Source organism: Manduca sexta, chromosome 19 (genome assembly GCF_014839805.1).
Source record: "Manduca sexta isolate Smith_Timp_Sample1 chromosome 19, JHU_Msex_v1.0, whole genome shotgun sequence".
In the NCBI taxonomy this organism is placed as follows: Eukaryota; Metazoa; Arthropoda; class Insecta; order Lepidoptera; family Sphingidae; genus Manduca; species Manduca sexta.
This window is the reverse complement of record NC_051133.1, coordinates 100,393-244,571: the sequence shown is the minus strand read 5'-3', so window position 1 is coordinate 244,571 and position 144,179 is coordinate 100,393. Positions and strand designations below refer to the sequence as shown.

At 37.7% G+C, this 144,179-nt stretch overlaps 11 protein-coding genes and 1 non-coding gene across 16 annotated transcripts in view; 3 read left to right on the top strand and 9 right to left on the bottom strand.

Moving 5' to 3' along the window:
• Positions 1-7,013: 7,013 nt before the first annotated feature.
• On the bottom strand, positions 7,014-13,332 carry LOC115440764 (organic cation transporter protein). The gene is made up of 6 exons (XM_030165212.2): positions 13,112-13,332; positions 12,272-12,500; positions 11,710-11,965; positions 10,128-10,769; positions 8,846-9,027; positions 7,014-8,366 (listed from the first exon to the last, which is right to left on the bottom strand). The coding sequence occupies exons 1-6, from the start codon at positions 13,288-13,290 to the stop codon at positions 8,196-8,198; spliced, it is 1,659 nt and encodes a 552-aa protein (XP_030021072.2). The 5' UTR covers positions 13,291-13,332; the 3' UTR covers positions 7,014-8,195.
• Positions 13,333-15,634: 2,302 nt separating this feature from the next.
• Positions 15,635-27,558, bottom strand: LOC115440343 (organic cation transporter protein). Of its 3 annotated transcripts, none has more exons than XM_030164603.2 (7): positions 26,875-27,558; positions 25,392-25,644; positions 23,622-23,850; positions 22,502-22,757; positions 19,266-19,907; positions 18,716-18,897; positions 15,635-18,396 (listed from the first exon to the last, which is right to left on the bottom strand). In XM_030164603.2, exons 1-7 carry the CDS (start codon positions 26,924-26,926, stop codon positions 18,229-18,231), a joined length of 1,782 nt encoding a protein of 593 aa, XP_030020463.2. In that variant the 5' UTR covers positions 26,927-27,558; the 3' UTR covers positions 15,635-18,228. The 3 variants fall into 3 exon arrangements, with proteins under 3 accessions (XP_030020463.2, XP_030020471.2, XP_030020479.2); XM_030164611.2 differs by having other exon boundaries at positions 25,392-25,635; positions 26,875-27,556; XM_030164619.2 differs by having other exon boundaries at positions 25,392-25,699; positions 26,875-27,554.
• A 3,132-nt stretch (positions 27,559-30,690) lies between these two features.
• On the bottom strand, positions 30,691-37,079 carry LOC115440363 (organic cation transporter protein). Its single transcript, XM_030164630.2, has 6 exons — positions 36,839-37,079; positions 34,169-34,400; positions 33,545-33,800; positions 32,393-33,016; positions 31,870-32,051; positions 30,691-30,879 (listed from the first exon to the last, which is right to left on the bottom strand). The coding sequence occupies exons 1-6, from the start codon at positions 37,021-37,023 to the stop codon at positions 30,721-30,723; spliced, it is 1,638 nt and encodes a 545-aa protein (XP_030020490.1). The 5' UTR covers positions 37,024-37,079; the 3' UTR covers positions 30,691-30,720.
• A 1,426-nt stretch (positions 37,080-38,505) lies between these two features.
• LOC115440371 lies at positions 38,506-42,617 on the bottom strand. Its single transcript, XM_030164643.2, has 3 exons — positions 42,330-42,617; positions 39,209-39,408; positions 38,506-39,080 (listed from the first exon to the last, which is right to left on the bottom strand). The coding sequence occupies exons 1-3, from the start codon at positions 42,344-42,346 to the stop codon at positions 38,539-38,541; spliced, it is 759 nt and encodes a 252-aa protein (XP_030020503.2). The 5' UTR covers positions 42,347-42,617; the 3' UTR covers positions 38,506-38,538.
• A 758-nt stretch (positions 42,618-43,375) lies between these two features.
• LOC115440380 lies at positions 43,376-69,930 on the bottom strand. Its single transcript, XM_030164655.2, has 15 exons — positions 69,622-69,930; positions 69,174-69,302; positions 64,786-64,905; positions 63,580-63,706; positions 49,834-49,960; positions 49,511-49,591; positions 49,199-49,285; positions 48,785-48,933; positions 47,384-47,488; positions 46,795-47,161; positions 46,028-46,229; positions 45,676-45,745; positions 45,169-45,230; positions 44,670-44,834; positions 43,376-44,286 (listed from the first exon to the last, which is right to left on the bottom strand). Exons 1-15 carry the CDS (start codon positions 69,688-69,690, stop codon positions 44,086-44,088), a joined length of 2,061 nt encoding a protein of 686 aa, XP_030020515.2. The 5' UTR covers positions 69,691-69,930; the 3' UTR covers positions 43,376-44,085.
• Positions 50,297-50,367, top strand: Trnag-gcc. The gene has a single exon. It is a non-coding gene; the product is annotated as a tRNA-Gly (tRNA).
• Positions 52,093-61,962, top strand: LOC115440386 (collagen alpha-2(I) chain). Its single transcript, XM_030164667.2, has 6 exons — positions 52,093-52,244; positions 55,625-55,763; positions 58,705-58,887; positions 59,941-60,034; positions 60,653-60,722; positions 60,796-61,962. Exons 1-6 carry the CDS (start codon positions 52,235-52,237, stop codon positions 61,458-61,460), a joined length of 1,161 nt encoding a protein of 386 aa, XP_030020527.2. The 5' UTR covers positions 52,093-52,234; the 3' UTR covers positions 61,461-61,962.
• A 1,290-nt stretch (positions 69,931-71,220) lies between the features above and the next one.
• LOC115440677 (organic cation transporter protein) lies at positions 71,221-107,832 on the bottom strand. Of its 3 annotated transcripts, XM_030165090.2 has the most exons (8): positions 107,682-107,832; positions 103,316-103,533; positions 81,754-81,964; positions 77,570-77,670; positions 77,023-77,177; positions 76,221-76,850; positions 74,783-74,964; positions 71,221-73,816 (listed from the first exon to the last, which is right to left on the bottom strand). In XM_030165090.2, the coding sequence occupies exons 2-8, from the start codon at positions 103,507-103,509 to the stop codon at positions 73,631-73,633; spliced, it is 1,659 nt and encodes a 552-aa protein (XP_030020950.2). In that variant the 5' UTR covers positions 103,510-103,533; positions 107,682-107,832; the 3' UTR covers positions 71,221-73,630. The 3 variants fall into 3 exon arrangements, with proteins under 3 accessions (XP_030020950.2, XP_037296276.1, XP_030020958.2); XM_037440379.1 differs by lacking the exon at positions 107,682-107,832 and having other exon boundaries at positions 103,316-103,547; XM_030165098.2 differs by lacking the exons at positions 103,316-103,533; positions 107,682-107,832 and adding an exon at positions 97,470-97,807.
• A 3,357-nt stretch (positions 107,833-111,189) lies between these two features.
• On the bottom strand, positions 111,190-113,027 carry LOC119189827 (solute carrier family 22 member 12-like). The gene is made up of 4 exons (XM_037440479.1): positions 112,957-113,027; positions 112,558-112,817; positions 112,199-112,380; positions 111,190-111,456 (listed from the first exon to the last, which is right to left on the bottom strand). The coding sequence occupies exons 1-4, from the start codon at positions 113,025-113,027 to the stop codon at positions 111,307-111,309; spliced, it is 663 nt and encodes a 220-aa protein (XP_037296376.1). The 3' UTR covers positions 111,190-111,306.
• An 11,453-nt stretch (positions 113,028-124,480) lies between these two features.
• LOC115440691 (organic cation transporter protein) lies at positions 124,481-128,982 on the bottom strand. Its single transcript, XM_030165109.2, has 5 exons — positions 128,746-128,982; positions 126,561-126,771; positions 125,754-125,854; positions 125,230-125,384; positions 124,481-124,839 (listed from the first exon to the last, which is right to left on the bottom strand). Exons 1-5 carry the CDS (start codon positions 128,880-128,882, stop codon positions 124,481-124,483), a joined length of 963 nt encoding a protein of 320 aa, XP_030020969.2. The 5' UTR covers positions 128,883-128,982.
• Positions 128,983-130,164: 1,182 nt separating this feature from the next.
• LOC115441507 (organic cation transporter protein) lies at positions 130,165-138,068 on the top strand. The gene is made up of 8 exons (XM_030166321.2): positions 130,165-130,413; positions 133,861-134,071; positions 135,061-135,161; positions 135,749-135,903; positions 136,043-136,302; positions 136,617-136,965; positions 137,082-137,263; positions 137,517-138,068. The coding sequence occupies exons 1-8, from the start codon at positions 130,187-130,189 to the stop codon at positions 137,712-137,714; spliced, it is 1,683 nt and encodes a 560-aa protein (XP_030022181.2). The 5' UTR covers positions 130,165-130,186; the 3' UTR covers positions 137,715-138,068.
• Positions 138,069-138,863: 795 nt separating this feature from the next.
• Positions 138,864-144,179, bottom strand: part of LOC115440847 (major facilitator superfamily domain-containing protein 8) — a 15,615-nt gene continuing 10,299 nt past the window's right edge. The window contains exons 2-6 of the mRNA XM_030165342.2: positions 143,424-143,667; positions 142,897-143,223; positions 142,301-142,547; positions 141,823-142,093; positions 138,864-141,533 (exon numbers count right to left, since the gene is read on the bottom strand). Coding sequence (XP_030021202.2) covers positions 141,255-141,533; positions 141,823-142,093; positions 142,301-142,547; positions 142,897-143,223; positions 143,424-143,667 — 1,368 coding nt within the window. The 3' untranslated portion in view covers positions 138,864-141,254. The remainder of the gene's footprint in view (positions 141,534-141,822; positions 142,094-142,300; positions 142,548-142,896; positions 143,224-143,423; positions 143,668-144,179) is intronic.

Genomic DNA, 144,179 nt, shown 5'->3' with positions numbered 1-144,179 from the left:
TCTCCAATTCACTCATTATAATTTTTCTCATAATCTTGACAGCAGAGGGATATTTTGTGATTGGATATGAATGATTTTTTTTATTCAACACACACAGTTACACCTAAAACATACTTCAATACAAATTATAATTCCTGTACTCAATTTTGAATCGTACGTAGGACTGCCCATAATTGAATTAATTAATTAACAATGGATATGGAAAAACAGTGCGTCGTAATACAAATATGGCTATATTTGAATGGAGAAATGTATTAAGTATGTGTTTTTTTTTCGTTTATTTTATAAGCTGCTTTTGCCTTTAACAACAGCGACGATGATAACGATGTCGATATTATTATCAGATTGATTGGATTGTTTATTTTTTCTCTTTAAATGTAAGTTATGCCAAAAATAATGTGAGGTGTTTAATCTCAAGTATCCTAGCCATCATATTCAGAAAAAAATAGTCCCTGAGATAAAGAGGGATGCCCCTGCGCAGTAGTGGATAGTATATAATATAGGGTTGGTGTTATTATGTATAAGTTGTCATAGAGATGCCACCCTTAAAAATAGTATATTTTTTCTAAATACGGGCACAGTAAATTGCCCTACTGCACCTGATGTTAAATAGAGAATAGAATGTCGAGTGACGAGAGATGTTTACCCCTCAACGGTCGATACAACTATACCGGCCTGTTGGAACCGGATATACAAAAGCTGACTCCGGAATACGACACACTTACGTAGGCCAATATGGCTAGTTTCTGCTTTCACTTTAAATATTCATCAAAACTCCTTAGGTACATTTTGTTAATTTATTTTAGCAGGCGCTTTTGTAAGTTCTAAAATGCATCTATAGACTGCCTAGGTGACCTAGGTGTACTGCATGCGTGGTGCGGCAGCGCTCTGAACCCCGAAGTGGAATTCGAACCCAGGACGGGTTCAAATCCCAGTTCGGGCAGAGTTTGGGTTTTTCTAGTCAATATCAGCCTTTTTCAACTCAGTCTGGAATTTGTGCCTGTTATGGCGAAAGACTCGCCCCCTATTACATAATGGGACGGAACTCACTTGGCGAAAATTAGGTGCCGGTTGCGCTGTTTAATATAAAATAAAATAAATCGCGATAAATGCGGGATTTGTGTTTATTTTTTGTTTTTAAAATGAATCGATCCACCCATACGCCGTAAGGACGCGATCGGAACGAAAAAGAGGGTGACAAGGTCAGCCTATCTTTAAAGATTTACCTATCAGTAATTTCCCTGATCAATATAATCCTGCAGTTATCCTAAGCATCATACCATGACTCATATGAATTCCACAGGAAAATGTCAACTAAAAAAAAAAACCAAACCCGTGACAAATCAACAATGTACAAAGATATTATGGAAAGTGAATTATTTTTTTCCCGTATTATATTATGGAAAAGTTACAGAGTGGATAAGAAGGAAAACATTATGAATATTATCACCGTTACGTATATTTTTGTTATAGATGTTGACTACAAAAGCGTTCCAGAACTTTCATAAACGAAGATATTATTTGAAAGGAAAGATTTATATCTTTATAAATATTGAACCCGCGACCACTCGTTCCTTTGACCCTGTTCCCGGTGTGGAGTTTATTCGATTTAAAGCCTGACCACGAAAATAAAAAACCTGTTTCAGGGGCGTCATTTTCGTTTTTTCTTATTAAAGTTAACATTGTCAGTGCAATAAATTAGTTCCATATTTTACTAAATATGAAGAGGATTTTTATTTTTGAAATCAGTTATACATCGGAATATAATTTGAAAACTAGAAATTACTAGGCTTTTGATATTTGGGTTGTTCTGCTCAGTATCAGCCCGGAGTCTGGAATTTGTGCACGATATGGCGATAGGCTCGCACCCTATCACATCATGGGACGGAAAACACTTGGTGAAAAGTGGGTGCCCTGGTTGCGCCTCTGCATACCCCTTCGGGGATAAAATGCGTGATGGTGTGTGTACTAGGCTTTTATCTAAACCCAAGCAACATGCTTCAAAAGTTTGAAGTTTCCCAGAGTCAAAGAAAAGAATTGAGGAATTAATGTAGGTAATTCATATACTTTAATAAAATGTTATCCAGCAATTTTTTTGATATTAAATAGTAACAAAATACAATTTAAAAAAAAAATCACAATTAAATGTAGGTTCTTAAAAGTTGAATAAATGTATGGGACCGTTTACCCAAAAAAATATATTAATAATACAATAATGGCAGCAACGCCTAACATTTTTTTCTGATAATTGATGTTAAGACATCAAAAACTGTATTTAATTTAGTAAACGAGTTGTAAATGTTGTCGCACCTATCGTCTCCACTGTCAAAACTACCTTCATTTTAATATTGTACCACCTTTTCCCCTCTCCACGTGAACTGTCAAACAACATTATAAAAGAGGCAGCATTGGACGAAGAGAGGGAGGTGTGCCTTAACCGTCGTAGAGTGCGGATGTCTCAGTAAAATAATGAATTAGTGTGATAAGTGTCTGATTATATTAAATCGTATATACTACTGTGTTGGCGTATTACTACACTTCACTCATATCAGAAGTGGGATACGCAATGCCACGCTCAACTTTCAACAAAACTCTTTTTTCAACAAAAATCAAGAATAGATCGTTTACAGTTAAAATTCCGGGAACAAGACATTGTATCTGTAATAGTTGGAACAATTGGCGATACTAATATAGGTATGGCCTCAGAAGCTGGTAATTTTAAGTATTGCGATGATTTAGCGTCTTTTACACGGGAAAAACTACTCGCTTCCTGAAAAGGAACCTACTCAAAAGAACTCAATTCTTTTCAAAGGTTATCGATTGCCTCAAACCGGGCCTCAGAATCCGATAGCTAGTAAATCTGAGAGTAAATCCGAACCATCTCCTTCCACTAGTGGTCTTCCTCATACAAGCAGTATATGTTATCGCTGTGGAGAAGTGGGTCATAGGAGAAACAACTGTACAGTTAAAGATACTGTCAGATGTTCATCGTGCAAAAAAATAGGTCACCTAGAAGAAGCTTGTAAGTCAAAAGCAAAAACTAAAACGGAAAAGGGTTTAGAAGTTAAAATGATATCAGAGATCAAATCCAAGCGAAAGTTTTACAAATCTGTCTTATTAAATGATGTTTTATGTAATGCCTTCTTTGACATGGGTAGCGATTGTTCGTTAATAACGAGCATATTAGCAACTCAGCTTAACTTGCAACCCTTTAATTTAAATAAATCTGTTAGTTTAGTAGGGTTCACAAAGGATTTATCTGCTCAAGTAACAAAAGCAGTCGCAGCGACTCTTAAAGTCGATTCTGTCGAATCAGTCATTATTTTATACGTTTTCGATATGCTATCTGATTGCGATATTTTGATTGGCCGGAATTTTACGGAAGACAGCAGTATAATGTATGTTCGTGTAGGCAATACTTTAACCTTTAAACCGGTGCCAACTATGAATGTTTGTACCCTTAACGTAGAAAGAAATGTGTTTCGTGAGCATGAAGTAACATTGAGAAAAATTCTTGCAAAATACCCTCAATGTTTTTCTGACGATTTATCTTGTCTAGGCAAAACCTCGTGTGTAGAATTAGAAATACAATTGACATCCAGTAAACCCATTTGTCAGGGCCCATATAGAATGTCTGAGTCAGAAAGAGCAATCATGCGGGGAATAGTAGATGATCTTTTGAAGAACGAAATTATACAGAACAGTAACTCGCCTTACGCAAGCCCCGCTTTATTAGTAAATAAAGCTTGTGGTACCAAAAGATTATGTGTTGACTACAGGCAATTAAATAAAATCACGGTAAAAGAGAAATATCCTATGCCTATAATAGAAGATCTTATTGATAGATTACAGGGCTGTCGATTTTATACCTCTTTAGACCTCAAAAGTGGATACCACCAAATTTGCATCAAAGCCGAAGATGTGCACAAAACTGCGTTCATAACAAATGATGGTCATTTTGAATATTTGAGAATGCCATTTGGAGTATGTAATGGCCCGGCAGTATTCCAAAGATTAATGAACACGGTTTTGGGTAATCTTCGCTTTGGAAGAGTAATATGCTATATGGACGATTTACTTATAGCCACCAAGAGCATTGAAGAAAATATAGCTTGCTTGGAAACGGTATTAGATATATTTGTGAAAAATGGGCTAACTATAAATTTAGACAAATGTTTCTTTTTTCAAAAATCGAGTAACGTTTTTAGGCTATGATATTTCCGAACAAGGCGTTCGTCCAAATTCTCGTAAGCTCGACGCTATTTCTCACTACCCAAGTCCAAAAACGGTCCACCAATTAAGACAAATTTTAGGTTTAATCAACTATTTTAGAAAATTTATAAAAAACTGCGCTCTGCTTTGTAAACCATTAACTAGTCTGCTAAAAAAGGGAGCAATGTGGCAGTGGGGCTGTCAACAGGACCAGGCTGTCATTGATCTTAAGAATGCGTTAATTAACAGCACTGTGCTGAATGTCTTTGACCCAAAATTATCCATCAACTTATATACTGATGCAAGTCGTGATGGTATAGGATGCATTTTAATCCAATCAGTAGATGGTGTGGAAAAGCCAGTACATTTTTACAGTCGTCAAACCAACACTGACGAAAAAAAATATCACTCCTTCGAGCTAGAGCTTTTAGCGATCGTTGCAGGATTAGAAAAATTTCGACATTATTTAATAGGCACGAATTTTAAAATTATTACTGACTGCAATGCTGTACGGCACGCACTAAGCAAAAAAGAAATTATTCCACGAATTAGTAGGTGGGTATTATATACGCAAGACTTTACATTCGAAATAGTCCACAGAGCCGGGTCACAAATGCAGCATGTCGATGCGTTAAGTAGAAACCCCGTCCTTTTTGATGACGCTCCGATAACAGAAAACGTTAACACTATAACGGAAGGCGATTGGTTATTATCAGTCCAGTTACAAGATCCTGATATCTATAGTATCAGGGACATATTACAATCAGGTGAGGCCGAGGCAAATAAACAAATATTCAATGAGTATGAATTGTTAGGAAACAAAGTTTATCGAAGAACTGAGTTTGGGCGACGTTGGCTAGTACCCAAGCAATGTATCTGGTTCGTGATTCGAGCCAATCATGACGAGGTAGGACATTTTGCTGTTGACAAAACTGTCGAAAGAATTAAGGCAAAGTATTGGTTTCCCCGTTTAAAAAAGACTATATCTAAATATATAAGAAATTGTCTCAATTGTATTTATTACAAGAATATTCATGGGAGAAAGCCAGGAAAACTATATCCAATTCCAAAATATGCCAGACCTTTCCATACACTCCATATTGATCATCTTGGTCCATTCGTTACAACTACTCGTCAAAATAAATATTTGTTAGTATTAGTCGATTCGTTTACGAAATTCGTTTTTATTTCGGCCGTAAAAAACACCAAAAGTAAAATTGTAATCAATGAGTTGAATAAAATATTTAAAGTATTCGGAAATCCAAAGCGTTTAATATGTGACGCTGGTAGTGCCTTCACGTCCAGATTGTTTACTGGTTATTGCAAAGATCGAGAATATAAGAGCCCACGTAATCGCTACGGCGATACCGCGGTCAAACGGACAAGTGGAGCGTTACAACCAAACAATCTTAGAAGCATTACGCAGTATGGGTGCTGACAACGAAAACAATAAATGGGACCAACTTATTACGAATATTCAGCAAGGAATAAACAGCACTATTAATAAAACCACGTCTGCCGTACCAAGCGAGGTGTTCTTCGGATATAGGATTCGAATGAATAACGATGCGCTAATTGAAGATGACAACATGGAATGTCCTGTAAACGTCACCGAATTGAGGAATGCAGTAGACACGAATATAAAGAAAAGCGCTGAAAGACAGAAGACAACTTTCGATGCTAAAAGAAAAGATGCTCCCAATTATAAGATCGGAGACTTGATCGTGCTTAAGATTCCGAGCCACTCAAATGATGGTGAAAGCACTAAACTGATGCCCCTCTATAAAGGTCCATTCCAAGTAACGGAAGTCTTGGGCCACGATAGATATCGAGTAGTGGACATGAGAGGTGCAGAAAGATCTTCCAAAAGGTATGATGGAATTACATGCGTAGAGAATATGAAGCCATGGATCCATATTGCCTAAAACCGGATGTTGTCGAAAGGTAATCAATTTTAATCGTTATGAATTCAGTGTAACCCTTTTAAATATTTAGACTGTTACAGTACAACAAACCTATGATTAAAAGGTTTAATATATCCGCTTCAAACATAATGAGGCCATGTATAGTTGTTTGGTTAGACACCCTGCAACAGGCATCCGTTGTGAACGCTGTTGTAGTACAGGTGGTGATATACAACTAGAACGATCCTGAATGAACATCGTCTAGTTAAAACCGCAGGTGATGAGTGTGTTGGCCGACGATGGGATAACACACTTTACTAACCTCAAGCACACTACATGTGGCACGATATAACTGTTTAAATAATATATAATATTATATAGATAACTAATTCATGCATCATTACGTTTTCAGCTTCTATATTACACCAAAACGCTGTTCGGGGACGAACGCGTAAGCAGGACGGCCGGATGTTGTCGCACCTATCGTCTCCACTGTCAAAACTACCTTCATTTTAATATTGTACCACCTTTTCCCCTCTCCACGTGAACTGTCAAACAACATTATAAAAGAGGCAGCATTGGACGAAGAGAGGGAGGTGTGCCTTAACCGTCGTAGAGTGCGGATGTCTCAGTAAAATAGTGAATTAGTGTGATAAGTGTCTGATTATATTAAATCGTATATACTACTGTGTTGGCGTATTACTACACTTCACTCATATAAATGATACTACGAAAAAACTGAAAACTAGTCGAAAATCAGTCTTGTTCCAAAAAAAATATAAATATATTTTTTATTTAAATAATAACTATTAATGTCATTTTTTATTATCCTTATTGATTATAATAACATGAAAATAATCAGTAGTTCTAACGAACAATGGACCAATAATACCTTACTATAGTTTTATTAATTTATATTTAATATTTTCCTCAATTAAAAGCCACGTGGGCATCAGTGGCAAGGCGGCCATATAAGCAAAATCCTACCGCAAATTAATTTAAAATAATAAAAAGATAACATAATAATATAACTAAAATAATAATAATAGTATATTCAAACAATCTAATATTTATTAATTTAAATCAATACTGCAACGATATAGGCAGTTCATAACAATTCGATAGCTTCCCTCGCGATATTGTTATACCTTTCACACGCAGCGCGGTGACTGTCCAAACTTTTAGAAGTGACGTGAAAATACATATTATGTGCAGTGTGCTTGTTCGTATGTATACTTTAGGATATCTAAAGAATTTGCGGCTTCATGTCAGCAATTGACGTAATTTGTTTGTAATAATTTTGAATGTATAATTAGTGTAAGTGCTAAGTGTGGGTTCTCATCTTTATTATTGTTTAACCCTTTTAGGTGCGTATGTTCAAAATATTCTGTCTGCCTGCCGGTTTAACCGAGATAAACACGTAAACTACTCAACTGATTGTGATCAAATTTGGTATGGAGATAGATTGAGACCCTGAGAAGGACATAGGCTACTTTCTGTCCCGGGAAAGTATGTAGCGGGACTTTTATCCTGGAAAACTCTTAAACGCAGGCAAAGACGCGAGCAAAAGCTAGATAATTATATTGATAATTTAAGTAATTTATGTAGGTGCACAATAAACTGCTACTCTCTTTTACGAATTAGGTATTAGTTAGCGGACATGTACAAATTTGTTTTGAGGATAAACTAATGTAAGTATCTTTATCTCTTGATTATAATTTTAATAAGTACCTCATTGCGTTGTTCTGGTTTCAAATAAATATATTATTATAATTATAATTCGTTGTTGGCACGTACGAATTATTCTTTGATTCTATGAATGTATGGTGTGGCATTACTTACGCATAATAACTATATTAATGATGGTTGATTTTTTTGTTAAAGTTTCTGATTTAGGAACATATTTTATGAATGATCTGTTTCTAGTTTTGTTTTCTGCTAAACTGATATATACCTTCAAGACCATGTGATATGTGAACTATGGTAGAAAAATTGTTGCTTCAGTTTCCCTTCCGAACAATTTCGCCCTTCGTCACTAATGGGCATTTGTAAACATAATTCCTATAAAATATACTTATACTAATGTGTATTCGAGGCTAATTTCTTCTCGAGGCCGATGGCCGAGGCTTCTTCCATAGTATCAGGCAGCTTCGTGCCCATGGTCTCAGGCGTAAGGAATACGAGCGCCCCGGACACAAGAGCGAAACCGGCGAACAGTATGAAAGGCAACTCTTCAATTGTGCTCGCCCCCTGGAAATGTAGTTGTAGGCATGTATAGTTAAGGCTTGGCCAATTAATTGGTAATTAGAAACATTCATGCAAGTGTGGAGAACCAACGTCTGACTATAATGTATTTTAACAAATTGCAGCATGAATGCTTTACTGCGCCCATTTATAAAAAGCAGTTTAGTCAGTGAAAATCTCCCAGATTTCTGGCTATTTATGACGAGGGCATTTACAATTCTGTTTAAGGTATTAATTATCGCTACTGTTGACAGGCGGCTGTTAAACAACTACTAACTCATTAATAAACATCAGGACAAGGGTGTCGCCAAGGGGGGGCCAGGAGGGGCAGCTGCCCCCCTCCCCCCCAGATTCTAAAACTCGAATAAATTCCAATCAATTCCATTCTTTGTGCTCTTGACTTTACGAACAATTCACTCCATATTAACTTGACCCCCCCCCCTAGGCCATCGGCCGGCGATACTCTTGCATCAGGATGTACTTACAATAGCAGGCGTGAGCGGAGCAACGATGGAACCTATCCTGCCGATCATGGAGGAGAAGGCGAACAGGTTGTGGCGGTAGCGCGTAGGGTAGATCTCCGTCGTGTACATGTAGATGGACGTCACCACCGTGGCGATCGCGATCTTGCCGATCACGTACACTGTCAGCGACACCGCGTACATGCCTGACCACATACAATGAAATTATTCTATAATAGATAACGGTGCGAAAGTTGAAAATTGCCCCGAGCCCGATACACATAATATAGGTATAGCATAAATGCCGTCTGCAAATCGTTCTAAAGATAATTAAATTCTACATAAAGAGAAACCGCTGCCGGTTCAGGTTATATGAACCGTTCACCACTGATAATTAATTACAAATCAAACGTAAAAACTATTATGTTGCATCGTCATGGGCTATTCCCTAAAACGAGAAACACAGCGATTACAAATTGACGAGAACTTCACTAAACATTGACAGAGCTGTGATATCATCTCTAGGTGCCACCTATCATTGTCAGCAGGATGCATCTTATAAGTGTCTCGATGTCACTTTATAGTCATTTTGTGTCAAATACCTGGTACAAGTATTATCGCCATAAGACTAAATTTATTTTTACATGGTTCTAAGCTGCACTTTGAAATCTTTTATCCAACCACTTCAATTGTATCATTTCAGATCTAATATATTACGCGCAACACGTGTTCTGTGATAAGATTCGTTAAGCATTCCGCTAGTGATAAGAGAATGCAAATATTATCAGACGTTTGTACGAGAGCTGTCATGTCCTTCGATATGTCAGATGCAAACTTGACGAGTGCATTGTAATCATTGTATGATGATGTAATAATCTCTTTAGGCATAAAAATAGGGAAAAGATCAATTGACACTACTTCTTATAGTCGACGAGCATACATGCTGGAGAGCCACTTGATGATAAGTGTACCAGCAGAATTGAGCATGCGTTTTCGACCTTTGAGGTTGGCAATGACGATTGGAAATGAGCGAGGGACCTTAATCCTCGGCCTATCAATAATTTTCAGAATAACGAATGTATTTCTAGTGATAAGTAAGTTCTGAGTGATGTCACCACATAATTGCATTTGGATGTTTGACAACAAACTGACAACATGTAAACCGATTACACATTATAATATTACGTTCACGTTAAATTGGCGCTATTTTTTGTTCTTGATAGCATAAAGTTCTACTAATGGCTGACCTTTGCTCGATAGTAATGTCAAATTGTACAATAATTGTGATAATCATTATCAAACTTACCGTCAGGCATAAAAATATAACCGATTTGACACGCAGCGCACATCCAATAGCCGCCGATGAGCACGGGCTTCCTCCCTATCCTGCCGATGAGCAGCACCGCAAGCCAGAATCCTGGGATCTCCGCCGCCGCCACCGCCACGTAGTTTATGTACTGGTTTCCAGACATGTTTACCGCGTTGATCGTCAAACCGTAGTACACGAGGGTCGTGGTGACCCACCAAACTGGTGACACCATACACCGAAGCAAGATCCTTTTGTGGCGGAATACCAGCACAATCAGCCATGGCTCGTTCTTTTTTATCTCCTTCTCTGCCTCTTGCCTCTTCTTCTCCTCTTCAGCAGTGTGGCGCAAGGCTTCTAAGGACTTGTCTGATAGTACTTTACCATTTATTCTTGCGACATTTTTGAGTATAGCTTCAGATTCGGCGTAGCGCCCTTTGCTCATCAACCAGCGGACGGACTCCGGGACGAGCCAGAAGTAAATGATAGTGATGAGCTGAGGTATGTACAAGACTAGAGTAAGGGGTCGCCATGCAGGTACACCCCACGCGATGAAACCCATGAAGACTTGTCCAACGGCAAAGCCTGTGGTAAGAATCGCGCCAGCGATGGTGCGGTACTTCGGGCCCACCAGCTCTTGAACTGTGGACAAACGGATTTGTATAAAGAGATAATTATCACTAGCGTTTTATACATTAGTTTCCATAGCATAAGTGGTCTGCAAATCTAACACAATGACGGTTTATTTACAACAGACGAAATCGTATTGATAGAAGAATACCACGGGAGACTAGGCTAGATACACATTTTTATGTATGTAAGCTCCTTTATTCTCCACCTCCTCTTGCAATCCTACGGGCCGGGCGTTTCATTTGGTCATATTATATCTTATATTTTACAATCCGATAAATGAAAAAAATGTTATGGAAATTAAATTTTAAACATAGATTTGAATCAGTAACTGCACCCACACTGTTTATAACCTACACACGCTTAAAAACACATTTATCAAAATCCTGCGTTATTGCACCAAAACTCATAAAATGATTATTCTTTAATTGTGGATTACGTAGAAACTGTATCTTTATAGTATTAATATACCGACATATACAGCTATGTACAGCCTATGTTTGCATACTCAAGGTCAATAAAATATAATATTCCCAGACAATTTTTACGTAATCTCTGCTGGCAAAAAAATGCGATTCTGGTAACCTAGGAGCACACAGGACGGATGATGATCCAAATGCTTAAACATGTGGAGTGAATGTTCAATGGAGGGATATAAATGGGATAAAATTGATCATATAATATTATATTCTAAAGTACCATAGTGACTACGCTGGGCTCCATAGTAAGTGTAATGTAATTTAAATTATAATATCGACCAATAAAAAATGATATGTCATCGTTGTGCGTGATGGTTATTCCGGAATTTCTAATGGGAAAGCTCGTCGCAAACAGCTACATCATCGAATTTTCGCTATCAACAAATTTTCATCATCATTGCCTACGTCATCCAGTAAAGAATAGAGTATAATTACCCGTCCAATCCCACATGCAATAATAAAAATCGTCTTACCCAAAATAAAAGTGCAGGAAAACACTCCACCGCCGAGCATCGCCTCGACGAACTGCGAGATCGTGAACCCAAGGTAGGTGCCGGCCCAGTAACGAGCCAATCCCACCCAGGAGGTGTTGAAGGCGTTGAGAGCCAGCGCGAATCGGCGGCCCCATCGGTCCGAGATGTAGCCGGTGATGGGGAGTGCAGCCAGGGTTCCAAAGGTACGGACAAAACCGATGAGTGTGCGTCGCCACTCATCGCACGCGAGGTCGTACTAAGGATTAGATTAAGGTTATAATTGTGGTTTCATGCACCCAATAGATATACAAACATAAACATTGCTGAAAGAGTACCGGATAGATTTCGTACCTGATTAATAATATATCTGATATCAACATCATCATCAATATTAGAAAAACACAATATTTTAAAAAATCTCGTATTATGTCCAAGCTAGAAATCGAACCCTGGGCGTTCCAATCCACTACCTATTTACACAACCATTAAACCAAGAAGAGGACAACAAATTAACAAACACTGCCTCTTTACACTATATAATAACTTTTGAAGGCATACTCACATCATAAACAACAGTCAGCTGATTCTCGTAGACGTACTGTCTGCAGGAGATCACCGTGTTGGTGTCGAAGAGGTTCGCAGGGCAGGAGTCCGTGGTGTTCACGTACGTGGTGCGGTTGCTGTAGCGGTTGCAGTTGTCAAAGCCGGAGGTGGTCGCGGGGACGGCATTGAGGACCCAATCTGGAGAATACACTGCTGTGGACTGGTCTTCGCACTCTGGGATCAAGCATCTAGGGATGAGAATTTAATATTTTTTTAATAAATAATAGAAACGAATATTAATTAAGAATACAAGAAGAAATGATATCAAATAAACTAACCCTGAACTTTGACTTTTCTGTGCTATATTTTTTGATACATTTTTTTAACCCGATTTACAATTAGTTTTCTGTACTAGGTGATGAAGAGAATCAAATTGTCAGTTGTCATCTCTTGTGAGCCAACAACTACTTCTTTTAATATCACCAAGCACTACGTTACGGTTTGAAAGACATCGCTTAGTCTGTGCAATTAATGTGACTTGCATAATATTCTAGTATCACAGCATGACGACTGCAATGCCGTGTTATTTACGGCTGTTTAATACAGGCTTAAACACTGCTTATACTTTTGCTTAACCGATGCCAAACTTTTCTTACTGAACTATAAGAGAATATCAGTGAATATATTGTTTTGTGTTTACTAGACTAAACGTTAAACGGAGACGATACAATTTTAAATCAATTTAACTAGGACTTAGTTAACATATGGCTAAGGATTTATTCCGAAAAAGTACAAACAAATTAGACCTTCACACTGTACGGCTCTAGCAACATTTATTCTAAGATAGAATATTCCTTACCTAGTATTAATCCTTGCAGTAGTGAAGACATATTCAGCATGGAACGCAGAGAAGACCACGGCTATCATGGTCAGGCACAGGGTTCGCAGCTGGAACCTGCCGAACTGGCCTATCTCCTCCACCAGGATTGTGTCCAGGTCCACTTTGGACGGTGCATCACTCTCCCCTGCGCCCGACATGGCTGATCCGCGCCAGATGCGAAACAAAACTAACCGAATTTATCTGAGAATGATAATGTCTGAGTATCTCGCGATATACACTGAATTTTATTGTCGTGTTATATAGTCTAGGTAAATATCGTAAATTGTAGATTTGGTAGTCGCGTCTCTTTGACTTACATAATTAGGAACTTTTTTGTATATCAATATAAAAATACAGAAATGAATTAAAAACATGTCTGTTTGTTTAATAAATGTGTAATTGTTTTATTCTTTATGAACATATTCAGAGTTAATAATACTAGCTCCAACTCGACTCTGTTCATTTAATAGCGCTTTTCCGTAATAGGGGCCCAAAGAAACGTTACGCATCAGTTCACTTAGGATTTAAGTTTTCCACGGCTAGAAAACTTTATTTCATACTTGGCTTTGCTAGCGACTCCGCCCGCGTGTTGAAGTTTCTTCGGGATAAACGTCGCTCTATATATTTTCCCAGGAGAGAAAGTAACACATGAGTTATCCCAGAGTATAATCGTTATCTGTCCATGTTTTATCTAAAACTGTTGATCTTTCTAGCGTGATTGAGCAACATCCAAACTTTGGCATTATAATACTAATATGTATTAATATTGATGAGTGGAAACGTACAAACTTTATGGTGAATGGTATGATGAAGTAACTAACATAACTGTCAGTTTTATTTTAATTATAATTTCTTATAGTTATATAAATGGCTTAATATGTATAATTATCTTATTGTTTCGTCTTGTTTTCATTTCAACTCTGTTCACCTAGACACGTGATATATTTTTGTCTTTGTTAACGGTCCATTCACACGCACCACAACCACTACGCAGCGACAAAACGTGGTCCAACAGTAGCTACGTTGTGAATGCGACGTGGTTGCGAAGTGATTACGATGTATGCGATAATACAATTTGAATGAAAAGGAATGGTCCCATTACCACGGACCATACTTTACCGCCGAATTCAATCGTGTGGACAATATTGACTACATTGCAATAAAAACGCAAACAATTTATCGCTGCATGTAGTGAGGTTGTGGCACGTATGAATGGACCTTTATAATTATTTTCTTTTTAAAGTCCGCGTCAATGTCGCGTGTTCTTGCAATACTAGATTATCAAACGGCGTCCGCTATTAAAATCCGGAGAATTTTTTAAACAGTACATTTTTGAAAAGCATCCAATAATATGCCATTATGCCGCATCATACGTTTTATTATTGTACTTGTGTGCCGAGGTCACGGTCTCGATTCCGGGTCGGGTACTGATGTAGAGTTTATCTGTTTATATCAACCTGCAGTCTAAATTTGTGTCCTGTAAATGGCAATAGGTTCAACCCTGTTACATGGCATCTAACATTATCAACGAAATGTGAGCGTGAATACACCTCTGCTTAGCGCTTAAAAGGGTAAAAGGCGTAATGCTGATGCACGTATACATATTCTTTGCTATAAATTCAATTTCACTAATAGCATTGACTCTCAATTAGTATTCCTCTTCTGAGACGATATCGCCAAGGTTATCAGGGAGTTGAGGCACGCTTTGTTTTTAAATGTTTTAGGTATTGTCACTCGCCGTCAACGATACGAGCGCCTATATTCCGTATGTTTATTTATATATTTTATATACTATTTACTTAGTAGCAACATACAAATACGAAAACATTTATTCGCACAACACCATTCAGTTTACAAACAAAACAGAGATGAAAAAAAATGTTATGAAAAAAAATAAAATAAAACACACTGACACACAAACAAATAGATGAAAATATAACAAGGAATAAAAACGCAAACAAATTAGTGCATCATCCCGAACGTCATGGTGTGCGTGCGAAACGGGTCCCATTCAGCGCAAGCCGCGGGCGAGCCACGGCGCTGGTCTTCCATGGGCCCGACGCGTTGAGAGCGCACGGACGTGTTGCAAAAATAACTTATATACTGAACTTTTTGCTACAAAGACGGTACTGCGTGGCAGTCCACAGCGCTCATCATCCTGAGACAATAGATGTTAACCATAACAATGTCCAGAGACAAATCTCGACCAGCTAGATTGCTTTGAATGAAAGGGAAAGTAAATAACAAAAATAAGAATTCATTTCCAGGACAAAGTAGCATTAAGCGACGTAAAAGTTAGATAAGATAAAAGTTTTACAACTGGAAGGAATGATAACGACGATTAAAATTATTTGTTATGCATAAAAAATATAAGCTCACGGCTTTATCCTCGGAGGGTTAGGTAGTGGCGTTGCTAGTGCGCAGTCACGCTACATCAAGCTGATATCCGTCACATCACTTGATTTACTGTGAGTCTAGAGGATGTCGAAAAGAATTCCAAAATTCGGATAATAAGCATATAATTGCAAATTAAAAACAAATATTTTCGTTGTTCAACTTTGCAATTGGACACAAAACTAACGGTTTGTAACCTTAATACACTAGTTCTAAATCAACACTTTAATATAATAGTTTGAAGTATTTAAACATTCTTCGAAATGAATTTATTTATTTCAACACATAAATTAATAAATATTGTTTAGATTTCGTAAATTTTGACGCTACTACCTAATCGTCTACGACTCCTGTTTATACAGGAGATAGAGAAAATATTAATAATAATTATAACTTCATATAATATGTTATCATTATTTTATACCACAGAGAGCAAAATGGCGTATCTCTTGTTTGCATACACTAATCCAATAATAAACAATCGAAAAGAAATAATTTAATTTATTCATAAGTAACAAAAATTAACTTACATAAACAAGAGTCATACAACAACTATTCGACGAGTATATTATTATTGTAACAAATTTTCACATGCAACTCATTCAGGAATTTGTTCGCGCGATATTTTTTTAGATTTGTATGTAGTAGAGCAAAGACTAACAGGCAAATAATTAAAATGTATATTTCACAACAGCGCTATTGTCTATATGTGAAAAACGACAGAAAATAATGAACGTTAAAAAACGTCATACGTGAGTTTCAAAAGCATTTAGAAATGTCTCTTGTTTTGCAAAATAAATACAATATTTTTGTCATATTACAAAAATATTTAAACAAACTGGTCTGAAAAGTTTCTTTTTTTATCACCTATATAGCTCGTGCACGTTCCCTTGCCATCTCTGTGAGCATTAACCGTTGCATGTGAACAAGTTCTTATACTTCCAAGCAACTTAACACATAAATCCAATACAATAGAAACTTTTTAAACATACATATAATAATGTGTCTATACAAATAAAAAGACTTGAAGTGCCATCTGTGACTGAAATACGGGCAACGTTTATCCGCGCGCTACTTAAACATAAACACGCGTTACAACTGTTTTGTTTTTATGTATTACTGCTTCTTTATTTGTCGGCGCATATCGGAAATAGCCTGTTATGACGAAAGTTCATGAGAAAGTAGGCAAGATTTTAGTTGGTATTATTCCTTTCAGAATTATAATAATAAAATAGGCTTTATATCAGATATAAAAGAACTTAAGGAACAATAAAAATTAAACGAACAGTTTAAACTTCCTAAAATACTATAACTAGGTAAAAAATCTCTTTAACTATATCGCTACTTCTTATTACTATATAAATTACATTTACTATAAAAATGTTGCTCATGGTACATTTGATCGCCCCTATGACGGAGCCTTCCTCCAGTTCCTTCCATTTCATTCTGTCTTGTGCGATTCTGGTTCGCACTGTACCTCCTGCTGCTGTCATGACGTCCTTTAAGAACGAATTCTACTAAAAATCATTTAAATTGTACTTAACAAAGGTCAAAATTGACCTTATAATATTAGTGTGAACAAAATGGCTATCAAAGCCCTAATCCATATTGAGCAATTCACTTATCTCGATTTGCCTAATTATACTAATCCCGTCTTTTCGAAGTCAAATTATTTTGATAAAGTAGTGGTCTATAATAAAGAGTAATGTTTGATGACAAAATATTATTTCATTTAATAAGATAATATTTGCAAGAAAACTCGAGAGCTAGTCACTGTTTTTTTATGCTTTTTTTCAACTGAAAGACGCCGCTCAAAACTATAAAATTAGTGCACCAAACAAAAGCTACGAAATAATGGAAACAAACGAACTTTGAATATTACTCGAAACTAAACGTCGAATTGAGAACCTTCTCCTTTTTGAAATCGGTGAAAGAGGTGACAATTGTTTCAACTTAATTATTAAACTAATTAACTTTATTACATCTACTTTTATCTAAACAATTGCTTATTAATTTAGCAATTAGTCTAAACAGCTCGCGGCGGTTATTATGTACTGTGTATAAGATGCAACAAAAGGCTTTGTGACTCATATTAAAAAATATAGCGATTTCAGTTAACAAAAGTATACGACGGCTGCATAAAATCCAAAAAAAAATTGTCGTCAAAACACAAACAATCCAAAACACTGTCGCACATGATGTAACGTCATACAATTTCAAAACAAACTTTATATGCCCTCGCGGACTATTAAGGTAGTATATATTTAATATCAAATGCTTGTTTACTAGCAATATGAAGCCATAGTCCGGATAATCTATCAACTAACGTAGCTGACAGCTATTCCGCATGACTATAAAAAGTAAATAAAGTATTGCGATTTGTTAGGCTTAAAAAAATATGGTAATATTTTCTTTTTGGTCTAATCGAAAAAATATATTTTTTAAAACCAACTTTAAAAATGAGTCAATTAGACTATTGGCAGCGTCTAACCGGTTCCTTAAAAGTATTTGCGATATTCAGAGCTTCGAATTATTTAGCATTGCACATCTTGATCCTATTCTCGTTATCCTGAGAATGAACTTATTACATAATACTAATCTATACATATTCTATCAGTACTTAGTATCCTGTTGAAAATAAATTATAGAAGAATCTCATTAGGCTTTCATAACAAATAATTCAAGTATCTACCATGTCAATACTATTCGTAGATCTTATTTTTACTCTTATTTCCAATGTCGGAGGCTTCCTTCATGGTGTCGGGCAGTTTGGTGCCGAGCGTCTCTGGAGTTAGCATGATCAGGAGTCCAGAGACGAAGGCAAAACAAGCGAACAAGACAAACGGAAACTTCTCGAAGGTTGAAGCACCCTGGAATGAAGACAGAAAATATTTATCAGGAATAGTATTAGTGTTCATGGAATATATGGGAAAAGTTCTAAATTAATTGAGTTACAACAACTATAAACGTCTTCACCGTTTATATTAATGACTCTATGGAGTCGCATGTTACACAACGATCATAATAATATCATTTTGTCACTGTAAATCAATCAATACAGAGACTTTCCCGCCCTCACACCCACCACTACAACTCCTGTAAGCCAGGATCAGCAGTGGCACGCATTTTATGACACCGAGCAGTGAAGAAGAAATGTTTTGACCACCAAAGGACTTTGAAGAAACTTACAAAAGCAGGCGTAAGAGGTGCGATGATGCCTCCGATCCTGCCGACCATGGACGAGAAGGCGAAGAGGCTGTGCCTATACTTGGTGGGGTACAGCTCGGCAGTGTACACGTACACTGATGTCATCACCATTGCGATGCTGAACTTGCCGATCAAGTACACCGTCAGCGACAGCGCGTACAAACCTAGAAACAAACAGTCTATAGCACATAATATTTGTCGATTTCCAGTAATTTAAATAAAATAGATGACACGAGTATTTGTGTTTTTGTGGAAATTTGACCCGTTGCTTTTTATTTTATCACAGAATTGTTGTCTGGTATATCAACGATGTCAGTTTATTTAGGCTCTTAAATATCAGATACACCGCTTCGCATTTGTTACTTTATACTATTTAAATTATTCTTCAATATGTAACGCACCCTTGATTATACAAAAGTCCTAAAAAATAGGTCAAGTAGTGATATTTACACGAATCATAACCTATTAAAGCTAAAGCTGTAGTAATATCGTGATCATGCGGATAAAATTACCAAATTACAAGAAAAATTACCTTGTGGCATGAAGATGTATGCAATCTGGCAAGCGCAGCATATCCAGAAGGCTCCCATGAGCACGGGCTTTCTTCCAATCTTGCTCATCAGGAAATAGGCAGTCCAGTAGCCAGGTATCTCTGACGCGGAGACCGCCATGTAGTTCACGTATCTATTACCAGCAATGTTCACGGCGTTGATGGACATGCCATAGTAGATGAACGTGTTGGTGATCCACCACACCGGCGACACCAGGCACCTAATCAGGATCCTCTTGTTCCTGAACACTTGCACGATCAGCCACGGCTCGTTGACGTTCTGCGCCGCTTCAAGCGCTCTGGTTCGTTTCTCCTCTTCAGCTGTCTCTCTCAATGCCGCCAAAGACTTATCAGATAGCTGTTTTCCGTTGATTTTGGCTGCTTTTTTTAGCACCGCTTCAGACTCCGCGTAGCGACCTTTACTCATGTACCAGCGGATGGATTCCGAGATGAGCCAGATGTAGAGGATGGTGATGAACTGCGGTACGTACAGTGTGAGGGTAAGAAGCCGCCAATTAGGCACCCCCCACGCGATAAGACCCATCGTGACTTGCCCCACGGAGAAAAAGGTGTTGATGGTGGCACCAGCTGCCACGCGGTACTTTGGACCCATCACCTCCATGACTGCGAAAAAGATTTCCTTTATTAAATACTGATCTAGTTACAATAATAATAATAATATCAGCCCTGTATTATATACTTGCCCAGTGCTGAGCACGGGCCTCCTCTACTACTGAGAGGATTAGGCCTTGGTCCACCACGCTGGCCTAGTGCGGATTGGTAGACTTCACACACCTTCGAAATTCCTATAGAGAACTTCTCAGATGTGCAGGTTTCCTCACGACGTTTTACTTCACCGTTAAAGCGAACGATAAATTCACAAAGAATACACACATGATTTTAGAAAAGTCAGAGGTGTGTGCCCTTGGGATTTGAACCTGCGGACATTCGTCTTGGCAGTCCGTTCCATACCCAATTAGGCTATCGCCGCTTTCTGATCTAGTTAGTTTACATAAATATATTATCAACCGGGAACTAGCGGACCGAAATTGTAAAGCGTGTGTTATTAACCTATTATTGAGTTTCGCATAATGACATATTAAACAACCTATAATAGTAAATTTAAAATAAATAAAATCATCATGAACCTATTACTTTCTATCAATAATCTGTTAATATAAAATGATAGGTTTATATTAAATTACATTGTTCTAAATGATACAACAGACTTCCATCGGCAACATGTACGCGCACATATTACATTATGGTATCTTTATAACATTTAAATAATTACCTGCTACTTTGTTGTGGACGTTAACGTTAAAATAGATTTTAAATAACATTTTTATTTCTCTTTCCTTGAAATATCTTAACTGTAAAAGAAAGCAATCAAAGAAGCTAATTACTAACGATTATGAAAGAATTACGATTTGATGTCTATTGGGTGCTTAATTTGTTCTTCTTCATCAGTTTTTTGTACAACAGTAGTAGCCGTAGTATGTATGTAATATTACTGTTGTAGTACTGGTACAACAGTAATAGTAGTAGTTGGATCGCCAACTGGTGTCACGGAATAAAATAAACCGATGACCTACTAACATGGTTATTGCTATAACAAGTGTATGTGAGACGGTGAAATAATGTTTTCCTAAATTTTGCCACTATTTAATTCATCATACCCTTGAACTTTGAAGATGTTGCGTTGGCCTGCAGCCAAACACGTGTTGAAATGAAAAATGATAATCAACCCAATGATTGTGAAACCCAGGAATAAATACATTTATGGTACAAATAAATTCCGTATTCTAAATACCGAAATGAATTCAGTCATTATCTGCACCATAAAAATTATTATTACTATAAAAAATAATCATAATTCTTTATATGGCTTAGAAGTTATCAATACGCTGGAAGCGAACCTTGAAAAAGGACTTTGTGATAAATACCTGTTAGAAACGATTTGTCTAAGTTAATCCCAGAATAGGAAACAAAACTATCCTAGTCAATAATCCAGCATGTGCCCTTGACCTTAATATTATGAAGGTCTAATTCATTATCAAAACAACAAGGGATTTAGCTTAAAAGCTTAAGTCTTACTGATAGGTTAGTTATGTTTTTGTTACATTTTTATCGCGTGAGAACATCATTTGAATTAAAGTACGATTTTTATTTGTTTCAAAGTTAATCTTGTGTAATAATATTCTCTTCCGCGTTTAATAAGTTTCTTGATTTAAATATACTTTAGACAATCTTGTATCGATCTGCGATAGCCTCGCCTCTCGTTACATCATGGAGATAAGCACATCTAATCCCGGATGATGAGGTTGTACCTCTACCAACCATCGCAGATATTATGAGTTTAAATTGCGTACTTAAAATATGAACACAAATAATATTCGTTTATGAAGTCTATTTTATCCTTTTTATTTATTAATTAACTTCCTGATAATTCTGAGCGATAAGCCCTAATCCAGTCGTGCATATACAATACTTTTTTTTTATTTTGTTACATAGATACCTACAATTTAATCTATAACAGAATAAACGTGAGTGACATTGTGTTAATAAGAAATAAAAAATAAAACGAATATTCACGGACGAATAACTTCAAACTACGGCGGTACAAATCTTTAGATTAATACTTATGGATACTATCTCACTAATATCTTCAGGTTGACTGTTTCAAAAACACAAAACACAGTTAGAAGTGGTGGAAGTGAGAGCTAATAGCAATAATTGTAAATATAAAAAGAAGTCCTTTTTACATTTCACTGTTATAGTATACTATCATAGTAAGTAAGTTTTGCTCTTTAACGCAGTTAGGGCGTCTGGCGAACCCCTTGCTCGCTTTGTCGATCAGTTCTAATGGTAAAATTTAATCGTTATAAAATACGCGAGGCATTTTTTGTTTTTCTTCTCATCGTGTATTGCAAATTTTAGCTAATAGCCCGTATAAAAAGGAGATATTACTTTATTATAGTAATTTGATAATTAAAATGTTTTACCTAGGTAGGTATCGCACTATACATTTAATATAAATTTATATAAAGATAATGACACAATAGCAAAATTAGGAACGCAAGTATGAATACCACAAATCCCAACTTAAAGAAGCAACAAACGCAACTATAGGTAATTTTTAAACACTACCAGAATCTACATGAAGAATAAAACACATAAAAAGATCTGACCACAGATTATTAAAAATGTCTACTTACCCAAAATATAAGCCGTAGAGAATCCACCAGAACCGAACATAGCTTCGGCGAACTCAGAGATTGCGAAGCCGATGTACGTGTCGGCGAAGTATCTGGTGGCACCGATGAACGCGGTGTTAAACGCGTTGATGACGAGAGCTGTCTTCCTGCCCCACCGGTCGGAGACGAACCCGGTGATGGGCAGCGCAGTGAGGGTGCCAGTGGTCCTGATCGAACCGATGAGGGTACGACGCCACTCGTCGCAAGCCATGCCATACTGAAAACAAAATTATATACTTACTGAACTTAAGGATTACACGTCTCTAGCAATGTCTGAATATTGTGAATCTAAGAAATTTTCACACTATCTTGGAATACAAGATAATTTCGATCATGTTTGAACATCATATGATCGCTTTGAGAAATATAAAGACACGAGCGATTTTGTCGTATTAGAATTCTTATAGGGCAATCCGTACGGTTACGATAGAGCAATGAGTCAAATAATAGGACGTTATGACATTCAATATTTAATGTACGAGGATGATGAGCCCTCCACAATACCCTTAAAACCGAGGCTCCGAATTGAGTTGCTACTTTTTATAAGCACTTAATTCTCGTGCTCACATGAGGCAAGCAACTGGCTCGCTCCATCATCTAAATTTACAAGCATTTGCACATAGATAGCATCTCGATCTGGTTGCGGTGCCATTAATATGTTAAATACAATGTAAATGACAGCACAACAATGTATCTCTGCAACAAATGTTACATCATAAGTGGATATTATGCTGGTTGTTACTTCCTACGGCATACTAATATCTAAAGATACTCGAGTCACGCGGCGGAGCAGGTGTTATGCGCAGTGCAATCAACTCTTTCACATGAATTATTGTTTTATGTTTAATAGCAACTCAGAGAACCCATTAGCAGTTATTTTTCAATAAAATCGGAATGAGATCAGTTATTTCAGAGAAATATTTCTAAACTTACGAAAATAAATGCGTCTTTAAAATATTATAAATAATTATTTAGGTGCAGTAGTTGCCTTTTAATACAATTCTGTTTACTAATAATTATAGGACGCGAGGTATACACACCTAGTATCAGGTTAACATATCATTATATAAAAGTAACTCACATCATACACAACACTGTGGGTGTTCTCATAAACATACTCTTCACACTGGATGACATTGTTGTTGTCGAAAAGCGCAGCAGGGCAGGTTTCGCTAGAGACAATACTGGTCGAAGAGTTCGCAAACCGCTGGCAGTTGTCGAACCCTGAGCCCGAGGCGGGTACGGCATTGAAGATCCAGTCTGGGGAGAACAATGCTGAGGCGGACGTCTCGCACTCTGGGATCAGGCATCTGGACAGAAGATAAATGGTAAGTTTTTAAGTTTTTTTCTGTTTTTCTTGACCAGTTATGTGCCAAAGAACCTAATTGTAGTGAAGTCATTCATTCACATTCTTTATCCTTTAAAGTTATAGAAAAGACATAACCGATTGACCGTACAGCAATCGCAATTAATCCTGAGTTAGATAACTTCTCCCTCTACATCTGCCACCCTTTAATCCCTGAAAACAAATACAATCTCGACTGCCTTGCTCACGACTGACTACATGCAATAAAGATTAACAATATATGCAATTTGCTGTGTTTACCTGGCTTTCACAATCAATTGACGCCATCAGTTCTCAGAACAAATCATGGTAATAAAACCTTCGTGTAATCGAGATACGGCTGTCGATAGCGAATGTATGCAAAACGTTTATTAACAAATGGCGCACCACGATCGGACAATGCTCTTGCGCATTCTGCACGCGTCGCGCCCACATGTACCTTGCACATGCCGCCCACTTGCGCTTTATTATTGGAAGTTATCGAGAAATATATAAAACATGGGAAACTGATTTAAAAGCTCGCTCCATTTTTCCCAGTAGTATAACGCTCCTGGGCTATAAACTGAGTAGTCATGTGGTAAATTCCACAAATGAGTAAGATTAAAGTAGTTTTACTAAAACGATTTTTCAGAAACCAAATCTCCCAGAAAGTTCACCCCAACCAGATAACCGGTCGTCAAAACTAAGCCAAAACCTATTAACATTATGATAAAAAAATTGGAAATTCCATTTTAAAAGGATGAAGACAAGTGCAAGAAGAAACTCCATTATTTTCAGTAATAAGCGGCTGGGTATTCACGAATATAATTGAATCCTATTTTATAAAAAAAACCTTATCAGGAATATCTTTCGGTGGTAGAGATTTCGTTATTTAAACTCCACTTTAATGAGAACCTGCCGTAAAGTCAATATGCAACGGGTTCCCTTAGCTGCAGAAAGGATAGAACTTGGGTATAGGATTATGTTTTTCATTTTTTTTATATCTCTTTTAATGTAATCGCTTTTATCAGCTCGAGAATAGGATACAATACCCCACCGCTTTCACTAATGAAAAACGTTACCGCAAGAATATGAGATGTCAATATCTATATTGTAGATACTATTGCAAACAATATTATTGTTTTTATAAGATAATAAAAGGTTTTGAAAGATATTAATCGTAAAAGTTTCCCTTTTAGGGTAAGTACAATAAACAGTATATCGATAAATATAGTATTATTGTTATAAAATAAAATACCAATAATATCGGATTGTTGGTATGATCTTAAATATTAAATAATAAGAATTTTTAACAATAATCTAAGGCCAAAATCATTGAGTAAGCTGCGAATACAGCAAAGTAATCATAGTATCGAAAATGTTATAAATTATGAAAATTGTTTGTGTTAATTCATAGTAACGATTGTTAAATTTACTCAAACTTGATTTAGATTTTAGAGGCTCAATAAATAGTACAAATCTGCAACAAATCAAAGGTACCAAATAATTTGACTCAAAATAGCTCACCGTGTGCTAATCCTGGCGGTTGTAAACACATATTCCGTGGCGGCCCACGCGGCGAATATCACGAGCCCAGCAGCCAATGCCAGAGTCCGGAGCTGGTACCTGCCGAACTGGCCTAGCTCCTCCACCAGGATTGTGTCCAGGTCCACCTTCGTCCTCGGCGTCTCAGGGTCTTGGGAGAGTGGCTCCGTCTTGGATTCCATGGCGTGATGGTCAGACGAACTGCGTCTCTCGACTGTGGCGCTGTCTATATGTCCTTTTGTTATAAATATTTATCTTGCTGATGATAAAAAACGCGTGCCCTCGTGTGCCTACATCATTAATAGTATAATTTATGGCGCGGATTAAAAGTGAAATTATGAAATTCATTACATTTTAAAGGTTTATTCTGTGTCAAATTCAGTATCGTTTTACATAATATTCCGATTTAAACTCTATTTAAAGAGCAATATCAATATAATATTATAAAAATGTGTATTTATTGAACTTGTAAATGGATATAAAACATATTTATGATATTTACTATCTTTAAAGTGCATCGGATCTGTAATTTTTCGATGCAATTTCTTTATATTGAGGGTCATTTCCTCGAGTAAGCCATTCCGCCAAGTTGGTCTAATTTGACATTAATACAGAAGTAATCCTTCCTGATGAAATAAACCTATATTTTTCTGATAAGGACGCTCAATGAATGACCCTCGGTGATGTAGAAAACCCTATCACGTTCCTATTGATATACAATACACATGCCACGATAAAGGTTAAAAGCAAAAATATTCAGTTCTGTAGTATCACAAATGATATTCCGAATGACGAGATAACTAAATATGAGGTTTTAGAGAATTTCTACTTGAATTCGGAGCAGGCAAAAAATTATAATTAGATTTCATTGAGAGACGCCCATTTATTTACTTACAATCGATTTATGTTTCCTCTACAAGCGCATTATCTAGTTTTTACATATATTTTTTCAAAGTAACATTTAAAATGGATGAGTGATTATGAGTTAGATCAGTAATCATTTTTGATTAAATACAATATTTTAACATATCATTGTCAACAATATAGATATAATGCAGATGCAGTTACTTTATTGCAGATAATATATTATTGTGACGCATATTATGGAATGCGCGGGAAAATTTTGATTAAGACTGCGAACTCTGGATTATTTTGTTTATATTGAATAACTACAAAAAATTAAAACGCTGGTGTTAACTCGCGGTTTGGTCCCATGAACGTCTTACGGAAAGGATTACGATGCCATGCTGCTTGGCACTGCCAAGTCACTGGCATCTTCCGAGTTGTAGTCACAAGGCCACAGTGGTTCAATCAGTTACAATAATGACAATTAACACCGAACAAGTGTAATGTTAAAAAGAACAAAAATAATAAAATCACAAATTGACGAGCACAGAGTGAATTATACAAAAAAATGCTACAAATTACATACAATACTACAGAATTTAGTGTCCTCAAAACTTACCATAAGTCTGCAACGGAATCAGACACGCCGCCCGTGCTTCATTATCTTCCATGTTGGGGTGTATTTTAGAATAACATTCACGCTTGTAATATTAATTTTGACGTTGCCTTTAAACAAGCTCTTTTAACAACGCGTCTCAACAAAATAGTCGAAGAAACCGTTTCTTGTTATTGTTGTGTATTAAAACATCTCGTACGGCGAATACTGATTCTTCTATAGGTGAGTCTTGTCTAGCAGCAAACCGATACTGGCTTCAACTGTACAATCAATCTTGTTTACTATTGACTGCGTTGATAGTAAAACGGTAAACCAGCTTGCTAGTGTAACTAGATACCATCAGCGGATTAATTCTATATCAATATGACGTATACAAACAAACTTTTCAGTGAGTATGTTACAAACAGCTTGATAATACATAAAGCGATAATCCACTTGTCTTTTAATTCCTTTTATTGTGTAGATCGATCGTGAAATTATGCCGAAGTTATAAATCATAATAACACATTGGTTTGTTTATACTTTGAGCGGACCCTATTAGAGGAGAAATGTTCTATTATGAACTGAAATTATGATCATTTTCGTGTCCGAAAATATAATTATAAGGTAACGTAACTACTAATGGCCCGCGGCGTTTTAAAATATTCATAAAATCATTTCATGAATAAATATAAAGAAAAATCTTTGATTAAATTGGAACATGCCACTACATATTATAAACTTTAATAATAAAAGAACTAACAAAAAACATCGTATGTTTTTTGCATTATAACACAGAAAAACACCAAAACCATGAATGGTGTGCGTTGTTAGGAACCGGGCTATCTTCGAGCGCACTACCATACAAATATTAATCGTAGTTTATATACTGTCTGTCAACACTTTCAACGTCTTATTAGCAACAGTCTTATATACTGATGACTCGGACTTCACTTCATTTAGAGGTATTCCAACAATTTGTTAACTGTTCATATCTAATTAGTCACAGATGTACATTGGCGAGCATAAATCAATTCCAGAAGAACTATGACCAATTTCCAATTACTTGCATGGATACGATAATTTCTTCACTTTATTTACATGCACCGCAATCCATACTTTCTTGCCGTGGGGTATATTAAATTGAAAGAGCGGTCACGTGAAACGGAAAAGTGTTGATGTACTACCTCGCCGCAGGTTCTATAAATAGAACGCCTTAAAACGATAATTTTCCAACCACCAAATTCCATCACCAATTGCCTTTACAGTTAAAGTTCATCAGTTAATTCAATAATGAGTTATGGTGCCAATCACTAGTTATAATCAAGCGACCACACACAAGCGACACATCGGCTCGATTGCCTTCGACTAAAACATTCCTCATGGAAATAATTCAAATAAATTATATACAACTTCATGGCATCAAACTGATTGTATGAGTAACTTAATAGGCTTTATGCGCTCATGATGTTGATATAACAGTCGAGCTAGATGCAAGATGCATTTATACAATTATTCCCACTAATAAAATACAATAAAATATATTAAAATTACATATTCTAACGTCAAAGACTAACCTTAGGATAAAGCATTGTCATACATTATAGCGATAACGATTGCAGAAAGGATTTTTTCGTTTGACCACTGGTCTAGTAGTGATGTATAAAATATAATTGATAAATATCTAACCAGCACCGGTTGGGGAGTATGGTTCAAAATGTGCAATGAAAAAAAAATAGATGTAGGACCAAGACTTGGGAACGAAACAAGGACATGATCCGTACGATCTCTACTGTCATGATTAAATACTATCACTTGATTTACAACGAAATTAATTATTGGAAATATATGTGGATCTTCCAATTGATAATATAGATCAGTACTATCTTTTCTTTTTACTAATCTCTTAAAGCATATTTATTAATAAACAGCTATAATTGCCAGGTTTAAGTGGGAATCCCTTAATCTCTATCTCTATATAAATCGGAAAGCGTCAGTGCTATGCTATACCGATGCTCAACGAAGTCTGCTGTTGCTGCTCACTCTGAAGGAGGCTCCAATTATTATATCCGACTAGACAAGCTGCAAATCCTTGCCAAAGAACCCCAATTCCTACCCAGGATATTCCGCGAGGCTATTAAAATTAATAAACATCCGAATTTGAACAGACAAAATGTTTGGAAACTTGCACAAGCCTTGAATCTTGCTCTTCATTTAATTAAATCGGAACCCTAAAGATCGGCTGCCTGGCTTCATGATAATGTAGGCTCATACTGCGTAGATTGGTCGGTCTGTCAACAGATATATTTTTTTTATGGATAGTTGTAAAATGTAGGTAGTTATTATAACTATGACTATTCGGACGACTAACACTTCAATTCCCCCCATGAGCATGAAGGCTGCAAAGTCTTCGTAACATCGGGAGAAAATAAGTGTATAACCGCGATAAAATCCGGAAAATACTTTTATTTCAATGTTTAATATTCGCGTAAACATAAGAAATCATTGGGCATTAAAAGATTTTTCATGTCATGATAAGTCAGGATGACAAGAACAATACAGTATCAAGCAGCACTTTGGATTGAAACTTGTGTTTGGATTATAGGTATGTCACTACTTATATGCTGTTGTGACACTTGCATATTACAATGAGTGACTTGGTTATCTTTTACCTGTGTAAGGATAAAGGCGTGTGTGACACACGCCTCCGGGCTGATACTGAGTAGAAAAACCCAAGACCACTGCTCAAGCAGGGGATCGAACCCGTAACCTCATCACTGCAGGCGTATCATAATACAACTTCACCACCGATGCGGTCATCTATAGAAAGGTAAATGTTTACTAATAAAAATAATTAAAAAAAAAAAATGCGTTTAGCCCACTGAGTTGGACTCGCTGGGTCTAATCAGATACGGCCGCCTTTGGGCCCGGGGGTGGCATGACCGTACACAAGATGTTAAATCCGCCAAAGTGGCGCACATAATTGTGTCGCATTCCGGGATCAGCATGTGTATATCCGGTTTCAACAGGCCGGCATAATTGTGTCGACCGAGGGATAATCTCTCGTTAGTCGACATTCTGTTGTCGACTCCACTTACCATCAGGTACAGTGGGGTCACATTGCAGTGCTTGTATAAAAAAATATATTGAACCCAAGGCCGCGGATGTCTGTTACTGCATTAAGTAGAGTTTATTTATATATCTGTGGTTAAATATATTTTAGTGTTGCTAACGAATGATATGTGATAACGCTTATCTACGTGATACTATGCATATCAATAGTTTATTTTAATCTCCATTTTTAGCTTTTTATGGTACTGAATTGACCCATCTGTTCAATAAAAGAATTTTATTTCATTAAATAATTTATAATGTGTTGTGTCTATTGAATAATTTAGTTTTATTTTGTGGTAAACTGTTTCAATATAATAATCAGAGTAATTTTATTTAGAACATAACATTTACTGGCAAATTGCTATGTGTGAAAAAACCTTATGTCTGCTGAACAAATGGCTTGATCAGGCTGGTAAATATTACAAATCTCACTGAAAATGGCGTGTAGTGGAAGCTTTCCAATGTTTACTATTACTCACATTGCCAGAGAACCCTAAAAATGAACTAATCCTTGATCTTTCCTCATAGATTATTAATTGTTCCCTTGCCTTTATAGAAATGTAAAATTGAGAGTAATACTACATAGTACTATTCTGCATTCTATGGTAAAATATTACCGCAAAAATTACCGTCAGGCGAGAGGCTTTCTGGTTTAGCTATTCATTTGTTTAATAAAGAAAATTTTAGGTTACACACCGATCCATTTCCTTTAAAAAAAGCAATACAGATATATTAATCCAACTTTATTATATGAGATCAGGGTTCTGGTTTTTGTTTGCCGAGTTGCTCCGCGTCCTCGATGGTGTCGGGCAGCTTGGTGCCGAGCGTCTCCGGCGTGGTGAAGATCAGCACACCAGACAACAGCGCGAAGCTGCCGAAGAGTACTGAGGGCAGGCTCTCCCACACAGTCAGGGCCTGGGGACAGAGAATATGAAAAATTAGGATTAATTTGTTATTGAGCATGTCTTAGTTGTCTCGGATTAGTCGTACTTAAAGGCCACTTGGTATGCGTCGATACCCAAATTACAGTTAGATCATGAAATTAATAAAAAAATACACTTTTAGGTTTTACGTTAGTGTCCGGGTATGACATACCGAAAAACCTTTTGGTATTAAATAGTTGAAACTGTTCGTACATATTTTAAAACATGATTGGTCATCCTGAAATTTCCATATTGTAAACAACAATGTGATGAAAGCGTTAGTCAGTGGTTAGTCACGTCCAGGCCGTTGTCCCGACTCCGAGAAACTGATAGCGGTCACAGTATCCGTACCGACACAGCGCTGCGATTGTGGGCCAACCCATTATCAATATTGATAAATACGTACCTATCACTGAAAGTTAATTTGCATTTTTTAAATCATAATAAGTATTACAAGTTACAAGGTTTTCGACCTAAAAACATGTTAATTTTAGATTTTTTTTGCATATGAGAGATTTAACCATGGATAATGTTTTATTTACTTACGACAGGGCGACCTGGAAATCTTTGGGGAGACATATTCATCAGAGGACATGCATGGTTCATCTCGATTATTATAACCATGACGAATGTATATTTAATATTTCGTACGTAAAAACTTTAGATAACAGTGATGTTTAATAAACAATACTATCAGTCCTGTATTATATACTGGCCCGCTGTTGGGCACGGAGCTCTTCTATTACTGAGAGGGATTAGACCTTAGTCCACCATACTGACCTAGTGCAGATTAGTAGACTTCACACACCCTTATAATTCACAAAGAATACACACATACTTTTAGTAAAGTCAGAGTATGTGTCCCTGGAATTTGGACCTGCGGGATATTTGTCTCAGGAGTCCATTCCACAACCAACTAGGTATCTCCGCCGGTGTTTAATAATTATTTTAAATATGTAAAGTATTTTAGTAGTATCCTCACCAATGCAGGTGTGAGTGGCGCGGTAATGGAGCCAAGTCTTCCCACCATGGAGGAGAAGGCGAACAGGTTGTGCCTGTACTTGGTTGGGTACAGCTCGGCGGTGTACACGTACACTGACGTCATCACGATAGCTATGAAGTACTTGCCCAACAAGTACAGCACTAAGGATAACACTTGATTACCTAATAACAAAAAAATGGAGTCATAAATATAAGTATGATTTTTATTGTCAACCAGGTGAATATACTATCTATTTTCGGTTTGAAGGAAATTATAGCCAGTGGTTTTGCATGGTATTATGAGACATTTGATAATTCGAGTAATGAGTGTCATGATGAGCTTTATGCGGAAGAGTTCCGCTTACACTGCACGACCGCATTTTGAAATTGACTTTGAAATTTGTAATGACGTGGAGTCCTATAATAGACAGTAATTTAGTTACAATGCCTGTCTAAAAAGTAAAGAACAGTAATTGCGCAATACTACTCCCTAAAGCACATAGCTTAAAAATAAAATATTTCACCTTTAGGCATGAATGCGAAGCCAAACTGGCAAGCGGCGCAGAGCCAGTACGCGCAGATCAGCACCGGCTTACGACCGATCCTGTCCAAGAGGAAGATGGCGGTCCAGTAGCCCGGGATCTCAATAGCAGCCACGAACACGTAGTTAAGGTACCGGTTACCGGACATGTTGACCGAGTTGATCGACATGCCGTAGTACACCAGCGTGTTGGTCACCCACCACACTGGTGACACTACGCAGCGAGACAACAGCGTGCGCGACCTGAACACCAGGATTGGAAGCCATTGCTCCTTGGGCTTCTCCACCAGCTTCTCAGCCTCTGCGGTCGCACGCAAGGCTTGTAACGACTTCTCTGACAACTCTTTGTTATTCCTCTTGGCGACCTTCTTGAGGATATCTTCGGCTTCTTCGTACCGGCCTTTGCTCAGCAGCCAGCGCACGGATTCAGAGAGGATCCAGAAGTAACAGACGACTAGAATTTGTGGCGCGTAGAGAACCTGTGTGAGGGGTCGCCACGATGGGACTCCCCATGCGATGAGGCCGAGTACCACTTGACCCATAGCGAACATGGTGGATATTGTGGCGCCTGCGATGACTCGGTACCGCGGACCCACCAGCTCCGTCACTGGAATCATGAAGTACTTAGTATTAGGAAAGATTTAATAACTTAAATAATGTATAACGTTATTTTATTTAATTTGAGTAGGTATGTATAGTTTTAGCCGACTACATTTTAATTATAAAATTTCAGAGGAAAATTATAAATTGTTTAATCGAGAGTTCTTCTGGACGAAAATTCTAAACGATTATTTCTGCCAATGAACAGCAATATGCGTTACATTTTATTTCATTTTGACAGTAAAGTCAAATTACTTGGAATTAGTGTAAGACATCTAACCTCATCCAGAGGAGAGCGCATTATGTGTTTTGAGGTTTGGAAAATTGCTATTTTTTACAGACAGGCGGCCGCATTCGACAGGTCCGTCTGGAAATATTTAGGGTAGGTCTATGTTCAGCAATGGACTTTATGTGGCTGATGATGATAATAATTACAGATAAGCGGGTAATTTACCAACAAGGTCGAGTAAAATATACCTTCGGTCCACATTTTGAAAATTGTTGATTAATTTTGTCGCATATGAAATTATATTACCCAAAATATAACAGGAGGAGTAAGCGCCGGCACCGACAGTCGACTCGATGACCTCCAGCGCGAGGAACCACTCGTAGGAGTTGACGAAGGAACGCACGAGCCCGATCCAGCCGGTGTTGAACGCGTTGATGGTGAGCGCCACGCGCCGACCCCAGCGGTCCGAGATGTAGCCCGTGATGGGCAACACCAGAAGTGTTCCGATAGTACGGATCGAGCCGATTTGGGAGCGACGCCATTCGTCACAGCCAAGATCGAACTGTAAATATCGATCGTGTATTAATCGTTGGTGAGCAACAAACCAGAATAAAATTACACAAACATGTAGCAATTTGTATCTTTCGGAGTAAGCTCTTTATACAATAAAAGATAACCACTGGAACAATGTTAGATACATTTTTATCATGTTGAATGTCTTAACTTGCACTTTACATCAATGGTGAGGGAACTTAATACGACTAATTTGTCCATCTTCGTAAATGCTATGTAATAACTAGTAGGCGCTAAAACGAATATGCTATGTAGAGCGATGCCATGTTGTAAAATACCTCTCTTGAATAAAAATCATTTTAATGGTCTAGCAAAATCATTTCTTATAGGATGTGGACCGCACTTCGATATACTTACATCGTATACAACACTGAGCGAATTCTGATAAACATAGCTATCACACTCTACTGTTCTAGAGTTGTCGAAGAGGTTGGCGGGGCAGGTGTTGGGGGAGACTGGGACTTGGTTGGAGCTGTTAGTGTACTTCTCACAACCCTCAAAGGACGTTTGGCTTGTTCCGGGAATCGCGTTCAGGACCCAAGAGGGCGCGAATTCGGGGTTCGGTCCATCGCATTGTGGAATTAGACATCTGGAAAAATAAACATCTGTTATTACGTACTGTTAAAAATTATGCAGAGAGGGGCGATCCCACCACCACCCACCACATGGTCAGGAAGAGAGAGAGTCTATAGAGTATTTTTTAATTACAATAAACGGGAGAGTCATATAATAGAGTAATAAGCACGCCCATTGTATAGCAGAATCCCAATAAATAAATGGCTGATTTTATGACGCGTTTTGTTAACTGATGATAAAATTGTTTATCACGTGTGACGATAGCTTGAATATTGTTTTAGTTAAACTTGTTATTTGCGGTTAGGGTATGATAAATCACTATGAGTAAAATTATAGCTCGCCTCCTATCAAATCATATTACGGAACACAAAAGCAAAAAGTGAATGTCCTGGTTGCACCTCCACTAACCCCTTCGGACATAAAGGCGTGATGTGCGGTTTATTTGTACAGCTGAATTACATTAATAAACAGAATTAGGTATTAATCGTCAATCAAAGCGATTACGTTGTCGCTATTATTACAGCGGATTAAAAATTACTTTGAATACAAAGCCCTGTTGAAACAAACCGCCTTAAAACTTTAAAATGTGGGAAAATCTCTTTGTATGCTGTAGCTGACCGTACACTCAAAAAGATTTGTTGTGCTATAATAACAGTGGGGTTCAGCTGAAAATCAGTGCTGTTTTGCAGCGTATACTGAGCTGGTATCCCTTCTACCACACATAGTGCAAGCAATCAGTTTTTGTGCCTGGTATTGTTAACTGTGTGTGTGTGTTTGTTTTTTTTTTCTTTTATACTTTTTTGTTGTATTTATGTGTGTGTAGAGAAATAAATGGTTTAAATGGTTTAAATGGTTTAAAAATTTCGTGCGTTTCATGCCAGCCAGGTTACAAATTTTATAAGTATTTATTACGTATGAAAAGTTTATACTCACTATGAATTACTTTAGGTCATTTAATATAAGCAGTATAATAGTTTGTCTTTATGTATATGTGGAATCCCCTGCCACTATTAAAGCCTTAACAAAGCTTTTATTGCAATGTTCTATGTATGTACGTAATATGTATGTATTTTCGGCAAAAATTTTACAACTGAATTTTACAGCCGCTATCCTCAACCGATTGAAATGAAATTGTACATACACAGTTTAGGTAACAATGCATGGTTAGCTAATGACGTCATTCTAAATCCAATATGTCGGACTGCCCAAGATGGCGTACCAGTTATGTTTTACGCACACCTATAATATATCAAATTAAACTATATCTATTGGAGTAATAATTTACATGTCCGGATAGAACAGGGCCGCGTAATAAAATAACACGTGTATCAAAACTCCTGATGGGTGTAATAAATTAGTTCTGTATTTTATTGCTCTCAGATAAGTTTAATTTCATCAAGTAGATAAGCTTTATAAATGGATACAAATTAATAACGTTGTAATGTCGCGTCATTATCCAGTGGCATTGTTAGAAGGACATACCTAAGTTAGATATGATTTACATAACCCGAAACACGATAATATATACTGGTGGTAAGTCTCTCATATGTGAGAGTCTGCCTGGGTAGTGGGTAGGTACCACCGTAATGTCTATTTCTACTGCCAACGAATATCAAACAATACTTTGTAAGTCAAGGTTTTGGCTGGTGTTTCTGCTGTTTATGGGCGGTCGTATCGTTTACCATCAGGCGAATGGTAAGCACGTCTCATCATTCAAATAATAAAAAAAAAAAGGAACGATATGGAATATTAGAACCCATAGGTCAGAAATCTCAATAGAGCAAACATTATTTTAAGTTAAACAGTTTTCATTGTTGCTAATTAGTAGATTTCTCGTCCAAGTATTGAAAGTAGGGAACCTTTATGTAGAGAAGAGGTGATACAAAAAAGTAGTAGATATATGTAACAATATTCTATTATATATAAATCGTGTAGAATGGCACCTACCAAGATAAGACGACGGAAAGTATGACGTAAGAGTATTTTTACAGTGTAGAGGTATTCTTTGTAACAACAGTGATTTGATTTTGGGCGCCATTCTATTGTTTGCTAACTTTTGATCTACATGAAAGCTCTTTTCGATTACAAAAGCTACTGGACTGCTTTTATGTTAAATTTAATAGCTGTGTGTTAATCATATGAATCTTGACCAACTCATGCGTTTATTATAACTATAATACTTGAACTACTTTTAGCTTTTATAACTTTTACGTTACTAAGTATTATACGAAAGTCCGACTTGTGAGGTACCACTGCTTTGCCTTTTTCAAGAGTTTATATTTTTGCAAGAACGATAACTGTTACAAAACTGTAGAACTAAAATTTCAGAGCGACCAGTACAGAACAGTGGCATATTTTCGTATGTAAAAGTTCTGATGGTACCAATTACTTATGGACTGGTCGTAACGTTTACCATCAAATACTAAGCTTCTATTTAGTTAAGTTGAATACCTGGTATTTATCCTCGCTGTAGTAAAAATATACTCTCCCGACGCGAAAGCAGAAAACATAACAGGGAAGGCCGCGAGGAGCAGCGTGATGAGCTGGTACCGGCCGAACTGCCCCACGTCATTCTTCAGGATCTCGTCGAGGTCCACGCCGGGAGCGGCCGCTTCTCCTTTCTCCGTGGCTGACATGGCTCCTTCGCGGCCCGCGCTCGCTACACAAATGGTTGGTGTTGGTCGCGCGTGTGCGGCTACTTATCGAGATTTTCGGCGATAGTGATAAAGGACACTTTGTTATTTGCATACTATTTACTTAAAAATGACTTTATTAATTGTTTAAAAGTATGGAATTTTAAATCTCTAAAGATTAAATCTGTCCATTCTGCTTTAATGATACACAAAGTCCAAGTTTATTGTTAGACTTCAGAAAACTGTTACAAAAACAATATTTAAATTTGTTTATAACGACTGATACACAATAATTATGATACAGTGCCGATAACATTAAATAGTACACGAGAGGCTGAAATCTGTTGCGCCGATATCTACTTTACATACACATATAATAGTAATCACAAAATTACATATTTAAGGGTCACATGACATCCGAAAAAAAATTAGGATTATTTTCAAATAAAATTCAACTCTGTGTCTACTATCCGCACACATTTTAAAAGTGACAATTGGGACATGTTTTGATGTTTAAATTACTTTTGTTAAAATAATGAAGGTATACTTAAGTATCCAAAATTTAAGAGGCCACGCCAGCACAAGCTGGTTTCGAATTAAGGCTTGTTCCTACTTGCTAGATAGCACGATAGCCTAGTTAGATGTGGAACAGACTGCCGATACGAATGTCTGATCGTGAGGAAACCTGTATAGGTATACACCTGAGAAGCTTTCGATAAGAATATTGAGGGTGTGTGAAGTCTACCAATCCGAGGCCAGCGTGGTGGACTAAGGCCTAATCCCACTCAGCAGTAGAGGAGACCGGCGCCCAGCAGTGAAAAAGTATATAATATAGGGCTGACATTGTTATTGTTATTAGTCCTACAGCTGTAGCTGTATGTATGCTTGACTCAAAATGTAAGATGGACGACAGCCATAGATCTCAATACTGTTATAACCCACGATGAAGTCATTTCGTCTTATTAATATCCCTACATAGACGGTGTGGTCCAGAGGCAATTAAGATAAAAAAACTGACTCTCACGCGACACAAACAACCAACGGGATTTAGGTGTCCGTGCGGAATTTTAAATAGATTAATCCGTGTAAAATAATATTTAGGTACAATAAGAATCCGATATCGCGTGATAAGTCTTCAAGTTCGATTTAGGGTTAATGCTTTAATTGTATTATTGAGATTAGAAGCTGATAATAGTTAATAAATGGTCTCTAGCTAATTCTATTTAATTTACAAGTGTGTTTTCCGATTTAAAAACTGTTGTTTATTATACAGGATAAATCCTTTATATGCACCGCAGTTCAAGTATTAACTATTAAAAATTTAATTTTCGTTTTATATTACAATGAATTCACTACTACAGAATATGTACACTTATACTATGATAGTGTGATGCTAGAAACTAAATCAAGATTTCATATTATTGATATGATCACGATTCCGTCTAGGGCCTAAACTACGACAGTCAGAAGGTAAAAAAAAGCTAATAAAAAGTAACAATTTATTAAAATACATTTTTGTTATTCGCTGTCACTATCTACTTGTGCAGGTTGATCTTTTGTTACTCTCTGTCGGTCCCTCATCTTTAAATTCTTTAGTAATTTCATCACCAATATCCTGAACTCCAGCTTGGAGTTCTCCGACAACCTCTTCACTGCCGGCGCGATGGACTTGAAGAAGGCAAAGTCTTCATCATCTTCTCTCTGCATGAAGTTTTCAAGGAAGCTCACTAAATTGTCAGTATCGTTTATCCCTTTAGAATACTCGTGCTCTAGTTTTGATCTCTTCGCGGATATGTGTGATTCGTCTATTATTTCTGAATCCACAAAGACCTCGTCTATCCAGCCTTCATGCTCCTCCACATCGTCGTCTACTTCCTCGGTAGATTGTCTTTCTTCTTCCCGAATGCGTTTCTTGCCCGTGGCGGGATCTATGAAGAGGGTATCGTCGAGGAATTTCATCTCCTCAGAGTACATGTAGGGCCGCTTGTCAGAGCGCACAGGTTTCTTGGATTTGACGTATGAATCTCTGAGGTTGCACCACTTTTTTGATAAGAAATTACCTGAAATAAGGACATATTTTTTGAATACACAATACTATCTCTCTACAAAACGAGACATATTAACTAACAATCATTCCTTACACCCCACCATTCTTTCCTTTACCGAGTAATGTAAAATAATGTCATACCTACTTGGTGCTTCTCTCTTGAGCTCATGGACTCGTAGTTGGGCTCGAACTCTACGCAGATCTCCTGCCAGCCTCGGTCTCTGAGCAGCCGGTTCTTGTACTCGAGCGCAGTGCGGTCCCACAGACAAGAGCGCTCGCGCACCATGTTTATCAGCTTCTTCGTGTGTACGGCTATCTTCAATTTTTTGGCAAGTGAGTTCCTGGAATGTGAATAGTATGTAGATTCTGGAACGGATAAACACTAAAGTAGAATGGTACAGTATGTCAAATGAGACATTTTGTCTGTGAATATACTATACATAACTTTGAACTGTTGTAAAATATATCTCATCTAATGTTTAAAAAGTTATAACAATCACAAAAAAGATATTACGGCGTGCCGAAAATATAAACGAAATTAATTGGAAATATTCATGTGCCCTTATCTATAGGCCTCAATGTGATAATACAACCCAGAGGTATACACACTGCATGTATGGGCCTGCATTTGGCGTGGGGACCAAGTGCACAACCATGAACTTTGAACCATGCTGAGGACACCCCCGAGGGAGTTACGTTACGTTACGGGTTACTCGGCTTTGGGCGATCGTTGGGCCAGAACAAACGTAAGGATACCTTCTCCGTGCGCGCAATATGCCTTAAACTATCAAGTTTTTTCTACTCCTATTAATATTGTATAGATACGTATCTTAATACGGAGCCGTGTTTGATGTAGATAGGTTTCAGGTAGGTAGACTAGAAACAAACATGCGCAAGAGACGTCACACCAATGACTAAATATAAAGAGGACAGGCCTCAAAAGTTAGCTATATGAATAAGTTATATTTATGTTAGGGAAATCGACGCAGAATTGTCAATATATATGTCTATCTCTTTTACTCAAAGCTTATTTGGAACGCAACAAAAAAAGACAAAAATAATTGCTTTCTTCGTATATAGCACTATTTCGTTTACTTCAACACACTGGGACCGCCTTGCGGCAGAAACGCCATTTTATGCGGGCCAGTCAGCAAGTACATGTAGTGTCAGACGATGTAAACAAATCTTCATAAATATTGAATTTAAAGTAATATAATCATATTCTCAATTGTTCAGTGTGTTTATTAGTGTATTTGTTAAGTTTCGAAAATGACTCAGTGTTGTGTGAAAGGATGCAAATCGAATTCACGCAAGAAAGACCCCGAAATATCTTTTCATAGGTTAGTAACTGTTTTTACCGAAAATTAGCAAATATCTTTGTATATTTACTTTTTGGATGTGTTTTTATCAATTAAAATGATATGTGGATCTGGTTTGTTAAGCTTTGGACCCTTTTAGGCGTGATTTTTACACATTAAGGTGGTAGCTCAAGGTCCATTTTCATACATTTTGTTTCGGCTTTAATCTGGGTAACTAAACAAGTATTGGCAAGTAAAGAATTTAAATTCACGTCTAGTTAGTGATTAGTTCTCGCAGTTGAAGAAAAACGTAAAAATAATTAATAATCATGGATATTTCGGCCTTTAAAATTTAATATGACGAAATTTTAAAGGCCGAAATATCCATGATTATTAATTATTTTTACATTTTTCTTTCAACTGCGAGAACTAATCACTAACTAGACGTGAATTTAAATTCTTTACTTGCCAATACTTGTTTAGTTACCCAGATTAAAGCCGAAACAAAATGTATGAAAATGGACCTTGAGCTACCACCTTAAAATCATTATGTTTGTTTACACACGAGCTTAGGGATGGGTGGGTGGATTTGTTTAGAAATTATTGATATCGATATTTTAACAGACGCCCGTTTATCAGTTACGGTTTTTGTCTTTGAAAGAATGTTAGAGCACACATCAATATTGTATTATTCAGAACGACAAACTAAGTGAAATTAGAATATTTTTTAAGATAACCAAAAAATTTAAAAACCAAGGCAAAATGAATTGAGAATATTGAGCGACGTGATTGGAATTCTACACCAAATACATATTTCTTTACATTTTGAGAAGATATGCATAAACCACACGTTTAATTAACGCGAGTAAAGATAACTGTTTTCCAACAATATTCCCGATAAGTAAAATAGTAATGATTATTATACTTCACCTAATAGTAATATTACTTTAATATATTGCTATGAATAAAATTAGAATTGTTACATAAAAGAATAGATAAACATAAAAGAAACAACATAAAGATGAAATGTAAGATATATTTTTACAATTGGCGGTCTTATGTTTCGAGCAACCTTTGCATGCACGGAAATAGATACATAATCATATTGTTGTTATTGCAAATAATTATTATAATTGATTATCTTAACCACCATTTTTACGGTCATTGATTTTAGTTTGCTGAACCATAGTTATGTTTCTCGATCAAAGAGCATAATAATAAAATAAAATAAAACCAACCAAATAATTGCTGGCTACGCTATCTTATTCCATTTATCATGTATTAAATAAATATCTTAATCTGTAACTTAAATTTTTAGCAAGGAATAGTGCAACATACAAATATAGATCAAACACAACTGGATGTTTGTCACAACAGGTACTGCTTTGTTTAACAATTGTTACTTATAAATCAGTTTCAGTTTGTTTGTTTACATTATGGTTTGTTATATTTATATTATGGTAGTTCCTAACCCCTTTCGTATTTGATCTTTTTGGGGCTTGTTTGTCTCTCTTAATTCTTCGATGTCGATACAAAATTTTCGGTACTAGCATATCACTATTGTAAGGGGCGGAGTCGGCACCATTTTATGCATTAAATGTGCCGCATGTCACGTGACCATATCACCCATCCTCTATACTTCTTTTATCATTGCGTCACACAGATAATTTGAATACATTTGAGCAGCTACCTACTTATCAAGATACGTTTAAATTGTAATTAGCAAAACTGAAACGCTACCACTTGTCTTACGGAACCGCGCCTACTGTTGACATATATTTTTTAAACAATAATTGCAAAGTCAAACGTGCCCTTTTGCATTCGACCTTTAGCGGTTTGCTTTTAAAATGCGTAGATAATGCACATTGTCCCCAGCGATAGTATTTTATCAGCTGGCAGCTGCATTCTTGATTTTGTGCACACACCGTTGTTGCCAGACTTACCGGTGACCAATGTAAACTCACCTATCCGAATCTGACATCGCGCCGTATCCGGTTCCAAAATGGCCGCCAAACAACAACACCCCTCAGGAAATTACTTCGCACGCACTTTTAATACTTAATAATCAGGTCTGTGGGGTATTTTTGAAGGTTTTATAGTAGATATAAAGGTGGAGGTCGTCAAAACCGTGCACGTGTACGTTTGGCGCCGAAGAGCGCGGGACTGCGGGTCGGGCGCGGGCCGGGCCGGCGGGGCGTCCGGCGGCAATGGCCCGATGCAAAGCGACGCGACGGAGCGGCAACCTCGCTCGGCGGCCGGCACGACGCATCGACGGCTCGGCGCGGCGCGGCGCTCGCACCGGCTGTGTGCGTGTGAGTGTAGCGTGCGAACTATTGTTTCATTGTGAATATTTAACTATCCTTTTGGGCAACTTTATTTTCTAAATACACATCCGTTTAGATGTTTTTTCTATACTTTTGGATGCATTATGACTGCCAACTGCTGGCTGCCTGTGATATTAATGTTTTACCATTGAGTCCAACATATTAAATCTCACGCGTTTGATCGGTACGTCGCGTCACCCTGCGCGGGAGCAGGACATGTCTACACCGCGCCCTAGTGACCTTGAGTTCCATCATTCTGCTAATCCTACATTATTTGGGGTCGACACAATAACTGTTTTAATTCTACTGTTGATAATATTATTGACAAGTCAATCAAGTAGTTTACCTAATAGATGGGCGACGTCATAATGTGCAATAATTACGAAAGAAACCAAAACTTTTGATTAATTAGTAATTAGAAAAGTATAGTTAGACCAGGAAAATAAACAACTCACTTTAAAGGCGCTACTTGGATTTTCGTTTCAAAGTTAAGGCTTTCAGTACAAAATATTTGTTCCATATTTTACCATAACATGGCGAGGTTTTTTAATTTCCCAGTCAGACTATACTAATAAAACTCTTTATCAAAATGACAAAGAACTATGCACTACATCCAATGTTACGTAATAATGACCAGTAATTATAGCACAATTTTCCAATTGTAAAAATCTGTAAAATAAGTACTTACACCTACTCAATATTATTTTCATATTGACAGGAGATAAGTTATAAGCGACAGCTTATGCACAGGAAAGTGACACACCGCTTTTATATCATAAAGGTATTTCCCGTTGATCTATTAACATGAAATTTGGCGAGAAGCAAATACTTATGTCGTGTCGTAAATATGTGCTTTATAAAATTGTTGGATCTAAATTATACTTAGATAAGTTGCCAACAGTTTTATAAGCAACTCTCGCTGCGCGAATCCAATTCGCATTTGTTCATTTTTTGTAATAATAAACAGACTTAGGGTTATAATTTTTTTTATTACGACAATTACAAAACCATACACAATTTTTACTTACAGATATATTCACTATCACTCCGTATTCACATATTATTTACAAAATGCATTTAATTGTTGGACTGAAAGAAACTCTTACTACGAAGATTTTCTTTTCAATCGAAGTTTCAAGGCTTGTTTTTTCGGCTAAATGATGCCGAGCAGTGATGAAAAGAAGGTTGCAACTCTGTTTATCTCTTCGGAGATAAAGGCGTGATGCGTGTTTTCTTATTTTATTCCCAGCATGATTTTCTTATGTCTCTTATGTGAGAATCTGCGCGTTGTTTTCTTATTCCCAGCACGGTTTTCTTATGTGTCTTATGAGAGAGTCTGCGCGGGTTAGACCTGCGTTGTTTGTTTATGTATGTATGTGAGGCTAATTCTACAGCCTCAGTAATCAGTGTCGGAGTCCTCGGGCTGGTCTCTTGGTTTGATTATGCCAAGCTTGGTGGCGAGCGCGGCGACGTTGGCGCGCACCTCCTCTTGCACCAGGTTGAAGGACATGGCCAGCAACGCGATGCCGAACAGCAGGTACAGCGAGCACAGCGCGATCGAGTGCACCGCGGCGGCGGCGTCGTCTACGCGCTGACCCTACAACAGATAGCAAGCACTATACACAATGTAAAAGATTGCTTTCTCGGTAAATACGGGCTATGGACCGAATGACCTTCAATTTAAATCCCAAGTAAAGAAACTTGTTTTGTGGTGTTCCCTAACATAGTTAGCTTAGACTTAAATTCTTCAGATGGGTTGATGTCGGGCACGACCACCTACAAAATTGTCAAAACTCGATGAAGTAGGATACGTAGATTAAATTAAATACGATTTGCTTAAATCCAAAAAGATGAGATTCAAGACTGATCAGATTCAGGGTATCAATGTTAGGTTTAGGGACGAAAATTCAATGACAGTCGCCTAGTGCATAGAGCCTACGTTCCCATAGACATTCGGGTCTTTGCTGCTATGCTGGTTACCTGCGCGGGCACGAAGTCCCCGAAGCCGATGGTGGTGAGCGTGATGAAGCAGAAGTAGGCCGCGTCGAGGTACGCCCAGCCCTCCCACTGCTTGAAGAGGAACGTGCCCGCCACGATGTACGACGCCACCAGCAGCACGCACAGCCAGATCGGCACCGGCTTTATCTGCACAGTTTACAATGTAGGTAAATTAAGCGTTGGTTACAGCCATTATAGTCATTATCATAATTATCATCATCATCATTATCATCACCATCATCATCATCAGGCACACGAAGTCCACTGCTGAATATAGGTCTCCCCTAAAGATTACAGTAGTAAAATATAATTGTAATTTTATGTTATACATGAGGAATCACGACATTGAATTTAAAATAACCACTGCCATAATATTGATTTTAACAAGACTTGTTTGACAATAAATTTTAACTTCACTATACTTATTAATTACCGGTACACTTTGCTATCAGAATAAAAAAAGAATTAAAGTTATACAGACCTCCTCTTTGACGAGTACTTCTGACGGCGCCGGGTACAGCTCCGACTGTCGGGAGCCCCACGCTGTAACACACTCTCATCTTACGAACTTGACGCGTTACTACGACTTCTCATAATAAGTGATCACTTTCATACATTTAAATATAAGTAATGCGACAAGAATTGTGGATGAGCTGAACTTTAATTAAAGATCTAAAAAATCCGAATATAATTCTTTGATCTTCCGATAGTTATGCAAAAATAGAGACTAGAAACCAAACGTTTAAACATCGTCTAACCATGCTTCCGATGAAATCTGTGTATTTAATTATATAATACTAGCTTTCGTTTGTGGCCCCGTCCGCGTGAAAATTTTTTCCGGGATAAAAGTTCCGATACTCACTTTTCTAGGATAAAAATGTCCTTCCCAATGTCTTAAACCATATTTTGATTTAAATCGGTTTAATGGTGCAGTCTTAAGATTGTAACACAGAGATACTTTCGCATTTAATTTATAAGTATGGATTACCTTGGGCGGGAGGCCTGCTACGTCGAGGCACCACCTCGTCGCTCCAGTCGTCCCGATCCGGAGATGGGGACTGAAATATCGTCATTAAAAACAATGGACATCTGCACTTTTATGTCGATGAAAAGCAAATCAATCAGCAATATAACAGCAATTATTATTATTGTATTATTATTGCGAATTTTAAAGAATATTAAGTGTAATTAATAACTTCTAACATCTAATGAATATGCACAATGCAATATCACGTACAGCTTTGTAGGGAGAAGGTATAAGTGGAGTAGCTAAGGCTTAGGGGGAGCCTCTCATGCTGTAATAACGCAACTGTTGCATAAAAAACAATCAATGAACCAACATATCTATAAGGCGGCCTGGTGTCCTCGACAGTGTGCAGCCGCCTCAGCCGCCTGGGGCGCGTGTCCTCTCTCTTCTCGTCCCGTCCGTCCTCCCACCGGTGCTCGTAGTCGTACACCGCGCTCCTGGCTCGCCTCTGCCGCCGCCGGTCCCATGGCTCCTCCCGCTCCCTCTCGTAGTACTCCGAGCGGCCGCGATCATACCTGGATAAGATGGCAAGCTAATTATTGGAACAATAATGAAGCCTGACCAGGTGAGTAAAATCGTCACCACGATGCGCAAAAATATGGAACTAATGGCTGTTATTAACAACATTAACTTTAAAACGAAAAAGCAAAGTTGCGCCACTAAAGCAGGTTATATTTTCCTGTCCTGGCTATAGATATTATATATGGTACACAACTGGATAATGACTATCGTCAACTTGATAAAAGTCTCAAGGTCAGACTTTTATTCTAACTAGCCGTACTACTAGGGGTCATCTTGAAAAAGGCATGATTTCTGTACACCAGATTTTTTAGTCATTGCTGGTAAACTATACAAAATTACACATTCCTCCATCCAGCACATAATGATTCTCCTTGACGTTGAAATAAAACTTAAGGACTTTTTCGCAGTTTTTATGTTTATTTACTCCCGACATTTCGAAGACTTTGCAGCCTTCATGGTTGTTAGTCACAATCCGGTTCGTCACTTTAAAAATTCCTTAGTTTTATTTCAATGTTTAACATTCGTCTATACATAATAAATTTCCTTGATGTATCTTACCTCCAGTCATGTCTCGGTCTTCTTCTAGGACTATCGAACTCGTAATCCTCATCCTCAGGATCGTATCCTCTGTCCCTGCCCCCGTATTCTTCCCGCTCTCTCCTCCTTTCCCTTTCCAACGCCTGCCTCTCTTTGTAATTCTCATAATCGACCTCGTGCAGGTCGTGCATTTCGAACATGTCTTTGTGGTCATCATCGTATCGATCCTCAAAGTCTCTCCGAGGTCCGTAATCTGGTTTAGGTTTGGAGGGGCGGGGAAGTGACTTGCTGCGGAGCTCTGGCTTCGAAGCCTTATGCTGGTGATCCTCCAAGTCTTTAAGTGCTGCCTCCAGGTCTTGGAGGGGTAGAGATATTTTCGGAAAGTCCTCTGGAAATGTTATAAATGAAACCATTTGGGTACTATGATCGACATGATTTACATAATATCAAGAATCAAAGTAAAACTGCCCTAAAGCCAGTCTCTTCCACAGCACGAACAGATTAGCTTAACTGGGGTATTACCAATATCTCACATTCAAACAAAAGTTTCATCAATTATTTTTGTATTTTTATTTTGATCCGGTGTATCAGTACCAATGTTAGTAATTACCATCTTCCTCGTCGTACAAGTCCCTGTCCCTGCCGAGTCGCTCAAACCGCTCGAAGCGCTCGTACCGCGCCGGGGAGCGCTCCTCCGGCTCCACACCGCGCGCCGCTACAACCAACAAACACACGGGATCAAACATTTTACAACATTAACAATTTGTCAAGTACAACAAACAATTTCTTTTTTTCTTTTTATTTGTTTAAGTAAAGGAAAGTACGTACTTAATCTATATTAATTTTAATCAATTCTATCTATACTTATAATAAATCTGTAGAGAGGTCAATTCTGTACAAGAAATATATTTCCAAAATAACTATCAGGGGGTGATTAGGGATCGATACTGATGCCAAAAATGCAATCTATCTATCTATATCTATACTTATAATAAATCTGTAGAGAGGTCAATTCTGTACATGAAATATATTTCCAAAATAACTATCAGGGGGTGATTAGGGATCGATACTGATGCCAAAAATGCAATTAGTAAAATTTTTGTCTGTCTGTCTGTCTGTCTGTCTGTCTGTCTGTCTGTATAACCGTTAAAGAAACAAAAACTACTCGACGGATTTTAACGAAACTTGGGACAATTATTTGTCATACTCCTGTGCTGGATATAGTATACTTTTCATCACGCTACAATTAATAGGAGCAGAGCAGTAAAGGGAAATGTTGGGAAAACGGGAGAAGTTACTCCATTTTTTAATCTTCCGTCGCGTGTGCAACCTTAATGGTTAAAGCTACGCAGAAATCATGTATGACGGAAATGTTCTCCTTAAAATTATGTAAAATATATCCCACGACAGCATATGTCTATCTTTTATGGTTGACTCACAATAACACGTGTAACTCCCGATAGCTTAGCAGTTCGAATCATTCTTATTATATTTGTCTACTCTTACGTTTATAACACTCTCAGTCATCCCTAATTAAAAAATTTAACATTATTAAATATTTCATAAAAAAGAATCATAGAAATCGATATAGAAACACCAAAGTTATACATGAAATACGCTAATAATAAGCCATCACGCGTGAATACTGAATCATGCTATAAGATTCCTTAGATTTCACCAGGATCCCATCATCAGACCCTGACCGGACAATCGGACCACCTGCATACCACCATACATTAAAAAAACATCCCGACAAATTGAGCACCCCCTCCATTTTTGAAGTCCGAAATCCACGCGGGCGAAGCTGCGAGCGGAAGCTAGTTTATTAATATTATGATGTGTTCATTGCTAAGATACATTAATAATTCATAGATTTTAAACTCCTAAACTCCTATGCATATGTATAAGTAAAAATTCTATATTTTTTATTTGAATTACACACAGAATTAGACATTGCAAACGATATAATTATTTTCGTAACTATCAATAACTTTTTAAAGTGGTTACTAACGGTATCCCCTGGAGAGGGTGGGCGGCTGCGAGCGCGTGCGCGCGCCGTGCGTTGTGTGTGGCGCGTGTAGTGGCGTGTGCGGCGGCGCATGCAGTGGAGGCGGCCGCGGGCGACGGATGCGACCGCTACTGTAGCCGCTGTCGCGATATCTATAAGCATGATGAACGACTTATAATAACTTAAACCAACGTTTACATAATCGTTTTCAGAAGATAATAGTGAAGTCGAGCACTGTGCTTATCCCTCGATTTGATACATCGATGAACCTGACTTCATAATATATCAGCAAAAACAGTTTCTAACAACGTCAAAATATTATATGCTATTATCGTTTAGGTTAATTCTAATACATTTTATCTGCTATCCGGCTTGTCAGTCAAACAAAGCTACAATTACTTTTCAAAAGTTATTTACCTACAGTCGGTATCAGAATGCGCCCGTTCTATGGGCGGCCTTCTTCTGCGCGTGGAGCCTCGTCCACTACCACCGCGCACCGATCGCCTGGACACAAATAATATTAATTGGCTGCGAAATAATATATAGTAATAATCATGTTTTATTGTGAACAAAACATTTTTAGCATTATTCTGCTAAAATGTACAATTGCTCACCAACTTCTGTAGGCGCTGATATGAATCATGTTTTGTGTGTGTGTGTGTGTGTGTTATTAATTTAAATCTTTATCAACTATGAATAAAAGCAGTTATTGTATCTTTAAAGTATCACCTCGTGGAAACGTGATGGTGTCTGTGCCGTTTCTTCGGAGGTCTGGTGCACACGTAGCAACACACGCGCCAGTACAGAAACCTACAAATAATACACTATATTTAGATTAGGTAGTTCATTGACTCATTATTAAATAAATTAAAGAAAACAGTGGATTTTTTGTGTTTACGATTTATGAATGTAGTTGCGCCGCCACAAAAATCATAGCAATATTGAATATAAAATATTTTACAAAAACATTTTATTACGCGGAGAATCTCTTCAAAATTGTCTGTTATCATGAATTCCTTTAAATTTAAGCTAAGCATTAAGTTTATTATGACCTGAATGAAGATGCCATGACATCGCCGATGTTGGAGAGACACAGCAACATGAGTGGGATGCCAAGAATGGCGTAAAAGATGGTCACCACCTTGCCCGTCTGCGTCTTCGGCGCTATGTGACCGTAACCTAGAAACAAGGAACATAATTTTATATTAAAATTGCAAAAACTTAGGAATGTATGTTATATGCAGGTATAGAAAGTTTTCTATTTAACTGAATGTTGTTCCCACTCTACCTTTTGGTTCGTGGATAAATCAGTAAATAAAATCAAAACCGATAAAATATATTAAATTACCATTATTTACTTTTTAATAAACATATCTCTCGTACATGAACGGCATTCCTATCCCCAAATCGAGCTTGTTGGTAAAATGTCGGTCAGGGTCGCGACCGTTCGCGCTGACGTCACGAGAACGCTCAAAGATAAGATAATCTTTGTTTATTTTAGTAGGTACTGCATAAGCATCGGTGGTTCAGTGGTAGAATGCTCGCCTGCCACGCGGGCGGCCCGGGTTCGATTCCCGGCCGATGCATGTTTTTTTTTATTTTTTTAAATCATTATTTAAGTAGTATATCAGGAATTACGACAATGTCGCTCAATGCGTCCACTTGGTTCAATGCCTACTAATTTCCACTCATACTCGTAACGTCAGCAAAACACCTTTTACCTATATAATATATCTACATATACCTAGTACAAAAATTATAAAGTATAATAACTGTACCTCAATAGAGAACTTATCAGGCAATCTTCTTTTACTTATAAGTTACATTAGGAACAGTGGCGAAGGGTGTATATATTTCTATTCCCACCTGCTTCCCATTATGTAGAATCTAATTATCATTAGAACTATTTGCGGACCGCATTCATGTATATTAGTTCTACTACCTATATGTTGTGCCGGGTTCACTTTCGGAAAATTTCACCAGTCGCCACTGTTAGGTAAACAGATAATATTCTTTAAAAGTAGATACATACATATTAAATTAAATTCCGGTATAGTTCATTGTGCACACACATACCTACACGATTTTATTTATAATATTTATTTAAAATCAAGCAAAATAGACTTCTATAACCCAATTTATAGAACGCAAATATTTCTCCTTGATCATAATGAGCAATTACAAAACAATCAGTATTGTATCAGGCGGATATTCGTGTAATCTAGTTCGTAAATATGTTTACGTGTAACGGATACGTAGAAGGCCGTATTCTTCCGATCTGCCCAATTGTGTCGGGGAAACCCGCCGTGACGTAATCAGTAACTTATTTTGGGGGTTATAGCTCAAAGGTATTCGATTTCAAAGATATATTAAACAAATCATTACAATTAATAAAATTGATTACGTAAATAAACAAATTTAATTTCAAAATATATTTTCAAGGATGTTTCGCTCTTTTCGTGCAAACACATTTCCCAGAAATAAATAAACGAAACTAAGTTCGCAAAAGACACTCAATACATGATTCTAAGTTTGATGCCTGGCTAAGCAACTGGGTTGGTACAATTATATCAATATCAATCAATAATTAATCTTCCCTCAGTGCGTCCCTGTGCGGGCTCAAAATTAGCCGAATAATCTGCGAAATCCAACCTTCGATAAGATAATGCAGATACCTCAGCGCAATCGCGTGGGAAATGAGTCGGTGCGACCTCAGTGCTTTCCCGAATGCAGGTGACCACCCACCACCAGCCACCGGCGACCTTCAACTTACACTCACTGAGAAGTTTGGTAACGATGGACGCTAAAATGTTGTTTGTAAACGAACTGTTAATTTATTCTCGGTTCTAGTATTTTTCGGTAAATATCACGGATAAATATTGTGAAGCAGTAAATTCTTCAAGAACTATTAAAGCATAATGATTTCCACGGTTGTGTAGTTGTAATGGGTGAGCAGAACGACACTGCTTGCAAGTCCTGGGTTCGAATCCCGGGGCGGGCAGTTATATTGGTTTTCTCTGCTTCTATCACCACGGAGTTTAGAATATGTATGTATGTGATATGGAAATAGGATAGCCCCATCATGGGACTGAACAAGTGAATAGGGACCAAGAATCTTACAGAAAAGTTGGTGCTCTGGTTGCACCTCTGCCCACCCAGCCCATGAAAAATAAAAAGGGGTTCTTATACTCATAAAAATATTTGCTAGGTTTTCAAACCGTTCTGCCAGGTACATTCTAATAACTTGTAGCATTGGAACTGGTATGCAATGATGCAACGTATCAGAACAGTTCGTTTACCTATATGAAACACTTTAGCGCCGCAGAACCGCGACTACAGCCACTCGGGCGCTGCAAGCCTCACTTAGATAACAGAGAGGGCGCCGACCGGCCGCCGAACTACAATCAGTAACAACAGTGATCGATCAGTGGTCGGAAAAGTGTTCCAGAAACGATGTTCATAGGTCAGTTGTCATTTATTGCATTTTTTGAATTTCGAACCATTTAATTTCTAGCAGCTTATACATAGTTTAATTTTAGTGCATATAATATTGTTCATTAAGGGCTGTGTAAAGTGGATATTGCACCGCAGATGTGGTGGGCGGCAACAACAACATTTTACGCATCTACTACACGCTTGCGTAGACGTTTAATTCAAAATATAAAGTGTCAACAATTTCAAACACGTGCCATTTACTTCACGCGTCTCTGTTCAATATTTTTGTAGCATCATTGAATTCGTTTTTAAAATTATATTTCAAAAGGTACGCGTGAAGCAGCTCACACTCTCCTAATTGTTCTTAAACACTTTGGGGACTTGAGTTACCAAAATTAAATTTTCATTTATATGTCATTTATGTTTCATGTAATTCAGAATTTAAATTCATGACAGTGGAACGCTCTTACACATCTTTTCTCTGATCAATTAATTATTTTAAAAGCAATGGCTTGAGTAATTTAAAATTAAATATCTAAGTAAAATTATTATGACTATCATCACCTTAGCTTCATCGTCTTCTTCTTCATTCAAATATTGTTACACAATACAAAATACCATAGAATCACTGTCACGTAAAAAATGATCTTTAACCAAAACAAATCACTGAAACAAAAACTATACCAGTCTATTTTCTATTTCTTTTTTTTTGCGTGGCCTATGCGGCTAGCTTGTGTTACGTCAAACTCTTAAAAACTCTTTTGTTTAATGTTATTTTTTATCTTAAACATCAAAATTCCCAACTTGACATTGGCATAATGTATAACAATTGCCATAAAAAAAAAAAAAAATCATCAAAATTTAAATACCTATAGTAAATAAGGAATTAAATTAATAATTATTATTTGATAATTAGTCGTAATCCACGCGTGTGTCCGTAAAGTCCCATCTCAATTATCCCTCGGGGAAGAATTCACAAAAAATCCTTTTGTGCTCCCTACATTGTAGGTATAATGAATTTGAGTGCAAAATCTTTAATCCACCACCGGTTTAAGTTGTACATTATGTGACAGTCAGTAAATCGTTGTAAATTAAAAAAAAACACATGACTCTTCATAAACTCATATATGTTATGCATAAATCCGCGATAGTACCCAGGAACCTCCTCCTTTTTTAGAAGTCGCCTTAAAAGCAATGTATAAACAAAACTAGAGCAGTCTTGAGTCGCTAAGATTATTTTAAAATTTTATTACACGCTTTGGGATTTGAGCTCAAATTTTCATGCCGATGATTTTAGCCTAAAACCGATTATAACTAATTCTAAATTTGATTTTTCATGCTAATTATAATATTTATCGCTCCAAACAGTGCTACTAGCGGTCACAAATCTTATTTTTTTTACTTTCTTTCATTCTTTTTTTTATTTTTACCAAAATAACAGAGACAGTTTAGTAGACGTTCCAAATTCGAAAAACTTCAAAAGAATAATAACTCAGGTTTCCTCACTATGTTTCCGTTCACTGAATATATATTGCTAGATTTTTTTTATGTCCATATAAATCATAATTATATTTCCACGTTAGGTTTTATTACCTCTTCAGTCCTTGGTTCTAAACAACAACATTTGCGCAACCCCGGCCGCCCGCCCACGGCTTACACCACTATACTTTTCACACACATTTAATCAGCGTATCGACATCGTAAACATTAACGCTTATATATGACACTCTGCCATACGCAGCTCTAGCCGGCACGCAATGTACATGATATTGGAAAATTCTCATGCTGTCGTTGTGGTAGGAAGTTGGTTAAAATTTATTAGTTCCTTCGCCTCTTGTGGTAGCCTCCGTGGTTAGTTTCGTAAGGCACAACGGTTTTCCGACATGCTGTACTATGTTATCAATGTTGCAAAGATACTTAAAGGGCAAACGATAGTTGCAAAACGTAATTAAATCATTATTCGTTCTACTTTCGCATATATTTCGCAAGAATTTAGTGCAAAGTATAAGTTTTAATCAGGGTTTTAATTGCTAGCAGCGCTATTACCCATTAACAGAAGCAACTCCATCCAGATCTTTGTATTACAAATTAAATCGCAAAATTGTAAGGATTCATAAAGCACTGCAATTACAAAGTTAACAATGTCCTTTAAATCATCCTTGAGGGAGTACCGACTCGCCTGCAATATCAACGCCTAGTTAAAAACATATTGCACATAAAGTACAGTAACATTACACAATGCATTCGGTTCCTACCGTCGCTCGTGTTTGTAAACTCACTCCTTCCTATAGGCATTGTTATCATAACTTCACATATACATTATTCTTATTATTATATACTCTAAGCATAACATTAATTAACTATTCTACCAGTTCTAATACCATTTTGAATAGTTATCGTCTCAAGAATGCATGAATACAATAACTCCGAGAAAAATGCGTTTCTATCTATATTCGGTGCCTTGTCTTTTATCAAAAAAAATATTAAAATCAGATATAAATCTCAAAGATATACATTGAGAATGTTTTATAGGCAATATTCTATCGGTTTTTCTCCTAATTGAACTACATAGGTACATTTCTTTTTATATAGTAGTGTGCGCTAGGCGATTCGTACAGTTTCTACATACAGTTCAGAGGATATGTTTAATTTTTTTGCGACCCTAGCATTAACTTACTTACAACTATCTTCAGTGGTTGTCCCACTCTGCATGCTCTTCCACCTCGTCTTAAATAAGTGGTAGTAGATGGTTGTTATATGACTTAACTGTCTCTGGTATTGCTAACGTCCCTGGGCGACGATGGTCACTTAACATCAGGTGAGCAGTTACTTTGTTTGCCCTCCGAGGCAATGCAAGATGTTAATTAATTCACGATCGTCACGCACAGCTGACAGATGTAATTGTATGAAATAATGCATGAGTCAGACCCTCGGGGCAGGAACACAATGGATTGATGTCATCAATTACAGCATTTATCAGTCACTTGCACTCGCGGCTTACTGCACATCTTGCCTTGGAGATAATTAAATAGCTGGGAAAACCTGCAGTCTTTAAAATAATGCCGTTGGCTACCAGCTATATTTTGTCCCCGATTGAATAAATGAAAAACCCGCTGGAGTGAGTATAGTAGTCAGTCAATGTAGTACAGCCAGTAGAGCAAGAAAGCACAATCCTGGCGACTCTTTTAAGATGCAGAGACTGTTGTTCGTTGAGTTTTGAACTGTTCTGTGTTTTTAACATGTGCATTGACTTTGCCGTGGCAAAATACAAGAATAACTATTAACAACGACCAGGATCAATTATTATAGAGTCGGGAAGGATTTTTCAACTGAGCAATATTATTAACAAATTACCAAAGTTGATCTACGATGTTGTTTATATTAATACATATGTTGGTGGTTCCGCAGGTACGTGGTGGTGCCTAGCGGCGGTGGTGGTGGGATGCAGCGGGGAGCGTTGGCAGTTCCCGGGGGAGAGTGCCGCCTCCTCCGTGCGCATCGACAACAAGGTCAAGTTTATCGACGGAGAACAATTTAAAGCTGAAAAGTGAGTTGTGTTATTGTATTAAGTTCTTTACAAGATATTCTGGTCAGAATTTAGGACATAAGTTATCAAATCCACAAAAAAAAACTTATAAATTCTTTTCGACGAACTTACGTAAGTTTCACAACGTGAAACTATAATGAATTAAACGTAAGATCTCGCGATTCATACTGCGTACGCTAGGACTAAACCAAAGAGACGATAATACATAGATTAAATCACCGCATTATAACATACACTCGAACAAACAAACAGTGAGTAATTATATAATGGGATAATTCCTATGATATCAAACATAACAATCGCTAACAACCTTCCGAGTGAAGAGACAACCTCCGCGCCGGCGCGCCAGAGGTCGTGGGATCTATTCCCATTTACGGACATCAATGCTTTTGGAATTTAAGGAAACTTATTTGCATGGAAAGTGAAGGTCAGAAGTTATATTTTACGATTTATATTTTTAAACGCCAAGGATTTTGAATGACTATAAATTCAAAACTTCATGACTATACTCATACTTTTAAGTTTTACTACAGAGATGACTGGTACTTTACATTGCGACTTTTTTATGATTTAATGTATGATTTGGCAGCCACAGAAGCAAAGAAATCATGAATGGATGTCTGTATGCTGTATCAGTGTCCATAGGAAATGCAACGATACAGTTGACACGAAAAGTCATATTCCGAAACAGTTGTAGTGCCCAATAAAACTTGTCTACACTGAATATACAACTGCCTAGAGCATGGGTCTGCCACGAAAGGAAAATCTTCTTTTTCTGATCAATAGGCTGTGCTGGATTAGTTCCACTTTCTTTATGTTACCTAACATCTGACTGTATTTTGTAATTTGTATTTTATATTTCAAATATGAGTACACGACTTAAAAATATTTCATATTTTAAATACATGCGAGATCAAATTTTGTGTTATATATTAATGAAATAAAGCATGTATTTTGCCCAGCCCTGATTATACATTGCTATATATTTATTATCGCCTACAGTCATCAGTCAAGCGGTTTACGTCTCGTGTTATTTAGTTTTAAATAAGCTTAATAAAGAAGTGAATACCAAAAGCATTATAATTTCACCTTGAAGATGTCAATGTCGTGCGAGTCATAATTATGTCCAAAAATATGATTTCGCAAAACTTACAAGGCGAGCCGGCGCATGCGTCAACATACGAACACAAGGTCTCTGAGTGCACGTGGCCCTTACGTACCATTGTTGCGCAATTTTGGACCTTTCAATTCAATGTCGATACTTTTTAAATCTCTTTCACCGGCAAGTAAAAGCTGTCACACAGGAGTTCTTGTATTCAATTCAGGTGGACAAATATCGCGGGTTTTGTAGCACAATTGGTTTGTGATAGACTTTTCGGTTCTGGTTTCTGATCCCACACCGCAGGTCATAACAAGGTTCTTGAAGTTATCAGCAGCGTTCGCAACATTTTTAGGTATAATTGTGTGTATCTGGCTCGAGATGATATGACTCCACAGTGGTGCAAGTCTTCACTCTAGCTGGAAACGTATTGTCCCGTCACAATGCAAGCAGCGGGCGTGTTGCAGCCGACACAGTAATAACTTGCGTCACCCGCAATTGGACTACGATTGCGCTCCTTGCCGCCAATTACTTTCTTGGAAAAACCGGTGGAGTAATGACGGAAAACTTGAATGAAATATACTGAAATTATGCTGAAGGGCATTTGGGCGTTACCTACATGGTACTTGTAGGTAATAGATTTGTTAGAAATAATACATCGGTTCCTGAGATGACCCATTATGAACAAATACACAAACTTACAACTTTACGTTTAATAGTTGTGTCCCACGTTTTAAATTTATACAAAATTAAATAATCAAGAAAACCCAGTGAAAAATGATTACAAATCGCGTGATTACTTACTATTAAGTGTCTACACAATGATTCATTAGAATTAGACTAACCTATAATTAGTTCTACGTTTACCGACTGCTCGATGACTCAGAATAAATCCAAACAAAAACTGTAATGAGTGATTATCGTTGAAATAGAACAATGCCCTTGGAAATTTAAAACAAACTCGATTCAGATGAATGAGCAATGTACCTTTGTTCGTGATACGTATGTACTAAACGTAGAGATTTCTTAATGCACCGCACAGACGCTGTCTGCTTGTTGCAGACAACCATATCCATACTAATATAAGACTAACACCAAACATCATCAATTGTTAGTTTCATAGTAGTATAGTTCTCAGCAACAGGTTGATAGCGTCTGGGCAAACAAGTGTGAACCAAGATGTAAGATAAGACATAGTTGTCAAAGACCAAAATTCCATGGGGACAAATCCCCGAGTAATAAGCCACTTTCCTGTAGACGTTCTTAATCAGTGTACTCATTTATAATTGATTGCTGATAAGGCTCGAAATTAGTAAGCAGTTACATATTTATAGTGACATTGACAGCTCAAGTTCGTATGTCGAAAAACATTCTTCATGAAGCAAGCGACGCGGCGCAGTAGAGTGTTCACTATTTCGTAAGAGAACTGAACGCCGGTAAAAGTATTTCGGCGCTAACCAATCCAGTAATGTTGATTGCTACATGTTACCTAACCCACTGATCGGCCGAGCAACCAACTAACAAACTATTCAATGATTAATCAAAAGTACGATGTAGACTATCAAAAGTTGAGGATTCTGAAAAATACGAATTATGGAAAGTGAGCAGTTAAATGCAGTAGTTGATCGGTAGAGCATCAGTAATATTAAGTCAGCACGGTCTACAGCATGAAAGCGCACGACAAACAAGGGCCCTACCTAAATAAAATAGATTGGAGGTAACATCTTCGCTGCTACAATTCGTGAAGGCATTGAGATGATCGATAAAATGTAGCTGATACACCGCGTATATTCTCAATCATTTTATAAATATCTTTTATAATATATTATTGTTTTTTTCTAGAAGACAGAGCGAGTCGCGCGTGCAGTCAGTGCAAGCAGACGAGGTCCCGTTCCACGAGCCTACGGACACGGAGGGCTTCTACAACAGACCCCCCGGGCAGGGCCGCTACCCTGTCACCGTAGAGAAGCACCCACGAGCGCCGTATAGAGTCAATGGGCAGGCTATATTCCCAGTGTATAATAGGTATGTAAGCGTTGTAATGAATCTACAAATCCCTACTATAATAAAGCTCGTCTGCTTGCAAATAACAACAATAAGAGGTACTCAGACTTGCATTAAAAAATCTGTACATGCCTGGTAATTAATAGTTAATTCCTTTGAACCGCAACACAACAGTGCTTGCATTGATTCGGTTTCTTATAAAAATTCACAGTTGTTATACCTGTCCTGGTGAACTTTCGCATACGAAAGACCCAGACCACTGAATAATAGTGTTATGTCAACCACATTCGTATTCGTATTCGTGGCACAAAATAAACATACATATATTAGCTATACGTTACATAAAGCGGAGTGTTGTGACTAGTGAGTACTGCCCGAGTGCGGTTACAGTTTGTACAGTTCTATTTTGGCGCTAAATGTTATCGGCAATAAATCCGGCGCGCACTACGAGTTGTACTATTTGTTAAATACTCGCTGAACAACGGTTTCCAAAACACATCGCTACATACCGATAAACTATGTAATGATCTTTTCATCGTTAATTTGTTCGCTAATCTACAGTTCTGAGTTGCAGGTGCAGACAAAATTATTGCAGCTAGCTTTGGCGCGCAGCTCCACCTGCCTGGGTGTTTATTTGAATAAAATCCACTGCAATTTATATTACTCACCGGTATATAAACTACTTGCAAGCATAAAGTGCGACCTTTTGTTTCGCTTCGGTACTATTCATAAAACTATTGTATTATGATGTAAAATAATGATTATGTTTAATTAACACATGTCTAAAATATAACTTACTTTCGACTTTCTCTAAGTCTGAATAAAACAGTGTAGCACGCATCAGATTATAACGAACAGAATTGCAGTTTTTTGTAGCATTTCGAATGCACCTCCCGACCCCGGTCTATCAACATAAAACAGTTGAATGCATAAATCTGGCACTACAATAATATTTCCAGTATTTCAAAACAACGCCTCGAAGATTTTATTAAACCATATCCATATCAACTACATTAAACCAGATTTCACATTTCTGTGTATCATCAAATAATTATTTATTTCCAATTATTCCAGGCCAAAGAACTATGAGTCCGACGGCACTCTGGACTCCCTCCAGTACTGCAAGTGCGTCTCCACTCCTGACTGTCACCCGCACGCCGACTCCGAGGTAATATAAGATGATAATATTATGATAAAATTATGATTATATTTTATAATTTTTAATCCAAGTCAACCTTTAAAATTCTTTAAGCATTATAAAAGGAAAAAATATATGCAAAAATGATTGACTTGCAAGTGACATTACTACCATTAGAATGCGCGGGAGGAAACAAGAGAACGATATATTTCTACTACCATGGACGATGCACTCACGGTTCCCCACGCTGATATTGAAAATGCTAGTTACGGCTTCAATTTACAACTACTTCAAATGTTATTTTCACATATAAGTTTATTTTTATAGAGTTTTGTTATTACGTATAATATAATTTACAATATCAAACATAGTAAAACTTTCAGTTCGCTTAAACACTCTATTCGTCTAATGTTAAATGTAATCAAATTGAGAAAAATGTGTGGGACTAAGTATGCAATTAAACCGCGAGATGAATCAGAAACCATTTCTGACTAATCCCCTCGACAGATCTGTTCAGACAGACACACCGTGTTATTATTATAATACTAACACTTGCGGCTCAATAATTCAGTAGTGTAGGCTTAGGACTACTTCTGTGTTTGATTATTGGTTATAAAAAAAGATAAAAATAAAACCTTTGTTTTGCAGCGCGCGTGTGGTGCACAGAAATATTTGTGCTGCTACAAGAGACCAACTCAAGGAAACATTCCACATTCAGGTGCAGTATTCTATTTTACGTTTAGACGTTATAATTCTAAGCATATACATTATAGACGATAATATTTTAACAGAATACTTCAATGAAATCGATGACGAGAGACCTTCGCTTCTCCCTGGACGAGAGAACTTTGCCAGACCATTCCCTCCTCCACCTGAAGCTGGGTATCCACACAACGGCGGTGCCTTAGACAGGCCACAAAGTGTGCCGGTCGGACCGCAAGGACCCGCCAACAATGTCGGCAACCCTGGAGTGTTAGTTGGCCCAGATGGACCCACTGGAGTCATCGGACCGGCGCAGCAGAATCCAGCAGTTCTAGTCGGACCGAACGGCCCTACAGGACATATTGGACCAATAAACAACCAAGGCGGACTTCACGGATCAGACGGAAAAGACAATTTAACTCCAGATGAGTCGGCACAAAGAGGAGTTTTAGTTGGTCCCGGCGGTCCCACAGGTATTATCGGCCCTGCTGGAGGATTTAGCAGACGACCAGTGCTTGTGGGTCCCGGAGGGCCGACTGGTATCATTGGGCCAGTGCGAACAGGCAGACAGGGTGTGCTGGTGGGGCCAGGAGGTCCGACTGGCATTATCGGGCCAGGTTATGACCGACGCGCACAGCCTGGAGTGCTTGTCGGTCCCGGTGGCCCTACAGGTGTCATTGGCCCCGGGCGAGGAATCCTCGTCGGCCCAGGAGGTCCCACTGGCCGAATAGGTCCGCGTTTCTTCGATTATTAAGTGTTATGTTGTGATTTCTAATATTAAGATTAACATAGGTGAGAACAAGGCGTATATTGACGACGCGGCTTCGCTGTAATTGTAGTATAGTTAATACGAAAACGCTAGTCACCTCCTTTAATATGTGAGCAGTAGAGTACGATGCGAGAGTTAAGAAGTACCTACGCCAAGAGTCATATACAAACTCCGGCGTCATGGTAACAGCCCTATTTCTCGTATCATTTATTGCAGGATGCGGAAGACGCCTGACAAATGTTTATTGACAAAATATTAATTGAACCATAGGGCTAACTGACCTAGACTGTGACGCTTTAATTGTTGCTATTGTGTTAACAATTAGTTACCACCAACTGTTACCAGTTACCGCTACACTACGGATTATTTGCAGAATGCTCGCGCAAGAAGAAAGAAAAGTCCTCAACAGCGAAGTTGCTAAACAATACTATAGACAGTAAGAATGTGACGATGTGTACCTGCGTTAAATATAAGGTTTAATATAAAATTACTTTTTATTTATTTTGTGCTCAGATGAGACGAACAAAAATAAACAAGCCTGTTAACTGAAATTTCGTTTCCAAACAAATATATACTTCATAAAGTAAATTTGTCCAGTTTCACTCTAGGTATTTTATATAACTAGACCAATGCCATCCATCCACATTTTACAATTTCGACAAAAGCATTGTACTCGTGCCTATAAATCTCACGTCGAATGTGTTTTCGAGGAAGCTAAATATGACTTCCCGTCGGGAATCTGTCGAATTTATTGTAAAAATAAAACCGGTGCCAGGCGCAAGGTGGAATAGGAATAAAAAATTTGACGGATGGTCCAGTCTGGCGCCGGTCCAGCGGGGCAGACGCGGCCGGCGCCCGCGACCTGCCCGCGACCCGTCCGCGACGCGCCGCGCCGCTGCCCTGACGGCCCGCGCACAGAGCATTAATCCACTGATGACATCTGTCTCCACATTATAATTACTGTCACTAATGTATGCACAATTAGTGATGAATCGATATTCGATTCATATCTACTAATGCTCATATTAGTAAAGAATAAATGTCTACATTTGAAAAGATTGGAAATAGTAATCCGCTGACGCCAAGTCAATAACCTGATGTGGGGTTTCTTCCTAAAATAACTTTAAATATTGCGGTAAATTTTTAAACGTTACTACAAACACAAATATCGGTGAAGAATTAAATTTCTAAGACGAATATGTATTTTCGTGATCGACAACTATTGTATAGGTTTAAGGTATTATACAGAAATTATCTATTGGTCAGAAACCTCTTCCACTGAGAATTTACGGTGTGGTCCTTCATGTAAGGCCAAGACTATGTGTACAACTGTTCCATATAATTGTTATTTCGTTTGTAGTACAGCAAACAGATACAACACTGACAAATATGATCGAGCTCCGCTTTTATATTGAACTTGTTTATAAGATTTCAGGCAGCTACGAGAAATAATAATATATGATTACATTAATACCACATCTTAGGTAGCTGCCATCTGGTAATTTGTTTTATCATGGTTAAATTAAACAAACAACATTATTCATATTGTTAGCACCTCATAATAAATTGTAAAGAAAACAATATGGATAAAATAAAATCGCCTAATTCTTTCTAGGGGGAAGCGATGTGAAGTTATTATAAGCAGCGAAATATATTCCTTTATATCCATCATTACATGAACATTTACATTATTTTCTAGGTTCTTGTATTATAATCGTACGGCTTGGTTATGCTTTTAAAGAACATATGTACCTACATTCCATAAGTCACATCTACGGCGTTGTAGTTTATTTATTTACTGCAAGAACGTAGTGTAGGATAGATTCTTACAAAATTTAGGTTTCTTACATATAGTAAAATTGCCGAAGATTCTGTTGTATGTTACATACCTACATACTTAATGAATAAATGAACATAAGTTAAACAGTTTACTGAGAAGAAGTAGTACTTTATAAATATTTATTCTCATTAATTAGCTGATTCTTTATAATCAGTAAATCTGTACAAGCCTGAAAAAAAAACATTGCAACATAATCATGCGCAAAAGTAGTATTGTAAATAGGTTTAATATTAAGTATCAGTAAAGTAGCAGAGTGGGACTGACCGATGGTGGTGATGACGATGATGGAGTAGAAGAGCGCGCCGGTGAAGGTCCACTGGATGTGGTCGGTGCTCTCGTTGCCGTCCCAGCCGCGCACCTTCATCTCCATCAGGATCGCGTTCTCGAAGTCCTGCACAATATTTACTGCTTAATGCTGCTGATTTGTAAAGATTATGAAGTGTGGTATTCTTACTGATATACAGAGCGAAGATTTTGAAGTGCGCAAAAACTTTTGAGACTTAAGTTAGATTCACCTGCACTCTACCGATTAACAGGCAAATCTCTAGTGGCAAAAGAATATAACAGGTTACACCCCATAACTCGCATCATGATAAGTTTTAGTTTAGTATTTACTGATTTCTATATGTTATAACATTATATTCGTTCTTAACATATTAAGTTGATTGTTGCCATAATAATATCAAATATGACCGGATTTCTGATCAGCTTATCTATTTATATTTTATAAGAAGTAACAAAAATTTTAATAAAATCGAAGTAGTAGCTTATAATAGAATTGATTTATGAAATATTTGCATCGGAACTCTTCCTTCCCTCAGTGTTTACTGAACGTGAGGATTGAATCTCGATAGCGGATTTATTACTCCAATACCACATTCCAAAATTATGACGCCTGAATATTTTTATATGAAACATATCTTGCAATAATTCTTAGATGAAAAATTTGATGACGAAGGTATGCAGACAATGCTAGGAAAATTGATTTTTGGGTTCAAAATAAACCGCATATTCGCCACTTCAAATTACATTCCTATATTGAAATTAAACTAATTTTCCGTCCATGAAGGTGACCATGAAGGCTGCAAAGTCTTCGAAACGTCGGGAGAAAAATAAAATCCAAAAAACCGCGATAGAATCCGGAAAATTAGTTTAATTTCAATGTTTAACATTCGCGTAAACATAAGAAATCATTATACATTCCTATAATTTTCTCAAAAAACCAGGATTTAAATAGCATTCCCTCGCTGTCAATCTGCACCTAATTAGTAATGGAGTAGGATCGAGATAGGGTGACCACTGACGAGAGATGATTACCTGTCGCCAGTTGCCACAATTATGCCGCCCTGATTGAATCTAGATATACAGGTCTGATTCTGAAACGCTGCACAATTCATAGACCACTATATCGGGTTTTATACCTTGTGTACAATTGTGGCTATTCGAGCAGAATCAAATATCCTACATTACCTTGAGCATGTCGACGGTGGCGGTGGTCCAGTTGGTGTGGTTGAGGAGCGGCACGCTGCGCGTCATGCTCCAGATACTGTGCGTCGTGTTGCTGCGGATCTGAGATATGTTCATCTTCACCTAGAAGAACACAGGAGTGTTGGTGAAGATGCTCAGTTTGAAGTGATTACAACATAGCTCTAGTACCTTTCATAGAGACTATATATTTACTGTCGTATTATTTTTACCAAGAATAAATTAAATGTATATTCGTGATTTATTTGAAGGTTGTGTTCCATAATAAAGAATATCAACGACGAATCTTTTGAAGAAGAAAAGATCAGTAAATCAATCGATCCTGTTTGATCAAAATAAAAAATAAATCATATTTCGTTAGGGCCATAAGTAAGACACGCCAACTATTATAAAGCGAAGATATAATTAATTCTACCAATGACATATGTAGTATCAAAATATTGGTTTTATTTTCCAGGGAGGGAATTTTCTAATTATAATGATAAGAAAACAGAATATCTTTTGAAGTAGGTTTATCATCCCTTACAGAAAGCTCTGTCTGATATACGCAATTTTACGACATAAAAACGTAAAAAATATTTAATAAAAAATTCTTGAATTTGTGTTTTTTGAGTTTGTTGAATGCCAGATCTTTTAAGAAATAATAACGAAATGACAAACACTAATGAGACAACACAAGTCAACAAATGACAAGTGCTGTTGATCAAACACGCTGATGGATCGTTTCGTCTGAATATTTTGTGCTTTCATTAAAAAAAATTGCCTAGTCTTTTTTATTTTAACGATTTATAGCGGTAATGATGCTTTCGAGTCATTCGTAAATCTAACTTCTGAGAAAAATCCTGATTCGTTAAAGCGTCATGATTTTCGAAATTCTACGAGGGGTTTATTATTTGTTGAACTTATCCATACTTATGAATATTTACATAGACTACCTATATCAGAACAGCATTAGGATTATAAAAAATCTTCATTTTACACTAATCTGAGTAAGTGTTTTTAACTTTGATAAGCATTTTTTATATTTACGCATATATTAGAAAGTGTAATTTTCACTTTTCGGACGACCAATACCTCAGTCCGTCTCGTGGTCACGAAGGCTTTAAAGTCTTCGAAACGTTGGTAGTAAATAATAATATAAAATCCGTAAAATAGTTTTATTTTAATGTATGTTTTTTTTTAACAATGGTTACAATAAAGAGTATTTTTATTATACCATTGGCAGAGATATTGATTACTAAACAATTTTGAGATAATATAGGTATGTAGTTTAGCCATAAAATTCACTACTCATTGTTTTGTAGTGCTTGGTTCATGCTCGTGATTTTTGTTGATGTTAACCTCTTAATATCATAATATTAATGTTGGCGAGAGATCTTTAGAATTTGGCTGAATAACTACTGAAGTACTCAAAATTTCTAAAACTCGGGCCTTGTTAATAAAAAATATGCAGCCATAAGCCATTTAAGATGTTCACGAGCGGTAATTATCATGTATCATAAAACAACTTTACGTGTTTTATTAACCTTTCATTGAAATATTTTGAACTCAATAACATTACAATTTCACAACTATTACAGGTATAACCTTGCCAATAACCGCTAACGTGAGAATAAAGTCGTTACCCGCATTTGTTTCGCTGTTTCCAGTTGAAATGTTAAAAAAACAAGTAAACATCTCATTTGTCCGAGTGATTGACAGAGTGAGTGAAAAGTTGGCGTCATGATAGTCTCTCGTCGGGGCAGCACTACGCATGCGTGAGCCACGTGGGTGGTGTTTAGTTGTAATTCCGTTTGATAACATAATAAATTGAATTATTTTATTTTATAGGTGATCTCATAAATGAGATTTTGTCTATGCAAACGCTTAGGTGTTACGCAAACGTCAATTTTATTCCTGAATCAGAATAACAAAAAAATCACGTCTCGAGGTTGTTTCTTACTACCACAATATGCAAAATACTCTGATTTTGATGATTACAATCGCCGTGAATAATTGAAAGAAATTTTGAAGGTGTGTGAAGTCTACCAATCCGCACTAGGCCAGCGTGGTGGACTAAGGCCTAATCTTTCTCAGTAGTAGAGGAGGCCCGTGCTCAGCAGTGGGCAAGTATAATATAATACAGGGCTGATATTATTATGATTGAAAGGCTACTAGCAGCCCTTTAAGAGCGATTTTAATGGACATGAAATAAAGTCTATGTTCGTTAAGCAATTTTAGACAGCCCGGACAATCCATGGGTGTATTTATCTATACTCAAAGTAAATAGATGCAGCAAATTTTTTTTTCGGATACAGGGGTCTCTAAGAATCAAAATGCATTCGACACGACTGTTGACAAAACTTTCTGGTAACATGAAACCAAAATGCTAGCAAGTATTTGCCGCTAACTGTTGTGTTTTTTATGTTATTTGTAATAAAAAATGGTCCCGTCTGCGTGCCGTCTTAACACCGATAAATTAAATTTGATTTTCATAGATATAATCTATACTATTATATAAAGCTGAAGAGTTTGTTTGTTTGTTTGTTTGTTTGTTTGAACGCGCTAATCTCAGGAACTACCGGTCCAAACTGAAAAATTCTTTTTGCGTTGGATAGCCCTTTGTACGTGGAGTGCTATAGGCTATATATCACCACGCTATACTCAATAGGAGCGGAGCAGTAATGGCTAATCTCAGGAATTACCGGTCCAAACTGAAAAATTCTTTTTGCGTTGGATAGCCCTTTATTAGTGGAGTACTATAGGCTATATATCATCACGCTATACCCAATAGAAGCGGAGCAGTAATGGCTAATCTCAGGAACTACCGGCCAAACTAAAAAAATCTTTTTGCGTTGGATAGCCCTTTATTCGTGGATTGCTATATGCTATGTATCATCACGCTATACCCAATAGGAGCGGAGCAGTAATGGCTAATCTCAGGAACTACCGGTCCAAACTGAAAAATTATTTTTGCGTTGAATAACCCTTTGTTCGTGGAGTGCTATAGGCTATATATCATCACGCTATACCCATAGGAGCGGAGCAGTAATGGCTAATCTCAGGAATTACCGGTCCAAACTAAAAAAATCTTTTTGCGTTGGATAGCCCTTTATTAGTGGAGTACTATAGGCTATATATCATCACGCTATGGCCAATAGGAGCAGTAATAAAACATGTTGCAAAAACGGGGAAAAATTATTACTTTTGAGAGCTTCCGTTGCCTGCGCTGCGTAAACGGTTAAAGTTATGCAACAATGATGTATGACGGGATTGTTCCTCTTAAAAAGTTCTAAAAAATATATTATAAAACAAAGTCCCCCGCTGCATCTGTCTGCCTGAACGTGTTAAACTCAAAAACTACCCAACATATTAAGATGAAATTTGGTATGGAGACAGTTTGAGACCCTGAGAAGAACATAGGCTCCCGGGAAACTACTACTTTTATAACGGAAAACTTTAGCCTGAAAAACTTTATAACGCGGGCGGAGCCGCGGGCAAAAGCTATTTATAATATTATTCAGGACTACGTAGTTTAGTCCATCTTAGCTTAATAATGATAAATTAAATTCGATTATCGAAGAACTACATTTAAAAATGTAAAATAATACGGTCGACAATTTTGCTGTAAAGGCCCATAAATCGATAAATAATACTGACAGTTAGACTTTCGGCCATAATGTCAAAACTAAACATCAGTCCGGCGCACACGCAGAGTTTTACAAACGGTTGAGTGAAGCGCGCCGAAATAGAGCTTGTAATTTATGCGTTAATTTTTAATGACTTCTAACTCATGCTTGACAAATGATATGATATAATGATAAAAGCGCAGTTATTTTAATGTCGTATATATTCGTTGTTTTTAGATCATTTATTATCGAACGTAATTCAAAGGATTCCTTACATTCTTTAATTATTATTTTTCGTTTTAAACTGATTTTGAATGGAACAATATTAGAATTTGGGGGTTTTATAAAAAAATATGGAATCTAAAGTCACGTAATATTTTTTAATAAATAGCTGAAATATTTTTTTTCATTTTTATATTATTAAACATGTAAAACATCTATCAGCTATAAATCCCTCGTACGCGAGACTCCATCCGCCATAATCAAATCTAACAACTCTTTAATTAAGATCAATATTACCGTTAGTTTTACACTTTTAGGTAGTATTACCACTGTTTATATACTTAATTATTTTATATATTTAACATTTTCTTTCTCTTTAATTTGTACTTAAGATTTTGTAAGTAATAAAATTGATTATTTTTTCAATATATTTTGAAATTGATTCGTTTTCTTACTCCATGGTGCGATATGTTTATGAAATGCAAAATCCAGTCATTAATTCACTTGATTGCCTTCGATTTAAGTATGAATACCTCACCCTACCTCTCTTTCGTGGCTGGCTTCTAGCCGCTCGAAGGTAACAGCGCCGAGGATGCAGTACGCTACCACCAGGCTGATCATCACGAAGTGCGAGAACACCACCGAGCACAGCTTCCACGTGTAGTACAGGAACTAAACAAACATATAGCCTTACATTTCATGCTAGCAATACTAGCAGTTACTTTATGAGGATATCACGATGTTTGTTAGAAGTAAACATGAATTCCGATGTATATGTTCGGACATTTACTACACAGGCAGATCAAGTCCTGTATGTACATACATATATGCTCCTTTCCATGCCACGAAAATACGGATTAGATTTTTTTTGGTAAGGCCTTTACGCAAACAGAGCCGCCATGTACTCGAGTATCACTTTGATGTATAAATTAAAAAAGAATTTAACCTTAGTCTATTAATGGTATTCATTGATGTTCAAACAACTAGTTACCTTAGCACACTTGCTGGGCGGCGGCAGTGGGTACTCGCCACGCTCGGCGCGGACCTCCCTCCTAGACATGGCCACTGACTACACTATCACCTGTACACACACACCCGCGCCATAACAAGACACTAGTTTAATTCACTAATCACTAAAACTCGCGCGAATCCTCACGCTCAGACAGACCACATGACTCGCCACGCTAATGAGAAAGCCATAAGTACTTCCATGGATCTCATGTGGTGGCGTGGTCCCGTGGCCCGTGACAGCGCGAGACGCGGCGGTATCGCACTCCTGCTCCGCTCTGACGCGCGACCGCCATTCATGCACGCACCTAAATAGAACTAACCCACATTTATAATTAACGTTTATGTTGCGCTATTCCGCGTCTACGGAATACTCTACGGCAAGTGTATCCTAATCCTAAATGATTTCTGGAAATATTCGACAGCTGTCGGTTTGATTGGAGTTTCTTCCGATGCTTCCTCGCAGTAATAACACGTTCCAAATGGTAGAAGTGTTGCGCAAATTAAAACAAAGTTTTTGGATAAAGATATTTTTATTCCATTCATTCGTTTTATTTAGCCGTTAGCTAACAATTGCCTTTTCAAACTTCTCTATATAATTCTATTATTTATACTTTATGTTCATTTGAAAGTAACAAAACTGGATCAAATTTTTCTTTAATATATTGTATCAAACATATATCCACTTGATCTTGAGGTCAAGTAAGAGCAAAATTCAATGTTAATGTAAGAATAATCAAAATGTAAGAGCAAATATTTTATTAATTATTTGACTGTTATTAAAACACTATCTCAAACTTAACTAAGCCTATGAGAGGTACACTGTACTAATCACATGGATCACGAGCCGCCATGAGCGATTTCTTACAGACGTGACTTTGGATGAACAAACAGAAATAAAAAAGTAAGCGTCAACACAATAAAGAGAGAAAAATAAACTGTCTACAAAAAAATGGTATTTTATGAAAAGCTATGATCGTGCGCATATGTGCTTTAAATTATATTTTATGAGGAACGACTTCCTGCGCTGTGTCCGAAATATTCCGGAGACTCGGACTTTCCCAATACCAATATACCACGAATGCTACTAAACTATACCTACATCATAGTCTTATTCATTTAAAACCCTTGCTTTAAAACACAATGCAATTACTAATCAAAAGTCAGTTTATCAAGTTTTGCACCAATGCTGACTGTCATGTTAGATGATGCATGGACTGCCGAGATGAATGTCCGCAGGTTTAAAACCCAAAGGGCATACTTCTCTGACTTTTCTAAAAGTTATATGTGTATTCTTTGTGAATTATCGCTTGCTTTAAAGGTGAAGGAAAACATCGTAAGGAAACCTGCATATGTGAGAAATTCTCTATAGGCATTTTGAGAATGTGTGAAGTCTATCAATCCGCACTAGGCCAGCGTGGTGGACTAAGGCCTAATTCCTCTCAGTTATAGAAGGGGCCCGTGCCCGGCAGTGGGACATTATATAACACAGGGCTGATTATTATTATTATATACAATAGTCTAAAACTACTTTAAATATGTCTTTCACGTCTAAGAAATAAGGTATTCAATAAAAACTGTATTACAAGATAACATTTAATATGTACATAAGTTACAGAATTAAATACATTACATTAATTGGAACAAACTTTACGCGCCGCTTACAAAAATACCGCGCGGAATGTATGCACGGAATGTGTTTAAAACATTCGGGAGAACACTATAAATCAGCAAGCAATAAACATGTTCGAATTTCAATTCATTCAAATTAACATTCACAGAATTAAAAGGGTAGGCAGACAAACAGTTTGCATCAAACTTATCTCGTAATATGGTCTGCTTATTTAGATTATTATACAGCGAGAAAAAAACCGCATGAAAATAAATTTCGAATTGCATTGAGACAATTTTTTGCGTGATTTACAAATATTTATGCTTGAGTCATATGACCTGAGTGCTCACAATCCCATAGCTATAATAAATTAATGTAATGAATAGATAGAAATAATCTTAGCAGAATATATAACAAAATCATTGTTGTCTCTTAATTATGCAAACGTATTGAGTCGTATGATGGCGCGTATTGTACCTGAATCAACTGGTAAGTCTATATATTAAGTGAAACTACCATAACTCAATGACAATATTATCATTATAAATAGGATAAATGACATCACATAACAACAAAGTTCTTTTTACATGACCCTACGTTCGTTAGCGTAGCAAGGTCTGACTCATCCAACACATCGGAATTTTGGCTGAGCGCTCTCGGCGCTCGCAACCCTTTGAAACAATTGAGAGTGTTACTGTAGTAAAGACATAATCAAATATCCGTGTCGAATGTAGTACAGTGCCATACTCTATAATGAGGATAAAGCTCACCAGATGGCTATGAAATGTCTATGGCATGTCTAGTTATTGATTGATTTATACTATTTATTATACATCAAGTCGTATAGGAAAGTAAACAATACAATAGATATGATGAACGTACAGGAAATACAAATGACGGGCTTATCCCAGTCAGCGATTTCTTCCAGACAACCATTGGATGGACTTAAATAACTAAGAACGAAGCGAGCAGTCACTACGAGTACAAGTATTGTTAATATTATTAAAACAAATTTAACTGGTATTGATGTTATTATAAATTATTTAGGAGGCTGCTAAAAACGTGTTTTAAATGCCCAATCCCACCATAGTATGGCGTGGTACTGGTGACATAAATTCTGGTTACCCTCGTACAAAGTTTTGCTTTACATCATAATTAGCTAAGCGACCCCATCATTCTACAATACAAAACATCGCCTGCGTAGCAAGCGCCGGCTATTTGACACTCAAACACTCGCACAGAAGTAATACTCTATATACCCAATTAATATTTTGGATTGGATGGAAATTCAAAAGACCCAGTAAATTTATATTCTGTTTTAAAACAAGATTGCGAGACGGGCATATGACCGCCTGAATATAAACACAACGAATAATAAACAGTGGAAGCTCAGCACTCTGAAGCAACCACTGAACTGCGCTCAACACCCTGAGACACATATTATCTACGAGCTTATCTAAACATTGATTCACTTGTTGGCACTAGTGTAAACAACATGAAGTCAACTCCGACAACCGTTTTAATTTTGTTTTGACTGCGATCAATTGATTTGTGTTTCGAAAGACGATGTTGGGAAAATCTTTTAATATTGTTTTAGTTTGAACAAAACTAACTTAAAGTTAAACGTTGACAAATGTGATGTATTAATTGGTACATCGTCATAATCATGTAGACTTACCTTCTTATACATCATTTGTATTAGTAAGGGCCTGTTTCACAAGTTTCAAGTAAATTTTATTTTACAGTTATCATAATAAACAGCTAATTTAGATAGTACTCATTTTATTACAATTTATTTGGGTGAGAGAGTGCTGTTTGTATTTGGTCGGATTTTATATTTATGTAACAAGTAACATTTGCTCAGAAGTTGTGGAATAAGCCCTAAGTATTGATAAGTCTACATACATGGCATATTGCTGACGCATTGATTAATAATAATATTAGAGGTACTATAATATAGTTACATCGATCGATTGATACTGTATGAGTAGATAACATCTTTGGATGGTCCTCAATTAATTCGTAGTTAAAACTTCTAGTCGTCGTATTTTTTAAAGTAGTATGTAATAAATTAAGTCTTAAATACAGAGTGATCTATTTGAAGATGTTTTTTTTTATTCTAAAGGTTATTGAACTAAATTTAATCCGTTTATAGTAATTTATAAAAATAAATAAGCTAGTTTGTTTCTTAAATTAATTGGCGAGAGAGAAAATAACACAGCGAGTAATCAAGTGCTAATAAATAACATTTACTGGAATGGAGGATACTATTCATTATTCAGAGCACCTACATATCTCTTTCATTATGTCCTTTTCTTATCTTCTAGATACCTAACTAAGCACTAACTCATTATAATTTAAACCCGTATTTTGTCATGCGTTATAGATTCCTGGTCATCTGCATATCGTCGCTGGGCTTCTTGTGTTGTTTGGCGAGCTGCTCCGCCTCGAGGATGGTGTCCGGGAGCCGCGTGTTGAGGGTCTCGGGCGTGGTCAGCATCAGGCCGCCCGCCACCAGCGCCGTCGAACCGAACAGCACTGACGGCAGCCAGTCTACGTAGATTGCCTGTAATGATAGTAAATAATTATAACTTCATCAGATGTCGCATGGAGTAAGATGGGTGAACAATATTTTTTTAAGGTACATTTACAGACTGCAAATCAAACGTTAGATCTATATTTAAATTAAAATAAGGACAATTTAGTTTATTTTACAGTAACATCGCACGGAAATCCAAAAAAATATATTTAGTTTATCTGTGACTTCGTTTGTGTCAATTTGGCTAATACTTGAAATAAAGTCGTTTATTGAAAATAGCAATTTACCTACTCGTTCGTTACCCATCCTGAAAACAAAAATCTGGTGTACCCTGTTTGTCGTGTGTAGTATATGGTTTATATATATTTGGCCAATAGAAAAATGTATAATCATTGTATCTACTGGAAAGTCGTGGACACATTCGTTTTGGAAATAGAATTTCTTTAGGTTACATTAGAATATCACCGAAAAAATATTTTTGTGGGAAACTACGCTTTACTTATAACGTGCACTAAAAGTACAACGTAAAATACTGATTCAATGTAGTTTTTCAGTGATATTTTTTCCATGTGAAGGAGATAGGCAACACAAAAAACTAGTTGTTAGAATGACGAAGACGTTTACATGCGGTTTCAATGTCAGCCGGATGTCTTCAATTACAACTAGTCAACTAACTGCAATTACACACAATGACACGACAATACTCTATCAGTTGTAATCGTTACCAATGGTACTTCATATCTCTGGCAATATAATTTTAACCTGCAAAAGACTTCTGTCTACGAGGTTTGTTATACCATTTCTTATAGATTACCGCATTATTTTTAATGTTCCTTCATACTGCAAGTGAGATTACCTGTAGCTCAACGAGTCTTCATTCCCTCTTTATCTCCATCACTTCTCATTAAATATCGTTATCACGCCTACAATATCTCCTGCTAGAAGTAACTGAGCAGCTGCATCTCGTTTACTTCTTAAGAAATAAATACTTACCAAGAGTGGCATCTGCGGCGCCACGATGGAGCCGATGCGACCCACCATAGAGCAGAAGCCGAGCAGCGTGTGCCGTGCATGCGTGGGGAACAGCTCCGACGTGTACATGTAGATGCCGCTGAATGCCTGCGTGATGGCGATTTTGCCCACCAAGTACAGCAGCGTCGCCAACCATGGCAAAGCTGTAAGGAGTAATTAGTATTAAGTGGTGAGAATATTCAATTCAGCCTCAATTGTACACAATTGAAATATGATATAAATGACCGAATATACAAATAATGAAAGAATCTCTAAAAACGCAATAGCTGTAGACCGTAAACTAACACAAAGATAAAAACGACATATAGCGAATAGCATTTGACTGAATAACGTGCTACTGTGATAGAATTGAATAGCACAAATACGTCTTACTGCAACTTCTGTTGCTATTTGATTATGTTTTGTAACTTTGTACAGTGATATTACCGGTAATAGGCTATTATAACACACCTTTTCCTCAGTTACTCAACCGTGACCAAAAGTATTTGCCTATTGAACTCGGACAAGGTGACGTATAATAACATTGTACATAAGTGCTGAAACGGTGCAATGAGGTCGAGCCCACAAAAAATTATCATCGACAGCCCATTGAAAACACTAACGCAATAAGCATTATAGAGCATTCATTACAAGTGTTTAGGAAAAGGAGATAATTATCTTGAATTAAATTGTTGAATGAAGGCCAATTTGTTCATAAACAGTTGTACCGGTACATACATACCTACAAACGTCCAAATGAACTTTAGACCAAACGCAAGCCTTTGTAGGTAATTTTTTGAGGCAGACGATGCGTTAAGAACTACACAGTCGTTATAGATGGGTTATTGACCTGACCTTGCCTAACATCAATAAACATCCTTATATATTATATGACAAAGTCACCCGCTGCGCCTGTTTGTCTAAACTCGATAAAGTCAAAACTATCGAACGGATTTCGATGAAATTTAGTATGGAGATAGTTTGAGACCATGAGAAGGACGTACACTTTTTATCTCGCAAAAATATATAGTGGGACCTTTATCGCGGAAAAACTCATTCACCAAGATAAAGGCGCAAGCAAAAGCTAGTTATAAAAAAACCATGGTCGAATTATCTATTATGAATTAAGAATTTTCAGCTCACTTGAATGCGTCAATTCAGACTGAAGTACACATACACATTAGAGGTCACTTTTAATGTACCAACGCTGCGGTAATCACGATAAGTGGGTCACCTGACGCTAAGTGATCACCCCCTCTCGTAAACAATCGAAGTAAAACAGTAAACCAGCCATAAAATTTTAAAAGGTGAAAAATACCAAAATATAGCGTTTGTAGTATGAACGTCGACTTCAATCATGGCAGAAATATAAATTGTTTGACTGGCAAATTAGATTCAGATGATATGACCTCATACTTACTTTTCGGCACGAAAGGTATCGCGACGCAGGCGACGCCGCAGACCATGTACGCGACGAGCAGCGTCCGCTTGCGACCGATGCGGTCCAGCACCAGCGCGTTGGTGACCACCGAAATCACCTCCACGCCCACCACCAGCATGTAGTTGGTGTACTTGTCGCCTGCCAGTGACACCGAGTTGATCGCCAACCCATAGAACACGAATGTGCACGTGATCCACCACCAAGAGCAGATCGCGAGCCGCGTCATTATTATAGGCGACTTCATCACTTGCATCCAAATTCCTTGTGTTTCAGGGCTCCCTTTCTTCTCTTCCACTGGCTTCACCTTCTCCTCGGTCAGTTGTTTCATCGTTTCGTCCGATAACGTCACTTTGTTGAGATTTGCAGCCTTCATAATTATTTCTACGGCTTCCTCCTTCCTTCCCTTAGATAGCAACCATCTAATGCTCTCTGGCAGAAGGTAGATATATGTAAGGAAGAGTAAAGAAGGTGGATAGGCCACCAGAATGAACGTTCGCCAGTATTGGAAGGCCTTTGCTAGGAGTGCGAAGCTGATTCCGCCGATTACTAACATTATTCCTAGAAAAGCTGTTGTGAAGACTCGCTTGTCTTGGCCTAGAAGTTCGATTGCTGAAAAACAAAAATAATAAGTAAGGCGTTACGGATAATATCACATGTCTTATCGATAAAATTATCAGTAGAGTTCATATAAAAAAATTGTGAATATTCTGTCATCTGAATATCAATATATTTTGTGACAATACAGGTATCCTGCATAGTGTTCTAGGAGCAGTGTTCTTACTGAGGATGTAGGCGGCAGGGAAGGCACTAGCTCCGACGACGGTCTCAAGGAACTCCACTACCACGTACATCTCATAATTGATGGAGAATGCCTTCAGCGAGCCGATGACGCCGACCAGCGTGCAACTTAGGATCAGAGCTCGTTTTCGGCCCCAACTATAAAAAATATTGCATCAGTTCAGTAACTATTACTTACATTTTTGAGTTGCTTATGTCCGTACACAAATACTCACGCCTTTTGTCCCTGAAGGGGTAGGAAGTGTACCCACTTTCTACTGTATGTATCCCTTCCCATGATGTAATAGGAGATGAGCTACTGACATATCAGATACTAATTCCAGACTCCGGGCTGATACTGAGTAAAAAAACCCAATACCCCTTTGCCAGCCCCAGGGGTCGAACTGAGAATCCAGCATTACATTGTTACCGCAATTAAACTGTGCCTTGAAGGCAGGGGCATTATTTCATAACTCATGTCTTATATTCGATGAAATGAAACTTGGAGCTTTAAAGCGCACAACAGCAAATAAAATAATGACAACTCTCACTGATCAGATATGTAGCCGAAGATGGGCAACGACACCAGCATGCCGATGTTGTGGATGGTGCCCACCAGGGTCCGCTTCCATTCTTGGCACGCCAGGTTGAACTAGAAATTAATTAGTAAATTTAATACTAGAACCATAATATTCTTTACCACGTAGTAAGTAATCTACTGTGACTGGCCATATGTACAATAGTATAAAAGATAGTCTGACAAGAATCAGTTCTTCTACAGCTATAGTATAGAACAGCAAACGAGCAAGTTGGTGACCTGGGGTTAAGTGAAAAATCATGTATGCAACCTGTAATGAAAGGAAGAGAGAGTGTTTCAGCCCTGCAGGAATCTCACCAAAAGCAAGAGCAAATCAGCCACTTTAATTTCATTGAATCGATATCACCCCTGTAGAGCCATCCTTCTTCTCTATACGCCTGTACAACCTAAACCAGCCACAAACAGCATAGCTCATATTGTGACCCATACAAAATTTTAGTATCGTAGATGAATCTGCAAGTCATGGGATGCCAATGGCCTTAAGTGTGCGCTGTGCAGTGAGCGTATTGTCTGTTTGTGTGTCAGGGGCGCGGCCGTACGTTACCCGCGCCACTACAACCTCACGCAGACTACGATAAACTGTTTACTTTATTAGAACTGTCAATCGACGACAAACTAATAGCGACAAATTAATTGGATTTTTATTAATTTAAATATTTAATGACCATGGATAGTGCGGTACAAGATATTTCCTAGACTGGATAGTAACTGTTTACATGATGAGAAACCCGGCCCAGACTTTTTTTTGATATTGTTTTGGAATTAGCTGATGTTTAACAAAAAACACAATGTCAAATAAATTCAGTAAATCTGCAACATGACTAAAAAGCTTTCACTATGTTATTACAACGTCACGTAGTTTTTGGAAATTGGACGTAATATTACGTATAAGCTCTTTGCGATCTCTATACGGAAGGTTTTCCTTCTGGGAAATACAAAGGCCGGCGCAGAGGCCGGTCGGTCGAGTTCACCGGTTATATTGCCCTATCGAATCGAGGGAAGCGGAAACTGCAGTTCATCAGTGCCGGAAACTATAAAATTTAACTTAATTTTCGTTTTTATTTAAACAATGCATAGACGATCTCGCTCTTTGAAGTCGTTCAAACAGATAGATCTCTTAGGTTAGAAATAGACCTTAAGATATTGCAACTATGATGTTAACCAAATCGATGTTTTCGATTAATCTGTTAATAGATTTTTATTTTAATGAAATGTTACAAAATGCATAAACTGCAGATTAGTGAGGATTGTGAAACTTCATTAGTCTGCATGTTAATATAAAATTCATATACTTGTCAATTAATTATATAAAACGGCAATGAATATTAAACTAAAAGGATTTAAGTAAAAAATATAATTAAAAGCCCTAGTCTCTCTGTAATAAGGATTTTAATAATATAATAATTTATTTGGTTAGTGGTGTAGCTTCAACGAAGATTTTTGTATGGATTTTGAAACATTATTTAAATTATAATTTATAGTGCCACAGCATTTGATGGCTTTATAGCATATCTTTCAATACAGTCTAAAATGTTAATAAGGGACAAACGACAGTGCAACCATTAAAGGTATCGGACAGACGCCAACATATTTTCATTAAGTAATGTATAGGTATAAATGTTGTTTAACAACACTAACAGATGGCGCTACTATAAAGAGACAATATTTTAAAATATAAACAATAATATTATTTTGTAATTCCTACATTCATAATGGTTTGTCTCATTAGTCTAGTTACCAATACAGTTGACTGTGATCGGTTCATGGCCAGTTTCAATATCACAACCCAATGAGGTTTACATTTAAAAATAAATTTCTTAGTTGTCTTTTTATTTCAGCCAAACTACAGTAAATGTTCTCTAACTAATAAATATTTGTACTTAATGTATTTTTATATTTGTTTTTAAATAATGAATTATGAAAAAATCTTCTCACGCCACGCACGCGCTCTTACATGTTCATAATTGATTTACTCTCACGATATCTCGCGTAACACTATCATTAAGTCGTCAGTTACCACATAACTAAATACTACGATTCATTTTGCAATGGAATGCGTTTTTAATTTCTTTGCACATAAAACGTGACCAATTTATTTGGTAGAAGACGATTTAACAAGCAAGCGTGGATAACAGCCATGGACACCAAAGCAAATGTGACCGACCTTCGAGGAAGGGAGAGAGAGTTTTCGGGAGGATATGACGAGTAAGCAATGTTAGTCTCTGTTATAACCAGGTCGCGTAGTTATTATAGGCAGTCGTGTCGCTTTTCCGTTGCCATCGACGAGCGACTTGCTCGTCGCGTCAATCATTTGTATGTCCTTATACTGAAACACATACTGATGTGTTTCAGTATAAGGACATATTAGTATTATGCGACTACTGAGTCGCATAATACTTCTTAGCCGCGGAAATAAATTGCGGTGATACCTACCCAGCTGGACTCTCATATTCAAAAGATCTTGCATCTAATGCAAACCTGGCATTACAGTGATATTAATTATGTTGAAGTATCCTGCTCACATGAAGTCTCGTCACTCAGTTGTACTGCTGCATTCAAATGACACGTGAGATCATTGCTGACGTACTTTCATTGGTGTATTATTTGCGGGCACCGAAGCGGATACAAGCCGCTGAATAATATGTTTTTACACGCATATCTTTTGGTCACAAAGTCCACATTGTAATGCATTAAAATGGAAGTTCGATCTCTGATTAGTTTAAAGGTATATATTTGGAAGCGCGTTAGCTTATTCATCTAAACGTAAACACGTGTTTTATAATATTTTTTTATCTGATTGGACTAAAACAATTTTAAAACGACATTCTTTGACATTTTTATAAGATTATAGAGAGCAATGTAGAGTACATTTAATCCTAAAACATTTACTTTAAGCAAAGAAAATCGCGGGACAAGTTAATTAAATTTTAATACTAACACTGCTATCAATACTTACTCAATATGATACAATTACTGACTGACGATGCTCACGATGCCACTCAGGGCAACATTCCTGCCGCGATCCCGCGCGACGCGACAGACTCGCATTGTGTTCCTATCTACTAGTCTAGACATGTTATCATCCAGAAATAGTCTCACAATAACGTTCTATTGGGACAACATTCGTGACTCGCGCCACGCATACCATTGGAGTAACACTTTTCTCCTGAGACGTTAACATAGTCCTTAGTAGAAGTTAGAAGTTTTACGTTGTGTAATGTGCAACACGAACTACGACAGAATACCTTTTACAATTCCAAGATAAGTATGTGTCTTATGGAATGGTCTACTAATCATTAATTTTAATGTCAGCAATGCCAACTATTTCGGGAAAAGATAACCAACTTGCTTGTACATTTAGCAATCTTATTCAAATTACCTTCATACTTGTCTGCTCTTTACTATTAAAAATCAGATATTTAGATTTCATGTTCAGTTATAACTGCTTATCGCAAGGTCCGCCCACACTATATTAGGATGTCTACAGTGCTCCTTTACGTCTTTGGGTGTTTTACTTACATTCTCTTGAGTCATCTGTCACGGGCGAGGACATATTAGAGTGTAATAGTTGAAACCTCAAGTTACTTATGTGTTAGATAAACAATAATGTGTTAGGTATATATTTAGTTTATTAGCTTTTCTGCATTCAAGTATACACTAGGATCTATAACAACACAGCTCTTTAGTAATTCTTAGAAATCTACAAAAACAACTCCGTCAAAAAACTACTGTTTGTCGACAGTATCGTGTTATTGATTTTAGACATCCGTGTATGTGCTCTATGTGGGATTTTCCTCCTAGATGTCCTCAAAGTGACCTCCGCGTCTTACGCACATCCTATCTAAATTTACCAAACGTAGTGATCAAGATCAAATATGATTTCCAGACTTCAATCAAAAATAAAATCATAATACTTTAACACTGGTTTGTTTTTGTGAAAATATTCGTTTTATAAATATGTTATCCGGTCATGTACTTTAACTAATATCATAAATACTATACAATCAAAATCATTTAGATTCTTGTCAGTAATTAATAAAAATAATGAAAAAAGGCTTAGACCTTTTTTATTGCATGAATTCAGCAATCGAGTTACTGAGTATAACAAAACAAAGGTCTCAAGTTAGTTTAACTCACCTCAGCAACAATAGTGTTGTTAGCACCATACAGCCACTTGTCACAGAGCTGCAACTCCTCGCTGAAAGGTGTGTCGTGGTCGCAGGGCGGGTCGTAGAGAGGCGCGCGGCGGCTGCAGCGGCGCTCGCGACCCTCGGGCGGCAACGCGCCCTCCAGCCACGTCGGACTGTACACAGTGGTATTGGACAGCTCGCATTCCGGCACCATGCACCTAGACAAAGGATTTATATTATATAACAGCCTCAATGGGTGTTCATTGACAAAGGTAGGTGCAGTACCTCGCGTCTTCAACGAACACTACTTATCACCACATGTAATATACAATCCCAGTGAATGTTATTATTTATAAAATATCATAATTAGATATCATATATTTAGCTTTTGGAATAAATTACATTAAAACAAACGAACGAACATTAGTACCCCGCAATCCCCTCTCACACGAAAAATCGCAGAGCGAAAATGGACACCCAGACATCAAAATTTTGTTTAAGTACTTATATTTTTAATAACCTAACTTTTTGCTAATGCAAGGGGCATTGTCCTTAAAGAATAATAGCCTAATGAACTGATGACTTATCTTGACGTGTGAGAAGGCTTCATAACAATAATATGTAGTGAAGAAAAACATTTTGTTATTGCCGCGAGTAAGTCGTTTAATTCGTTTGGATGTTGTATTAAATAAATTCATTATGAATATTGAAAATTAGCTAAATATGTACAAATAAGACAATATGTATGTCACCTTTTGCGAAGTCATCACATCAGAATTGTAGGTGGGTCGCCAATATGTAAAGAATTAAAATAGGCTTCAGGTTTCAGGCAGTCGTAATAAGGATATTTCACTGATTATTGTACTTTGGACCTTCGTTGAATATGTTATTTAAATCAGAATATCTGTCCACACAGATGTTAATGTTTACCCACGTAAACATTAACAAACAAATACAGGTGGTACACAGCTATTCTGTCCTTCAATACAATATTTTAATAGCAATCTACGCATAGAAACGTAGCCTCTCCTGGGTCAAAGGAGTTCTAAAATTATATAGAGCGGACATTAGGAACATTATCATACCAACTTATGTGTTGGTTACTCAATCTACCGTACCGTACCGTTATATCAAAACATCAATGTAAAATACTTAATGACTTGCACGTTTTTAATGCGAATGTTAGCATATTTTCTGTTAATAAGCATTATTTTTGTATTAATATCTAAGGACGCTGTGACATCTTGTCATATGGACATTTTAAATAAAACAGCAACTTATTACCAATTGGTAATAGATTTTCGAGCAAAAATTTGGCCTTGATGTCCGGCTTATAACTAAGTATATAGTTTAATCTTTGCCTGATGCAAACCTTTCGTTGCAATCAGCGACGCTGCCCTCCCTAGAGAAAATACTTAGATACGACAATGTATCTCTGCTCCTTAGCAATAAAATACACTAAACTTTAACGAAAATTAATATTATGTATAAATTATAATTATATTTTATCAATATCATCATCCTGTCACATCGAATCCACCGCTGAATAAACCTCCTCTTAAAAATTGTAGCGTAATCACCTATTTTTTTTACATTAATACAATTAAGTCTATAAATTCATAATGATGTCTTTTTGCTTACGATGTATTCAGAATAATTGTCGCGAGTTTTTGCCCGGAGGTCATCAAATACGTGGGAAAAATTTAAACACGAATATCAACAAGTATGAATAAAAAAAATGAAACCTGTAGTCTCAACTGTAACACAGACAATCAAACCAAAAAAATCAATATACAAACATATTGACAGTTATTGTATAATTGCGCCTACTATATTATAACGGGGTATAATAACATCCAGTTCCTGTTCCTACCTCTATAGATCGAGAGACATAATCTTTTACAGTTTGTCGGACATAAAAAAGAGTATGCAATTTTTAGTATTCCTGAGCCTCTCCAGAAGGACGCTCGTAATCTTATATTGATAAAATCCGATCCCCTCCATCAGCAAACATAATTAATGCAATACTTAAACGTGACTAGTTATCTAAAATAAAAATGTGTAACTAAAATATTAATGCTATGACCTTATTTTAAGTAGAAATAATAAATGTTAATCTGTTTAAATTATTTTCATTCATATGTAAATGAGTTGTATAAGACATATTTTTTTCATGAAAAATGTTTATACGTCGAGTTTTATCAAATGGTAGCGTAAATAAAGAGTCTGCCAGCTAGGAAGTCCGGGTGATATAATCGATACCCAGGGCGGTCAACGCTGTATTTTTAACATGATTTGTTTAAGACTGGGTTCTTAGATAGTTTACCGTTTGCTACATTTAGGAGGAGTGGAAATACAACCACAACACCTATTACAATTATATGAATCAAGATTTTATTCACTGTTCTGATACATACTTATACTCACGTTATTATCCTTGTTGGGATAGTCACAAAAATTAACAATACTGGAGGAATCGTAGAGACGCTGTCGAAGTTTATACGTCAACAAATCATAACGGTGTGGAATATCGCAAAATAATTAAAATACTATTTACACAGTTGTTTTATTTGATCAACTGGAATAGAGACTTGTTTAGTTTGAATATTATAATTAGCTGAGGTAGTACATAGTATATTAACACATGGTTAAATGTTTGAACAAAACACTTGATCACGACATGTAAGGTTGCAAAATATGTGACTTGCGGTTTGTTGTTTTTTACAAAAATGATATTATGTAGACGATAGTCTATATGGGTACAATACCCATATAGACTATGCCATATGTTATGATAATTATCGCACATAATGTCAAAATCCTCATTAATGTTTTATCCCAACCATCAATCTGTTACTTTCTGATATCAAACGGTATAAAATCACAAAGACAGGCAGTTTTAAAGCGGAAAGTCTCTTATTGAGCATCATTTCACCTTCCGATAGGCACCAGGTTGATTGTGACATCCATAAGGCGGGTTGTCACCAGGTGGCGGGTTCGTTTACCATCAAGCAGACCGCTTGTACGTTGGTCTACTTAGACAGTCAACAAAATAGACTAAACTATATTAAGAATTAGCTTTTGCTCGAAGCTCTGCCCGCATGAAAAAAAATCCCAAAATAAAAGTCCCGCTACATATTTTGCCAGAATAATAAATAGCATGTGTCGTTTCCAGACTCCCAAATTATCTCCATTCCAAATAATATCGAAATCGGTTCAACAGTTCAGGCGTCAAGGCGTAACAGAAAGACAGTTTTACTTTCGCATTGATATTGTAAGTATGAAAAGCACGGATTATATGCACTTGTCGCTTTACTCGGAAAAAATCAAGTTACGATATTACTTCAGGCATCGACCTCCCACACCCGCGCGGCGTACAATCGCCCTAATGGGGCAGTAAGTGGCTACGGAACCCTGTGAAGCGCCGCCGCAGTCTCGGCGATCATAAATCGAGCAATTGTTACGAGATTATTCTATTAGATACATTACAGTAACCAGAGTACCGTAGACCTAACACACCCACGCCTCTACTTAAATGATTCACTGAATACAATAACACTGGGACAGCGTATAGGGAAAGTGTATGGGCGCCTGGGATGTCCTTTGTTATATTTCGGGATTGGACAAACACTATAAATGAAAAACTTAACAAACCTTCCTAATATATTCATGATAAAGTATGTTGCACCAATCCCATAGTAGCGGGATAACTACAGGTGTATCAGAAGAAAAATTTTAGCTAATGTACCGTCAATGTGATGCCAAACGGTTCCAATTGCTTATAAAAAAAAAACATAATTGTTCAGAGACGAGCGCGGTATGAATGGTTACTACAAGTAATCACACGCAGTGTCAAACAGTTTAACTTCTATACTTATGACGTTGAGACATTAGATATTAGGTCTCCTTGTGGCAAATAATACAGAAACTGCTTTTAAACACAAAAAATAGCGCCATATTTGTTTTTTTTTGTACTTTATGCTAGTCGCTTGGTAGTAAGCGATACGACCGCCCATACACAGTAGCAACAAAATACACATTAAATTACAAAGAACCACGTGGGACTCCATTACTGCCATTACCTCGAGACATAAGATATTAAGTCTTTAAACACTCAGTAATTAGACAGATATTTAACTAAATATTTTAGTTCTGATAGCGGATCTAAGTATTAACTTTAATCTATTCATATGTATGTACAGCGAACACCTGCGCAGACCTAACTAGGTCACTCGACTTGTAAAACAGCTCTGTCACTCATATAGTATTATCAGATATTATAATTCACTAGGGAGTATATTATTTGTATTACCCCGGTTTTTGACGAAACAACTTTTTATGTAACATTCCAAACAGTAAGAGTGATAGTCATGAAAAGGAAAATAGACTGCATGCCGACGAACAATCTTATTCCAACTGGCCCTATATATAAATGATTCGCGCAACACAGATTTTCAAATCTGTTCCAGAATGGATTTAGGTTAGATATTTATTACAATAGACCGCTTGCTTGATGCAAGCGCCTATAGAAGTTCCAGTTACAGGAAAATCATACTAGGAAAGGCACAAAGTGTTGCCCGAACGCGGTAGTCGGGAGCTCCTGGTCTACAACTAATAGAATAGCCGGCAAACAACTTCAGTACACTACCGCGTGGTGATTTTATTTGTACGAAGTGTAGCTACTTTATGCTGATGGAAGGATATATTTATATCCGACCCAATAGCGACCACCGTACAAAAGTTGTTAAAACCTGCCGTAGGGCCCCACGTAAGTATATCGCGTTTCAGGATCAGTCTGTGTATATCCGGTTCCAACAGGCCGGCATAATTGTGTCAACCAACAAGGGGTAATCATCTCTCGTCAGTCGATATTGTGCTGGACTCCACTCCACTTACCATCAGGTGCAGTGAGGTCACTTTATCGTGTTCATAATAAAAAAAAATCATTAATGTACAATCGCCTACCACTCGGTACTGTGCTCAATTTAATTGCCGCGTATGATGATATGGCTAAGCATCATGAGAAATATTTGCAAGAAGTAGTTAACACCACCGATCAGCGCAGATGTTCGTTTGCTTACTGCAATAGTAGTTTATAGTGAAGATTTGCTCAATGTGTTAATAATTTATTATTCTGTGAAATGCGAACACGTCAGTGTTAAATATTTATTTGAAATTGTCAGATATCACCTATTAGTTGTCCTATAAAAATAAATTACTTAGTTGATTAAATACTCAAATACTTATTTTGACGATGTCAATAAACGTAATGTAGTGTACCTACATTGGGGTAATTTATTTTTATAGGGTAGGGCAAGTAACCGAATAGGTTAATAACCAGTAGGTAAATTATTACTATAGCAGATGAACTAACATAACTATAGGAATTATAGTTACATTGCTGATAGGATGTTCGCAGGTTTTGCTACCCGATGTTACAGATCTTAGAGTCATTTCGGAATACTTAAAATATATTTAAAAGTATTCACTGCAATCATCATCATCATCAGCGGCAGCAGCAGCCGAATGTCCACTGCTGAACATGGACACAAAGATTTCCAGATTGACCTTTTGGAAGCGGACCGTATCTAGCGACCGCCTGCGACCTTCAATAGGTAATGTGTCCAACTCGTAGGTTGATGTCCAATATTACGTATTCACTACAATATTTGTAGTTAAATGTGCTAAAGACAACGATGGGATTAATTATAATAAATCTTTAAAGAGGGAACCGGTAAGAGGCAGTTGACTTTAACGCTGCAGTCAAACTCCCTCTTGGTGCTGATTTTTATAAGACAGTGAGCTGCTGCTATCGAGGCTTCGATGCTACTCTGTTACTAACGGAAGGTTATGTACCACTTGACACAAGCGATAGCTTAGTTCAATGTACTCATGACTTCCATATAGAACCCAGGGAAATATTCCTTAATAACAATATTGTTCATCTCTCATTTGTCATTTGTTCAACACATTAGCACTGAGCCGACAGCCGTATAATGATAGTTGATGTATTAATACGGTGTGTTTCTCCGGGAGAATTTCTTGTTTTTTTATTCTATTATATCGATATTTCAATAAGTATAACACTTCAAAAACCAAATTGGAACTTAGAATCATCCAGTTCTGAGTACAAATGCGGATATCTATAAATCGCCTTACATCATTTATACACAAAAATTAAAAGTATGGAGTAGTCATTGGTACATACGGCATCTCCACAGACTCTCAGAGACAACCGCAAAACTAGAATCTAGCTGACATTTTGATTAAAAGCAAATGAAAACCATATAGGAGCATGACCGAGAAGCCTTATTCATTTAGTTTTCACATAACAATCATGATGCAATTCCAGGTAATAAAAGCAGTCGGACATGCACACCATGCATTGCTTTTTTTAAGTTCAGCATCTTCATTTTTTACTTAAAATTCCGTTTTTCAATAAAAGGGATACATAAGGCACATTACCTCATATTATTATCCTCATAAATATTTAAACAAATAATATAAGTTGGAAATATTTAAACCGCAAAATTGTTGCCACCACAAAGTTCCGTGAATACCAAAATCCCAGCGGTTTATAAAAAGTTGAGTACTTGTCATCAGCAGACAGCACAATATTACGTCTAACGTTTGGTTTTTGTTGAAACATTAATAGAAAAAACAAACATGAACAAACATAAACTGTACATAAACATGCAGGGGAGTCACCCTAGGACATTACTTATCTACCTCAGCACTGCGCAGATAAACAATATACCCAAACATTCTCCATTACATCCCCTGTACCATTGGATGAGATCAATAGATTACCTAAGGGTAAGTGCCACCAATAAACACCACCATCAATAGAGTCATCCCGAACTTATTTTAAAAAAAAAGAGCGGATTGTACTGTTCTAATGTGCTTCACATAAGATATTATTCACAGAATATCACTTATAAGTCACAATATTGCAGCTGGAAATTAATTATAAAAAAGTGTTGTAAATAATCTAAAAACGTCCTAAGTGATAGCATCGACTATATTCGTGGGATGTTGGTGATTTACCATTGATTGACCGATTGTTGGCCCTAACTGAAGAAGGTGTCGTTTACCAACAACCTAAGAAATGGAGGTAGTTAAAACATTTCCAGTAAATGCTTAATACATTAATAAGCACTAGTAGACTTCTAGTATAAAAGGTGCCGTGAGAACTGTTGCGGTGCGTCGGGGCTGGTTGAAGCGGCGGGCGGCGGATACCGGCCGAATTACAATTACAGCGGAATGGACAGCGTCCGCTACGAGCGGCCACGCCAGGACACTTCCTACGAACATCACAAGACGCCGCACACTCGCTGCGTTATTACCTCCTGTTTACCCGCGACTCTACGAATTAATCGAAACAACACCGCTCTCAGTTTAAATTACAAAATTCTGTTTTGAGCTGCACTCGTCATTCCATGACTCAGGAGTAAATTACAAAGCTTTTTTGATTTAACACATTACCGTTAAAACCTCGTCATTACAATAAAAGTTTTTTTTTCAGTGTACTAGCCACTCTAGACTCAAAATACGTTCAGTTTTAAGTAAACACTTTTTTCTCATTTTCTTTCTCACGTCCAATAATTTGAATAATTCACAAGTCACTGATCAACTTAATCACAGATGAAAATGTTGAATACCCTTGAGTGAGTGACAGTGGGACTGCGTCGTCGCCCGCACTAAGAGGGCACATCCTCCAGACGGAACAAGCGCATCCTCCGCCCACCTCCCGAGTACCGCCAGTGCATTGCCTCCGAACAGTTTTACGTTATGTAATTTAACTAGGTCTCTCGTATGCGTGAGTACGTCCTGTTTCCTACAGAATTCTTGTGTCCAGAAAACACTCAACGTACGAATACTATACACTTGTTTTACGACTTTTCATCTAAACGGTGCTTATTAATTATAATATTCTCGACCAAATACAAAAGTCAAAAACCAATGAAGTCACAATCGATATTACATTATAATACGCTAACTGGCGAATAATACGTAAACATTGTGAAACAAGCCCTAGCCGTAACGTACACGGATATTGTTTGCCGTGACAATGATCATGCGTTTACATTGTTTGTGTTAGATATCGCAACATCTTACACAATGGTAGTTGATCTGCCGGCCTAAGGCACTAGCTCTCACAGTTGTTAGTCATTGCCGTGGGACGATACTAAGCAAGCTTCGAACATTCATCTTACTGGGGCCGTAGTAATGATATACGCTCGAGATATAACGGTCGTTCAATGATACGTACAAGCTGTTAAATCTCATAATGTAGGATAGATTACTTCCTTCGAATTCGAACCAAAAAAAAACGTCGCAGCGAAATAAAACATTTTTTTGTTCTTGAAAGGAACTTGTGTACGGGAGACATGTTACTACGCAAGAAACTGGGATTCGCGTACGCAATTGTTTTGTAATATTGTTTAATAAGACGTACTATCAACGCGAGAACTACGTCGGTAGGAATACAAGTATAACTGAGAGACACAAATCAATATCGGAGCCTTTCAATACCGATGACAATTTATTAAGGAATGCATGACAAAGACCCTAACCTCGTCTGCATGATAAGCTTGACGTATGAATAGATATCGATATTCTCGGACCGGGAGCAATGCTCCAACCACAAACATAAGTCGGTACAGTAGATAAGATGCAGTACTGGAGTATACCTCGAGAATAACATCGTTAAGGTTAACATTTTGGGACTTTTTATTAATGACATGGAATGATCGGCTACTCTTTAGGCAATTTTCTCTATAATCGATGTTCGGATAAGCAAATACTATTGGAAAAGAATAACTATTACTGCATCCTGCAAGAGTGGTAGCCATTACCTACGTATCGTATACAAAACTGGTCCAATAACAAGTTTTAAGTATGAGAAAAGTCTCAGTTTAGCTCAAGCCGTTGAGGTAACAAGTTTGGGTCCGCCAAAGTTTATGAACGTGATTGACAGGTGATAGATGGTGCAAATAACCACTCAGTGTTATAGGAATAAAATTCTATCCAGGTTTCTAATTGAAATACCTAGATACCTGTACTGTTGAGCTGAGTTCTGAATACTGAATATGATGAATAATCCTACCATTTTCGATATACATAGATATTTTGAAATCGAATTGAAAGGAAAATAGTTTAAAAAACAAAATATAAGTACATAGTTTTACGTGCTTTATCACGGGTGAAAATTATATTCATAACAATCGTTATGACTGAATGTTCAATGTTTAAAGTTGTAGATTATCTCTAAAAAATATCGTATAGGCAAATAACGATTGCCGATCTTTATTACGGTAAAAGTCTTTTAAGCCTTGACTGTTAATTACTCGCACGACAGCAACCACTGAATCTGATGTGTTGGACGGTTTTTCTGCTGTTCATGGACGGTTTTATAGCTTACCATCAAGCGAACGGCGAACGGCTCGTTTCGTCATTCAAAGTATTAGTTAAAAAAATGTTTGGTACAATTTGCAACAGTTTAATTCAAATAAAAAAAGGAAGATTTCCATTCAAGTTTGCCAGAATTATATACTATTTTATTACAGTTACATCGACTACCCTTTGAATACCATTTTCCATAATACAGTGTACGTAGAGTAGATGGTATAAAATCAAGTATTTATATGCGGTCCCTCCCGCCCCGCAAGACGTGTATTAATTGTAAAGCGGTATTACTTAGACTAAAACAATGCATCATTTGTTTACCGTGAGATAAAAAAACAAATGACTTATAGTAATTTTATAGCGGTCATTAAAGTATCATCACAAAGAAGAATGATCTGTTGTGGCAGCGAATGACAATCATATTAATATAGGCTAAGTGTAGCACGCCTATCTGCCTGGACAGTATCACCGATTTGTCTATTTATCACTAATAATGCATAAATGCAGTTTGCAAATCGATGCAATGATAATTAGATTTTACTTAAGTTAGGTACTAAAGGGAAGTCGGCAGCAATCGAGTTATATGGACCGTTCGCCACTGCTGTTTATACAATTTTTATGCAGGTTATGTTACCATGTAGAGGATATTAAAATCAGTAAAGGCACTATACATTTTAGTGCATAACATCGAATATCTCAGCAGAAGAAGCGCTCTGCAGTGCCGCACAATGTTTTAACAATGGAAGTTTTGAATATATAATATGTTTGATTTATTGAAAAAGCTAAATTATTGCTGCAGTTTCCTGCTCATTTCATGATGTAGTCGTGAAACCAACTCATTGATTGAACACACACACAAAATCACACATTTATCCTCGAAGGGGTATGCAGATGCGCAACCAGGGCACCCACTTTTCGCCAAGTGTGTTCCGTCCCATGATGTGATAGGGTGCAAAGCCTATCGCCATATTGGGCAAAAATTCCAGACTCCGGGCTGATACTGAGCAGAAAAACCCAAAAAATATCACTTTGCCCAACCCGGGATTCGAACCCATGACCTCAGAGCGCTGTCGTACCGCGGATGCAGTACAACTACGCCACCAAGACAGTCTCTATCAAAATGAAGTCATCATTGAAAAAACATTGTTAAATTCACGGTGCTAAATACAAGCGCTGAAATAATTTTCAAATAATTTTAAAATGCCAAATATAAATCAGGGCCAAAATATTAATTTACTGATTTACATTACGATATTATGCGCATTTTGAATTGAATATTATGATAATTTTATATTTTGCACATTAACTCACAAGCTTTAAGGATAAAAATTTGAATCAACTATTCACTGGAGCGGAACATAATATTAAGTTAGTTGTAATAAACGAAATCTTGGATAAACACAGGTCTAAACCGTAAATTATGTTATGTTCTAAACTGACTCACATATTATTTTGTCTTGTTTGTGATGTATTTATTTTGCAACTGCTGATAACAGTTTTTATAACAACATTTCTACAACTATAGAAAATAAGTATTTATATATAATATATCAAATTTAAGTACGAAAATATTTATGATACATTCTTTAAGTGACTGCCTCGGTGGCGTAGTTGTATTGCATGTCCGGTACAATAGCGCTCTGAGGTCCTGGGTTCGAATCCCGGGTCGGGCAAAGTGATATTTGGGTTTTTCTGCTCAGTATCAGCCCGGAGTCTGGAATTTGTGCCCGATATGGCGATAGGCTCGCTCCCTATCACATCATGGAACGGAACACACTTGGCGAAAAGTGGGTGCCCTAGTTGCGCCTCTGCATACCCCTTCGGGGATAAAATGCGTGATGTTATGCATTCTTTAATTAAATGATTATTTTCAATTTATGCAAATGTTGCGAATCACAGTACATCATCATCGGAACTACGAAGACCATAAAAACAACAGCAATTGAATAGATCGTTAAGAAGTTTTTTGCTCGTGACATTGGCGAGTTTCCTACTTTGTTTATTTATGAGTTGTAAAAAACTCATCACTAGAGTCTTTGGAAACTGTGACAAATTATTATTGCCGACGATCCGTTAAGTCCTCAAATCCCATTGCTATTCTTAACTGCCCTTTAAATGTTTGTTAAATAATAAATAAATAAGTTTGTCCATCATCCATGTACTCACAAAAAACAGTTACATTAATTGGCGAGCCTAATAAAATAAATAAATAGTCCCTAGGGTGCAGCGCAGTGTACGTTGTTGTGACGAGGCTGCAAAATGGCTATCCACGTGTTTTATCTCCGGCACGGATAAAATATATTATGTTATAAACAAAAAATTGTTTAAAACTAACTGAACCAATAAAAAAAGCTGAAAAATACAAAAAAGTCGTAGCGTAAAGTAATTACAATGATATCACTTCCGCATGCCCCGTCAAAATAAAATGAAGGGAAAATCGTACGACATAACAATTTTTTAGGAGCATAAGCATACAAAAATAAGTGGTAATTAACAAAATACAAACTTTAATAAACAAATTACTACAACTTAAATTAAACAATAATTTTATTTTCGAATACCATCAAATTAAGATCGAATTATCTGTTATTTGTAAAGTTATGATGATTAAAATAAAAAGAAGGCAAATAAAAACAAAGCCACGTATTCACTTCCTGAGACAAGATTTTCCTGCATAATAAGTTTCTAATATTTACCCGCTCGTCCATCCTCAACAATAAGGAACCTTATCTAGTGTTGAGGAAACCCTGAGTTTCCTTTAACCTCGTAAGGAGCGGAAGATTTAACTCTAGTATAAATATTATTAAAGCTTATCATTATATTACGAGCAATGATACCGAGGGTCACGGACAATTCCACAGGGACTAAAGTTTGTCGCCCAAATATTTATAATAAAATTTAAAATATTCTAATGGTAATCACTATAAATTTCCATGAGCAGCATGAACCCTTTCTCCATTTTGGGACGTTACACGGACGAGCAGCGATACTTATATACTGGGTTGAATGTTCTTCAACCATACTTGCATGTTTACTTGGCTACAGACATAGACAATGCGATGATATCTACTAAATACAGACATTTTGCCTTCCTATCGGGCAGTCAAATTGCAATAGGGTACCGGACTCATTTTTGTTCTTTACTATTATCAAATATTTACATAATATAAATTATAACACAGAAGGAATTATTAAAATCCGGTAAAAAATCAACAAGTTATAAGTCTTTGAATTTCGGTGGAAGGGGTAATTAACAAGAAACAGAAAAGAGACGAAATACCCACATGTGACGTCATCGGGAATTACGACGCGTGCGAAAAAAAGAGATGAAGCGATATCCCCACATCGCGCCCACTTCGGCACGTTACAATATTTTAAATATGAATTACTCGCTCATTTTTTAACCAATAGTTATGCAGTTTTCGCAGGAGTGCTTCTTTTTGGTATTATTAACCATTACATATAGAATAATATACAAATCAAGCATAGGCCGGTCCCCTATTGCCAAAAATTATGGCAGATAAGCAATTATACGGAAGGTATGACACCTTTCATACGTTCCATAGAATTATTTTTCCTACAACCCGCGCCGCTCTGTCCAGCCGATCGTGGCTGAACGATATTACCTATCTCGTGTTAACAATTCTTAACTACGAGGTTTATCCTACAACAATTACTAACATATTTGAGTATCACCTATATAATTTACTAAAATCAAACTGCAGTCTTAAAACTGCTCAGCATAGAATTAAGTAAATGTATCGGGTAATACCGAGGTCTGTGTACTTAAATTCTATCGGTGTAGCAACTCAAGCACGCGATATTTGAACAAAATGTTAAGACGATTGGCAAACAGTTAGAAGTTCGCATATGATTATTGGCGCGGCGAGCGCGGCGTGGCGCTGCGCGTGAGGAATGTCCGCGCGAGGCTGTCGTTGCAACACTCACTACCGACCAAGTTCAAGGCATGGACTTCAATGTCTGTTTAACTAAATGTTGAATCGTGTAAATTACTCGCCTGATAGTTAGCACTTAGAGTCTCATAGAGGCGAGCTGGTCATGAAATATTTTATAAAAGCTGAAAGAAACATGTAGTTGATCGTAAACGTACTAACTTATATCTGTGAGAAGTAATATAGCTCTCAAAACTACTGACTCCTCATGCTAAGTTAATAGATGTTGAGTTATCCATGGTAATCACGCTGGTCCATCATAACAGGCCACAAGTTATGCTGTTAATTCAGTCACAGATATAAATAAAGCGTTGGTCTCCCACAATTGAGTCCCAAAGCTATCGGCAGATATTAGTGGTTATTCTAGGTCATTCATAAAAAAAACAAGCAATTACCATATCAGCTCTTAACTGTAATATGTTTCAAATGACATTACACGGCATTCGGTTCATTATGCGCGATGTCAACCGCTGAGAAATAATATGTTAAAACACCAGAAAATCGTCGCGACGTGGATATTTGTAACAATATAAATTGTGACACAATGACGTTGAGGAAATGATTGAAGCTTCGTAATTGTAGAGACGTCGGCAGTTTTGTCTACAGACAAATAGCACATCTACAACTGTCATTCAGAACTGCCCTCATATTATATTTGCTACGGCTAGAGATTTTCGGAAAGTCTGCAAACCCTCTCCGTTTGCCATATCTCCGTCTTATATCGACTATACTGTTATGTTATGTTGATATAATTTCTTTGATTGTTCGAAATTTAAATGATATTTATGGTAAAGTCGCAAGCAAACGCTAACGTAAAACAGTTCGTTGTAGGTAAGTTCGACAGAACGAATTAGCGATTTGTGCGAAGAACGGAATTATGGCATTAGTGATCATATTTCTAAAACCTAAGTAAATAAGAACCAATTGTTAATGAAATACGTACCTATAATTCCACGTGGATATTCCCTGTAATCTATATCTACCGCGATCTCACCACATCTAAAGAACCGCGTGGTAAACAGCGCTACGCAGAATATAATTGATACAGCTAGTAAGGATACCGGATATTTTTAATAGCGACCATAAATAGATGAGAAGCTCGCCTTTTGAATGAGCCTGGCTGGTAATATTGTGGACCACTGAGAGAAATTACACCTTTGAGGATTAGTATCATCATCAGCATCAGCCACATGGCGTCGACTACTAAATATAACCCCCCCCCCCCAGCCCTAGCCTAAAGATTTCCCGATTCATTACGTATACAGACTAATACATTTATAATTGCGTGTCACTTTTGTTTTACCGGGTGTGGTAATCGCGATACCATACCTGGATGCACTAACCACAATAGTAAGCGCAGCCCGAGAAAAAACTTTTCTATGCTGAGAAAAAATCACCAATGACTGTTGATCACTGATTGCCCGCAAAACATTGGTATTTTCATCAGATGCAGGGATCTCAACTTCCTGCTTTGGATTGTTGAAAACAATTATTTTATGCCTGTGGTGACTGAGTTATTTCGAGCCGCCTGCCGTATTCCAACTTCCTGTATAAACTACGGCAAACTGCATTAAATAAAACCATACAATGTTGTCAGAGCCGGAATCGAACCCAGCAACTGTTTAGTAATAACATATTATTTGCTGCCACTTGACTAAGGGGGAAATCCGAAAAATCTACGAAAATATCAAGAATAATAATAAAAATTTCCGCGCCTACACACAAACAAATATTATGATAAACTTTAAAATATAAGCTTCCGGTACATTTAGGGGATCACACGACGGCGTTTATACAATAACACAGTAATAATTATATATAGTACACACTGTTGTCTATTTCATTTATTCATTTAAATTTCTTTCATTTAATAATAGGTAGCTCATGTGTACGTATAAGGTATGGTATTGGAGCTCTTCTAATTCAATATTATTATTTTGTGTTTTATTATGGAGGGCAAGTTTATTTTTCGAACTTAAAATTTAATTCCAACAACATTCAACTAACGTGTATTTTTTCATTCGAATAACAAAATTGTATTCTACTCAGAAATTGAACACCTCACCGAACCCTCACAGATCACCGCACGAGTCCGCTGCTGCTTGGTATTTTAGTTCATAATTATTTATGAAATGCCAAGGTATTTTAACTTAAGTTTTTTTTTTATCTTTTAATGATCAAGTCGCATATTTTTGTTTTAATGAAAAAGTACTTAATCCTACCCGTCAGAAATAAATTTCCTAAGTCTATACATCGCGATTGTGTTGACGGATTCGAAGATACAGACAGTAGTTTAGCTAGTAGAGGCGTTTCTTAACATTTTGCAACGTCCGATGAATAGTGGAAAGCGAGTGGTAGGTACCTGTACGGCACGTCTGCGGCGAGGAACACGTAGTTGACAGCATAGAAGGCGGCAATGAACACCGGCAGCGCCAGCAGGACATAGTTTATCAAGTGAAACCTTCGGAACTGGCCCAGCTCGTGCATCAGCCGCTCCGGATCCACGCCGCTACTCGCGCTGTACACTTCCGCACTCATCGCTAAATATATCAAATATTCTCCAAATAATACTGATTTCAATTTATATGCGCGGCGTATTTAATCGAATTATAATTGTCGCGTAAGTAATGTGTTGCGCATGCGTAGCGGCGGCGGCGACGTCGCGGTGCCACTGACAACTCCTGCGCACCAGCCGCTACATCGGCCCAGAGCACATCAACTGCGTCCTTACGACGCTTTTTTAAATGTCATTGAGCAATTAGGCCTTCTTCTCTACATCTAAACTATGTTTTCGTTTTTTTCAACAGATAAATGGATGTTTCTCATTTTTTTTATTGTCACAAGTTAGTTACTTAATACTGAGCCATTCATTTTAAACACCGACCAGTCTAACCAGCGTGTATAAACTCTATTGACCTTATATTAACTCGACAAATTATCACTCAATATTAAAAATTTTACAACCAGATCAAAATACCGCGCAAAAAAAAAAGATTAAGTATAAGATAATTCATGATCAGTTTTAGATGATTTGAATTTGTATTCGAAAGACATCAACTCGTGGGGAGAAAATGAATATTTAAACGCATTGTGCAAGAATTATTAATTTATCTCAAGATGAACCTACAGTTTTAAGTAAAAAAATTTATTTTGCGTCATAAATGTTAAATAATATTCTTTTACCGAAAGATCAAATTAATAATACCAAAAATAATATGCTGACCTATCTATTACTATGATAGTGCTGTCGAAATTCATAATCGGATTCAAATACGAATACAAACATACATTTTTATATGTGTGTTATATAAAGAAATTTTCTAAAACAATTAATTCAAAAGTCATAAAAACGTTTTATAGTTATAAATGTTGAATAACAAATTACCTATTCAAACTTATTTATTGATTAAATATCTATACGTCATAAATATTATGCTATTACTTGATGTAGGTCACAAAAGCAAGAAATGAAAAAGAGTGTTAATTAGGATTGAAAACTGTGCCCGGAACAAATCCAACAATCCTTTTCACCTTTCACCGTTTTTATCAATAAACATATTATTGCTAATATTTTATGATTAGTGTATGTACTTTAGGAAGGCCGCAAGGAGACTGAAATTTTTGTCCCCGAGCAGCGTACAGTAGACTTTCAGTATTTGTATGTTATTATTATTTCTACTTATGTCAAAATGTTACCCCGTTGCATACTATGTCAAGCTAAGATTTTCTGTGTGCCAAATTTCATTCAAATCCATTCAGCAATTCTTTTGCGTTTAATTTTAACAAATGAACTTCCACATTTATAATTTTAGTAGCAAGCAGGTATCTAAGCGGAAAGATAACACCAGCGCCTGTGGCACTCGCCTGCGAGCAGCCGGCGCGCGTCTCATGACATTTGCTCCGAAGTCAATCAGGCGCTTTGTGAAACGCCATTCTCCAAACAAAAAAAGGTACTGCAACTTGTGTCATCGCAAAACATTATTATGCAAATTTCATGTAGCTGGCACTCACGACTAATAAAGGTTTGGGACTATCTATCTTGTCAACTAAGGCCAAGTCGAAATAATAAATAATTACCAAGTATCTATGTCTGTATGTAGTTTTATATTTTGGTGATAAATAATACAATGATGAGTCATGATACTTCGCCGCACAGCGAACAAATACAAATAAAACCTATTAAACAAACTTCGTTTTTTTATTTTGTTATTTCAGTTGACTCAAGATCCATACATCAATATACCAGATATTTGGCTATATGAACAGCCCTAAGAGTAAATTTAAATATCGGTATCTATATAACACTTCAATAATAACATTCGTACAAGAATCTTTTCCTCTATAACTAACTAACAGTTTCATAAGATATAAGCAATAACAATTTGCGAAACATTAGATTGGGCGCCGTACAAAACATAACACAAAGACTTCAAATCAAGCGTTTCAACACCCCATACAATGAGACGCGGTAATCATTTATTTGCCTTTTTATACAACTAAAGAACGAAAAGTGCAAGTCGTTCGCCTAATGGTCAGTGCCATGACTATCTACTGAGTGTCAAAACCGCCCAGATCCTCAATTTACAAAGTAGGTACGTATTGCATGACACTACATTAAACTCATCACACAGAGACTTTAGACGCAGTCTTATCATCATTATTATCAGCCTCTAGCAGCCCCCAACTTTACCCAATCACCAGCTTGTGCTAACGACCTTTCGCAAATCTTCATTCAATCTATCTGGAGGGCATCCTACATTACAAAGCTAGCTGACTTGTAGTCTCCATTCGAATACAGTTTGCCACCTTTCGACACACTCTGTGACGCCGGGAATGAAGCGATTGTTCAATGAGTGATCCCAGATCTAATATCTGTTTAATATGTCGCTTAGGTTTTTTACACACCCGTAGGTAACCAGAGGTGCAACTAGTAAGTACCTTCTCTATCTATAATATTTTAATGTGATAATTTGCAATACTCGCTTTAAATCTAAGGTCTACACTTAATAATAAATAGTGCTATAATGTTAATATTATTTACTTTTCAGTACGTGTATAATGTATTTATGTAGGTACTATGTTTTCGACTGGACTACTACGCATGCTTTTTAGTTTGCATTTTCAGTAGTCGAGTCGTTGATATAATTCTAATAACTAGTCCCGGTGAACTCTTTAGGATTTGGTTCGGGTACAGTCCGAACCAATTAAAATAGTTGGTGTTTTATTGATTAGTCAAGAATTGAACAAATCACACGTCATCATGTCTTTATAGACAGAGGTGCAACCAGGACAACCACTTTTAGCTATATGTTTTCCGTCTCATGATGTGAGAGAGTGCGAGCCTACCGCCATATCGGATAAAAATTCCAGCGCCCAGACTGACAATTTGAAATTCGGGTTGACGAATTTCAAATTCTTCGACAAAAAGGTGAAAATCAAATAATTTATAGTTTATCCGACGCGACCGTCTATTTGTTATATTGTTGATCCAAAATTATACCTATTTTTAGCTTGAGATTTACCCGCGTATTTGCCAAACCATTAAATATTATAAAATAAAGTCTCTCACCGCATCTGTTTGGGTGAACGCGATAAACTCAAAAACTACCGAACGTATTTCGATTAACTTTAATACGACAGTTTAAGTCCCTGAAAGTACATGGGTTACTATTTATCCTGGAAAAACTCTTTCACATGGGCGAAGCCAACAAAAGCTAGTATGTAATCTATTGTGTACAATAACCATTTATTTTAAATCTTTGAGGAAAATAACAAGTCTTTTATATATCGCTTTCGCTGTCACGGTGCAGCGGCACTGTAAATAAATAATATTGCTATTGAAACCGCGTAACAAGTTGTTTAACTAACCACAACTCTGTGCCTTTTTAGCAGCCAACTGAGCAAGTGGGTCAGATGATGGTGGGCAATCACAACCATGACTTTACAGTATAGAGATATTAAGGATTGCCGTCGCATAAGAAGAGCGGGCGTATTTTAAACGTGTCAGCTATTTCACTTAAGCTCCACGCAAACGCTGCCAGCAACTAGACACACAATACACTCTGTTGTATAAAGTTCGTAAGCCCAAAGATAACCCGCCTATTATCCATTTTCCAGCACTTGAGAACATTGTAGTCAATGTAACTACTGGATATAATAAAACTTAACATCTCATGCCTAAGGATGTCAAGCGCAGTGGAATACCAAACAATACATTGTAATTCAATGTGTTGGGTAGTGTTTCTACTGTTTCTACTGTTTATGGGCGATAATATAGTTTAACATTAGGCGAATGGCAAGCTCGTCTCGTCATTCCAAGTGAAAAAAGTAGTTTCTGTAAATGTTGTATAAGTCAGAGACCTCTTTCCGCAAGCCTGTCACCCGTGCACACGGGTATGACGTCTAAAACTTACATGATGTTAATGCGCATATCCGGACGTGACAGTTCAATATGGCCGATCATCCGATCAGCCGATGGACAAATTAACCCATTGTGACCGATGCATAGCGCAGGTAATGGAGGCCACGTGACGTCATCGCTCGCTGTATTTCGGTACAATAATATTCAACTGCTATGTTAGGGAATCGGTGGTCGTTTAACAGCAACCCATGCGGTAAATATAAGAAACAACACGCAAAAGCCGCCAGAGAAGCTATAAAGGAGTTAAAAACTTTTGTCACCAAGAACGTGGTCTTAGGATCATTCCCAACCTCGAGGGAATATGGTTTATGATGAAAGATTAGCGTAAATTATTGTTTTTATTGAACAGTTCTGGTATTTCCTACTTGAAGACGTTTTTATGCTCATTTGGCTTGTATTTCCCCACAACACATTCACCTAATATTTTATTATTTTAACATCAGTGTTATTGCACGTTGAATACAAGTATAATTGAATGCTTTGTGAGGTTTTTATATGTAAATTTCATTGTAATACAAAGCAGATAGTGAGAATTGTAATAATATACCAATACGTCATACATGTTACTTACTATTACATAACAGGTATAATATTTATATAATATGTTTTATTTGCATATATCTACGTGGCAGTCATAGTTTTATTATCTTACTAATATGACAAATGCTAAAGTTTGTAGAAATGTTTGGATGTTTATTAATACATTTAGTGTCAGCTTAAAGGTTTTGTATGAAATTTGGCACACGGGAAGACAATGTTCTGGATTAAGACATTGGGTCTTTATCCCGGTAATTTCCTCCCGTGGGAAATGATATATTTTTGTAAATAGTTTGCTCTGATGACGTGCTCGTGGCGTTATGGGTCGCCACAGAGTTTTAAACTTTTATAGCGAGGAAGGCTTTTCACGCCGTAGAAGCCACGAACAACACCTACTCTTAAATAATGTGACAAAACCCAAACAGGTATCCATAAACCTGAAGGAGTATGTGTAACTCGATCAACCACTATATAGTGTAAACCTCCTAGCATCCCACGTTTGTAAGGGGCTCACATATCGACCTATCGGAAGTGTATTTAATTCAGACAACTCAGTTATTCTTCTTATAGGAAAACTATATAAAGTTTAGAAGATAATAACGATAGGAATCGCTTGCGCAATGATTAATGTTTTCCTTAAATACCTCACCTCCGCCCGCATAGTGATTTATAGAGGAAAGTAACCAGGAAAAGTGTAAATTCTTCACAGCGTTAAGAGTCCACCGTCTTGAAGAAAATCTAAGCTACATGAAGAACTTACGTGGATATGGATGACAAAGACAGTGGTGAAGACGGAGAAATTGTCCACCAACCCCAAATAAATAAGGCCAAAGCAAGAGAAAGATGAGGCATATCATAGCAATTGACAAGATCATCGTTTATATCAGAATTTATCATAATTGTTACCAGTAGATTGATACAAGAATGTTTTCCCAGATACTTGACTCTGAAATTACTTCCACATAACAATGTCATTTTATTAACGTTTACCGTATCTGTATTTAAGATGTGACTGCATTTGCGTCAGAATGTTTCGGAATAAAATACTTGATTAAAACCGCTGCCATTATAAAATCGAAATATTTTACTAAAAAAAATTAAAAACTTGGTCCAATTAAATTTTCAGTATAAGTTAAACGCTTTTATAAGATAAACTTGTTCAACGTCTTAACATACAGTTTGAAGAATAGTATTGAACCTATTCATGCTGCAGACAATATTGCCTACACCCAAAACATAAGTGAACTGACCTGTAGGGCACGTCTGCGGCGAGGAAGATGTATGTGGTGTGCAGCAAGCCCACTTGGATCGCGGCGAAGGCGACCATCGCGTACATCCTCAAGTGGAACCGGCCCGCCTGGCCCAGCTGCAGCAGCACGCTCTCCGCGTCCACTCCGCACGCCAGCTCGCCCCTCGCTCCCACCTTTCGCTCCGCGTCGGCCATGCTGCGGCTTGGTTCCGGCGCGATCTGTGTGGACACGAGCGAGTCAACTCATCGACTGATCATCAGATCATGATTCGATATTTAATCGATGCTGTAGTTTCGGTTGTGATTGGGGCAGTTTGTGCGAACTATTGTCATATATTTTAGTATGTGATATAATTAGCTTTTGCTCGTGGCATTGGCCGTGTGAAAGGGTTTCCCGGAACAAAAGTCCCGCTATATATTTTTCGTATTGATTATAGCATAATGTTACATAGTCTATATCCTAAGTCTATAACCTTCCTCAATAAAAAGACTATCCAACACTAAAAGACTTTTTAATAAAAATCAATAGTTCCTGAGATTACCGCGTTTCAACAAACAAACTCAGCTTTATATTAGAGTATAAATTCATTTTTATATTAAACTTCAAACGCATTTATAGAAAAAATAAATACAAAAAAAAACATTTACAAAAATTTTAAATGTCCATTAAATCCATATCCCTAATTCCTCCCATTAGTAAAGAAGTCTAGTGCACGGCTTAACTATTCAAAATTACTTACATTTTTTCTGACACTGATAACTGAAACAAGATTGTTCCTATCTGAATTAACACAGTAATTTACGTTTTCAACACAAAGTAATATGTGAAACGGAAGCGCAACTTAAAATTATGTAAATATCACTACCACTAACTACCACTAGAAGGATTATTTGAGCGCAGCAGAACTTTAACAAGTATGAGTAGATAGGGCGCGAGAGTTTTTATATCACTGAACACAACATACCCGAAAATCCGCGCTGTTTTCCTTTTAGGCAAAGGTAACACTACGATCAAGCCGACTCATTCTGGCTGCACTAAAACTAACTAATGAACTAAACAATGAACAACATTATATTAAGACAACTATATAAACCAGGAAAGAAATTACATACTATGTGAATTTTATTTTCTATATTTGGTTTTATTGAAATCGATCTCAATAAAATTATTAAGATGGGTAGATTAAATTTAAAAAAAATAAATGTTCAATGGCCTTGTTATTTCGCTTTGTAATTATGACAAGTTGTTTTGTTTATTTTCTAAGCTTTATTGTCGTAACTAAAATAAATTATGACTATAATCTTGTGATTGCTTTAATGGGCGTTATTTTTTTTTCAATTTAATTTAATTCAACAAATTTAAAACACTGATTAATTTATTTATTAATATTATTATAATATTAATCCGGCTAAACGTGATTTTCAGTCTTGTCATAACAGAACTCATCGAGGTTTATGTCATAATGTATACGGACTGACGCTGTTCAATGGATTGCAAACATGGATGTTGAATATGAAAAATGTACATTTAATTATTTCAACTGATATTAAAGTTTACTGTGAGGGACAGTAGGTACCGCACCCCTCACATACTAGTTGAGTTAGAATAAACGTTGACGTTCGTGGTGATAATTATAGAAACTGTCATCAGACCTTGAATGAATTTTATTCTATGTAACAATAGGACTACTTAATCGTTTTGTTACTTTTATTAATTCAGCACATCGTCGTTGGAGATAAAATGCTTGTCATGCCGACTGAACTAATATTTACACAAATTCTAGGCCATTTCTTTAGGGTAAATTTGTACGACCAGCCGCCGCAGGCGCAGTGGAAAAACAATCGCTTTTTTTTAAATTGAATATAAAAGTGTTTCGATTAATATCAAGTATATCGTTTTATACTTGGAATAAATATAAATACTCGCTATTTACATAGTGTAATTGAATGTATGTGTGTTTGTGCGTTACAAATCAACTCAATGTTAAAGTAATAGCTTATTTTTAAAACAATGTTTTTATAAATTATCTGTCACGCTATTCATCTGAGAAGGTCATATTTAGAGCGCACGCGCGGTGCCAAAAATTAAAAACATGCAAACATATAATAACGGTCGATCAGTAAGTCCTTCGCAAATATTGCACGTAACATACCACGGAAGTAAATTGATATTGTAATCTGCGTGAACACCACGAGATTACGAATAAAATCGTAATCAATGTATGTTACAGGACTTTCTTTGATATTAGTTATGAGAAATCCAATTTCTTAATTACTATTCCACAATTTATTTAAAGACAACATAAATACATACATAACATCACGCATTTATCCCCGAAGGGGTATGCAGAGGCGCAACTAGGGCACCCACTTTTCGCCAAGTATGTTCCGTCCCATGATGTGATAGGGGGCGAGCCTATCGCCATATCGGGCACAAATTCCAGACTCCGGGCTGATACTGAGCAGAAAAACCCAAATATCACTTTGCCCGACCCGGGATTCGAACCCAGGACCTCATAGCGCTATTGTACCGGACATGCAATACAACTACGCCACCGAGGCAGTCAAAAGTATTTAAAGACAAAATGTTATATATTGTCATTGTTTGGAATGTAAACATTATTCTTCATAGAAAATAATGTGGACGACCATGTACCTACCACCTACCCAACGAAGGCATCCTATAATTGTTTTACCAGCATAATATATGAAACACTAAACACATACCAAAATTGTAATCACAAGCCTTGTACCTACTTACTAATATCTCTAGTAAGTGGGTAACTATTAAGGTCAAATAATACTATTATTCGTATTATTATTCGTATTTCAGTAACGTGGCGTGTAATGAGCTACCAACAAATTGAATAAATAGATAAGGGACGGAATTATCAGTACACCAAATTCTTCATTAAATTACTTGAAAAATAAAATATTTTGTGATTTATTGATGATTCTATGATTTACTAATTTTATGATTAGAGGTAGCTGATAATATTTTCTAAAGAAATCAATACAGCCTTCCGTTTCATTACACCGATTATATGCGAATTCCATCTTCGGGGGTAAATTGCAGTTACGGACGTTCTAATCGAAGGACACCTTTTGTAGGTGGTTTGGATAAACAGAGGATTTACCCCCCAAGACGGAATAGAGCCCCATGACCGTACTGTAAATTATGTCAACCGCTTACAACGCGTTAATGGTATAGTAAGCAAATCAAAATAACTCATCTGTAAGTATGTTTAACAAGCTTTATTCTGATTGGTCCGGTTGCACTAGCATCCGACGGTAAGGTTTACGAGAGACAGAATATGTAACTGGATTGCTTACTAGATGAAGATCATGAAAAATGTCTCCGCGTGTGAGTAAGTGGATTGGTAGAAAATTATTTTATTAAATAAAAATGTCTACTGTGAGTTCATTTAAGTACTTTATAGACTTTTAATAACTAAAATATTGAAGATCTTACATTTTTTTATAAATGCGGTCAAATCTACGCAGTTACGTTACGAACTAAATTTCAAAATTATAAATGATCTTACAAAGTAGAAGATATAGTTTCTAAATTTCGTTGTACGCAGAGATCACTTTATAAGTAATATAATGTTGTTTAATACGATAAATAAATTCTATTAAACGTATGCTCGTTTGCCTCTTATAACGAGCATGTTTAAAAACTTAATTGTAACATGAAAAATGCATAATTATGTCGACGGATGAGGAAAATCATTACTTTTCAATCTAAACTCTATTTAATCCCTACTCCACTTACCATCGTGCAGTCGAATCCCTTTACCATGTCTATATAAACAAATAACATCATCGACTGATGAGAAATGCTCCATCTCTCGAGAGCCGCAAGTGAAACACTGTTTACCGAAGGCGCGGGTCGCTGGGACAACCCGACATGAGTGGTTTTTCACTGTGACCGACATCCAGTCAAGCTCCCTAATATTATATGTATAGATGTATCAAAAATAATAAACAACATAAACCCTTCTGTGTACTCACACTACTTGTAAAGACGAATCTACTTGGTACCATTACTTGCAGAATAGTAAATAGAACCGCGCGAGAGACATGTTGTTATTGCCAGACTTCTTACTCGGAAAGTGAGGAGGACACACGCACAAAAATTGTAAAGATAAAAAACAAATCAATATTTCTTACAATTAATAACTGTCATTCAGTAATATATAAGTCGAGACGAGAGTGATCTGCCACCACTGCCGATAAGCAGCAGTCTGCTAATGGACAGTTGAAACAGATCACACTCGTCTCCAATGTTAAAAAAACATTACAATGGCATACAGAATCACAAATTTTTACAACATATAAACAGAGAACAGATAAAAAATACTTACTTGGCAAAATCACTGATGTGTAAAATCACAGGTTAGCTGGGTGATGAGTTCGCGAACCGACGTGCCTCCTCGAGTACCGACGCACGTGAGCTGACTGGAGGTGTGGCAGCTCAGCGGCCTGCGGGCTACGGCAGCGGCGACGAAGCACTGCGGACGGCAGCGCCGGCGCCGCGGCTGCTGCGAGGGCCGCCGCACCACCCGCTATTAGGTCAAGGGCACCGCTCTCTCCATCTGCACTACACTTGCATTACAAAAGATAGACACTGGCATCTACCGCTGAACGCACACGACAGTTTATATCGGTGTCGGATCGCCACTGGCAGAAAAATATGCCTAAAATTTTTATATAATTCGTTTGCGATAGAATTTAATATAGCTTAACAAATTAATGCACTTTCATACGTCGTCACAAAAACTACTGCACTGTTTGAATGTTATAACAACTATGTACATATAGATCGTTTCTTGCAATTTTCTTAACCATTTCTTTTTTTGTTAGTGTTAAATCCTAATAAAAGATAATTATATTTAGAGGTAGTTTGTAGAGACGATTAAACGGCCGTCTGCGTTCCCGAACTATGTTGTTAACTTGCTGTACATAAAGCACTTATGTAATTGAAGAGGTTTTGATACCATCTACACTGAGCTAACCAATCGAATGCTATCTATAAAAATAAATAAAAGTCAAGTGTCTGTCTGTGATTCTAAAATAAGGGAATGTTGCTATTTTTTATTCGCAGACATTAAAAATATTCCACCTGCCAGTAAACGCAATGCAGTTCAAATAATATAATGACCACCACCGGAAAGTGTTGCATAGCCTGACGGTTGCTAGAAGTTCTCTCAAAATTCTAAATTGATCACTCACTGAAAAATTTTAGTACGGGCGAGCAAATTATAAAGAATTTAAGTATATTACAAATACATATATTTTTTAATAACCACTAACAGTTACACAAATATGCATTTGAATACATTTTGATTAAAAAATCAATCACCTATGTGACATTACACAATTACCTCAAATACGAAGCGAAAAAGCACATTTTAGGCAAATACAATAAAAATGTAGTTTGGTGGGTAAGTTTGTATTATTTGCATCGGGACACTATTAGAGTGTTTCGTATATCAATCTACATCGCGACTGGACTGATTGCACGATAAGTGTTTTAGTTAATAACCTGGTTGTATGATCATATATAATGGTGCATTTTTTGTTGAGTTTTATACTTATAAATTTAGGTTTTGTTTTGTGTTTTTCGTCTTTTCGTGTTGGGCAATTCACAATAAATAAGTAATTTATTTATGGTTAAATTTAGATTAGGTTTATGTATGTTGGGGGTTACTTTATTATTATTATATACCGACCGTTTCCTGTGTGGCCCGCGAAGTGTGTCACGTTCGGGAATCAGCCTGTGTATGTCCGGTTCCAACACGCAGTAGGGGTCACTTTGCCATGCTCATGTACAAAAAAATAGTTTTGATCACTCAAACAGGATACTAGCCTTGTCGTAATGACTTCTGGGTATTGAACAATATTGTTTGCTTGTCTTGTTTTAGTTTATATCTATACTTTTCGTAAATGTTATATGCCAGATTAAGATCATTTAATATTTTTCTGAGGGAAATAAAAGTATTATAGATATAAATGTGTTTAAGGTTAAATAATTAAGTTTCATTATACATGATAAGGCGACCTACATAGCTCTGAAAATTAGTAGGTCGAAGTGGCAATGGACTGGCCACATACGTCGCAGAACAGATAATTGCTGGAGTAAGCGTGTTCTGAGGTGGAGAGCGCGTCTTGGCAAACGTAGCGTGGGACGCCCTCTGGCCAGATGGCGGGATGACTTACATAAGACGGCCGGCAACGACTGGATGCATAAAGCAGCAGACCGGGCTCTGAGGCGTACCTTTGGAGGGGCCTATGTCCATATTATTTTTATTATTTTGTTTTAGGCCGGTCTCAAGCTATTTATGGGCAGAACCCCACATTTATTTGTAGATCGTCAAGATGCTGTTCTTTCTGAAAGATATATAATAACTAATGTATATCGTTTTTAAAGGAAGGCAGTTATATGTATTATTAACTGTATATAGGTCTGAACGAATAACTACAAGATATGGTGTAGGACAAAGCGCAACAAAACTCACGTAGAACCAGACTGATATTTATTCGGATGGTAGACTGAGAATAGATATGGTCGCATTATCCTTCTCTCCTTTATAAATATTTCTATTTATATTTTTATTATATTTACCATAGCTACGTGTGTACCAATAGGTATGTCTCATAACTTACATAATTTTGTGTTTGTAGCTGCTTTGGAAAATGTCGGTGGAACACATTTATGATTGAGGAAAATGCAATGCGCCTAAACTACACACGTTACAACTCTATATACTAACAAATCGTTAACTCTTCATTATAAAGATACCAACTTAAGTGAAGTTTGTGCAACATATTTTATTCCGGATATTCCGTCACGCGAAATTCAATGAATTTGCAGCTGAATATAATTTTAAATATAAATCAATATCAAATTTGTACTAATGTATAAAGCTGAAGAGATTGTTTGTATATTTGAACGCACTAATCTTAGGTACTATTAAACCGATTTAGATTTTTTTACTAAAAGGAAGGTAAATTACGCCTGTTAGCTACTTTTTATCCCAGAAACATATAAAGCGGGACTTTTATCCCGGAAAATCGTTTTCACTCTGACGAAGTCGCCAACATAAACTAGTAATTTATATACTATGTATAAGATATGATAAGAGATATATTTAGCACTATCGATCGTGGTGCTGCATCCCAATATGTCTCAGTTGAAGGCGGACTTGCCGCTACTGTGCTGGACCACGGCGCCGAGCCGACACGACACCCTTTTTCAGTGATATTTGGTCACTATTTTAAAGGATAACATAATATTTTCCAATGTGATCATTAATTATTTACTTACGCACAATATTGTTCCACTATTACCCGCCAGTTGTTATTGTTCTTTCCAGATAGTACATTCACAAGATTTGGACAGAATTTATGTCGAAGTAAAACGATTTTTTGTTTTTTTTTTTTATTGCAAACATTAATTTAAAACAATTTTTAGCTATGTGCTTAAGATATTATTTGAATTTTAATGGTGAAAACCTACAATTATTATTTTGAAAACGGATTTGATTAATTTTAGGCATCATTATTCTTAATTTGTCTTGAAAATTTATTAAATATTAATAACTAAATGACATACATATCATTATCGAATAATATACATTATTGTTGTGTTTTTTTAAGTTAAAGGTTAACATTACCTCCACACACATTTCATTTGCTCGCTTAACAGATATAATAAATTGGGTTTTTTAATGCCTCGATTTATCTGTGTGTAAATAATAAATTCCATTCAAGTTTTTATACGTTTTTTGCTTACATTCAACAAATTATATCGCTAACAAACATCTATACAAGTTGTTAAATTATAACATTAGTACAGTTCTGTATATATTCTTTTCTCGTGGTGGTATTCAGATGGAGTAGATGACACAAAATCGTGCGCGGAAAATCCTTAGACAACTCATAACCCCTAACATGGAGGGATTGACGCAAGAGTGAGGAGGATGGTATTCAGACAGTGGTGGAGGGCGCGCGCTGCAGGTCTGCGAAGGAGTCGGGCAGGCGCGCGTGCAGCGTGTCGGGCACCAGCGGCGTCAGCGCCGCGCTCAGCACCGGCAGCGCCCCGAACACCGCCGTCGGCACCCACTCACCGTACACCGCCTGACACGCAAACACATATACAGGCGCCACAGCTCTATATACAAGGGGAAAACTATATAGCAGTGCGGTCATGAAAGCAGGTAAACTTAAGTTTATACGGAGAACTTTTTGATTAAATACATAATTTATATTATATAATATGCAAATCTGTACGAGGAAGTTGAAATGCCATTAAAAATATAATATCTGCTTCTTTACACTCCATTTAATCCACTTATGATGCATGTCAGTTTGATGTTCAAACATTATTGATGACACGGGTCATGATGTTATGTACGTGCCTATTTTGCTGATTTAATTGACCGGGAAAGTACTGACGAATTATACATCAATTACAACAATTGGTTTCCGACAAAAATTATCGAAGTGAATAATAGAGTGTGTTCTAGCGAACCGAGATAGACATCAAGTGTGGCTATATTATGTCTATTGTCAGTAATCTGCAATATCATAAAACTAAATGGGAAGTGTTGCATAATATGAGTCCCTTTGGACAAATGATGCTGATCTCTCTACATTTAGGGGCCAAGCACAAGAGTGAGTATATAATTCTAATTAAGTTAGTCATTTTACCCGCCCTCTCCGCCTTATTTCCCCTATCTGTTTACTGCTCTAATCCTAACTATCTTTGGAGAGTCAAAGTATGCGGTAGACAGGCTGGAAACAATCCCAACCTCAAGTATCAGGTGCGGACAGTCTCTGAGGTATCTGACAATTGGTTAAAGGGGCTGGGAGGAGCTACCAGTAGCGGCGTGAGCGGCGCGAGCACGGCACCGACGCGGCCGGCGGCAGAGCACGCGGCGAGCAGGCTGTGGCGCGCACGCGTCGGGAACACCTCGGCGCTGTACACGTACAGCGCGTTCAGCGTCATCGTCGCGCCCACCTTGCCGCTCAGGTACAGCGACAGCCGCCACCGCCCTTTGGCTGAACACACATAACGTAACATAGAATGTTCGGCTACCATATTAATAATTCTTGTTCTAGTTTGAATGTCTTAACGATTAATCATTTAATATATAGGTACTAGGATACCATCAAATATTTTCGCACATTAAATTAAACCCTGTACCTAATAGTAAAAAGTATTTTATAAGTTCTCACAAATTGGCAGCAACGACATGGCGGTTAGTGATGTAGCAGTGAGCAGCAGAGCTGCAGCGAGCGTGGCGCGGCGACCGGCGCGGCCCAGCAGCAGTGTGTTGAGCGCCAACGCGGGCACCTCCGCCGCCGCCACCATTGCGTAGTTGGCGTGCGCCGAGCCCGCCAGCGCATGCGCGCGCACCGCCACGCCGTAGAACACCAGCACCGCCGACCACCACCACACGCAACATACCAGCAGCCGGCGACGCAACACACCGTACCTGAAAATAATATATTATAACCCGCTCAAATACAAAAATTATCATGTCTCCTTTACTTTCATACCTTTGATATTGTATGTAGTATTTTATTTAGGTAAAAGAGCTCACGATAGGTAATTATTAGTACAACCGAAAGTACCGTGAATGTATTCTCTTCTCTAAAATATACTCCCAGTACTTCGGCAACTCTACGGACATTCGATGCCTCATGTTATCTCATTACCAGGTGAAGTCAGTCTATCTGTCGATTTAGGATTTGACAGAGCCATACTAAACGGATGTGAATGTCTACTTCGTGTAGAATGGATATAATAATGACAGGCTCATATTCAGATCTCATATAAACTTGATAATGAACATACCCGTAATGCATCAGCCGTCTTTAAAAAACATTAAGAACATTCATGACACAGCTCGTGAATGTTTATTTGCCATAAAAAATTTAGGTGTCGATATTTCAACTTGGGACCCACTATTGGTCCATATATTGTCTCCAAAAATTGGACAATGATACCTATAATGACTATAATGATTCCATTAAGAATCCGAGACAATTACCAGTTCTTCAGGAATTTTTCGACTTTTTAGAAAGCAAATTTACGAACATGGAGTCCTCTCGTAAGAAATTAGAAAATTCTATGGTGACCAACAGATCTGCCAATAATCAATCAGCAACAAAATTTTCTTATCAGAAAGGTTATAATACCAAGCAGTCGTTTTCTAGCAGTCGGGTGGATAATCAATATCAAGAAATCAAAAACCAAATTGTCCTATTTGTAACCTTAATCATGGAGTTTTTAGTTGTGAAAAATTCCTTAGCATGCCAAATTATTTAAAATTAAAAACAACAGAAAAATATAATTTATGTAAAAACTGTCTTTATAGTCATAAAAATAAGGCATGTTTCTCAGAGAAAAGGTGCCGCGAGTGCAATGAACGTCACAATACTGTATTGCACAACGCATGTATGCAAGCGAGAAATTCGACACCGACTAGCGCACCCAGTGGCTCGTCGACAGCGCAACCAAGACACGAGCGGAGTGTCGCCACGGGTTCGAATCCAGACCATTTACACAGAAGTTCACATGTTTCCCTACAAACCGAAATACCAGAAGTTTTATTGGCTACTGCGCTTATCAAAGTAGAATCAGCAGATGGATCCTATCATGTCCTACGGGCACTTCTTGACCAAGGCTCACAAGCATCTATAGTCACCGAACATGCCGCTCAATTATTAAGACTACCACGCAAAGCATTTAAGGGAGTCATATCAGGAGTCGGAGTTAAGGAAAGCCAATGTAAGGGCACAATCCATATCAAGTGTAGATCAATTACCAGTAATTATGAATTTCAAGTGGAAACTTTAATTATGAAAAACCTTATTACAAAACTACCTTCCTATACATTTACTAAGCCTTCGTGGGACTTTTTGGATAATATTCAATTAGCAGATCCAGAATTTTATAAGAGTAGGCCTGTAGATGTTCTATTCGGAGCAGATGTCTATTCTCTCGTGATTTTTAGAAGGTATATGCAGAGGAGAAGAATCATTACCGCTGGCGCAGCATACTCGTTTAGGATGGATCTTGAGTGGTAATATAAAGACATTGCAATGTAACGTAATTCAGAATAACATTGACGAAATAAAAAAGTTTTGGGAAATTGAAGATATTACGGAAGAGTCTACCCTAAGCTCTCAAGATTTAAAATGCATCGATTTCTTCAAATCCACAACGTCTCGTCGACCCGATGGTAGATTTACAGTGAGAATCCCCTTTAAGAGTGATTTTGAAAAACATTTAGGCAATTCCAGAGCAAAAGCATTAGCTCAGTTTATTCAATTAGAACGGAAATTTACACGTAATGAAATTGTTGCACAAGACTATAAACTGTTTATAAATGAATACCTATCGTTAGGACATATGACTCCGAGTTCCGGTAATCAGATATTAGAATGCTATTTGCCGCACCACTGTGTCCATAAAACACAATCTTTAACAACTAAACTTCGCGTGGTATTTAATGCTTCGGCTCCAACCTCAAGTGGCTACAGCCTGAATGATTTAATGGAACGAGGACCGAATCTGCAACAAGATCTGCAATGTTTAATTTTAAGATGGCGAAAGTTTAAGTATGCCTATACCGCGGATATAGAAAAGATGTTCAGGCAGATTTTTATAAACGAAATAGATCAACGGTTTCATAAAATAATTTGGAGACAATCACCTAAAGATGAGATAGAAGAATATCAGTTGACTACAGTTACTTACGGCACGAAATGCGCGCCGTTCTTAGCTATGATGTGTCTGAAGCAATTAGCTAAGGATGATCAAAGGTATCCAGAGGCTTCACAAGTTTTGGATCAATCGTTTTATATGGATGATTTAATTCATGGCAGTCACAGCATAGAAGCAGCCAAATCACTACAGCGACAGCTTATACAATTATTGAATTCTGCAGGATTTAACCTTCGTAAATGGACTTCAAACACCACAGAATTATTAACAGATACAAATTCATTCGAAAATTATTACTTCCAAAGGATCTGAGTTCACAAAAATATTAGGCGTTTCCTGGAACCCTCAACAGGATCAGTTTTATTTCCAATCTCCGATCGAAACTTCACAAAACTATACTAAACGGGCTCTCCTGTCCGAAATATCTAAACTATTCGATCCTTTAGGTTGGCTTGCACCTATAAGTACTAAATTAAAAATAATATTTCAGTCAGTTTGGCTTGCTAACATACAATGGGATGACTTTGTACCTAATGATATTTATATAGAATGGCAAAGAATGAGAGATGATTTAAAAAATATTGATAAATTAAGTGTACCACGGTGGCTCGGTACGGAACAGCAGGATAATATCGAATTACATGGATTCTGCGATGCCTCTACGAAAGCGTATGCATGCGTTATTTACAGCAAAGTACATAAAAACATGAAAATAAATCAATCGTATCATTAGTCGTAGCCAAAGCAAAATTAGTACCAGCCAATAAGACCATATCAGTGCCTAAACTGGAACTCAGTGGAGCTCTTCTTCTGTCAAAATTAATGACTAAAGTAAAACAATGTATCAGTGAACATAATACAAATATATATGGCTGGACGGATTCAACAGTAGTCTTAGGGTGGCTAAATGGAGATCCAGATAAATATAAACCACTAGCTTCCGCCCGCAGCTTCGCCCGCGTGGATTTCTATATCGATTTCTATGATTCTTTTCTATGGAATATTTAATAATGTCAACTTTTTTAATTAGGGATGACTGATAGTGTTATAAACGTAAGAGTAGACAAATATAATGAGAAAGCTTCGAACTGCTAAGCTATCGGGAGTTACACGTGTTATTGTGAGTCAACCCTAAAAGATAGACATATGCTGTCGTGGGATATTTTTTACATAATTTTAAGGAGAACATTTCCATCATACATGATTTCTGTGTAGCTTTAACCATTAAGGTTGCACACGCGACGGAAGCTTAAGAAATGGAGTAACTTCTCCCGTTTTCCCAACGTTTCCCTTCACTGTTCTGCTCCTATTAATTGTAGCGTGATGAAAAGTATACTATAACCAGCACAGGAGTATGAAAAATAATTGTACCAAGTTTCGTTAAAATCCGTCGAGTATTTTTTGTTTCTATAACGGTTATACAGACAGATAGACAGGCACACAGACAAAAAATTTACTAATTGCATTTTTGGCATCAGTATCGGTCCCTTATCACCCCTTGATAGTTATTATTTTGGAAATATATTTCATGTACAGAATTGACCTCTCTACAGATTTATTTTAAGTATAGAAGATAATATAACCTTTACTTTTTTTAAAAGAAAACATTTAATCGTTCAGATCGATAATTCTCAAAAATTCGGAAAATTATTCATAACTCGAAAACTATGAAAAATCGCGAAACATACATGGGGGTGATTCGGATACCCCAAGAAGTGCTCTATTTCTCGACCTCCGCTTGACAATACTTTCTGGGACACTCTGTAAATTGTTCCCATACTGGGCTCAGGCCTCCTCTACAATTGATTAGGCCTTAGTCCACCACGCTGGCATAGGCATGGCAGACTCCCCAATCGCTCAAAATTCTTACAAAAACTTTCCCAGGTAGGAACATATTAATTTAGTTAGTAGGACTTACTAACTAAAAAAAATCTTTTGTGGATACAATGAGTCATAGAACATTTATTTATAGATAAGCAGTGTAAGCTAATTTGAAACTTTGAAGTTATTGTACCTGAACGAAGGTCTGTTTGAGTAGCACCGGCGACAGAGTGGCTTCCAATGATTCTCCTAAATCCTCAATGAGCATCGGCCAACCAAGTCGTATACAATTTTCCAACATACGAATGTACGAGGGATCATTCAGCTTCGTTATTTGCAAACCATTCTCCCGTTCCATGTTCTTTATCCATCGATTGGCCTGGATGTTAAATGTTATTTAAACTTCAATTATTTTTAAATAGAAGTATAGTGGCTAAGAAACTATACACTTCTCTTGATGCCTTATTGTGGTTATTTAGTCATGCATTTCGTGAAGATGCTTCTCAGTTCTCACCTATTTCACTCATAAATCATAATCCAAAATCATCTTGTGTGAATTGGCTATAGGTACCTACCTTCTGATACGTCTACGTATTTAAACATGTCCAGCGACAGCGAACCTTGCAATACAAACATTGTGGTGATATCAGTACCTGTTCTTGAGGATCAATGGTAAGCGGCCATCTTCCCGCTCTAGTCACCAGTATACCGTTCTCTGTGGAGATAGCATCGCGCGGCAAACCCTGAGAGTTCCATGTACGCACCGTGTACGAATCCGCCATTATTGATATAAGACTGGAGAGAATAGTATGTTTTTTTAAAGTAGTTATTATAATTAAAAACTGTCATATATGATCATGAAATATTTTGCACTATTCAAGCCCGATCACCTTTTAGTATAGTAGAAGCTGCCTGCCTAAACTGTAAAACTGTTGGTAATGTGTAAAAGAAAATCGATAATAATGATGTCAAGTACTCATTAATCAAATGTTATTTTATCAAGATGACAAATATTTTCGGAGAACATCATTTTTAAAAAACGCCTGTCTCAGACCTATGCACAGTGATTTTAACCTTTAAATGTCTGTCAAATGCCTCATGTTGATAACCTTAGTCATGCCACCTTATACTGGCCACTGCGTTCGCATTCGAACATCACTAATAGGCATCCTATTTCTAGATATCCGCGCAAAAACTTTTCAAAATCCATCCAAGGTGCTTCGTAGTATTATTAACGATTTCCGAAATTTAGAAACTAAACTGTATACTTAAGTTTCTAAAATGAGAAATAATGTATAATAGTAATAAAAAATGGAGTATATACTCAAAAGAATCCGACGAAGGTATTTCCAAAGCAGCGCACTGTTCGATCCATCGCAACTCAAGCTCTCGTCGGTAGTGTGAGGGGAACGCGCCGAAATACGCGATACAACCAGATGCTACTATTATGTCACCCGTTGTGCAGTGCAGCTGTTTCGTGGCGGACTATAAAGGGGAGACATGTACAAAGCATTAGCGAAAGGTGAAATTTTCCGAAAGGGAACGCGACACAACATATACCTATGTACTACTAATATGTATGAACCCTCCAAGCGTGAGACTCCCGTCGGTTATTTCGTTCGCCACACTGTAAGGTGCTACTGCACAGTCACACGTCAGTGGCTCCAACAATACCATGGCATAAAAAATACAATAGGTACTTACCCCATCCTTTTAAATTATTATTTTAAAGTAGCTATCGTCTGTATGAGACAGAAGAACATGATATGTGACAATTTAGTACCTACCTAATTAACTATTATAGTAATGGCGGCGTTACTAAATGAAACCACATATTTATCTTTTAAATAAGAATAACTTACTTTTACCTTAGATTTAAAATAAAAATGTGTATGTTTCTCTTAATAAAACGGGTCAATTAAAAGTAAGTTTAATTTTCGTGGCAGTGGCGATATCAAATTTTCATTTAGAAGTATTCTCACGCACAACTTAGTATATTCGCACTAAATTATAAAATAACTAGCTTTTGCCCGCGGCTCCGCCCGCGTTATAAAGTTTCTTAGGCTAAAGTTTTCCGTTATAAAAGTAGTAGTTTCCCGGGAGCCTCTCAAACTGTCTCCATACCAAATTTCATCTTAATACGTTGGGTAGTTTTTGAGTTTAACACGTTCAGGCAGACAGATGCAGCGGGGGACTTTTGTTTTATAATATATTTTTTAGAACTTTTTTAAGAGGAATAATCCCGTCATACATCATTGTTGCATAACTTTAACCGTTTACGCAGCGCACGCAACGGAAGCTCTCAAAACTAATAATTTTTCCCCGTTTTCGCAACATGTTTCATTACTGCTCCGCTCCGATTGGTCATAGCGTGATGATATATAGCCTATAGCACTCCAGGAACAAAGGGCTATCCAACACAAAAATATTTTTTTCAGTTCAAACACGGTAGTTCCTGAGATTAGCCATTACTGCTCCGCTCCTATTGGTCATAGCGTGATGATATATAGCTTATAGCACTCCAGGAACAAAGTGCTATCCAACACAAAAATATTTTTTTCAGTTCGATCTGATAGTTCCTGAGATTAGCCATTACTGCTCCGCTCCTATTGGGCATAGCGTGATGATATATACCCCATAGTACTCCACGAACAAAGAACTATCCAACACAAAAATATTTTTTCAGTTTGAACCGGTAATTCCTGAGATTTGCCATTACTGCTCCGCTCCTATTGGTCATAGCGTGATGATATATAGCCTATAGCACTACACTAATAAAGAGCTATCCAACACAAAAAGAATTTTTCAGTTCGAACCGGTAGTTCCTGAGATTAGTCATTACTGCTCCGCTCCTATTGGTCATAGCGTGATGATATATAGCCTATAGCACTCCACGAACAAAGGGCTATCCAACACAAAAAGAATTTTTCAGTTTGGACCGGTAGTTCCTGAGATTAGCCATTACTGCCCTGCTCCTATTGGGTATAGCGTGATGATATATAGCCTATAGCACTCCACGAACAAAGGGCTATCCAACGCAAAAAGAATTTTTCAATTTGGACTGGTAGTTCCTGAGATTAGCGCGTTCAAACAAACAAACAAACAAACAAACAAACAAACTCTTCAGCTTTATATAATAGTATAGATTTGTTGCGAACAGAATAAAGCAGATTACGGCAAACATGCCTAAAGATTGCTGGCATTATGTAAAATCTGGAGATAACCCGGCTGATTGCGCCAGCAGAGGTTTAACAGCAACTCAATTGAAAGATCACGTTTTGTGGTGGCAAGGACCTACTTGGCTATCAATTTTGCTAAATATACCTCAAAGACAATTTTACGCATCCAATGAAGAAAGCAAAAAGCAGTACCATGCTAATAGTGTTCAATATGATCCAAATAATAGCATTATAATGAGACTTTTAACAGATTGCAGTACAATTACTCGAACAATTCGTATACTAGCATGGATAAGCAGGTTCATTTCCCAGAATATACCCAAGCCCTATCTTACCCTACTAGAGATAAATAAATCAAGATTGAAGGTTATAAAGTTTATACAAGAATTAGAATTTCAAGCAGATATTAGCAGATTAAAGGACAAAGGAGAAGTTAGCAATAAAAGCAGAATGTTAAATTTAAACCCCTACCTTGATAGGGATGGCATTCTTCGTGTCGGAGGAAGATTAAGAAATGCCCATATGGACAACAACACAAAACATCCTATAATTTTACCACATTCTAGCAGGTTAACAGATTTAATTATAGATGAAGCTCACAAACTCGTCTTCCACGGTGGACCACAGCTAACTTTAGCAATAATCAGGCAACGGTACTGGATTATTAGTGGCATTCGGGCCGTTAAGAAACGTCTTCATTTTTGTGTTACATGTAGGAGAAGCAATCCCCGGCTCCAACATCAAATCATGGGGGACTTACCCGAAGCAAGATGTAACCCTGCACGTCCATTCTATCATACTGGGGTCGATTATACAGGCTTTATAATGCTAAAAGCGAATAAGGGCCGAGGAATAAAGTGCTCAAAAGGATATATAGCTGTGTTTGTATGTATGGCATCTAAGGCTGTACATCTAGAAGTTGTATCAGATTTAACAACCTCATCATTTTTGGCCGCTCTCAAACGAATGGCTGCCAGAAGGGGCACCCCAGGCCATATATATAGCGATAATGGCACAAACTTCGTTGGTGCTAATAAAATTTTACAAGGTGAATACGAACAGTTAAAAGGCATTTTTAACGAAGAATTCATGAACGAAATAGCAAATATGCAAATCAGTTGGCATTTTAATGCCCCCGCATGGCCATCCGCAGGAGGATTATGGGAGGCAGCTGTGAAGAGCCTGAAAACCCATCTCAAAAGGGTAATTGGCGAGCAACGATTAACATATGAGGAATTATCTACCCTTCTATCTCAAGTAGAGGCTTGCCTTAACTCAAGGCCACTCTGTCCATTGTCAGAAGATCCTGATGACCTAGATTGCCTTACCCCAGCACACTTCCTAACCGGTGGGCCAACATTAACAACAATTGATACAGAAAATGATTTAAGAACGAGATGGCATTTAACTCAAAAATTATTTCATGATGTATGGAAACGCTGGCGAAGTGAATATCTTAGTCAGATTACAACAAGAAGTAAGTGGAAAAAATCAAATAGCAGTATACAAATCAATGACCTAGTACTCATTCACGACTCTATTTTGCCGGCTGGAAAATGGGCAATGGGAAGAGTTATCGAATTGCACCCTGGCAATGACGGATTTGTCAGAGTTGTGACGTTGAAAACAAAAAATGGAATTTTGAAGCGTCCTATAGTGAAATTATCAGTATTACCTACTGAAAATAGTGAAAACAATCAAGAACCCAAGGAACCAGATGTTTCAAACTGAGTTAAGCACCAAAAAAGGCCACCTTTTAGTTCCCTTGTATTATTACTTTTATATTTTATGGGTATAATAATGAATTCACAGTGTTCCTATAACGCCACAAGATTTCGGGAAAAGCAAGGCCTATATTTTGATAAAATTACTGACATGCATTTAGTACGAGATTACTGGAAATTAATATTATATTACGACATGGACCCTTATTGGCAAGGTGTTACGTCATTTAATCACTACATGAAACGCTTAGATCTAATGTGTAACAATATACGATTGCAAACACATTGTGACGTAATCCTTATGCAGCTACGTCACGGTCAATCAGAGCTGGAGTACTATGATCGCTTATTACTTACTCAACATTTAAACAACCGCGCCAGACGCCGGCGCGGACTCATCAACGGTGTCGGTTACATTGCTAACTCATTGTTCGGCGTACTAGACGAACGATTCGCCGAACAATATCAACGAGACATAGAGGCGCTGAAACGTAATCAGAACCACCTGACTCGACTTTGGAAAAACCAGACTTCTGTTATAGAAGCTGAATACAATCTACTTAAAAGATCAGAGGAAACTATCGACAAGCAGAGCAAAATCATCAATAAACAGTTTTTAAACTTGGATAAAGCGATTAATATATTAGGAAACCGAGTAAATTCACTGTCAAATATTAGTGACTTCTCCTTAGCAGCGATAACAGCAAATAACATGCTCCACACCCTACAAGGCATTCAAGAATTATTATTGGACACCGTAACAGATATATTCCATGGCAGATTCAACTTCCATCTATTATCACCAGAGCAGCTACGAAGTCAATTAAGTATTATTTCTTCACAAATATCTAAGGACTTAGCATTACCCATAAAGAATATTCAGATGGACATCCGCAGTATTTACAACTTTTTGAGGGTCAAAACCAGAATGCTTCGTGAATATTTACTATTTGAAATTACAATCCCATTAACTAGCAGAGACTCCTATGAGATCTACCATATAATTCCGATCCCTGAAAGGGCGCCCAAAAGAGTAGAAAACCTAATCGTCACAATAGAGCCTGTATCGGAATACATCGCAATTAATTTAGCAAAGGACTCTTTTATAAAATTAACCAAAAATGATCTGTCGTTATGTGTTAGAGACTCGGATACATACCTGTGTTATTTACAAAGACCTATTTACGATATGAAATCTGACGACAATTTATGTGAAACTGATTTAGTCACTAATCAATGTAAGTCCAGCATACAGACGTGTCAAGATACATGGCATGAATTAAATGAGATAAACAAGTACATGTATTATTGTTGCTCCGAGTGTTACTTTAGAATAATATGCGAACATCAAATGACAGCAAACCGTTTAAGTGCCGGAGGACTTATTAGTATAGCTCCGGGTTGCACGATAAAATTTAATACATTTACGGTTTACGCACACAATAAAGATCATAGCTCTCTACAGATAAAACCCAGTATAGAGATTCCTAATAACAACTCGATTAATAATATAATTAACATATCGAGTCTGTGGCACGCTACCGCCGAAAACAAATCAGATGATGAAAATTGGAAAAGCAATTGAGTGCATTGAGCGACCAAATCAAAGAAATGAAGCAGGAGCCAGGCGTAGAAGTAGATAGTCTATCATATCACGACGTACACCACTACACTATAATTTATGTAATAGTAAGCGTGGTAGTGATCGCGGGAGCAGTGATGGCGTGGAGACGCGTCCGGCGCGCAGAACAAGATTGTGCTGGAGTCGACCAGCGCGTCACTGACAACGGTCGTTATTGTGGCACTAGCAGTGATAGTGTTACTGAAAGTGGTAATGTTCAGTGTAGTGAAATGAGTGTTATTAGTAAATCAGATCGGGCTTCTTCACCCATTGTCAGAGCACCTATCTTCAGAGCCCAAGAGAACATTGTTTAAGGACTATTATGTTTAGTTATAACTTGAAATTGTTTATTCACCTTGTTATTAGGTTAATTGCATTCTCATGTCATATCATCACCCTTTGCTTATCCTCTCCCGGAGCATGTACGGTTACACCGTACATATTTTCATACGCACTCAGCACTTTTACATAGCACGCGTCAATTACTTATAATATTGTAATAGTTCGTTAGTTCACAATCATACCGCGTCCGCATCGCACATATTATCATTTATCATTATCACCATTTGTGAGCTCAATACATCAGTCAAAAAGCAGTTTGAAGTGTTTTAATTATACAAGCCAAATAGGTCTTCGGACCACACCCAAACATGTGTCGAGGCCATCTTGCTGAACCTGTAACACACCTGTCTATTTGCCGTAATGTCACCTGATCATTTCGCTGTTATTTTATCCCGCACTTAAAAAGTCCTCCTAAAAACTCATTAATTTAAAACAAAATCTTTTATATCAAACTTATCACATTATCTTTCCTAAGACCTTTCAAACCACAATATATTGCTTTTCATAGAGATTTAGAGTTCGATTATGCTTAGAATAAGCATCACAATATAATGTGATAAGTCATCGAAAAAAAACAATATTTACAATTAGAAGTAACAATACAAATGGACTGGTCTCGTGAACCGGATGTATCTACAGGGCTCGGTTATAGCGAACATACAGTAAACCCCCAAGGATGACAGGCACAGTGAAGTTACAAAAAAAATATTATTAACACTCAATACGTTCATATTCATACTCACTTACAAAGCGCCGTAAACACGGTCTCCTCTGCTTCTATTTTATCGTTCTTCTGTGGATGTAACAGTTGTTCTAGCGATTCTTCTGGCACGGGGAGCTTATTCCAGCTGGCAGCTTGCTTTACTAACTCAATGGCTTCAGCGAGCCGCCCACGCGTGAGTAGCCATCGCGCGCTCTCTGGTAGTAACCATGGGTACAGAAGAAGAAGGAAAGAGGGAGGATACGCGATCCTGGCCCACAGCCGCCACGAGTCAGTCAGGTAATCCAACAGGGAGAGCGAAGCGGCGCCCAGAGACAGCGGGAGACCCAACACCAGGCTAGCCAGGATTCGCTGCTCCACGCCCAACCACTCTATCACTAAGAATCAATAATATACATAGAATTACTGTTATTTTTCGCTAAATTAGTCTAGTTGCAATATACTCAGGTGATATATATATTCTACAAAATAATTGTGATTAGCTACGGTTATATAGATACGACAACACGTGAGCTGTAAGTTCGCTCATGCGGGCTGCGTGTATCTCTAGTTATTCCATTTGTGTTGTCCCAAGCTCCAACAAACAATAACAATTACTTATGCTACTCAAATAAATATGTATGATCACTTGCTATAATTTTCTTATAATACTTAAGATTAAGGATTTGGAGCTCCGATAAGTTGAAGGTTAAGCATTAGAATAGTGCTATCCTAAATTGAAGGCCGGACTGGCATAGATTAAGAACGTAGTTAGTAAAGGATGTTACTGAGCACGAAGGCGGCAGGGTAAACGCTGGCGCCTGCTACCGTCTCCAGCAGCTCGGCGAGCAGGTAGGCGCCGTACGAGCTGGTGAACGACTTGCACACGCCCACTATACCAGCTCCGCATCCACTCACCACCAGCGCTGCGCGTCTACCGTACCTTAATAGACAAATTACTCAGTATAAATCTCTGCATAAAGAATTTTAGGTGCAAGACTTCAGTGATAAAAAATAAAGTAAGTGCTGACGGCTAGGAGACACTATGACTTCGTTTTTGCACAATAAAGGGGACAAAATCACGAAATCTATGGGCTCGTATACATACACAACTGCAGAGGGATTGTTCAAGTGTTATCGTTAAAGTACAATATTGTTGAGCCTTCCACGTTCTCACTAAAATGACACTTTGAAATCGTGAATGGCTATGGCTACATCTGTGCCAATCTCTTCGTGGTGACGAAGGTGGCTTTAACGCCTACGCCTAAGCGGTATTTGTTTTGGTTAATAATAATCGGGCGTGTATAAGTACCTGTCTGAGAGCCACCCGATGAGCGGCAGGGAGATGAGCATGCCCACGTTGTGCACGGTGCCCACCAGCGTGCGCTTCCACTCCTCACACGCCAGACCGAACTGCAACGCGCACACCATTCAATTACACACATACACACTCACGCCTTTTATCCCTAAGAGTTTAGGCATCTTCATATCGGTCATAGATTCCAAACTCCGAACCGATAGACGTACTGCGCGCGCAATACAACCACACCATTAGTAACCAAAAATTGACGATATTTTAATTTGGAAATAAAATTTACTTACAAGTGATGTTCGTTAGAATATAATATATGTAAAGAGGCGAACCAAAAAGGCATGAGATGCTATAAAAAGTAAAATTACAAGTACCAGCACCTTACATTATCCTAATAGCAAAACCACTCATTAACATCATTATATGAATTGCTTCTGTGGCACCTAGTTGTAATTCGACTGCTGCAGTGCTCAAGTTTCAAATTTGATTACCGGGACGGGTAGCTATATTGGGATTTTCTGCTTATATAAGCCTGGAGTGTGCAATTTGTGCTCGATATAGCGATAGGCTCACCTCTGTGACATCATGGGCCAGAATAGACATTGCAAGAAGTAGGTGAAATAGTTGCGCCTCTGCTTACACCTTGTATAGTGAAGTAAGAATTGAATTATGCTATGTAGTACCTACTATAGCGTGTAGATGCAGATACACACCCTAAAAATAATGTTGACGGCGCCCATGTGTATGTGTGTACGTATGTTAACGAATAAATATTATTATCTCATAGCGTTTATTCAAGTCTCGTACCTCTCCGACGATGCTGCTGCCCTGCTGGTACACGAACTGGTCGCAGGCGATCGTGTTGTTGTCGAAGGATGTGGGCAGACACGTGTGGCTGTTCGGTGCCCGGCGCCGGCACTGCGTGTCGTTGGGGAGCGCCCACTGACTCCATTCGGGAGACCATTCCTCGGGCGATCTGATCACTCCAGGTTTCGGTTCACATTCCGGGACGTAACATCTGGAAATTAGGATATATTACAGACTACCTTATGGTATCATAACAGATACAAATGTTTATAGTGTGTCCAAAGTTATGCACAAGTGACGTACCGGTTATTGTTTTTGAAGATTTGAAGATAGCAGTCGTTATGAAAGATGAATTAAGTGAATAACTTCTCTTATTACTATGCGGTTAATACTTCACAAGTTAAAAGAGTCTATATTTCGCTACTAGAATACAAATATGAGCTAATAATTCAATTTTCAAATAAAGCGTACTTCTAGATTAAATTCAACTTTGGGAAAAGGTAAGTACAATTTTTTTTGTTACATCAATTCCAACTCATTTCAATATCAAGGTTTGTTAGTGTTAAAAAGTACTATGAGTTGAAATTCACAATGTAGCTATGGCGCTGTTGCAAAAACTTCCCCATTGTTAGGGACTTATGAAAAAGTGTTATTTTTTCATTTAAGATAATTCAAGGCTAGGTTTTTCTGTGATCCGATTGTTTATGTACGAGTATTTAAGTACTTGTTGAAACATCATGCGCGGTCAAAGTTTATACCTAAATAATGTAAGTACGCAATTTAAAATTGTCACAGTTGTCAAATTGAATAGCTCGGGGGTCACAAATCTTTACATAATTATTATGATGGTCCAAATAATTGAATTACGGCCGTTGAATTTAATATATTTGTAACATATATAACACATACATTTTATTTTTATAAATTTAAAGCATCATTACTATGCTTCTACGAAAACACGCGATGCAGTATTATAGTAAGAAAGTTATGTAAAACTTTCTGCGGCGACTCTTATTGGAACCTTCCGCGATATGTCTTACTCTTGAAGTAAAGCCAAAGCCAGAGCTCAGAGCCATCACAATATCATCGCCTTCTCTCCCGACGTCTCTACACTTAACATCTCCGAGTAGAATTATTACAGTATTACGACTATTACTGATAAATGACTTGTATTAAATACTAGCGAGTATTAGCTAGTTATTACACTTTTAATCCAATGATTGGTTTTAACGTGATACCACAACGAACATTTAAACACACAGAAAAAAGATTCAAAAGTTGTTTTAGTTCTGCCACCAATTTCGCATCTTCCAGGTATTTTCTTCAAAAATACTTATTGTACAGACATGGAAAATCCATAATTTTATTATATGTATGAAGTACAGATATTCTCTTGCATGTTTGTGATGGTTATGTAACGAGAAAAATACCAACGACTCCTTTCTTCTTACCTGTCACTACATCTGTGTACCTAGTACCATTGTACACCTTAACCGATGTTATTATGGCGTGAAATTCAATTGGTACTGCCAGGATCAGTGAGACTGCCAGCCTGCCACAGGTGCCAATGCTTAGCACCGGTAATTCTAGCTGATAATAAATTATATTATGCACCTGTATTGAATAGGTGCCGTGAAGAATATAGAGACGCGTTAATACATAGAGTTGTGGGACATGGCCCCTATGCCATCTCTTCCTATTTCCCTAATTCTAGTATATTTATAAGAGGCATGCCGATTGCCTCGGTGGCGTAGTTGTAAATATAAACGGTATGAGTACGACTACCGCGCTGAGGTCGTAGATCGTGGGTTCAAAATCCTGGGTCGGACCAAAATAATTGTCACTGAGTTTTTCCATCTTCAAAATTACTCAGTCGCAGCTTGGAGTCAGTAAGTTGGCGGTGTGATACCCCCGTGCCTCGGAAAGCACTTAACGCCGTTGGTCCTGCGCCCGATCCCTTATCCGGTCACGTCGGATTGCCGTCTCAACGAACTATGAGTGTGAAGGAACAGAGAGTACACCAGTGTGTAGTGCATAAGTGTGTGTATGTTGCGGCACACACCTATGCACTATAATATCTCCTACGTACTTGGCTGATCTCCGTTGAGATTAGCTGCCGTAGCCGAAATTTAGTTAAAAATCACCACCATTTATAAGAGGCGTTAATTATTGGTCCTTAAGTTACCTGTACTCAGTGGGTGCTGCGAGGAATACGTAGTTGGTGCCGTAGGCGCCGGTGAGTAGCACGGGAAGTCCTAGTAGCAGCGCCAGTCGAGCCTGCCACCGGCCCCAGCCCGACCACCACGCCTCTTCTCCTGCCATTTCTAGGCCTCTGGTACCGACCCCACAACAACTTCTATGTATTTCCGCTTTTAAATCGTCAATTTACCTAAAAACCACTGATTCTTGTGATCCCTTTCCTTAACATTTATTTTTCTTATATTTTATGTATTCCTCTTTCTTGTAGAAGACTGAATGCTTTGTAGGCCTTGAAGTATCCTGGGACAACTTGTAACTGCCGGTAATTTGGTCTTGTTGATGTAAGATGCTTCCTTATTTCAATGGCCGTGACTGAGCGAGTGCGGCGCGCACCCCGGGCGTGGTAGTTAAATAGGTGTTGCGTCCTTGCAGCACGTGGTACTCACAATGGATTCGTTTTTGTGAAGTGACAGTAAATTCAACAATCATTTTCATACAAGTGAATGAAAAGCAACTGGTAGAGGCCCATATTTCTTCACCAGCCCGATCGGGATAGTTGCTGCTATTGCTTGCATTGCATTTCATATAGCGAGTGTAATTTCATTTAATTTCCAAAGAGTAGTATTACGGATAAATAGGGAGTGGGATTTGTTTTTCTATGTAGATAGAAACAGCGCGTATTTGCATGTGGTTACTTATCTTCAGGAGTCTACCTACTGATTAAAGCATAAACATATAGACCTGTGTCTACGAAGACTGTACAATAAGGTGATGAAATTGTATGATAAATAATTGTAGAAGGCATGACGCAAATGTCCTATATTTTGAGTACATAGAGATGCTTTAGCATGTTAGCAAATATCGTACTGGGACACTTTGTGATAGTGTCAATGCACAAGGTCATGAACATACATAATAAAAATATATGAAAATTAAATCAAACAATTGCTACGACACAAAACAAAACATTGCTAATCCTCACGTACGTAATGTATGTGTCGGTGGGAGGATTCTCATTAGATATTTGTTTACCTCTACTGGTTAACAACCACTGCACATGTGGAAGAACCTGCCATAGTGAGCCCTCATTTATCATAACAAATTCTACTGATGAGAAACTGAGGAGAATGCTTTTAGTCTTAGTGAATAACGAGACAAACAATCAGCTCGACCATCAAGTAACGTTTACCATCTATTGTTTATTGATTTTGAAACTAAGGTAAGTATTTTCTATTAAATTAAACAAGGTCAGTGACTCGTTTACTTATAATACTTATATTATCAACATATTTCACATTGCGACGTTACATCGCGAGTGTGATGTAACACGCGTCGTCACAGACTGATACGTGGGGAATCTTATCTCACGCTGCACGGTCAGTATCACCTGCGGCGGCGCGCGCGCAGTGACTCTCGCAACCCGCGCGATGCCGCCTGCCGCCGCACCCGCCGTCGCTACTGTCTCAGCCTCCGTTCGTTCCTCTGCCTCCGCGCCCGCGACCTCACCTACCGATGCGCTGGAAGCGGCCCTGGAGCAGTTGGGTCCCTTTGGGTTCTACCAGCGCTATGTAGTGATTATGCTGTGCATCCCTAACGTCTTCGCGGCTATGTACTCCCTTAACTACGTCTTCGTGGCTGACCAGGTGCCCTTTCGGTGAGAGTTGCATGAGATCTCAGCTGATACACAGTCTTCAGGCTGACTTATGTTCTAACAGGTGCAGTGAGCCACTCTCTGAGTTACAATAATGAAATTTGCTCCTGATTTTACATTGAATAGTACTTTCTAGTACATGTAAATGTGAAAACATTGTTAGTGAACAACCGTAACATTTAAAAGGAAAAGTCATAAAATGCAATATATACGTTTCTTACGTGTGTGCGAAACTCGTTGCATGTGTTACTGTAGTACATGTATTCGCCGCGTCATTTCTTTGTTAGTGAAAATACATCATTTTGTTTGAAACAATAAGCGAACTTGACACTGTTGGGATATATGGCGGTGGAGTAAAGGTTGACGCACACTTATTGAACGGGCGGGGCGCGACGCAGCATAAGACTTAGTATATAACGAACCAAAACATGGATGGATAAGCTATGTAGTATATAGCACAATGCTTTTTATACAACTGGATAAGGAGACAAGCAAGTCGTTTGTGTGATGGTAACTGTCAAGTAAAGTCCTAGAAACAATCACGCCAATCAGAAATTTGAATTGCTTTATGGTGATCACCCTGAGACATTCGATTTAATGTGTCAGTCTCCTAAAACTAGGCAATATTCTAAATATATATAACTCAAAGGTGACTGACTGACTGACATAGTGATCTATCAACGTACAGCCCAAACCACCGGACTGATCGGGCTAAAATTTGCCATGCAGGTAGATGTTATGACATGGGCACCCGTTAAGAAAGGATTTTGATTAATTCTACCCCCAAGGGGATAAAATAGGGGATGAAAGTTTGAATGAAACTTTGTCAATTTTAAACCGGTCGGACTGTGACTTTGCATGCATAAAGCTACTATGCCGTAGGCATCCCTTAAGAAAGGATTTTAATAAATTCCACCCCTAAGGGGATAAAATAGGGGATGAAAGTTTGTATAAATCTTCTTAGATTTTCGACTGATTGGACTGAAATTAAAGATTGGAGCTGCTATAATGAAGGCCCCATGATCCCATGGGGATAAAATTAGTTTGAACCTATCCGTACCGGGAAAATATGTAGCAAGACTTTTATCATACAGTGGACTTTTATCCCGGAAAACTCTTTCATGCGGACGAAGCCGCGAGCAAAAGCTAGTTACTATATAAGGTCTCAGTATGTATACCTATGGTTCGGGACAGGAGCTGATAATCTGTCCATTAATCATAATTTTTGTACAAATGTTATCGCCACGCGGTTGCTAATTACTTATTAAGATCACAATCAATGTTTGAACTTTATCACCATCACACACACATCACAGTTTTGAGATAACACCCACAGCACTACTCAATCCTGTCGCTTTTGTTTGCTATTACAATAATATATAAACACTCCTTCTCTCTTCGAAATCATTCTAGTTTTCCAGTTTTATTAAGGGTGTTGTATTTTTTTTCCCCCGAAGTTTTGAAGACTTTACAGCCTTCATGGACATGGCGGACTGAGGTGTTGGTCGTCCGAAAAGTTCAATAGCCCCCTGCTACACCTTGAGACTATCTAAAGTTGTTATTATAAAAATATTAAAATATGTGGGACAAATATACTTACATACATACATACATAACATCACGCATTTATCCCCGAAGGGGTATGCAGAGGCGCAACTAGGGCACCCACTTTTCGCCAAGTATGTTCCGTCCCATGATGTGATAGGGGGCGAGCCTATCGCCATATCGGGCACAAATTCCAGACTCCGGGCTGATACTGAGTAGAAAAACCCAAATATCACTTTGCCCGACCCGGGATTCGAACCCAGGACCTCAGAGCGCTATTGTACTTCAAAAAAATTATTAAAATCATCTAGTTGGCGTTAAATTGTATTCATGATCGGTATTTGAAACTGACCTATAGCTGGTTACGAGCCTACACTAATACGACGTGATACGACCTATTTGTCGTTTAGCATATTTAAATATTTGAGCTCTATTTCATGTGAAGTCAGATAAAAACTTATTTGAATGGAATTTTCACTATATTATTCTCCGTAGTTCAATTAACTATTAATTGTTTTTATTTATCTTGACAAATACGCATATAGTTAAAAATAATTAATTAGCCTCATACTTTTTTACTAGAGGTAAACACGCGGTCTCCCCTCCGACAGACTACAGACTCTACCTCACATAATTGATTGTAAATCTATCAAACAAACGATTAACAAAACTTTATGGTTCTTTCTAACTTTCATTAGTGTTAAATATTTGAATATGACTAGCTATAAATGAGTTGGTAACATTTCCCTTACGACCTTTGTAAATCATGCCCTTGAGAAAATGTTCCGAATGTAATTTAGATGGCGCGATACGAGTCCTTATCGCTGCCGAATCCGCGCTCACATACTTTATATACATACATACATATATGACAGGACACCAATATTGATATTTGTTAATTGCAGTACTGAAATAATTTACATATTCTTGAAAACCCGTGAAACTACTTCTTATCCCAGTAAGTGTTTTTAGACATCAACAACATACTTTAATTGTGGCTCATAATTTATAAACAAATACTAGGAACCATGTAATGCCACATATTGCCGGCTTTCCTGGTTGTATTCGCTAATTCATGTTGCAGATCGTTTACAATGTGATTCTACTAAATTATATCTCTCAGCTTCCACCGGAATGTCGTCAAAAAATATTTATCTTCTGTAAAATAAACCCAATACAACATATAAATGAAAAGGTAACATAAGTTTTTCGCATCAATACCATAACTAAACTCGGTGATGTGAAATCGCGATAATCATCTCATAACAACAGACCGAATGAAAACACTGACGATTCGCTATCACTGATTAGATAGCACCCATTCAACAGATACCGTGAGAGGAATCTCAAGTAGCTTACAATGTTTTTAAACATAATATAGGGTACATGATTAATTACAGGTCAATACTAGATTAGTGGTCTCAAAAATTTTTATGGATTTACTTATATTATCATACGTAGACACTTACAAATTTGTAAACTACTTATTTTTTTGAGAAATACTGCACAGCGCCTTAGTTATAGTATTTTTGGAAATCACTTCACAAAACTAGTCGTCCTATTAGCCCACTCGTTTATAATATGGTTACTTCCGTGACTATTTGAAATAAACCCGTTTCTTGTGTTTTGATGGAATCATCACATCATTTTGCTATTCGTTTATTTTTGATTAACTAATTACTTTGCTGAATTTTTTTAGTAATTAATTGTTTTTCGTTCTATGATATCAGTGTACAGTGGATGTGTAAAATGTCATTAGGACTGAAGACATAACCCGCTAAATTATTTTGGAATTCGGTACATACATAAACCATGTCTAAATTTAACATTATAGTCGACCAAATGGGTTATCCTTTACAGTACCTTGACGTAAAGCATTCAAAAAACAATACCTCGGTGTTGCAGATGCGTGGTGCCAGAGTGCGAGGGCTACAAGCCCCCGTTCGACAACACGTCAGCCCTGGAGCTAGTCCCGGCGGGCTCGCGCTGCCAACGGTACGCACCGTTGGCCGACCGGCCCCCAGGGAAGACCTGCGAGCGACACCACTACCATCCCTCCCAAACCGTGCCGTGTGATGTGTTCGCCTACGAGAACACCGACACTATATTCGCTGAGGTAAACAGACTGGAATTTGTACTGCTTGTTACGCTTATGAATATGGTTTTCAAGATCTCTGAGTTAATTAAATCAGATGTCCAAACAAAAATGTTCGTCGTAGGGTATTATAATTGAGTTATACAATAGTTATTATACCCGTGATTGAAGTTGTTAGCTCTACATGACGTAGAGACGCTAATGCGGAAACCACACTGTATTGTTTATGACTTTTCAGTGAAGTCCTTCACGTTTTTCCGTCACTGTGTATAGTATGGTATTGAAACGGCTATAAGATATTTATGATAATATATATTTGATCTAAACTCATAAAGTAATGAGTGCAGTGCAGTGTCATTTGAGAGCTGAGTCAGTTGCTTTAAACTAATCGAAAACAAATAACTATAAGTATACCATTTAATGACGTAATTAAGCAATTTTAACTCACACTCCGCAATAATAAGTGACATTTATATCCATTTCGTAATTTCATACAAATACCGAATACGCATGAGGCAAAAAATATTTCTCACGTCGACTATTGTGCAAGTAATTCACAGTTTGTACAACTGACGATTTGAAGTAACTTCGAAAACATTGACATCATTAATGTTTTACATAGCTTAGTACGCTGTGCTATACACGTAGAAATATTAAATATTAACGCACATAATGTCCTGGAAATACAAGGAGGCTGAAGCGTTTTTTAATCCAAGAGTAGACACAGCAGTGCAGTGGCGAAAAGTGTCATTTTCCGAAAGGAAAACCTACACAACATATAGGTACTAATATGCATAAACGCGATCAGCAAATCGTTCTAATGATAATTAGATTCTATAGAAATTCTACATAGAAGGAAGCCGACGAGAATCGTTATATGGACCCTTCGCCTCTATAGTAATGATACCAATGTACCTTTTACTATTACTGTCGTTTAAGAGGAATGTATTACATGCTTATTAGGGAGGTTACGTGGACATTAGAAATATTAATCATATGTTATGTTTCAGTTCGACCTGGGCTGCAGCGAGTGGCGGCGCACCCTGGTGGGCACGGTGCGCAACACCGCGCTGCCCATCGCGCTGGTGCTCACTGGATACCTCTCCGATACGTTAGTCGCTTGAGTCAAAACACATTCATAAACTAAGTTATACACACTTGCTTATGAGTATTGTAATGTAAATGATTAAAACATATTCTTTGATTATGATTAATGACCGCTGATAATGAACAGATACTAATCGAGAGAGAAATTGTGGCTATGATGCTGATCTTTATGGAGTAGAGCTATTGTCTCTACTAATTATAATATACGAGGGCACTTGACTCTAATACAGGCAAATTATATCTAGTTATAGAATTTTAACTTTAATTTTAACTTTATTTCTAGTCTAGGTTTGTAGTGCGTATAATAGGATTATCAAGTAAAAGGAAATTACCCAATAACTAATTGCCGCGATTAGTTTCTAGGGGCAAGTCGGTTTATAACACAGAATGTATAAGATTTTAATGTGTATCTTCGTAGCTCTCATGTCTGTATGTTTATAAAGCATTAGTGTTGAACTGTAATAGAAAGACAATAAAGTTCTATAACTGTAACAAATATTATAGACTGCGCTATGTAATGAATTACGTAATACATCCTATATGATATGGCGATAAATCTTTCTCAATGTGCTACTGTGATTATGTCTGTAGGTACGGGCGTCGTACAGCGTTTTGCGTGTTCTCCGCGTTCGCGGGCGTGCTGGGCATCGTGAAGGGCTTCTCCCTCAACTATCCGATGTACGTCGCGATGGAATTCTTCGAGGCCGCGCTCGGCTACGGGTTTAACAGCGCCGCTTACGTTATGAGTATGTCTTACACATTTTTCTTATTGCAGTCTTCACCAACTTTTCGAATTCGAAACGAACTTATAATAAACAATAGATAATGACGATGTCGGAAAAATAAAAAACATAATACAGTGTGTTTAACTCTCGTTATGAACAGTGGTAGAGCTGGCGCGTCCGTCGGTGCGCGGTATATTCGCGTGCGCAACGGGCGTAGCGTACGGAGCCGGGGGCGTTCTGTTCGCGCTGGTGGCGTGGCGCGTGCGGTACTGGAGGTACCTGCTGTTCGTTATCCACTCATTCGCACTGCTGCTGCCGCTCTACCGCCTGCTGTTAGACGAGAGCGTGCGCTGGCTGCACTCGCGAAATAGGACGCAGAAAGCCGCGAGCATCATACGCAAAGCGGCGAGGTGGAACAAGGTTTGCCTAATACTGCACTAGTATAAATTAAAAAAAAAAAAAAATCACGTCGAATTGATAACCTCCTCCTTTTTTTGAAGTTGGTTAAAAACAAACGAGTCGTCCACTGAAAAGTTTATTACGTAATTGACGGAAAATTACCGTCTTCTAATTAAATGAAATTACATTATAGAAATACATCCAATATTCTCACTGCAAATAAACTATAAACGCAAATCTATTCCGCCAACTCTTCCACGGGACAATTATAAAATTTAGGAAGAAAGTTCTATGTCTTACGGGATGTTATGTAAGGAAATACTCCACGAATTCAGGTCATTTTAAGCGAGGAAGTGATGAAGAATCTCGATGGAGACTCCTTAAAGACTGAAGAGTCGTCAAAGTCAAACCCGTGGCTGGGGCTGGTGCGGTCTCGCGTGCTGATGGTGCGGTTCGCGACGTGCTGCTGGTGTTGGATCGCTGTGTCGTTCGTTTATTACGGGCTGACTATCAACTCGGTGGCGCTGTCGGGCGACAAGTACGCAAACTTCGCGCTTAACATGGCCATGGAGATCGTGGCATCGCTACTGCTCATGATGGCGCTCGAGCGCATCGGACGCAAGTGGAGCATCCTCGGCGCGTTCCTGGTCTGCGGTGTCGCTTGCGTCACACCATTCTTTGTCGGTCAGTGCTCTTCCATAGTATATCATAGCTATAAAAGCAAATATTTAACAGCTTTATTTATGACTATTTTAAGACGTTGTTTATTGCATGTAACTTCTCTAATTTTTATATATCAGATCACTCAGGCACGTGGCTAGGTCTGTTCTTCGTGGGCAAGCTGGCCATCACGTTCGCATTCAACTCCATCTACGTGTTCAGCGCGGAGCTGTTCCCCACGAGCACGCGCAGCTCCGCGCTCGCCGCCTGCTCGCTCGTCGGCCGGCTCGGCTCCATCCTCGCACCGCAGACACCATTACTCGTACGTCATGTTTTCTAAAAACATTATAAAAGGCCTTTATCACGATGAAGTGATACAGCCGTAGTGATGTTTAAATAGTACAGTCAAAATATTATTGTAATTTACTGTGAACATGCAAATTAGCTAATCACATATGACTTTTACGTGTCAAGATGAATAAAATATCTTGATTGCTACATTTACTACACACAGTCACAAAATACTGAACAGTATTATAAAATTAATGTTTTGTGAATGTTCCGTTGTGTTGCAGAGCGCGACGGTGCAAGCGTCGCTGTACGGCGGGTGCTGCATGCTGGCGGCGCTGGCGGTGCTGCTGGCGCCGGAGACGCGGCGCACGCGGCTGCCGCTCGACGTGACGGACGCCGAGCACCTGCGCGCCGCCGCCGACGCGCCGCTGCCGCCCGCGCCGCCGTCAGCCCCGCCGCGCGTCCTCTCCGCGGACACCTGACACTCGATTTCAGTCTTCGCACTCGCATCACCAGTGTCTTGAGCACGAGTTCTGACGACCGTACTTAACAATATCTATAAGACTGCATTGTACTTAGCATAGTGGCAGTTTTGAGACGCTTACAGTTTACCGACCACAGTTTTAAAAATTTGGAAAATTGTAATTTTCAGATGCCGTGTGTACTTGTATTACTCAAAATATTGTTATGATGAGATGACGTCACGTCAGTACTAAGCCTTACTTAATACGTACTTACTGCTTAGGTTACGTACATATGTTAAGTTTAAATATAAGTTAGCCTGTGATAATATTCAGTCACGTATTATTACTATACATATTACTTAATAAATTAAAGAGTTTTTTATTTTTAAATGCGTGTAACTATAATGATAGTATCTATGAGTGCCATATTAATATGACATTACATGCGTTGTTTACGTAAGGAAGTTACGTTATTTATAGATATTCAATACTTAAAAGGTAGATTTAATGCTACAGACCCGCTAGGTAGTTGGAAATGATGCGGTCTGTCGAGGCGAATGTCCTCAGGTGGAGACGAAGGCACATACCTTTAACTTTTTGAAGTTACGTGTTTATTTTTTATATCTTTAATATATAATATAATAATGGTATATTGATGTTTGTTTGTTGATACTGCCTCGGTGGCGTAGTTGTATTGCATGCGCGATATGGCAGCGATCTGAGGTCCTGGGTTTGAATCCTGGGTCGGGCAAAGTGATATTTAGGTTTTTCTGCTCAGTATCAGCCCGGAGTCTGGAATTCGTGCCCGATATTGCGATGGGCTCGCCCCCTACCACGTGGCGAAAAGTGGGTGCCCTGGTTGCGCCTCTACAAACCCCTTCGAGGATAAATATGTGTTGTGCGTGTACATGTGATATTTGTGTGTCTTGCGTGCCACTCAAAATACGATACATAACTGAAGACGGGGATATTGGACGAAGCAGGTAAAGGTAACAAAAAAATGCATTCAATATTAGTAAGTAAATTACGAGATTATAACTTGAGTAAGTCACAAACAAACAACGTCTACAACAGAGTCATATTATTATGTATCACGTGCTGAGGTAGCACCTGACAGGCCCCAAACTTTATAACAGTGCTATATATTGTTTAATTAAAAAACAAAAATAAATAATTAAGACTTTTATTTCATAAATTACAACAATTAAAACTTTATCGCTTCTGTGTTGTTCATACAAAAATATAAAAGTACATCGTTGTATAATGTAATAGTCTTCATTTTGAAATACTTAATTTGAGCACAAATTGTCGCGACCCCTAAAAATTAATACACAGGTACAACTACAACTACATAACAAGGGTAGCCCTTCACCATATCACACAATACATTGCATTTGATGTCATATCCAATAAATAATCTACTCAAATTTATAAATTTACTATACTAAGTTCGCATTTTAACACAAGATGGCACACAGTATGCCGCATACTAAAGCAGAATTACCGAACACATGTTGGGATTGCATTGCGTGAGATATACATATATCAATATAATATAATACTTTTGAAAACCGACACAACGTCATAGTTTGTGTTAATTTTGAAGCTCTATCCTTAATTAATAGTTCGGGCGGCGTCCGCCATCTTAATAGTCTCCACACTCCACACTTGGAGTGGACGGTTAGCCAAGCCCAGCAGATTACATACATATCTATCACCATCCTTAATGTCTACCCGGAATTATTCCTTACTCTCGACATCAGCTTCTAGTTCTACTAATAGACCGCTGAGATTATGACCTTTGCTGGACTTTATGGAATTTTTGTTTATTTATTTATTGATAATATAGTAATTTTCTTTTTTTTTTATTTAGTTTGTTAAATGTAGTAATGTGTCTATTTAAAATTATGCCAGTAACAAATCTTTCTTTCTTTCTATTTGCTACAAACAAAAATCCCTGGGAAATCTTCTAACTTTAGGAGCGCCGGGAGAAAATATATGCCGTCTCATGGGGCTATTGTAACATGCCTACTAAGCCTTGTCTTCGGCTACGCAACGTTTTAGAATAATAGATAATTATTATGTATACAAACTAACATAATAAAATACGTAATAAAAATGAAACACACGCACACATTCAGTCTTAATCATCAAATACTAAAAAACCATACTATGAAATGGACTGAAATTGACAGTCCAACATAATAAAATTAAATAACCATAAACACTATTTAACTTTGTGAAATCACCGACTTGACTAACTCATACTTTTACGCAGAAACGGCGCCAGCAGTAATATTTACAACTGATTCTTTTTACGAATATTCGTATTTATATCGCTTGGCATATTTTATTTCCATTATCCTTTTTCACTGTATGAAGTATTCGAATCTTTAAAAGTAATATTCGTTGCATTATTATATGTAATACCTGTCTCAGTGGCTACGCGTTACGACGTACTACCTACGTACATTATATGACAACGATAGTACCGCGCCGCGACTCGCGACCAACGACAATGAACTATAATGGGGGCTCAGCTTCATTTGCATTATACTATGTTTTAATTACCGACAGCTACATCATTCTTTATTATTAAATATTGTACCCTATAGATTCCGAGCGTTGTAAGAGATTTCTTTAACCTGGTTGATTCTAAGCACTACCCTTGCTCATAACCAGTAGACCACCTCCCACAACTTTACTACTATACACCCTGGAGCAACGGATTCCAAAGCTTTTAATGGCCAGTTATTGAGTGCACTAAGCTTGTTCAGTATTACACTGGATGATTAAATAAAATACACTAGTGGTTTTATTACCACTCGAAGGCTACTCTATTATACTAGAGATCAAGGAACAATGGCGTGGACCAGGTTCGGATGACGCCGACATTTACAAACACGTGTATATTTTAATAGGAACCATATTAAAATGGCATGAAACGCCAACAAACAAAATTCACGTGAAGTGTCGGGCGCGGCGTCCACTCGAGTCTATAAATATGCGTGCGATACGACGCACACTATCGGTCACAGCTCCAAATACCGCCGCCAGTCGTCATCGGCCGCAAGTCGCAACGAGTTGCTCAATACTGTCCGATGTAGATAACATCAACACGTTGCATTATACAGCAGCAGATGTGAGAATCCCTCAACATATTCTCCATATACATCAAGGTACTAGCGGCAAGAATAACTGAAGTTTACGTCTACAATCGTATAAATTATGTAAAGCCGAGTTTATTAATATTTACATATTATTATATTGTTCAATATAAATATTATAATTCGGTCCCTTTATTTACCGCAGTTAATATTTCTACATAATCATGGCTTTGGATTAATGCGGCTTCAGTTTACGACATGCACAACTTGTACAATATTCGATCGTCTTTGATAGCCATATTGTTCCCTCCCTCTCATTCACTCCCCGCTAGCTAAGGGGGACTGTCGCTAAACATCGATACGACACGCGAGCATGCTCACATAAATTGCTAAAATTATAATGACATAATAAAACTAGTGTTGAGCGGCGCCGACGGGCGCACGACGTTCGTCACGTGACAGTGCGCTCCTTCACTTCTGGCTTGTTGAGCGGCTGCAGTTCTTGCGCGTGCGCTGGCTGTGCGTGCGGTGCGTGCGGTGCGGGGGCGAGCGGCGGCGGCTGCAGGCGCTTGTAGACGAGCCGCAGGGCCGCGAGCGCCGCGAAGGTGAGCGCCGCCGTGCTGCCGAAGGTGGCGTCGGGCCCGGCGCGCGCGTACACCGCCGCCACGAACACCGGGCCCAGCGCGCGCGACAGGCACCCCGCGCCCGTCAGCACGCCCATCCACACGCCCTGACACAAACAACACTCTTAACGCACCAACACTCGCACAACTTAAATATTCCAAAGTTGTAGCTAGTTTATATTATTCATTGTTTATATTATTTTTGCCTTATACGTGTTACGACCAAGGTAAACAAGTCTATATACACAAAAACGAGGAAACCGCAACAGTACCTACCTTTAAATTATTCATCTTACGGGTAGGTAACTTAGGTTAAGTATCAGAGTCCAATATTTAAAATGTTCACCTTTGGTATGTATGTTTTTAGATACCTACTATGTATTGAATATTGCTTACCTGCGGCCTCGGGCCCAGCACCTTGGAGAATATAGTCTGTATTAGCGTGACGCCGAGCGAGTAGCCGACGGAGACGCACGCGTAGCCGAGCAGGAACTGCGGCACGGTGAGGCCACGCGAGGACTCGCACCAGGGCTGCGCGAGCTGCGGACACCCGCCCGCCTCCTCCGTGGCGTTGAGCGGCGCCAGCGGCGGCGGGCCCGGACCCCACGGGATGCAGAACACCGACGCCATGCCCGTCAGCAGGAACCCACCCCACAAGAGCAACGCGCTGAATACCACAAATAAACAACATTTAGTATAAGGCACCAAACAAATTGATGCATAATATGGAATAATAATAAACACTCCACAATTGTCGACGAGTGATTGTAACCCCACTTAAAAATCAACAAATTTACATCACAGATATCAGTAATAATGAAAAACGATTATCGCACGCAATTAATTGTAATATGGTAATAAATTACTATCGTACCGTTCCTCGAAGAACTTGGTGAGCGTGGAAATAAGCGCAAAGGTGGCGCACGCGACTACGCCGCCGGCGCTCATGAGCGCGCCCATGTACTCGAGCGCCTGTTTCTTGCTCCACGCGAACTGGTCCATGGTGAGCGGTGTGGCCAGTGTCTCCAGCAGCACGAAGTTGAACACTAGCACAAAGAATGCGCCCACCAGCGTCCAACTACTGATCAAGTCCGGCTTCAACGACTTCAATGCTTCTTTCTCTGAAATATATTGCATTTTTGGTACAAAAATGTGATGCCATTCACAAGTGATGATAATGATGAACACTGCAATCTATCTGTTTATCTCTTGAAAGGATGGACCAATATGAACAGAGTGATGCTCGGTAGTCGATAGCAATGTTTCACAGGATAGATATAATCGCGGAGGTCTTGAACCCATCACATTTCTTAACACTTACTTACTAGACTTACTTCTTCTATCGAAATTGAAAAACTTAAAACTTGTTAATTATAATTTACCGGATTTTAATCAACCTTAGGAAATATTGTATTTGATAAGCGTAAAGAACAAAAATATGTCAAATACCCTAGTGATGTAAGAACTAACCGGAGTCCTTTCCTTGCGCGATCATGGCTTCGCGCGCTGCGATCTTCCGTTCAGTAAAGAAGCAGGGGAGGAAGAGCACAAAGTTGATGAGCCCCAACACTACGTTGATCCAGCCTGGCGCGGTGTACATGTCGAGCCGCAGCACGGCGTCGCGCTGGCCGGGCGGCGCGTACGGCGCACCAGGCCCGAGAGGCGCGGCCGCTGCCTGCAGCGCCGGCCCCACCACGAAGCCCAGCACCTGCGCCAGCGACACCGCCGCCACTGCGCGCGTGCGCTCCGACACCAGCGTCGCCGCCGACAGGTACGACCGCGCCACCGCTATGTTCGCTGGAAATCGTTACATCGTGTAATCGATATGTATCGACGTGTCATACATTTTGGATAAGTACTAACTCCTTGCGTCTAACATAAAATTCGTTTAATTTGTTAAATAAATTAGCATTCTCACAAAACATTCATTAAATAAATGTTCATAATTAGATAGATAGATACTCCTAACATGATATCGTGTCTTTCACCATTCGTACCTGAACTGACCCCGACGAGGAACCTGGCGAACACCATCCAGTACTTGGCGTAGGGGCGCGTAAGGTGCAAATGGGAGTAGAGCGCGCTGGCCAGCACGAACAGCGCTAGCGAGGCGAGCAGCGGGCCCCGCGCCGACCCCGCGCGGTTCGCCCACAGCCCCAGCAGCGGCGACGCCAGCAGCTGTCCCAGCGGGTTGGCGCCCACCGCAAGGCCCATCACGTCCTTCTGCGCGCCTGGCTCCAGCTGAAACACAATTATAAACAGAAATTAGCGTAGCTGTGCATGCAGTATTATGTTTATCAATAAATGGACTCAAATTCATCGCCGTACCCAAAGGAGTACAACTGCTCTTCCACGGTTGATTTTCTACGAATTTGTTTACAATTATAGAAACTGCCTGTACGATAGGTATGTTTAGCATTGGCAACTGATTTGTATTCAGTACATATCATTGCTGCGTTGAGTGCGTTCCATCATACATTGTAGGTAATAATTGAGTATGACGTGAGTTTTGGGTAAACTGTAATGTGTACATGTGTGGACGTGTATGTGTGTCGAAGATGCATGTGGACTTTGTGAATTCCTTTCCAAGGGTTCACGCTTCAATCTACAAACCGCATTGTTTTACAGCAGGTATCTGGTTTAACTGTATTTGTATAAACAACGGGATAACATAAATAAATCCTCTATGATGTCGGTCGATCCTCCCATAGTCTAACACCCTGTACATAGCCTATAGATTAAACGCTAGCAAA

Coding starts and splice junctions, on each gene's coding strand:
- LOC115440764 (XM_030165212.2), bottom strand. CDS start 13,290: ATGTCGGGCGCAGGGGAGAGTGATGCACCGTCCAAAGTGGACCTGGAC. Junction 12,501..13,111: donor ACTGCAAGGATTAATACTAG/GTAAGGAATATT, acceptor TCTCATCCCTAG/ATGCTTGATCCCAGAGTGCG. Junction 8,367..8,845: donor CTCCGCTCACGCCTGCTATT/GTAAGTACATCC, acceptor CTACATTTCCAG/GGGGCGAGCACAATTGAAGA.
- LOC115440386 (XM_030164667.2), top strand. Junction 60,035..60,652: donor ACCCGCACGCCGACTCCGAG/GTAATATAAGAT, acceptor TTTGTTTTGCAG/CGCGCGTGTGGTGCACAGAA. Junction 60,723..60,795: donor AGGAAACATTCCACATTCAG/GTGCAGTATTCT, acceptor ATATTTTAACAG/AATACTTCAATGAAATCGAT.
- LOC115440371 (XM_030164643.2), bottom strand. Junction 39,081..39,208: donor AAGAGAGAAGCACCAAGTAG/GTATGACATTAT, acceptor TCCTTATTTCAG/GTAATTTCTTATCAAAAAAG.
- LOC115440363 (XM_030164630.2), bottom strand. CDS start 37,023: ATGTCAGCCACGGAGAAAGGAGAAGCGGCCGCTCCCGGCGTGGACCTC. Junction 33,801..34,168: donor CGCTCAGTGTTGTATACGAT/GTAAGTATATCG, acceptor CGATATTTACAG/TTCGATCTTGGCTGTGACGA. Junction 32,052..32,392: donor CTTCGCATTCATGCCTAAAG/GTGAAATATTTT, acceptor TTTTGTTATTAG/GTAATCAAGTGTTATCCTTA.
- LOC115440677 (XM_030165090.2), bottom strand. CDS start 103,509: ATGGCCGACGCGGAGCGAAAGGTGGGAGCGAGGGGCGAGCTGGCGTGC. Junction 81,965..103,315: donor GCCGCAGACGTGCCCTACAG/GTCAGTTCACTT, acceptor TCCTTTGTCTAG/GTGCATGGTGCCGGAATGCG. Junction 77,671..81,753: donor ACAACACTATTGTTGCTGAG/GTGAGTTAAACT, acceptor ATTAATTTCTAG/TTCAACCTGGCGTGCCAAGA.
- LOC115441507 (XM_030166321.2), top strand. CDS start 130,187: ATGCCGCCTGCCGCCGCACCCGCCGTCGCTACTGTCTCAGCCTCCGTT. Junction 135,162..135,748: donor ACTGGATACCTCTCCGATAC/GTTAGTCGCTTG, acceptor TTATGTCTGTAG/GTACGGGCGTCGTACAGCGT. Junction 136,303..136,616: donor AAGCGGCGAGGTGGAACAAG/GTTTGCCTAATA, acceptor CCACGAATTCAG/GTCATTTTAAGCGAGGAAGT.
- LOC115440691 (XM_030165109.2), bottom strand. CDS start 128,882: ATGGCAGGAGAAGAGGCGTGGTGGTCGGGCTGGGGCCGGTGGCAGGCT. Junction 125,855..126,560: donor GCAGCAGCATCGTCGGAGAG/GTACGAGACTTG, acceptor TGCGCGTTGCAG/TTCGGTCTGGCGTGTGAGGA. Junction 125,385..125,753: donor ATCGGGTGGCTCTCAGACAG/GTACTTATACAC, acceptor TTGTCTATTAAG/GTACGGTAGACGCGCAGCGC.
- LOC115440380 (XM_030164655.2), bottom strand. CDS start 69,690: ATGTCTAGGAGGGAGGTCCGCGCCGAGCGTGGCGAGTACCCACTGCCG. Junction 49,961..63,579: donor CATCGTCATCACCACCATCG/GTCAGTCCCACT, acceptor CCTTGTTTCTAG/GTTACGGTCACATAGCGCCG. Junction 49,592..49,833: donor GTCATGGCATCTTCATTCAG/GTCATAATAAAC, acceptor TATTATTTGTAG/GTTTCTGTACTGGCGCGTGT.
- LOC119189827 (XM_037440479.1), bottom strand. CDS start 113,027: ATGAGGCATCGAATGTCCGTAGAGTTGCCGAAGTACTGGGAGTATATT. Junction 112,381..112,557: donor CATGTCGTTGCTGCCAATTT/GTGAGAACTTAT, acceptor ATGTGTGTTCAG/CCAAAGGGCGGTGGCGGCTG. Junction 111,457..112,198: donor CGCCGCTCACGCCGCTACTG/GTAGCTCCTCCC, acceptor TTTGCGTGTCAG/GCGGTGTACGGTGAGTGGGT.
- LOC115440343 (XM_030164603.2), bottom strand. CDS start 26,926: ATGGAAGATAATGAAGCACGGGCGGCGTGTCTGATTCCGTTGCAGACT. Junction 19,908..22,501: donor CTCTACGGCTTATATTTTGG/GTAAGTAGACAT, acceptor TCTTTTTCGCAG/TCATGGAGGTGATGGGTCCA. Junction 18,898..19,265: donor ATACATCTTCATGCCACAAG/GTAATTTTTCTT, acceptor GTTTGTTTCTAG/GTTTGTACGCGCTGTCGCTG.